The 141,555-nt window shown below is 49.3% G+C and overlaps 5 protein-coding genes and 3 pseudogenes across 26 annotated transcripts; 5 read left to right on the top strand and 3 right to left on the bottom strand.

The window, feature by feature from the left end:
* The first annotated feature begins 15,976 nt into the window (after positions 1 to 15,976).
* On the top strand, positions 15,977 to 23,143 carry LOC101946095 (zinc finger protein 239-like). Of its 16 annotated transcripts, none has more exons than XM_024113305.3 (5): positions 15,977 to 16,188; positions 17,044 to 17,131; positions 18,753 to 18,849; positions 19,526 to 19,639; positions 19,854 to 23,143. In XM_024113305.3, exons 1-5 carry the CDS (start codon positions 15,992 to 15,994, stop codon positions 20,939 to 20,941), a joined length of 1,584 nt encoding a protein of 527 aa, XP_023969073.2. In that variant the 5' UTR covers positions 15,977 to 15,991; the 3' UTR covers positions 20,942 to 23,143. The 16 variants fall into 16 exon arrangements, with proteins under 16 accessions (XP_023969073.2, XP_065418470.1, XP_065418474.1 ...); XM_065562398.1 differs by having other exon boundaries at positions 19,857 to 23,143; XM_024113307.3 differs by having other exon boundaries at positions 16,172 to 16,365; positions 19,432 to 19,639; positions 19,857 to 23,143.
* Positions 23,144 to 29,166: 6,023 nt separating this feature from the next.
* LOC103307003 (zinc finger protein 501-like) lies at positions 29,167 to 56,361 on the top strand (annotated as a pseudogene).
* LOC101944714 (uncharacterized) lies at positions 54,912 to 65,925 on the top strand. Its single transcript, XM_065562580.1, has 4 exons — positions 54,912 to 55,051; positions 59,666 to 59,780; positions 60,158 to 64,716; positions 65,318 to 65,925. Exons 3-4 carry the CDS (start codon positions 64,176 to 64,178, stop codon positions 65,818 to 65,820), a joined length of 1,044 nt encoding a protein of 347 aa, XP_065418652.1. The 5' UTR covers positions 54,912 to 55,051; positions 59,666 to 59,780; positions 60,158 to 64,175; the 3' UTR covers positions 65,821 to 65,925.
* Positions 60,430 to 60,927, top strand: LOC135974566 (zinc finger protein 572-like). The gene has a single exon (XM_065562980.1). It carries the CDS (start codon positions 60,430 to 60,432, stop codon positions 60,925 to 60,927), a length of 498 nt encoding a protein of 165 aa, XP_065419052.1.
* A 5,181-nt stretch (positions 65,926 to 71,106) lies between the features above and the next one.
* Positions 71,107 to 91,491, bottom strand: LOC103307001 (zinc finger protein 436-like). Of its 2 annotated transcripts, XR_002890051.3 has the most exons (6): positions 91,299 to 91,491; positions 90,482 to 90,574; positions 89,325 to 89,451; positions 81,854 to 81,967; positions 80,263 to 81,483; positions 71,107 to 73,926 (listed from the first exon to the last, which is right to left on the bottom strand). XR_002890051.3 is itself a non-coding variant. In XM_008176887.4 (5 exons), the coding sequence occupies exons 1-5, from the start codon at positions 91,458 to 91,460 to the stop codon at positions 80,366 to 80,368; spliced, it is 1,614 nt and encodes a 537-aa protein (XP_008175109.2). In that variant the 5' UTR covers positions 91,461 to 91,491; the 3' UTR covers positions 77,717 to 80,365. The 2 variants fall into 2 exon arrangements, 1 of the variants encoding a protein (XP_008175109.2); XM_008176887.4 differs by lacking the exon at positions 71,107 to 73,926 and having other exon boundaries at positions 77,717 to 81,483.
* Positions 91,492 to 95,482: 3,991 nt separating this feature from the next.
* On the bottom strand, positions 95,483 to 103,375 carry LOC101944446 (zinc finger and SCAN domain-containing protein 2-like). 6 transcript variants are annotated; one of them, XM_042846076.2, is made up of 3 exons: positions 103,112 to 103,375; positions 100,858 to 100,952; positions 95,483 to 99,479 (listed from the first exon to the last, which is right to left on the bottom strand). In XM_042846076.2, exons 2-3 carry the CDS (start codon positions 100,889 to 100,891, stop codon positions 98,158 to 98,160), a joined length of 1,356 nt encoding a protein of 451 aa, XP_042702010.1. In that variant the 5' UTR covers positions 100,892 to 100,952; positions 103,112 to 103,375; the 3' UTR covers positions 95,483 to 98,157. The 6 variants fall into 6 exon arrangements, with proteins under 6 accessions (XP_042702010.1, XP_042702007.1, XP_042702009.1 ...); XM_042846073.2 differs by having other exon boundaries at positions 95,483 to 99,482; XM_042846075.2 differs by having other exon boundaries at positions 100,858 to 100,955.
* A 15,616-nt stretch (positions 103,376 to 118,991) lies between these two features.
* LOC135972101 (zinc finger protein 664-like) overlaps positions 118,992 to 141,555 on the bottom strand; it is a 29,315-nt pseudogene continuing 6,751 nt past the window's right edge.
* LOC101944179 (putative monooxygenase p33MONOX) lies at positions 133,469 to 135,409 on the top strand (annotated as a pseudogene).

Genomic DNA, 141,555 nt, shown 5'->3' on the forward strand with positions numbered 1-141,555 from the left:
AGGACCGGGCTGGCAGTGGCAGCTGGAGCCCTGGCCCTTTAAATAGCTGCCAGAGCCCCCGCTACCCCAAGGCTCTGGGGGCTATTTAAAGGGCCCGGGGCTCCCCTGCTTCTACCGCCTCGGCCCTTTAAATAGCTGCCGGAGCCCTGAGGAAGCAGCGGGGCTCCCGTGGCTATTTAAAGGGCCGGGGCGGTAGAAGCAAGGGGAGCCCCAGACTTTTTAAATAGCCCTCAGAGCCCCGCAGCCCTACCCCAGGGCTCCAGAAATGGGGCTCAGCTCTGGTGGCAATTTAAAGGGCCTGGGGCTCCAGCCCCTTTAAATTGCCCCCTCGGGAAGCCTTACTACCCGCCCCGGTACTGCGTACAGGCGGCAGCAAGGGCGTGGGGCCCTTTTAGGTGCGGGGCCCAATTCAGGGGAATCGCTGGAATCAGCCTGTCTGGGATGCTGGGCGCAGTTCTGGTCACCCATGGCCAAAAATGATGAATTCAAAGTGGCCTAGGTGCAGAGAAGTGTTGGTAGGATGATCGGGGGCATGGAGGGCCAATCTTCTGAGAGGAGGCCAGAAGACTTGGCTTGTTTAGTCTAGGAAAATGAAGGCTAAGAGGGGACGTGATTTCTCACTATAAATACATCGTGGGGTGCGGGGAGCACCAGGGAGGGAGAAGAACTCTTTAGGCTAAAGGACAACATTAGGCAAGAACACGTAGGGATAAACTGGCCGTGAACAAATTCAGGTCGGAAATTAAAAGATGGTTTCTAGCCTGGGGACAAACTACTTAATGCTTTCTGAGAGAGAGCTGGACAAATTAATGAGGGAGATAGTGCTATGGGATTGTATATGATGGAAAGGGGGTCAGCTGACCTGTGGGTCCTTTCCAGTTCTGTCTTATGTTCCTAAAGCACATGCTTCAGTGCAGGGGTCAGGAAGGGATGTCCCCCAATGCATTCAAGGGATGTGGGGTGTTTTTAATCTGTTTCCTTTGAAGTATCCCCATGGCTGGAGATGGGTACTAGATGGTGTGGGCAGGGCTCAGAGGTGGCACTGAGCATTCTCTCTCTCAGGTGCTAGGCTGGCTGGTTCCTGCTCCCATGCTCAGAATTTGTCTGGTCGCCATATGTGGGGCTAGGACGGAATTTTTCCCAGTGCAGATTGGCAGTTTTCACACCTTTCTCTGCAGTGCAGGTCACATGCCAGGATTATCCACGTATATCTCACTTTGACATTCAGCTGCCATTGGCGGGGCCTCGGGCACTGGTGCACCTCAGTCCCTCTTGCCTCTGCCTGTGGCACACAAAAGTCTAGTCTCCTGTGGGCTATGATATTTTGGTCTAATTCTGGTTGTTGGGCTTGGTGTGTAGGTGCTGGGTAGGGTTGGTGGCCTGTGATATGTGGAAAAGCAGTCTGGATGATCTGGTGGTCCCGTCTGGCCTTAAACTCTGTGACACCAGAGTGGGGCATAGCTGGGGTTGGGTGTAGCATACATGCAGTGCGCAGGGCTGGGAGAATGGCAGGGGGCAGCATCGCCAGGAGACAGAGACCACTCTCAGCTGTCGATCCATTTCAGTCCACAAAAGCCCAGTAAAATTTAAATATGAATATGTTTGTCTAAATATACATATATTTGCAAACACCCCCAGTAGAATTTAAATTGGTGATCAGTCCAATCTGATGTCTGGCTGTGGACCCTCCCCTCGTTCCTCTGAGGAGTTGATTGTGGGAAATATATCTTGTCAGTTTTCCATCTCCCCAGCAGATATTGAGGTTAGTTCCCCTTTCTGGGGTTCCCATTCCCACAGCCACAGGGACTGACTCCTGTCTGGGTTCTCTCTCTGTCCCAGCAGGTGATGGGATGGTGAGTGAGAATGAGGAGGAGAAATCTCAGCAGGAAGATGCTGAGCCAGTGGAACTGCATGGGATAGTATTGGGAAGAGTTGAAGGGGATGTTTCCCAGAGCCCTGAGCAGGAAGAAGCCTGTGAGAGTCAGCTCAGGCCAGAGAGGGCACATGGAAACCAGCCAGAGGAGAGACTGGATAAATCTACTCGTGGGAAAAGAGGGGACAAGAACGTCCATGACGCTGTCCAACAAAGAAACTCAGCTGAGCAGAGATCACTCGCCTGTGGTAAATGTGGGCAAAGCTTCCCCTGCAGCTCCGCCCTCAGCCTGCACCAGAGGAGTCACAACAGTGCCAGAGAGAAACCCTACAAATGTGAGGAGTGCGGGAAAAGGTTCAGCCGGAGCTTGAACCTCATCATTCACCAGAGAGTGCACACGGGAGAGAGACCCTACAAATGCCCCGACTGCACGAAATGTTTCAAGAACAGCTCTGGGTTCCTGAGGCACCAACTAGCCCACACGGGCGATAAGCCCTTCATCTGCCCAGACTGCGGGAAATGCTTCAATCGGAGCTCCACCCTCGTCACACACCAGAGGACCCACACGGGGCAACAGCCCTACAAGTGCACTCACTGCGGGAAAGCCTTCAGCCAGAGCTCCAACCTGATCAGACACCAGAGAACCCATGGGGGAGAGCGCCCCTACCCATGTCCCGACTGTGGGAAGAGCTTCACCCAGAGCTCCAACCTCATGACCCACCAGAGAATCCACACGGGGGAGAGACCCTACAAATGCACCGAGTGCGGGAAAGGCTTCGTTCAGATCGCAAGCCTTCTTTCCCACGAACGAACCCACATGGAGGGGAAACCCCACGAGTGTCCTGACTGCGGGAAAAGGTTCCGCTACGGCTCCAGCCTGACTTCCCATCAGAGAACTCACACAGAGGAGAATCCCTATAAATGTCCCGACTGCGGGAAAAGCTTCCCTCAGAGCTCGAACCTCAGCAGGCACCAGCGAATCCACACAGGAGAGAAACCTTATGAGTGCCCCGTGTGCGGGAGAAGCTTCATTCAGAAATCAAATCTGTTCGCTCACCAGAGAACCCACTTGGTAGACAAACCTTCCAAGTCCCCTCCCAAATGAGGACTAGGCCTCTGTCAGAGTCCAGGTGTTACTGCAGAGGGTATAGTGCAGAAGGGAGTTGGGGCTCATTCACAGCCTTTTAACTTACAGGATGATGTTAGCTTGGTTTAATAGGCTGTGTGAACACGCTATAATCCAGGCTCATTTTGGTTTAGCCTAAATTGATTAGGTGAGGTCTCTACAGACAAAAAATTACCCCAGTCTAAGGGCCTCTCCGAGCAGGGAAGTTATTCCAGAATAAGGGAGAGTGTGAATTTGAAGTGCTACAGATATCCCCTAATGACACCGCATATGGACACTCTCGTATTGAGATTTAGGGTCCATGTGGGGAGTTGTTCTAAAATAGCAGTAGCCAGTCAGTTTCCCCATGTAGACAAGCCCTAATTAAAGGTAGGATTATAAACTGATTTAGTTTAACAGGCACAGCTGTATTTGTGATGCTCATATCATTTCCAACCTTGCTTGGCTTGGTTTAGCTTGAGGTGTTTACACCATGTTAATTAGACCTTTGTGAGTTTGTGTATGGATAAGGACTTTGCTGGAGCACTGACCTCCACTCCTATCAAAGGTGTGAACTTTGGGGACTAAAAATTAAAAAGGAAATGGGCAGAAAAAGTCATTCACATTAGGTAGAAGATAAACAATTACATGATTGAACCAAGCAGAATCTACAAACTAATTGTAGGCAATGGAATAGGAAGATGTGAAAGAAACAAACAAGAGCTGCCAAATCTACTTTGTCATTTAATCCTTCCTTGCTATGTTGTGATGTAGCTGGCCCAGTGACCACAGCACAGAATCACAGAATATCAGGGTTAGAAGAGACCTCAGGAGGTCATCTAGTCCAACCCCTAGGTCCTTTTCTGCAGAACTGCTACCTAGCCATTCAGTCCCTAGTCTGTAGCGGTGCATGGGATTCTTCCTTCCTAAGTGCAGGACTCTGCACTTGTCCTTGTTGAACCTCATCAGATTTCTTTTGGCCCAGTCCTCTAATTTGTCTAGGTCCCTCTGTATCCTATCCCTACCATCCAACATATCTACCACTCCTCCCAGTTTAGTGTCATCTGCAAACTTGCTGAGGGCGCAATCCACGCCATCCTCCAGATCATTAATGAAGATATTGAACAAAACCGGCTCCAGGACCGACCCCTGGGGCACTCTGCTTGATACCAGCTGCCAACTAGACATGGAGTCATTGATCACTACCATCACTAGCATCATTTATTCATGTTAACCTCCTCCTTTCCAGCCCCTTCACCCAGTTACTGGTTGTAAAACCCACCTGCTGCATTTTCCCTCATTGTACAAATGTGATTAAAGATGTTGAAATGTGTATCAAGAGTGGTGAAAAGAGTGAAATGTGATTTTTAGCAGCATTGGCTGGAATTGCTGAAAATTGGCCTTTAGGTTGAGTTTGAGCTATTTTTTACCATAGTAGAAATACAGTACACTAAGGTGCATGTTCCTTGAGAGGAGAGCTGGTCACAAACAGAATTCCTGTCCCACAAAAAATTCCAAGATTCTGAAATTTCATTTCATCCCTAATTGGGAGAAAAAGTAGAATTCCCAGAATTTTTCACAAAATGAAATATCCAGAACAATTTCATTTTGACATTATGGAAATGTTTTGGTAAGATCTAAACATTTCATTTTAATGTTATAATTTGACTGTATTTCATTATATCATATTATTATAGACTCATAGAAATTTGGGCTGGAAGTGAACTCAAGAAGACATGTACTCCAGCCCTCTGAGCTGAGGCAGGACCAAGTAAACTTAGACCATCTCAGATAGGTGTTTGTCCAGCCTGTTCTTAAAAGCCTCCATTGATGGGGATTATAATATCATATATCACATCACATAATTAATATAGTTGAAATGATAACATCAAATTTAAATGTTTCAATAATTTCCCATAGAAAATTTTAATTAAATCAATATGTTCCTAAGGAATGTTTTGATTTAATCAAATCAACATCTTCTGATGGAAAAACATTCTACTGGAATACTGTTGAGCAATTCCTTTCTAGTGAAGAAACATGGCCATTTCTGACTTTTTCACATTAAAACAAAAAAGGTATGCTTATTGTTTTGTACAATGTAATATTTCAAAGGAAGTGGAATAAGCAGTGTTACCCCTCTCACAATTTTATCACCAGTCTTGCAATATGTGGTATTTTATTAATACCCTAGCTCCCAGAGTCATGTGTTTATGGGTGAATCTCAGTTTCCACTGGTGAAAAAAGTAAGTTTCTAGACCTTGAGGCTGCAGAGAAAAGCTTGAAAATGTGACCCCTGAAGACTCAAACACCAAAAGGCAAATGAAAAGAACCAAGGCATATTACTTTAAAAAATCATGAGATTTAAAAAATAATCTCATGATTTTAGGGGATTATGATTTTTAAACATTGGATTTGGCAATACTGAGAGGGGGGTTAGCTTTGAAAAGACAGGTATGGGACAGAGACCAGACTTTGTGAGAGAGAAAAAGAAGGTATCAGAGGGGAAATGGAAAGTGAGGTTCAAAGCAACAGGTGTACATTCAATAAGAATAGCCAAAGGAATATTGACGGAGAAAGCCTAGGCTAGAGGTTAAAAGTTCTTCTCAAGCCTGATCCAGCAGAAACTGAGGACTGACAACTCATTACTCTAGTAGGAGGCAGAATTACTCAGTAGATCGGAGAAAAGTGTCCCTCTTCCTTAAGAAGTTTTATTTAGGACACCTCAGGATGTCAACCCGTTCCTGCTGAGTCCACAGACAGAATCCAGAGGAGAGGCTTAGAACCTGAGATCAGGCTGTGGGAAAAGACCCGAGCTGAGACAGATACACGAATGGGAGAATCCTGCTCTAGGCCTTGCCCTGTTCCTGAGCCCCAACCTGGGCAGACAGCAGTGCCTCGTGCTCCCTCAGTTAGAACACCTCTGAGATCCACCATGCTGCCCAACTAAGGATCCTGTGCAGACCCCTTCCAGGGGTTATGGCAGAGGCTCTTGCTAGAGCCCTGGGTTCCTTGTGAATGGGCGAGTTTAATTCTCAAACTCAGGCTCTGGCAAACTGGGACATGCTAGGTTACAGTGCCCCTTAGATTCCCCCCTTAGAGAAGGTTAGAAGGAAAAACAAAACCCAAATATTGGAAGACCAGGAACTGCAGAGTAGAGGTGATGCCTCCCACCCAACACAGCCCCACAACCGTAATTCTGCCTCAGGGAGGGAGAACCCAGCAGTGTACCACTCCCTCTGCCTCAGTCAATGGGCAGCAAATGCTTCCCAGTTCAATGGAACTGCGTGGAGCCCACAGCAAAGGGAGAATTCTCTGGCCTGGGCTTGCATAAGATCAGTCCAGATGACCTCATGGTCTCTTCTGGCCTTAAACTGTATGAAATTTGGTGACTCACATGGGTGGGGCTTATTAGATGTGTGGAGCTTGGAAGAAGGAGTCACTTTTCTATGCCATTCTCACTAATGGGTGGGGGAGGTCTCTTGAACAGACCTCATGGCCCCTCGGCTACCTGCTGCATCCCTCTACCAGCCCCAGTGGGGTGAGAGGGACAGAGAGGAGGGAAGCTGGTAGCCAGGGAGCTGAGAACTGTAGCTACCAGCTGGAAGCAGCGCAGGGTGGAGGCCTGGAGCCCATATGTCACACTGGGGCCTGTTCAGGGAGAAGGGGCTCTGCAAACCCTTAGCCCCAGGAGTGGGGGGGAAGGGGAGGCACAGGTGGCCTAGACCCCAAGGCTGGCCAAACATTTTCCACAAAAACGCTGTTCCAACTGATTCATAGACTCATAGGATTAGAAGGGACTGCTAGGATCATCTAGTCTGAACTCCAGATTGGGGACTGAAAATTGGGTTATCACCAAAACACATTTTTCACAAACAGCGTCTGGTTTCCATGGGACATGTTTTTGTTGTCAGAAACCAAGCACCTGAAAACAAATATTTATACTTGGAAATGGTGCTGCAATGCATCATAGGAATTCACTCTCAGTCACTTGTCCTCTATGACCCCAAGATCCTTTTCACAGTCACTGCTTTCCAGGACACAGGCCCCCACTCTGTAGGTACTGCCTGCATTCCTTATTCCTAGATGTATGATCTTGCATTTGGCTGTATTAAAACACGTTTGAGGGGACTCAGCTTACCAAGCGATCTACATTGCTCTATGTGGCTGTCCTGTCATCATTGTTTACCACTCTGCAAATTTTGTCAGCAATGATTTGATATTTACTTCCAGATTGTGGATGAAACTGTTGAATAGAGTCAGGCCTGGTACCGATCCCTGAAGAGCCCCGCTAGAAACACCCCCATTCACGGATGATTCTCCATGGATGACAACTTTTTGAGATCTGTCAGTTACTGAGTACTTAATCCATTGATACTGCATAGTGCTAATTTTTTAATCAGAATTGTCACAGTTCAGGACAACTGCACCTGTGTTCCCCCTCCATGGTCCCTTGAGGACACCCACTCTAGGATTTCAGCGCCTCATCTGCCCCTTCGCTTGGGTAGACACCCTTATCTTTGTCCCTCCTGCCAGGGGTTTTACCAGACTGCACAGTTCCCTGCTTACACTGTGCTATCTGCAGCCAGCCAGACTGCCTAACCTGGCCAGCCTCTGGGCTTTGCTTTCTCTTCGAAGGCTATGAACAGTTGTAGTTGCCAGCAGCCACAAGTTACCATGTAGTGCTTTATAAGCTAGCACATTTATTCTTACTGTGGCAGCATTACAGAGAAAACATATTAACACAATAAAAGTTCCTATCTGTATGCTAAAAGTTCACCAGATGTCACCCAGCAGTCTTACGAGGCCTCTGGAGGCCAAAGTCCTTCTTGTCAAAGAAATCGGATTTCATACTTTGATGAGATTGCCCGTCTGACTGATAATGATGATTATGTTGCTGTAATATACTTGCACTTTGTAAGGCATTTGAGTTGCTTTCTCAGGTCTGCTAATGTCGGTGCTGTGTGTCTGTTCCATGCACCTCGTTTACCCATACTCAGCTCACCTGGTCTCAGCCCTGGGTGTGGGCACCATGCACTGAATTTCCCTGTTCTCAGCTCTTTGGTCTTGCCTCTATGTGTCTGTGGCATCATGATCTCAGTTTTCCACCTTCTCAGTTCCCCAGGTTGTAACTCTGTGTCTGGGCCATATACTGAGTTTCCCTGTTAATAGCTTCTGAGGTATTAGTGCTGTGTTTCTGTAACATGTACCCGGTTTCCCTATTAGCTCTCTCGGTCTCAGTGCCATGCATATGTGTCCGACACCAAGATTCTCTTTTCTCCCTTCTTGTCAGAGCACTGTGTGTCTGTCACATGTACTGATTTTATGTTCCCAGTGTCTCAGTTCTGTGCTATGCTCCGAGTTTTCCTGTTCTCACATCCCATGGTCTCTGTGCTATTTGTCTGTCCCTGCACTCAGATTTGCCATTCTGAGCTGCACTGGAACTCTGCGCTGCGTGCCTGTGACATGCTGACATTTCCCTCACTCTCAGCCTCTCTGGTCTCAGTGCTGTGTGTGCGCATGCGTGTGTGTGTCATGTAAAAACTTTTCCCATTCTCACCTCCCCTGATCTGTACACTGTGTGTCTGTGTCATCCACAAATTTCTCCTGTTCTGAGCTCCCATTGTCTCAAGGTTTGCTTCTGTTCCATACACCGAGTCACCCCATTCTCAATTCCATGCACCATTTTCCGCATTCTCAGCTGCCCTGCTTTCAGCTCTAGATGTGTGTGCTATGCACTGAATTTCCCCATTCTTAGTTCACTTGGTCTCAATGTGACTGACATGTTCCGAGTTACCCAATTCCCTGCTCATCTCATTTGAGTCCTATGTTTGGGTGCCAGGCACTGAGTTTACCTGTTCTCAACATCCCTTTTCTTTGTATTGTATGTCTGGGGTATGCACTGAGTTTTCCTGTTCTCAGCTCCCCTGGTCTCCTTGCTTAGTGTCTGTGATTGAAATATTGTCAGTTTGCCCATTGCCTGCTGATCTGATCTGAGCCCTGCGTGTCTCATGCTATCGACCAGATTTCCCCATTTTCAGCTCCACAGCTCTCAACACTGTGTGTCTGGGCTCTACACTGAGTTTCACTGTTCTTAGCTCCTCTGGTATGAGTGCTGTGTCTCTCTGTCATGCACTGACTTTCCCTATTCTCAGCTCCCTTCATCTCAGTACTTTGTCTGTGACATGCATCACTTTGTCTGTGACATGCATTATTCTCATCCCTTCTGATCTCAGTGCTCTGTGTCTGTGCAATGCACAGCCTTATCCCACTCTTTGCTCCCTGGTGTCAATGCTGTGTGTCTTTGCCATGTACACCCTTCCCCCACAGGCAATTCTCCTGGTCTCAGTGCTGTGTGTCTGTGCCAGGCACAGCCTTCACCCACTCTCAGCTATGCTGGTGTCAGTGTTGTGTATCTGTGCCATAACCAGCCTTCCCCCATTCTCAGGTTTCCTGGTGTCAGGACTGTGTGTATTTGCCAGGCACAGCCTTCTCCCAGTCTCAGCTCTCCTGATTTTAGTATTGTGTTTGTGCCGTTCACAGATTACCCCCACTCTCAGCTCTCCTGGTGTCTGTGCTGGGTGTCTATGCCATGCACAGCCTTCCCCCACTCCCAGCTCCCCTGGTCTCAGCTATATGTGTCTGTGCCAGGCACAGCTTTCCTCCACGCTTGGCTCCTTGGTCACAGTGCAGCATGTTTGTGCCATGTACAGCCTTTCCTCACTCGTAACCTGGTATCAGTCCTTTGTGCCTGTTCCATGCACAGCCTTCCCCCACTCACAGCTCTCCTGCTGTCAGTGCTGTGTGTCTGTGCCATGCACAGCCTTCCCCCACTCACAACTCTCCTGCTGTCAGTGCTGTGTGCCTGTGCCATGCACAGCCTTCCCCACTCACAACTCTCCTTGTAACAAAGCCCGATGCCAACTCTGTCCACATATCTATTCAAGTGACATCATCATAGGACCTAATCACATCAGCCATACCATCAGGGGCTCATTCACCTGCACATCTACCAATGTGATACATGCCATCATGTGCCAGCAATGCCCCTCTGCCATGTACATTGGCCAAACCGGACAGTCTCTACGCAAAAGAATTAATGGACACAAATCTGACATCAGGAATCATAATACTCAAAAACCAGTGAGAGAACACTTTAACCTGTCTGGTCATTCAATGACAGACCTGCGGGTGGCTATATTACAACAGAAAAACTTCAAAAACAGACTCCAAGGAGAGACTGCTGAGCTGGAATTGATATGCAAACTAGATACAATCAACTCAGGATTGAATAAGGACTGGGAATGGCTGAGCCATTACAAACATTGAATCTATCTCCCCTTGTAAGTATTCTCACACTTCTTATCAAACTGTCTGTATTGGACTATCTTGATTATCACTTCCAAAGTTTTTTTTTCTCTTACTTAATTGGCCTCTCAGAGTTGGTAAGACAACTCCCACCTGTTCATGCTCTCTGTATGTGTGTATATATATCTCCTCAATATTTATTCCATTCTATATGCATCCGAAGAAGTGGGCTGTAGTCCACGAAAGCTTATGCTCTAATAAATTTGTTAGTCTCTAGGGTGCCACAAGTACTCCAACTCTCCTGCTGTCAGTGCTGTGTGCTTGTGCCATGCACAGCCTTCTCCCATTGTCAGCTCTCTGGTCTCTGTGCTCCGTGTCTGTGCCATTCACAGCCTTCCCTCACCCTCAGCTTCCTGGTGTCAGTGCTGTGTGTCCGTGCCATGCACAGCCTTCCCCCACTCTCAGCTCTCCTGGTCACAGTGCTGTGTGTCTGTGTAAGCCACTGAGTTTCTCTTGTCCTATGATCATCTCTCCTGGTACGAGCCCTGTGTGTCTGTGCCATATACCACATTTCCTCTTCTTAGCTCCCTGGTGTCACAGACTTACAGTTCGTGCCCTCTCTTGGCTCGTACGGTCCCTGGGGGGAACCCCCTTAAGTGTGACAGCCCTTCTCAGGAGTCCATGCTCTCCCTCTCTCTCTCTCTCCGTGGTTAAGCCCCTCCGCCTCCTCGAACCGTGCCTGTCTGAGTCTTAGCACGCCTGTCTCTCGCCCTCGGCCCCCTCAGGGAGTCCACTCTCTCTGGGCTTCCAGGGCCTACACTCCCAGAGGGAATAGAATCATAGAATCATAGAATATCAGAGTTGGGAAGGTACCTCAGGAGAACATCTAGTCCAACCCCCTGCTCGAAGCAGGACGAATCCCCAACTAAATCATCCCAGCCAGGACTTTGTCAAGCCTGACCTTAGAAACCTCTAAGGAAGAAGATTCCACCACCTCCCTAGGTAACCCATTCCAGTGCTTCACCACCCTCCTAGTGAAAAAGTTTTTCCTAATATCCAACCTAAACCTCCCCCACTGCAACTTGAGACCATTACTCCTTGTTCTGCCGTCTTCTACCACTGAGAAATGTTATGTAAAGCCTCCGCTCAAATGCAATTGTAAGATCTGTAACTTGTATCATTAAGTTCTGCAACCTTTTTGCAGACTTTATAACTTCAGTTATTGTTAGCATAGCCTTTTAAATTTTGCAACCTTTGCAAGCTCTGTAACCTTTTCAAGTTACCACTAGTATGAACTTCCAAGCTTTGTAATATCCCATCCCTCAGAGAGAGTGTGAACGAGGGAGTGTGAACAAGGGAGTGTATGTGGGACTGGGCGGAGAGGAGCTGCAAGGAGAAAGGAACCCAGAGACAGGAGACAGGTGTGTCTGATATAATCTGCCCTGAGAAGGCAATCACGAAGTGCTGTAAAGAGAAGAAGAACCTGGTATGCGTGAAAGGAACTGGTCTGGGAATGCTTCTCGGTAATGGACACAGAAGGAAAACTCAGTGTATGTGACAGGAGCTGCCCAGTTCCAGAAAAAGGAAGCAGCCATGCACACAAGCAGCTGCTGCTCCTTGACCTGCTCAGCAGCCTGGATTCGTGACCACAGGCGGACACACCAGAGCTACCACGCTTCAGCTTCTCCGTCTCCATGCTGTCTCCGGTAACTCTCCGCCTGTGTAAGCGTGTGGGTGCATGAGTGAATGTGTGCGTGTGTGCATATATGAATAAGCTCCATCAATGCAGTGAATGTGTGCGTGTATGAATAAGCTCCATCTCTTTTCTATCTGACCCAACAGCGGCATCGTAATAAAACTAATACAAGTGTGACCCTGGGTTGGTTTTTAGGGGAACAGAGGTAACAAGAACAGTCTAGATCCATCCTCTTTGGAACCTCCCTTCAGGTAGTTAACAGCAATTATCAAATCTCCCCTCATTCTTCTCTTCTGAAGACTAAACAATCTCAATTCCCTCAGCCTCTCCTCATAAGTCATGTGCTCCAGCCCCCTAATCATTTTTGTTGCTCTCCGCAGGACTCTTTCCATTTTTTCCACATCCTTCTTGTAGTTTGGGGCCCAAAACTGGACACAGTACTCCATATGAGGCCTCACCAATGCCAAATAGAGGGGAATTATCACATCCCTTGATCTGCTGGCAATGCCCCTACTTATACAGCCCAAAATGCCGCTAGCCTTCTTGGCAACAAGGGCACACTGTTGACTCGTATCCAGCTTCTCATCCACTGTAACCCCTAGGTCCTTTTCCACAGAACTGCTGCCTAGCCACTTGGTCCCTAGTCTGTAGCAGTGCATGGGATTCTTCCTTCCTAAGTGCAGGACTCTGCACTTGTCCTTGTTGAACCTCATCAGATTTCTTTTGGCCCAGACCTCTAATTTGTCTAGGTCCCTCTGTATCCTATCCCTTCCCTCTAGCATATCTACCACTCCTCCCAGTTTAATGTCATCTGCAAACTTGCTGAGGGTGCAGTCCACGCCATCCTCCAGATCATTAATGAAGATATTGAACGAAACAGGTTGCAGGACCGACCCTTGCGGCACTCCACTTGATACCTGCTGCCAACTAGACATGGAGCCATTGATCACTACCTGTTGAGCCTGATGATCTAGCCAGCTTTCTATCCACCTTATAGTCCATTAATCCAGCCCATACTTCTTTAACTTACTGTCAAGAATACTGTGGGAGACCGTATCAAAAGCTTTGCTAAAGTCAAGGAATAACACATCTACTGCTTTCCCCTCATGCAAAGAGCCAGTTATCTCCTTATAGAAGGCAATTAGGTTAGTCAGGCATGACTTGCCCTTGGTGAATCCATGCTGACTGTTCCTGATCACTTTCCCCTTCTCGAAGTGCTTCAAAATTGAGGACCTGCTCCATGATTTTTCCAGGACTGAGGTGAGGCTGACTGGCTTGTAGTTCCCTGGATCCTCCTTCTTCCCTTTTTTAAAGATGGGCACTACATTAGCCTTTTTCCACTCATCTGGGACCTCTCCCGATCGCCATGAGTTTTCAAAGATAGTGACCCTATCTGTGGCTCTGCAATCACATCCGCCAACTCCTTTAGCGCCCTCGGATGCAGTGCATCCGGCCCCATTGGACTTGTGCCCGTCCAGCTTTTCTAAATAATCCTGAACCACTTCTTTCTCCACAGGGGGCTGGTCATCTCGTCCCCACACTGTGCTGCCCAGTGCAGTAGTCTAGGAGCTGAGTTTGTTTGTGAAGACAGAGGCAAAAAAAGCATTGAGTACATTAGCTTCTTCCACATCCTCTGTCACTAGGTTGCCTAGTGGAACCCTGTTCTCTAGACCGGAGTGACTCTCAGCCAGTGTAAAACAGAAGGGTTTATTGAGTGTCTGAACACAGCATAGGAAACTCTCAGGGTCCTCTGGCCCGGCCTCCCTCAGCACAGTACATCTAAGTCTCTCCTTCATCCAGGTGGGCTCTGCCTGCTCTCTCTCTCCAGTCCTGAGCCCCCTGTGCTTTCCAGCTGGGCATGTGATATCACCTCCCCCAAGCCCCACCTCTGTCCATTGTCTTCTATCCAGGTAAACAGGGTCACCTGGCTGGAACTGGCTGATCAGGTCACTGGGGTCCTCTCTTTGCAGCCCATTGTCCTCCCACTGGCCAGAACTAGTTGTGATTCCCGAGCTGGGCCTCCCGGTCACCATGACACCAGTCACTGGGGTATCCATTCTCCAGGCCATTGGCTGGGGTCCTAAATTCTGTTGCTGGTCCTCTGTAACAACAAACTCCCTCTCCCATCACCTTGTTAAACCAGTAACACCCAGGGAAACTGAGTCCCACCCCCTCTGCATGCAAACCATTGAAAAGAACAATAAAAAACCAAGAGAACCCCCCACTTCATCTCACCTGGTGTCAGTGCTGAAAGTCTGTGCCATGGACCAAGTTTCCTCATTCTCAGCACCCCATTTCTTATCGCTGGTTGTCTGTGCTCTGCACCATGTGTCCCCATTCTCAGCTGCCCATGTCTTAACTCTGTTTTTGGGCCATGTACTTAACTTCCCCATTCTCAGCTCCCTTGGTCTCAGCACTAAGTGTGGGTGTTCTGCACTGAATTGCCCCCTTCTCAGCTCCCTTGTTCTCAGTGCATGTCTGTGTCATGTGCTGAGTTTTCCCATTGTCAGCTTCTCTGGTCTAAGCGTTGAGTGAATGTGTGTGATGCACTGAATTTCCCCATTCTCAGCTCCCTTGGTTTTAGTGTGGTATGTGTATGGCATGTAACGACCTTTCCCATTCTCAGTTCCCCTGGTCTCCTTGCTTGGTGACTGTGTCATTATATGAGTTCCCTCATTGCTTACTGATCTCTTGTGAGTCCTATGTGTTTGTACCATGGACTGAGTTTTACCATTCTCATCTGCCCTGGTCTCGGTGCTGTGTGTCAGTTTCATGCACTCATTCCCTATGCTCATCAGCCCTGATCTGAGTGGTGTGTGTATGTGCCAAACTCCGCATTTCCGCTTCTCTGGTGCCGTGGTTTTAGCATTGTGTGTTTGTACCATGCACAGATTGTCCCTTTTCTCAGCTATCTTGTTGGTCGCACCTCTGTTTGTCTGTGGCATACTCTGAGTTTACCAGATCTCAGTCTCATAACTGAGTGCCTGTGCCACGCACTGAATTTCCCCATTCTCTGTTTCCCAGGTCTCAACACTTTTTTTCTGGTCTGTACATTGAGTTTTCCTGTCCTTAGCACCTCAGGTATTAGTGCTTTGTTTCTGTGACATGCACTGAGTTTCCCCATTCTCAGCTCTGCTGGTCAGTGTTTGCAAGGCCATGGCAGCGAGGGTGAAGTGGTATGCTCTTAAAAATGGAGTCCTCTGTGTGTGATACTGGACAAAACCACATCTGATTTTGTCTCAGTACTGGACAGCGGAAAAACCATACCCTACCCACTACCCCCGATTGTCTGTCTTAAAACCAGATGAATGGCCTGCCTGTGTAAGAACTCTGCAGTAATAGACACAAACAAATCTGGCCCTTCATAGGCTTGGTCTCTATAATAGACATTGAATTAAATCCTGAATCAGGAGGATTAATATCCCTGCCAAAACAATCTTTTATTGTAATGATTTTGAAAAATTTCAAACCTTGAAAATATTGTTTCAAAAGATATTATGGGTAGTTTTCCTTATTTGTTTAATTTTATATTTCAAATGTAGGAGCAAAGAAGGCTGGTCACACATAAAGGCTGGGGGACTGTTGTATCCTTGACAGCAATGCCTCTGGGTAGAATTTAGGATCAAGGTGGAATCCAGCTGAACACAGGCTCCTGGTGTGATGCTGTGTTGCTAAGAGAATCAGTACAATCCTTGGAGGTAGAAGCAGGGAAATACTGAGTACGAGTAGACAGGTGGTATTGTCTTGATATAGGACATTAGGGAGACCATTACTGGACACACTGTCTACTTCTTGTGTTCTCACTTCAACAAGGATGTTGAAAACCTTAAAACGACAAAGAAAAGAACCACCAGAATTATTCAAGGTCTGGAAAACCTGCCTCAGAGCGAAAGACTTACAGAGATCCATCGGTTCGTTTTATTCAAGTGAAGGTTAGAGGGTGACTTGATCCTGGTTTATAAGTACCTGCATGGGGAGATTCATGTGGGTTCTTTATCCCATCAGAAAAATGCCTCTTGCATTGAATTACTCCCCAGGAAGGGAAGGGAGGGGAAAGGGACCTCGTCTGGTACCACTAACTGTGACCACCAGAGGGCCCTGGCTATTGTCGGTTGCTGACTATGGACAGCTCTTCCAGGGGGTGTTTCCCTGTCTGAAGATACCGGGTTTGAGCTTCCTGGGTCAGAGGCTGCTGCTGCCTCCATTGTGAGTCCGGATTCCTTTCCAAGCTGAGCCGCTGCTGCTCCGCGGGGTGTGTGCGGGGAGAGCCCTTCCCTAGCGCCTCTCTGTGCCCAGCCGGGGGGACTTTCTCCGGGGGCTGGAACCAGCCCCGGGGGCAGCCCTGGGCTCTGCCGACATCAGCCCCGGAGCTGGAGCCTGCAGGTGAGGGGAGAGACCCTGGGGAACGGGCTGGGGCCGGATAGGAAAGTGACTCTGCACCACCGGCCCCTCCTCGTCCCAGCTCTGCTACGCGGGGGCGGGGGTCTGCGAGTCCCAGAACTACTGCCCTCCCTGACCCCCCCCCCAGGCTCTGCTCCCCGCCCGAGGGGAGGGGAGAGGGGGCAGGAAGGAGACAGGGATAGAGGCTGGCAGGGGCAGCAGGAGCAATCACTGGGATGGGATGTTCCCGGCTCCCAGCCCCAGCCCCATCCCCTGCAGCGCCCCGGGGCAGATTGACTTTCCTGGGGCAAGGTGAGGAGCAGGGAGAGGAAAAGCCAGTTCCTGCCTCTGTCTAGTCCCCGCGCTGCTGGGGGGATGTGCTGCCAGCCTTGGGGACAGTGTCAGGGGGCATCCTCCAGAGCAGCTCCTTCGATTCTGCTCTTTTCTAGTGTTTGGCTCAGGGACTCTGTTATGGGGGGAAGGGGGGTTAAAATGGCTCAGTGGGGTTAGTCCTGGTGGGAGAGGCTGGGTCGGTGCTGGAATAAGGTGACTGAAGCATGTTCTCAGCACTGAAGAGTCCCGAGTGTCTGTTTGCAGGGAAAGAGCCTGTGATGAACGGGGCTGTGAAATGCACCAAAGCCCCTTCTGAAATCTCCTCACTGGCCCTTCTTGCCCTGACAGGCTGCAGAACCACGTCCGTGCTTGGCTACGGATTGCCCTGTCTGCTGGGGAACGGGGAAGGGAAATGGCTGCAGCGGATCATGCTCAGGTAGGGGATCTATCCAGGGGAAGTGGGTTGTGGCAGGAGGAGTAACCACAGTACGGAAGGGGGAGGGTTAGTGCATTGGGTGAGGAATTTCCCCATTGGGCTGTGTTTACATGAAGGCAGTGTGGCCTAGTGGCTAGCATACCTGACAGACACGCAGGAGACCTGGCTTCTATTCTCAGGTACGCTGCTGGCTGCAGCTTGGCCTTGGGCAAGTCACTGCCCCACTCTGTGCCTCAGTTTCCCCATCTGTAACGTGGGGATAATGATGCTGAGCTCCTATGTAAAGGAGCTGTATGTGTTGTGGGGGGCGTAGCATAAATTTAGATGGAACAAAGGGGCCAAAGAGGTTTACGTAACCCAATCCATGTCTAATGTTAAACAAGGGTCAGGGCATGGTGTACAGAGACCGCAGCCTTTATAGCACCGTGGCACACTCACCACTAAACACCCTTTGAACCTTCCATTAAAGATACAGCATTTGACATGTAAAGCGCTAAGTGAGGCCTTCATTTTAATGACATCCCGTGTTCCCTTTTGCTTTAGCTGGAGAGGGTTTTAGAAGGAAAAAGCCTCTTGTCTCACAGTCTCTTACCTGGTATCAGAGACAGTAATAACTGTCCTTTAGGGGAAAGAGAAGAAGTTAATTGAGGTGGGCTGGAGCTGTTGTTAAAGTCTAATCCCATTTCACTGGGATTCTGGTGGAGCTGGTACGGGTGGTGATGTCATGTGGGTCCCTTTCTCTGGCCCGGGCAGGTCAGGACAGCTCTCAGGATCAGGACAAAGAGTGTTTGGGATCCTGGGAAAGGGTGGGGGTGGTGGGCAGGGTGGCAAAGCTCACCCCGCTAGCCTCCGTCTGTTCTTTCCGACTTGTCCTCACAAAGTCTCGTTCCTTAACGAGATGCAAAGGGAGTGGTGAGTGGACGTGGTATTTTGTCCACCAATTTTGATTCATTAGTTTCGAGCTCCACATCACCCGTTTTTAACAAGCATTAGTTTCAGCAGCCATTGGATTACATCAGTGTGGTGTTTTCAGTTTAGACCAAGCCAGTCTCAGTCTGGTTTCCTTGCACCGGTTCCCATCACTGTTTGTTATTACAGGTTATTGTGAAGTCTTATGAACTCACACTCACGTTTAGGCCCAGTTCTCCCCACAGAGGGTGAGGGAGGGGGCAGGGGATGGGACAGAGGCAGGGTGTAATGGCCACTCCTCCAGCTCGGCTGTTCAGAGAAGGCCATAGAAAGTGGCCTCTGAACAGCCAGTGAGGCGGTGGCAGGCGCATGGAGCCCACACATGCGTTGGCTGTCAGGCCAGCCAAGGCCCAGATGCAGCCCCCAAGCTAGGGAGGCTGGAGAGCTGGGCACACAGGGAGCGAGAGGGGGGCGGATTCTCTCCTGTGGAGCAAGGGGAGGTTCTGATTCGGTAACAGTGCTGGGGCAGGTCTGTGTGGATTGTGGGAGGGGGTGATTTGGGACCGTCCCGAGGGGCTGGTGGGCAGGGGATGTAACCCAAGGCCTGTGGGAGCTGCGGCAGATGGTGAGGGAGGCTGGGACAGGCTGTGGCTGAGCTCGTGCGCTTGCGACTGGGCAACAGGCACTGAGCAGGGGACACTTGCTGTTCCAGGGGTCGGTGACCTTCGAGGAGATGGCTGTGTATTTCCCTGAGGGGCAGTGGGCTCTGCTGGATCCACATCACAGAGTTCTTTACAGGGACCTCCTGGGTAAGGATTCATTACCCCTCAGGTATCAGGAGCTGGGCATCCCTGAAGTTCCCAGGGCGGGTTCTGATCTGGTCCCTTAGCGTTCAGGAGGAACAGCCCCATAGTACCCAGACACCAGGTGCACAGGACTGGAGATCCAGGGACTTAATGATGGTACTGTTCTCCCCGTAACCTGGGCTCCCAAGTGGGACAAACTCACTGTCTCCCCCACTTCCCAGGGCAGATTCCACCTCTGGGACCTCTGCCCCATCAGGGATGGACATGTGTCTGCTGACTCTGCTCTGCCTGAGGCCCCACTGGCCAGATTTTTGCTGGTAGGTAGCCGCCTAAAGATGCAGACAGGCACTGAGTGAGATTTTCAAAATCTCCTCAGTGTCTAACTCCCATTGTGCTTCTACAGAATCCCACTAGGCCCCTGTCTGTGACTGTAGGTGCCTAAACCTCTTTAGAAATCTGGCCCAAGTTCCCTGTCTGTGCAGATCCCTGAGCTCACTTCAGGGGACACAGCATGCCTCCCCCAGATGCTGGCCTTTCCCAGCGGGCTCTGGGAGCATTTTCCTGTCTTTTCTCTTCTCCCTGCAGCAAAGAAAAGGGCTGGGCTGGGCACCCTGCAGCAGCCTCCCCAACCTACAAACAGAGAATGTACGTGAGCCCACTTGCTTTTTCCCCTGAGCAGGGTTTCCTGTTCCCAAGCCCAGTGAGATCTCCCGGCTGAACCAAGGGGAAGAGCCATGGGGCCCAGATTTCCAGGGCTCTGAAGAAAGGGGGATCCTTAGAAGCAGCCACACAGGTGAGGGATCGCTTCAGTAAGCTCCTAGCCCAGTTTTATGTCCCCATGTCAGATGTCATGCATGGGATTCCAACAACCCTGTCTGCTGCCTGGCTTGCCCCTCTCTCCTCTGGGGAAGGATTTGGGGGGATTTGGATCCTGATATTGATTTGTTTCACCCCTTTTTGAGTCAGCCTCTCTGAGGACTGACTGCTGTCTGGATTCTCTGTCCCAGCAGGAGACGGGATGGGCAGTGAGAGCGAGGAGGAGAACTCTCAGCTGGAAGGTCCTGAGCTAGTGCAACAGCACAGGAGGATGTCAGGAAGAGCTGAAGGGAACGTTTCCCAGAGCCCTGAGCAGGGAGAAGCCTGGGAGAGTCAGCACAGACTGCAAAGGCAGCCAGGAACCCAGCCAGGGAAAGGATTGGATAAATCGTGTCACAGGCCCGTGGTCACCACCCACCAGAGAATCCCCAATGAAGAGAGACCGACCATCTGTGAGGAATGTGGCAGAAGCTTCAGTCGCAGCTCAAACCTGATTGTCCATCAGAGACTCCACGCCGGAGAGAAACCCTATAAATGTCTGGACTGTGGGAAAAGCTTCAGCCGGAGCTCCCACCTGATCACTCATCAGAGACTGCACACGGGGGAGAAGCCCTACAAGTGCCCCAACTGCGGGAAAAGCTTCAGTGACAGCTCCACCCTCATCACCCACCAGAGACTCCACACCGGAGAGAAACCCTACAAATGCCCTGACTGTGGGAAAGGCTTCAACCAGAGCTCCAACCTCACTTCCCACCAGAGAACCCACACAGGGGAGAGACCCTACAAGTGCCCCGAGTGCGGGAAAAGCTTCAGTGTCAGCTCCTACCTCATCAGGCACCAGAAAATTCACACGGGAGAGAGACCCTACAAATGCGAGGAGTGTGAGAAGAGCTTCAGTCAGAGCTCCAGTCTTATCAATCACCAGCGAGTGCACACCGGAGAGAAACCCTATAAGTGCATTGATTGTAACAAATGGTTCAGGAACAGCTCGGACCTGATTAGACACCAGAGAACCCACACGGGAGAAAGACCATATCGGTGCCCCGACTGCGGGAAAAGCTTCAATCGCAGCTCAAACCTCATGACGCACCAGAGGATCCACACGGGAGAGAAGCCCTACGAATGCCCCGAGTGCAGGAGGAGCTTCACTGTGAGCTCAGCCCTGATCAAACACCAGAGGACTCACCGGGAGGAGAAGCCTTACAACTGCCCTGATTGCGGGAAAAGCTTCATTCGCTGCTCCAATTTTCTTACGCATCGGAGAATCCACACGGGGTAGAAACCGGCATCCCCTGATATCCCTGCCACCCCATGCCAGATCAGAAGGAGCCGCTTGGAGCCAGGGTCAGCCTGGCTGGCAGACTCCAGGGAGCTGCTGCTCAGTGGGGTCTGGGAATCTGGTTTTGGGGCACAGAGGACTGGGGCAGATGGTTATTTCTAGGAAGGGAGGGATTATTTTGTTTTGGATTTCAAACACTTTTATAAACACAGTCCCACTCATGCAGCCTCAGCAGGTGACACCATGCCAGGCGGCTTTACCCTGCCTGTCCTTGTGGTGCTGAGGATGCCTAGAAAGCAGTGGTTATACTAATAAACATGTCTATGGGCTTTATCGATGTTACGTTCGTACAATGTGCCTGGGGAGGTTACACAAATCAAACTGGCCGTGGAAAAGCAGACTCATACTCAGAGATTCATTAAGTTTGAAAAACGGTGCTGAATTAATGGCATTTGAAGCATGCATTTGGATACAGACGCCCCTGGGAAAGTTTATCTATGCACCGGTTTCACCTGATAAGTAACAAAGAATTCAAACATATGTCTGCTCTGGCCCAGCGACAGCTTGATCATTCTAAGTGTCGGGAAGCGTGTCCCTGAGTTCATAGAAGCCTGTAAATGATGTAAATGTATATTGTGTTCTGTGTGGCAATAGCCAGCTGTCACAGAGTCACAGGATCTGGTCTGGCCCCAGCCTGTTATCAGCCCCGTGGGAGTGACCACTTTAATGTGCCCATCCCAAGGACCCACACAGCTCCACAGGGGGAGGCCTATGGCCTCCATGACTCCCAGACTGGGCCTTCGGTGCCAGCAATCCCTGTCTGTGGCTCCCTGCAGCGAATCCAGCCCAGCCAGAGTCCTGCAGGGCACAGTGCTCTCAGTGAATATCTGCAGTGACACCAAGCGGCCCTTTCAACAGAAGGTGACAATTCATTAGTTACCTGGCATATAGAATCTGAAAGTCCTTACGTTAGCACAGGGGGGCAAAGGTTAACACATGGTCCATGCTGGCCCCATCAGTGCAACCAGCCAGCATCTGTTTCGGTCTCGGTTTCTCCTCTCAATGGCATCCCAGGTGAGAGCTCCAGACTCTTTTTGTAAAAGCCAGGAGTTAACTCAGTATCCTGACACCAGTTCAACCCATTGTTCTTGAGCTGGGGCCTTTGCTTTGCTGAGAGGTGGAGGGAAAACTCCTTCCTTTTGGTCTGGTTCCCGGGTCTGAATGTCTGGCATTTAAAAAAGGGTCGGTTTCAGACCATCCTTTAATGTCCCAGTCACTGCACCTCAGTCAGCTACATGACACAGCATCTCATGTCTGCTGCTCTGCCGCAAGAGCCGCATTTTGAACCCTTTTGCACCCACTGGGTGGCTATGCAGAGTACGGAGGGAAACCGAGGCATGCCCAGGAACCATAAAAATATTACAGAAAATTCCCGCTTTGTCACACCAGCCTCACCCTGGCTGTCTAGGATTAAAATTTTGTTAGTAAATGTGACTTGGGGATTTGTTATACTAGCTCAGCATAGAGCTACTTTGTTAGGAAGAGGTATGTGCATATCCCAAAGAGGAGCTGGCAGCCTGTAGACGGACTGATGGGCACTCACCAGAGTTCAGTCACAGACGACGTTTGCTTGAATTTGGGTGGTTTTATAAATCATTGTTTTACCACTTGGTGAAAGTAACGTAGGAGTTTCCAGTACACCATGACTGGGATTGCAGAGCATTTATGGTAACAGCTTCTAGTGAACTGCGATAGATATAACTTTGATACCGGTTACCATGGGGCTATGTTAATGTGAGATATCTCTGTGTGAAAGGAAGAGGCTTGTCTCTGGATTGTCATAGTCTCAAGGCAAATTTAAACTGAATTGACATGTCAGTGACCAAGCAATTGTTTAAAGATTGCCTTTTAAGAATGACTCTTTGTTGAGCTGCCACTCACAGTCCCATAACTTTGGGTTACAAAGTTTGACTGGTAAATTGATCCAGCCCTGTACTAAGGATTCAGTGTTGTAGTAAAAGCCCCCACTCCATGCTAGAGTACGTTTCCTATTGATTGGTAAATCTTTGTGGTTTTATTTATTACTTGTTAGTAAGTGGGGGTGGGAGTTAACACCATATCTTAACATTTTTTGTTGTAACTTCATGCACTCTGCTCTGTTCATCTTCAAGTTCTGTTTTGAGTACTAAAGCTGATTAATAAGAAGCTTCTCATCTGTACGTCAGCTAAGCATCGTGAAATCCAACGAATTCCAAACAAACGAAAAACAGTAGGAAGATAAACCAAGCTCCCCTGCAAAAGGTGCATCTTTCCCCCTGTGAAGAGCTCTGTCAAATTAATAGGCCATCCACCCAGACTGATGAAGCACAATGAGCAGGAGAAAGTATTACCAATACTGGAATGCAATATGTTATCATTATGGTTCAGAGTGAACAGTCTATGGCGATAAATAGGCAGTTCTCACCTCTCAGTGACGTTCCAGTGGGTTCTCCAAAACAAGAAAGGTAAATTCTGCAAAATCCTCATGATGCGCAAAATTCTACTCCAGATTTCTAGTGTCTCCTGCTGCCTCCATCCCTGCAGCAATGTCCAGTATGTGACACAATATACTCAGCAAGAGATTCCCTCTGTCCCAGGGGATAATACTCTCAAGTGGGACTGGAGACATGGATGTTGCTGGAACATGCTCCTGCCTGCAGGAGCATCTTCCAGCAGCCACAGGGTTAACCCAGTAATGCTGAGAGCTCTGGTTATTGCTAAGGAGGGAAAGTTTCTTTCATCAGTCATTGGGGTCTTGTACATTTCGAAGCCAGCCCATTAACTACACTAGTTCCATTGTAGTTAGCTTGTTATTTCACTTTTTGGGTATAGGCAATAATCACAAAAATATATTTAAAAAAAATCACTTCAGAGTCAAGACACTGTAAATACTTTGAAGCTAATTCTCTGAAATCTAAAAATACCCGATTGACTGAAGATGCAACAAAAGTGATACTACCAAGAGATTCCATTTTAAAGTTAATCTGCTGCTTGTATGAACTTGTGGTAATGAGGGCGAAAAGAAGATCACAGTAATTACAGTCACTGAGGTATGAGGGAATCCAGTTTGCCTACCTTGAATTAGAATATGATAGAATCACTGAGGTTAGGCCTGGTCTACATAGGAAAGTTCACAGTGTATGTTTTTCTGCTTTATCTGTACCAGTTTAACTATGGTGAAAGGATGCGTCTATATTGTTTTGTTTACTCTGGCTTAAGCTAGTTCCTTTATGAATCATTGTGGATAGAGGAAGAGGATGAGATCAAGCGGTTACTTCTACATTCAGGTTTCCCAGAGTGGCTTTAGTTGCTGGAGAACCTCTTCTGTTCATGGCCCCCTAGCACTGATGGGTGGGACAGGACAGTGCTGCAGAGCTGGGATGAACTGCAGTGGCCGCAGAATTTCAGACTGCAGAAGGCTACTTCCCTAGACATCTGTGTGGAGCTTGCCACCAAGCTGCAGTGGTGAAGCACCAACCTGAGAGTCCCCCTCAGCGTGGAGAAGTATGTGGCCATCAGCATCTGGAAGCTCCCAACTCCTGACAACTGTTGTTCAGTAGATAGCCGGTTTGGTGCTGGGAGATCAATTGTCGGGACTTTTTGTCATGTGGGTGTGACTGCTATCAAGAGGGAGCTGCGGGGCTAGAACATAACGCTTGCTAATGCACAGGAGGCTACTGATGGCCTTGCATAGCTGGGGTTCCCAAATTGTACAGAAGCCCTTGATCAAACCCATCTGTCGATCCCACCCCCCTCTCACCAGATCAGAGTTCATTGACAAGAAGGGTATTTTTCCATGGTGCTGCAAGGCCTCATTGATTGCCATGGGATGGGGTGGACAGGTCCATGATGCCACGGTCTTCAGAAACGCAGCTCTGTTTTCTGCAAAGAAAAAGAGAACTTCTGCTCCCATGGCCATTATGGACATTGGTGGTATTGTTCATACATTCCAAGGCCAGAAGGGACCACTGTGATTATTTAGTCTGTTCTCCTGTATAACACAAGCCAGAGTCCTGGCCCCAAATACTTCCTACAGCAGAGCTATTAGAAAAAAACATCCAATCTCAATTTAAAAATTGTCAGGGATGGAGAATACACCATGACCCTTGGTAAATTGTTCCTTTGGTTAATTACTCTCAGTGTTAAAAAATCTATAGTGTTGTAATTCCTTCTGTCATTCTGGGAGACCCAACTTACCCTCTGCTTCCCTGGCTTATGACAAGGGCAGAAGAAGGGAGCTGTTTGACTGTACCCTGAATATCTGAAGAATGATTGTGGAGAGGGTGGTTGGAAGACTCAAGGAAAGGAGGAGACGCCTCCTGACATGGCTGAAGGCTGCTGAATAGTATCTGCCTCATGTGATAGGCACTTGGCTCGGTTTGCACAACGTCTGGGAGAGCCAAGGGGAGATCCTCATCGATGGCTGTGAAATAAAGATGATGGCACTTTCTGTACCTTATTAACAGCCAGCCCCAAGTGATCAGGGGACACGGGTCAGAGATGGGTTGTGGTAGAAAATGAATGTCCTGTAGTCAAGGAAATGAATGCATGGTGTTTGTGTAAAGATCTGATTAAGAATTGGTGTTACTGGGGGCAGATGCATCTCAATGAAAGTTGTCAGTCGAGTTGTACATAACATTTATGGATTTAATGTAACTGTGCAAAGTGATAACCAATGGATGTGTGGCAGAACATGCCCAAAGTGCTGAGCGCATACACATGGCTGTGCTGATGGGCTCACAACAAATGTGTAAGTGGGACCTGTTCTCCTTGTTTGGTGGGTGGAATGGTGCGGGCAGGGCCTGCCATTTGGGGAAACAAAAAGAGGCTCCCGGTATCCTGTGTTCTCCACAAGTTGCAGGACATGGCTGGGTGGGGGTGCTGGCTGTGACCATAGCATCACAATGTTCTCCAGCAGAGCTGTTTGCCTCTGTCTGCAGGGTATAGTCCAGCATCCTTTCCTGCCTGTCCTCTCCTTTGTCCAGGATCTCCCTTGGGAGCCTCTCTGCCTGCTGCAGAGACCTCCGTCTGCTCTTCTGTTTTTCTTGGTGGGATGCAGTCACAAGGTCCATGAACGTGTCCTCCCTTGCTCTTTTTTCCCCTTCAGAAGTTTGCTTGGGTTCTGAGGGGAATCACCATCAGTGCCCTCACTTCCTGTTCCTGTGCCTCAGAGCTCAGTGTTCTGAAGAGAGATTGGCTGTCTGGTGCAATCACCTCCTGGTTTGTGTCCTAGGGTACTTGGGTGCCTTCCATGCTCAGCTCCAAACTGTTCTGAACCCCATGATAGAGTTTGGTGGTGGCATCCATTGCAAAAATCTGGTCCTGCTCTTCATAGAGGGCAGGCCCTGGGAGCATGGCTGCAGGTCCCATTCTCATCCCTTGTGTTCCCACAGCTCTGCCGGAGCTCCTTTGCCTTGGCACAGTGCTGGGCCATATCTCGGGACTGACCTGTCTCCTGCAATGCCAGCTGAGATGAATAAATAAGGGATTTTTTCAGTTTGAAAATTTGACAGAAAGTTTGGGTTTTGGATCAAATAGAATGTTTTTTGAAATTTTCAGCAAATTGAAAACGTCAAAGAAATTTTTGAGGCCGAGTCAAAATGAAACATTTTGTTTAGACGTGACCTGAAAGTTTTCAATTTGGTTTTGACAAAACCCAAGGGAATACCTGATTAACAAAATGGCTGAGGGGACATCAGTGGTTTCAGCAAGTGGTTAGGGACCTCCCTGGATATATGGTTTCAGTTCCCCCCTCTGCCTGATATGGAGCAGAGATCTGAATTTGGGGGGGGTCTCATACTGTAGGAGCGTGCTCTACCCACTGGCTAATGGATAGTCTGACATGAGGCTTTCTCAGTCTCTCCTGCTGAAACTATTCCTCTTTTATCAATAAGTAAATAGCCAATTGGAGCAGGGGACTTAAATTGTGGCATTGGGCGGCACCCCTTAGGTGAGTGTCATAACCACCACCCTATAGATTCATTCTGGGCACTTCCCTCTGCCCAGAATCTAAACAAAAAAATTTGTCAGGCCAGGGTATGAAACAAAAAGTTTCAATATTTCTAAAATTTTGATGTTTTGGTTCAGCCAAGATTATTGAGAATGAGGTTGGGGTCGACCAAAACTGCATTATTGGGGTGAGGTAAATTGTTTTCACCTCCCTCCCCCCCCAAAAAAATTGCCCAACTGTATCTGCCAGGTACTCATAGATCCTGGCATTCCAGTGACACTCGTCTTCAAATGGAAACTGGACATGTTTTCTCCTCAGAGGGCAAGGTAGTGCAGGGCCTGAGACAGGACCATGTGGAAGCATGGGGCATGGCTTGCTATCATGGTTACCTAAGGACGGGTGGTGGAATCTCCTTCCTTGGAGGTTTTTAAGGCCGGCTTGACAAAGCCCTGGCTGGGATGATTTAGTTGGGAATTGGTCCTGCTTTGAGCAGGGGGTTGGACTAGATGACCTCCTGACGGTCCCCTTCCAACCCTGATATTCTATGATTCTACCCCCCCCCCCCCATGCCAAGTCTCTAACCCTGCATCCAGCAGCAATGGAGATGCAGATTAATGTTGATGAGCTGTTAACAATGTAAATGTCATCATTAGGGATTATTGGCATGAATGGGGACAGTCCCCAATGCTCAATGCTATTGTGTCAGCTGTCTGCAAAGTTAGGCAGACACACCTGCATCGGTTACACTCACTTTACATTTTTAAGATGTTCTTTTGCAGCTGTAAGAGCTTGACACAGCATTTATTTTAAAGGACAGTTTAGATTCTGGAGCAGAATTACTTTAACGGGGGGTGGATTCTGCTGCTTAATCTGCAGCCAAGATATTGCAGAAAACACGTGGCCGTGGCAGTAATGAAGAATCCTCTTTTGGCTGAGTGGCATGGACAGGATGGAGACAAATGGGGAATCCCATCTATATGTCCTGGTCTATATGTCAAAAATATTACATAAAACATGCGTCTGACCATTGGTAACCCATTCCAGTGCTTCACCACCCTCCTAGTGAAAAAGTTTTCCCTATGATCCAATCTAAACCTCCCCCACTGCAACTTGAGGCATTACTCCTTGTTCTGTCATCTGGTACCACTGAGAACAGTCTAGATCCATCCTCTTTGGAACCCCCTTTCAGGTAGTTGACAGCAGCTACCAAATCCCCCCTCATTCTTCTCTTCTGCAGACTAAACAATCCCAGTTCCCTCAGCCTCTCCTCATAAGTCATATGCTCTAGCCCCCTAATCATTTTTGTTGCCCTCCGCTGGACTCTTTCCAATTTTTCCACATCCTTCTTGTAGTGTGGGGCCCAAAACTGGACACAGTACTCCAGATGAGGCTTCACCAATTAGGGGGGAATGATCACATCCCTCGATCTGTAGGCAATGCCCCTACTTATACAACCCAAAATGCCATTAGCCTCTTGGCAACAAGGGCACACTGTCGACTCATATCCAGCTTCTCGTCCACTGTAACCCTTAGGTCCTTTTCTGCAGAACTGCTGCCTAGCCATTCGGTCCCTAGTCTGTAGCGGTGCATGGGATTCTTCCATCCTAAGTGCAGGACTCTGCACTTGTCCTTGTTGAACCTCATCAGATTTCTTTTGGCCTAGTCCTCTAATTTGTCTAGGTCCCTCTGTATCCTATCCCTACCCTCCAGCATATCTACCACTCCTCCCAGTTTAGTGTCATCTGCAAACTTGCTGAGAGTGCGAGTCCACGCCATTCTCCAGATCATTAATGAAGATATTGAACAAAACTGGCCCCAGGCCCGACCCCTGGGGCACTCTGCTTGATACCGTCTGCCAACTAGACATGGATCCATTGATCACTACCCGTTGAGCCCGACCATCTAGCCAGCTTTCTATCCACCTTCTAGTCCATTCATCCAGCCTATACTTCTTTAACTTGCCGGCAAGAATACTGTGGGAGACTGTATCAAAAGCTTTGCTAAAGTCATCCACTGCTTTCCCCTCATCCACAGAGCCAGTTATCTCCTCATAGAAGGCAATTAGGTTAGTCAGGCATGACTTGCCCTTGGTGAATCCATGCTGACTGTTCCTGATCACTTTCCTCTTCTCTAAGTGCTTCAGAATTGATTCCTTGAGGACCCTGCTCTATGATTTTTCCAGGGACTGAGGTGAGGCTGACTGGCCTGTAGTTCCCCGGATCCTCCTCCTTTTCCTTTTTTTAAAGATGGGCCCTACATTAGCCTTTTTCCAGTCATCTGGGACCTCCCCCGATCGCCAGGATTTTTCAAAGATAATGGCCAATGGCTCTGCAATCACATCCGCCAACTCCTTTAGCACCCTTGGAGAACAGGGAGCCAATGGGTTTCTGCCCAGATTGTTGGAGTAGTGTGGTGGGGCAGCTGCCCCTTACTGGTATGTAAGGGGTTAAAGCAACCCTGGGGAGGCTGTGAGGGAGGTAGCCAATAAGGAAAAGGCTTGTAGTGCCAGCCAATTAGGAGAAGGTTTATTGGAGGAACCAATCAGAGCCAGGCTGGCCCATATAAGAAGGGGCTGCTGAGCAGAACAGAGGCAATCACTTCCTGGAGTTTGAGGGAGGAAGACTGGTTGTTTAGAGGGTTGGAGCACCATGGACAGAAAAGTGCTTGCTTGGCAGGGTCATAGAGTAGGAGGAAGCTCCAGGCTGATGGTTGCTAGGCTGAGGCCCTGATACAAGGGCAGAGGAGAGGTGCTGGGGCTATGGGGAAGTGGCCCAGGGAAGGACATGGTGGAGTTGGAGGAGGGGTAGTATGTGGCTGTCGACTATAGGATCCCTGGGATAGGACCTAGAGTAGCAGTCTTGCCCCTCCCCTCCCCCCCCCCCCCCCCCCCCCCCCCCCCCCGTTACTGGCCACTGAGGGAAGTGGCCAGTGCATGGACTGCAGTCTGTCATTGAGATGAGTGGTTAGAATGGGGACTGCAGATTGTCATTTGAGGTATGTGGTAGGACTGTGGACTATCAGTCCCCTGGAAGCAGGGAAAGAACTGAGATGGGCACAGCTGGAGGGCTGTGTCCAGAAGAGGATGAAGCGGTCTGGGGAGCAATGCATGTCCTGAATGCAGAGACAGGAGTGATGATGGGTGAGACACCACCTGAGGAGGGCGCACTGGCAACCCTGAGCTAATTCCTAGGAAAGCCAGCAGGAGGTGCCGTGGTGGTGAGTCAAACCCCATTACAGGTAGAGAACCACATCCTTACACCCGCAGAAAGTCCTGCTCTCTCTGAACCTGTCCACAAGGGTTTGAATGTCCTGCACTTAGGAAGGAAGAATCCCATGCACTGCTACAGGCTGGGGACTGAGTGGCTAAGCGGCAGTTCTGCAGAAAAGGACGTGAGGATTACAGTGGATGAGAAGCTGAATATGAGTCCGCAGTGTGCCCTTGTTGCCAAGAAGGCTAATGGTATATTGGGCTGCATTAGTAGGAGCATTGCCAGCAGATCGAGGGAAGTGATTATTCCACAGAGGCTTTGAAGGCCCGGCTTGACAAAGCCCTGGCTGGGATGATTTAGTTGGGGTTGGTCCTGCTTTGAGCATGGGTTCAGACTAGATGACCTCCTGAGGTCTCTTCCAACCCTAATCTTCCATGATGCTATGAGCCCCCTGCCAGTCATTGAATGTCTCACCAGCACTCTTTTTGCTTTGTAACTAAATTCACTGGTGTGAACAGGCCATTGCTCTGGTGGAATCGGCACAGCTGGGCGGATTTACACCAGATGGATATCTGGCCAGTTGATTTGTACGTCACGGCTGGGGTGATTAAAACAAAGCCATTGTCTCCATTACACCCCAGCTCTGGGACCAGTTCCCTCCCGCAGCTCCCAGGGCTGTCTCCGCCTCCTTACCAGCCCTCACAGCCCTGTCCCTGTCACTTCTCTGCCACTCACCATGATAGCCTTGGTGGGTCCATCCCCAGCTATAAGAGCACTCCCCGCCCCCTGCCAGTTCCCCACCTGGCACCCCTATTCTCCTTAGGGGCAGCCTGGACACCCAGCAGTCTTTCCTCCCCTCCCCCCCATGACACAGCAGGTGGGGATGAGGAGACTCCAGGAGACACTGGGGTAACTTTAGGCGTGTGGATTGTTCCCTCTGGGACCACAATATAAATAGCTGCAGGGCTGGTGGGCCCCGGCCCCGGCTGGCAGCAGGGCCAGGTTCCTCTGGGGGCTCGGTGAGCCTCTGTCTGATTCATTCGCGCTGGAGGTTTCTGTCTGTTCGGGCAGGAGAGAAGGAATCTGGCCAGGACCCTCCTACGTCCCGTTTCTGGCCCCCTGGGAACTCCACGGCGGGGACTACGTTCCCAGTGATCACTAGAGGGCACTGGCTAGTGTGGGGCGGCGACGGCTGCTGCTCCTGCTCTTCTCTGCCTTTTAACTCTTTGTTCGCTTAGGAGATCTGAAATTTTAACTTCCTGGGTCGTGATCTTAAACGCTGCTGCTGCGCCTACATTGTGAGCCGGGGTTGAGCCGTTGCTACTCCTCAGCTGGGTGAGTCCCTTCCCTAGCGCCCCTCTGTGCCCAGCTGGGGGGACTTTCGCCGGGGGCTGAAACCAGCCCCTGAGGCAGCCCCGGGCTCTGCCGACACCAGCCCCTGAGCCGGAGCCTGCAGGTGAGGGGACAGACCCGGGGGAAAGGGCTGGGGCCGGTGTATCAGCACAAAATGCAACCCCTCCCCTTTTGCAACGGTGTATCAGCACAAAATGCAACCCTCCCTTTTGCAACTGGGTGCGGTTTCTGCCATGCAACGTAGCAGTTTTGTAAACTGTTTGTTAACTTGCTACCGCCTGTCCATGGGGTTGCGAATCAGGAGAGGATGGGGTATGTGGTCAAAAACTATCCCGATCTGCTTCCTGACCGGAGTGGCCGCTTTCATTGCATTCGTGAAAGGGGAGGTAGGGTTTGTGGGTTATAGAGCGTGCCCTGAGCCCAAGTTGAGACCACAGTGGCCCCTTTCATTTTTTCCACTGGAGGGATGGGGTATGTGGTCAAAAACAATCCCGATCTGCTTCCTGACCAGAGTGGCCCCTTTCATTGAATTCGTGAAAGGGGAGGTAGGGTTTTTCATTTTTTCCACTGGGTTCTCCTTGCTTAGTTCCAATGACTTGTCTGCTCATGCACCTGTCACTGGTCCAGGGATGGTTGCAAAACGGGAGGGATGGGGTTTGTGGTCGAAAACACTCCCGGTCTGCTTCCTCTGGGGGGGGATGGTTGCAAAACGGGAGGGATGGGGTTGCGGTGGAAAACAATCACGGTCTGCTTCCTGTGGGGGATGGTTGCAAAACGGGAGGGATGGGGTTTGTGGTCGAAAACACTCACGGTCTGCTTCCTCGGGGGGGGGGTTGCAAAACGGGAGGTATGGGGTTGTGGTGGAAAACACTCACGGTCTGCTTCCTCTGGGGGATGTTGCAAAACGGGAGGGATGGGGTTTTGTTCAAGCGGGGTGTGTGTGTGTGTGTGTGTGTGTCTGGCAGACTGGATACTCTGCCCTGATTCCCCAAGAAGACCGTTATTATCTGTGACTGCAGAGATCTTAACACAGCATTGAGCATAAAATGAGCTTTAACAATATGTTGTGACTACTTACATTAAAGAAATCCAGTCCACCTTGGTTTAGGAGAGAGACCACTGATTGACCAATAAGAATCAGTTGTTGCAGATCCCCATAGTGCAATTTTTTTTCTTTTCCATTGTCAGTGCAGCTCTTATTTTGCAAAAAGAACAGGAGTACTTGTGGCACCTTAGAGACTAACAGATTTATTAGAGCATAAGCTTTCGTGGACTACAGCCCACTTGCATATAGCATCCGAAGAAGTGGGCTGTAGTCCACGAAAGCTTATGCTCTAATAAATCTGTTAGTCTCTAAGGTGCCACAAGTACTCCTGTTCTTTTTGCGGATACAGACTAACACGGCTGCTACTCTGAAACCTGCTCTTATTTTGGTGAGTTTTGCACACAGATGCAGAAATGTGGACTTGCGCATCCAAAAGTTCTGCAGCCACTGGTTATGAGCCCAAGCCTTCATTGTTTCAGAAGATTTTTTGTCCTTGGGAAGGATGTAAGATGACACCATATAATACACTACAGTGAATATTTGTGAATCAGCTTCTACACAAAGTCCAGCACACAGGCCTTGCTGTCTTTTCACTGCAGTCCTTGATCTTGGTGACAAATCTGTAGAGAATTATTGGAACCATAAACTCCCTGAACATTAAATCTCACCAAATGAGGGTCAATCCATCCTCATCATTATATCTACTCATTATACTCCACACCCGTACATAGCCACTATATGAACTTCATGCCCTCATATCTCAATGCCTGTACTTTGACCCATCAACCTTTTACCCCGAATCGGGGATATTGCAGATATGTATTCCTTATGCCACCTGATTTTAAACCAAACTTTGCACCATCGATAATTCTGTACAGTATTCCCTGATAACCATAAACTTCTATGCTCAAACTCTGTTCACTTTTTTTTTAAATCATCTTAATAAAAATTTTAAATCTGTTGAAACTGGTCTAGGTCTAGGCGAGAGAATGTCTCAGGGCCGCCCGGGGGGGGGGGGGAGGGGGGAGAGGAAGTGGTGCAATTTGCCCCAGGCCCCGGGGGCCCCACAGGGTTGTAAGTTCAAGCCTCAAGGGGCCAATTTAGGGATCTGAGGCAAAAATCTGTCAGGGACAGAACCTGGTCCCCCTGTGAAAATAGGGGACTGGGATTGATGACCTTTCAACATCCCTTCCAGCTCTATGAGATCGGTATATCTCCATATATAAAAAAAAAGAATGCTAGGACCTAGACTCCCAGCCCAAGGGAGATGGAGAGAGACTGGAAGGGCCAGCAGAAGCAATAAGTCGGGAGGAAGCATTCCTGGCTCTTAACCCTGCCCAGACCCATTTCCTGCAGCACCTAGGCAGATTGACTTTCCTGGGGCAGGGAGAGGAAAAGCCAGTCCAGTGCTGCTGGGGGAATGTGCTGCCTTGGCAACAGTGTCAGGGGGATCCTCCAGAGTGGTTCCTTGGATTCTGCTCTTTGGCTGCACAACTTCAGCTTGAAGTTCCTTTGCTTATAACATGCTCAGAATTACTAGATGGAACTTGAGTCTGATCCAGTCTGGCACATTTTATGTTCATCTTTAGGATTGACAGTTTCTGTCAATGGGTGAATTTGTTTTAGAAACTTTTCAGTAAACACCACGTAGCCTGTTTTTGAGAAGGGGCTGGACGGGGGAGAAATTTTGTTTTCATAACTTTAAAAAGCTTTATCAGATTTTTCAATAGCTCTAACGTTAAATATTTTGGCTGTTAACTTTACATATGATAGGGAATTACTAGGTCAGACACTCTCCTCTCTATAGACTGGAAAAAAAATTGTGTTGAGGTATATGTATATGGGGTAGGGTTTGAATAAATCTCCTTTGTGCATACACATGGATTTCCCCCCCATTTAACAAGAGTTGTTTACTCACTAAGGGTACGTCTTCACTACCCACCGTATCGGCGGGTAGCAATCGATTTATCCGGGATCGATATATCGTGTCTCATTAAGACGCGATATATCGATCCCCGAAAGTGCTTACCGTCGACTCTGGAACTCCACCAGAGCGAGCGGCGGTAGCGCAGTCGACAGGGGAGCCGCGGCCATCGATCTCGTGCCGTCTGGACCCCAGGTAATTCGATCCAAGATACTTCGACTTCAGCTACACTATTCACGTAGCTGAAGTTGCATATCTTGGATCGATTTCTTCCCCCCCATCCCCGTCCCCAGTGTAGACCAGCCCTTAGGGTTAGTCTGCACTTAACTACACTTAACACACTGCACAGTTGAACCACTCCAGTGAAGACATTACTTAGGCCAATGGGCGTAGGTACTCCACCTCCCTGAGAAGTGGTAGCTATGTCAACAGAAGAATTCTCCTCTCAACCTAGTGCTGTCCTCATGGGGGGGTTAGGTCAGTATGATTGTATTGCTCAGGGGCGTGGCTATTCACATCCCTGAGTGATGTAGTTATACGGAGCTAATTTCAAAGTGTAGACCAGGCTTTAGGGTATGTCTGCAATTAAAGCACTAGAGCGCACCACTGTAGCGCTTCAGTAAAAACAGCGAGGAGTCCTTATGGCACCTTAGAGACTAACAAATTTATTTGGGCATAAGCTTTCGTGAGCTAAAACCCACTTCATCTGGCCCAAATTTGAAGTGGGCCACCTTGTTTACATTGGCCTCATTAGCACTACAAAAGTGATTTCCACTCCTTCTTGTCAACTGTTGAGATTAGCCCACTTCCGCCTTAATTGAATTGGCTCGTTAGCACTGACCCCCCACTTGGTAAGGCAACTCCCATCTTTTCATATCCCTACTGTATGTTCCATTCTATGCAGCTGATGAAGTGGGTTTTAGCCCACGAAAGCTTATGCCCAAATACCTTTGTTAGTCTCTAAGGTGCCACAAGGACTCCTTGTTGTTTTTGCTGATACAGACTAACACGGCTATCACTCTGAAACCTGTAGTACTTCAGTGTAGACATGACGTATGCTGATGGGAGTGGTTCTTTTGTTGGTGTAGGTGCTACCCCTCCACGAGATGCAATAGGTAGGTCAACAAGAATTCTTCCTTCGACCTAGTGCTGCCTGCACTGGGGGTTAGGTCCGTTTAAGTACATCATTTGTTGGGGTGTGGATTTTTCAAACCCTAGAGGGCCATAGCTGTGCCGATGTAAGTTCCTGGAGTAGATCAGCCTTTTTATCTGAGCCCGCAAAGGCCTGGTCTACATAGGATTTTACATCTGTATAGCTATGTCTCTTGTGTGTGAAAAATCTCCACCCCTGTGAAATGTAGCTGTCCCAGCCTAACCCTTGGTGTAGACAGCACTAAGTCGACTGACTCTCGCTCCCATTGGCATGGATAGTATCTACACTGAAGTGCTATAGGGGCGCAGCTGCAGCATTTGAAGTGTAGATGTAACACCGACAGACCCCAGTCGTCAGTGGGCAGGATTGAACCTGGGACCTCTGAAGCTAAATGCATGAGCCTCTACTGCAGGGGTGGTTAAACTTTTTGGCCTGAGGGCCACATCAGGTTTCCAAAATTGTATGGAGGGCTGGTTAGGGGAGGCTGTGCTCTGCCCCCTATCCGACCCCCCCTGCTTCTTGCCCCCTGATGGCCCTCCCGGGACTCCTGCCCCATCCAACCCTCCCTGTCCCCTGACTGCCCCTGCCCCCATTCAACCCCCCTGTTCCCCGCCCTCTGACCTTCCTGCCCCCTATCCACACCCCTGCCCCCTGACCACCACCCCAAACTCCCCTGCCCTCTATCCAACCCTCCCTGCCCCTGTACCACGCTGCCTGGAGCACTGGTGGTTTGGCAGTGCTACAGCCACGCCGCCCAGAGCACCAGGATAGGCAGCCGTGCCGCCCGGCTGGAGTCAGCCACGCCACCGCGCCGGGTCAGGCTGCAGCTCTGCAGCTGCGCTGCCGCCCAGAGTGTTGCGCTGCCAGTGCAGTGAGCTGTGGCTGCGGGGGAGGCGGAACAGCAGGGGAGGGGCCAGGGGCTAGCCTCCCAGGCCAGGAGCTCCGGGGCTCTGCAGGAGGATCCCGCGGGCTGGATGTGGCCCGTGGGCCGTAGTTTGCCTACCTCTGCTCTACTACATGAGCTAAAAGCCATATAACTGTTAGCGAGGGCTGTAGAGCAGACTCATTAATCTCTCTAAGTGGTCTCGGTGCCAAAAGATGGGACAGAACCCCACACCCAGGAGGTGTGTGGGTTACATAGACAAGCCCCTTAGCCTCTACACTAGCATTTTTGTTGGTAGAACTTTTGTTGATCAGATGTGTGGGATGCCCCCCCAGGACTGACACAAGTTTCACCGACAAAAGCACCGGTGTGGATAGTGCTATGTCAGCGGAAGAAGCTCTCCCACCATCATAGCTACCGCAGCTCATTAGAGGTGGTTTAATTATGCTGGTGGGAGACCTTAAAGCGGCATCGCTATAGCGGTACAGCTGTGCCACTGTAAGGTCTGCAGTGTAGCCTTATGTGTGCTTTTCTTTGCCGTCTGCGTGGTCCCATTGACTTGATTGAATCTGTTGTTTCAGTGGATTAAGCCTTGTGTGAGGGGCTGGGTCTGTGCTGTAATTTAGTGACTATAACCAGGATTTTTAAATATAGGAGCCTAATGTTAATTTTCTAAATCCCCCATCAGGCTGCTGAATAAATGGCCTGATGATCAGCAGTGCTGAACACTCACAACCGAACCCCAGTGCTGCAGACTCAGCATTTTTGGAACTCCAGCCGCTTATTGAGAGACCTGAATGTGGGTTTGGGACCTAACTTTAGGTTGCTCCTTACGAAAATCTTGATTGAATCATTTCCCCAGCACGGCAGAGTCTAGAGCATCTGTGTGCAGGGAAGGAACCCGGGGGGGAATCAGAGTGTGAAATGGACCAAAGCCCCAGTTCCCTTCTCACCTTGACAGGCTGCAGAATAACGGTCCAGATCCTTTTTCCATCCCTGTGGGGTATGGGATGAAGTGCTTGCAGCAGAGCTCCTGATGCTTGAGGAAGAGGCTGTGTAAGAGGAACGGTGGGCTCTGCTGGACCTGTGTCAGAGAGCCCTCTACAGGGATGACATGCAGGAGAATTATGAGACTGTGACCTCACTGGGTAAGGGATTCCTGTCTCCTAGGGTATTAGAAGCTGTGGAGTCTCTGAAGCTTCTGTGCAGGGTTCGTCACGGGTTTCCTGGATTTCAGGGGGAATCAGCCTCTCTAATCCCCAGAACCCAAGTATTGGTACAGCTGCAACGCTGTACGTATAGACATGGCCTAAGGGCTGGTCCATGTTAGAAAATTAGATCAACCCAGCTACACTTCTCGGGGATGTGAAAAATCCACACTTCTGAGGCCTTGGCTACACTTGCGAGTTACAGCGCTGTAAAGCCTTCCCCCAGCGCTGTAACTCACTGACCGGCTACACTGGCAGGACACTTACAGCGCTGTATCTCCCTGGGTACACCGCTGCAGGTACTCCACCTCCCCGAGAGGAATAACAGCTGCAGTGGAGTGGTTACGACTCACGGGTGTGAGTGTAAACGCTTGCAGCGCTGTACTGATCGCCTTGTCAAGTGGCCAATCCTCTCCATTGTTGTGACCGGCTGCAGGAATGCGGAAGTGCCGGTTTCAAAGCTTGTACCACAGAGAAAAGCAAACAGTTTGCAGCTTGCTTTGAGTGAGTAAATGAATGAGCAGGGGGCCGGGAGTTCAGAACTTGCAAAATAGAGAGCTGACATGCTCCAAAAAGCACTCTCTCTCCCCCCCACACTCCCTGTCACAATCCACCCCGCCTCCCCGTTTTGAAAAGCACGTTGCAGCCACATGAATGCTGGGATAGCTGCCCATAATGCACTGCTCCCAACACAGCTGCAAATGTTGCAAGTGTGGCCACGCCACTGCGCTGTCAGCTGTCAGTGTGGACAGACTGCAGCGCTTTTCCCTACTCAGCTGTACGAAGACAGGTTTACCTCACAGCGCTGTACAGCTGCAAGTGTAGCCAAGGCCTGAGTGTCATAGTTAAGCCAGCCTAAGTCCCCATGTAGACTGTGCTACTGTAGTGCTTCAGTGTAGACACTTAATACAATGATGGGAGGGGTTCTCCCTTCGCTATAGTAAATCCACCTCCTTGAGAGGTGACAGCTAGGTCAGTGGAAGAATTCTACTGTCAACCTAGTGCTGTCTGCTTGGGGACTAAGGCCTTGGCTACACTCAGGACTTCCCAGCACTGCCGTGGCAGCGCTGTGAAGCGTGAGTGTAGTCACGCCGCCAGCGCTGCGAGAGCTCTCTTGCAGCGCTGTAAGTACTCCACCTCTCCGAGGGGAATAGCTTGCAGCGCTGTGAGCGAGCGTGCAGCGCTGCAGGCTCTGATTACACTGGCGCTTTACAGCGCTGTACTCACTGCGCTCGGGGGGGGGCATTTTCACACCCTGAGCTCAGCAAGTTGCAGCGCTGTACAGCGCCAGTGTAGCCAAGGCCTTAAGTGAGCCTAACTGCATTGCTTGGGGGTGTGGATTTTTCACACCTGTGGGTGAAGTAGCTGGGTCAACCTAACTTTATAGTCCAGACCTGGCCTTAGCCTAAGGGCATGGCTACACTTGCAGATGTAGGCCTTGGCTACACTTGCAGATGTACAGCGCTGTGAGTTAAACCTGACTTCGTGCAGCTGAGTAGGGAAAGCGCTGCAGTCTGTCCACACTGACAGCTGCCCAGCCTACTGTCGTGGCCACATTTGCGGCAATTGCAGCGCTATTGGGAGCGGTGCATTATGGGCAGCTATCCCACAGAGCACCTCTTCCCATTCTGGCACCGTGGGTTGTGGGAAGGGGGCGTATGTGCAGGGCATTCTGGGTCCTGTCCCAACGCTTCGTGATGCATCGCTTCGCATCCCAGAAATCCCTTTGTTTCCGTCCACCTTTGGCGCAATCTTTCAACGGTTTCTGTGCAGCACAATCTGTCTGTGGGAAATGGAGCCCGAACTGCTGAGGCGTATGCTGACGAGTCTTGCCAGCACGTCATGTTTGGCTGTCGAACTATTCCTTAAGATCCAAAGTGACAGTGAGAGTGAGGGTGAGGAGTCCGACAAGGCTATCGAGCCGCATAACGCATATGACATGAAATTGCTTTTGGCATTCATGGACATGCTCAGCACCATGGAACGCCACTTTTGGGCTCGGGAAACAAGCACCGAGTGGTGGGATCACATCGTCATGGAAGTCTGGGATGACGAGCAGTGGCTGCAGAACTTTCGGTTGAGAAAAGCCACTTTCATGGGACTGTGTGAGGAGCTTGCCCCGACCCTGTGGCGCAAGGACACGAGATTGAGAGCTGCCCTGCCAGTGGAGAAGCGGGTGGCTATTGCAATCTGGAAGCTGGCAACTCCAGACAGCTACCAGTCGGTCGCAAACCAGTTTGGAGTGGGAAAGTCGACCATTGGAATCGTGTTGATGCACGTTTGCAAGGCCATTAATCGCATCCTACTCAGAAGAACCGAGACTCTGGGTAACGTGCAGGAAATAGTGGATGGCTTTGCACAAATGGGGTTCCCTAACTGTGGAGGGGCGATAGATGGGACGCACATTCCTATTCTGGCACCACCCCACCTAGGATCCGAGTACGTTAATCGGAAGGAGTATTTCTCTATGGTTCTCCAGGCGCTTGTGGATCATCGTGGGCGTTTCATTGACATTAACACAGGCTGGCCCGGAAAGGTGCATGACGCACGCATCTTTCGGAACACTTGGCTATTCAGGAAGATGCAGGCCGGGACTTTTTTCCTAGAGCAGAAGATCTCAGTAGGGGAAGTTGAAATGCCCATTGTGATCCTTGGAGATCCCGCTTATCCGTTAATGCCGTGACTCATGAAACCCTACACAGGGAGCCTTGACAGCAGCAAGGAATGGTTCAACTACAGGCTGAGCCGGTGCCGAATGACTGTGGAGTGTGCCTTTGGCCATTTAAAGGCCCGCTGGCGATCTCTGTATGGGAAGCTGGACTTGGCCGAAAACAGCATCCCCGCGGTTATATCCGCGTGCTGTGCGCTCCATAATATTTGTGAAGGGAAGGGTGAAAGCTTCACTCAGACATGGACCTCTGAGGTTCAAAACCTGGAGGCTGAATTTGCACAGCCAGAGAGCAGGGCTATTACAGGGGCCCAGCATGGGGCTGCAAGGATTAGGGATGCCTTGAGGGAGCAATTCGAGGCTGAAAACCAGCAGTGATATCTAGTGCCCTGCACGGGAGTGAAGTGCAGTAATTCCAATCTTTAGGAATCAGTGTTTGCTAAGCAGACTTTCAGTGCCTGTTTATTTCCTGTGCTAAGGAGTCTTTTACTTTATGCAATAATAAAGAATGTTTTCAAAGCCAAAAAATCCATTTATTGGAAAGAAACAAGGGGGTGGAGTGGGGAACGGTACAATCACAGATTTGCGTATGTCCTGTCTGGTGTGCTGTGCAGTGAGTGCTGCACTTCAGGATAGCTCTACTGCATGGTGATGGGGATTGAGTGCAGAGGGTAAGGGTCGTGGTTTTCAGGGTTGGGTGGTGAAGATACTGGTGTTGGAGGCAGCGGGTGGCATGAAGAACACAGAAGTTGGGGAAAGTGGGTTGGAGGTGACAGTGGGGCACAATGGAAAGAGTTTTGGGACAAGGGCTGTAGGGGGGGTGGCGTTTGCGGTACTGCTCCTCTTTCTGCATGGCTACGAGCTCCTGGATAGCGTCTGCTTGGCGCTCCAGGATGCTTATGAGCCGATCCGTCCTTTGCTGCCGGTGTTCCGTGTTTTGCCGCAGGTGCGCTGCGTTTTCCTGGCGCATCCTGCTTTCTCTCTCCCTCCAGTTCTGTGCTTTCTCGTTCTCTTTAATAGATTGCCGCATCACTTCTTGCAGCATGTCTTCTTTGCTTTTTCGCGGTCTCTTCCTGAGTCTTTGCAGTCTCTGAGCAGGCGATAAGAGGGATGGCTGAGGTCTCAAGGTTGATGCAGCTGTATAGGCAAAATGCAACATTTAACAGAGGCAGCATTGTTTATACCAGACAGAGTAATGATTCCCCCCGCACTTAAGGAGTAGAAAACACACAGGGTCTACACAATAGCATAATTTTCCCGTCTGAAACAGAGCACACATATCCCACGGGAGCCTCAAAATGGTGAGTAAGGGGGACTGATTGTTTCAGGGCTGCACTGTCCTCTGGGTTTCTGTGCCTTGGGGAGAGCCAACAGCTTCAGGGGGCACCTACACTGAACACTGTCCCAACATTTTCCACAGGAGTTCGTCCTGGATGATATCTTGCTGCTGAGGGTGACCTGGGAAGCAAAGGAGGGTCTTCTACTGCAATGCGGCTTTCGCCCTGGCCCATATGCAGCTTGCCTGTGTGCAGCAATGGTCCCCCCGCCCCTCATGGCATGGACACGTTAGCCTGGCTGGGACAAGGCCCACAGTGGCTCTCCCGCTAAACCTGCGCAAGCGCATTGCACACGTTCTGCATGAGACATTCGAGGAGATTACCGAGGCCGATTACTGCAACGTGATAAACCACATCAATGCACTATTCTGCATCTAGGCATGCATGCCTAACCCTCCTTTCCCAAAGAGCCCGCACCGAAAAAATTCCTTCCTGAAAAAAGAAACCGCTTACCGGAAACCTGCTCTTCTGTTTGTCCTCCACCAAGTACTGGCCGCTGCGACTGGCTACCTTCCTCCTGGCTCAAGAAGAGCTCCTGGCTGCATGGCTCCAGGGATTCCGGGGTGTTTCCATCCGGCCCACCACCATCACTCCTGTTTTCCTCCTCCTCCTCCTCCTCCTTCTCTTCCTCCTCCCCCCCCCCCGGCTCTGAAGTGTCGAGTGGAGGTGGGGTTAACCCCAAGTATCGCATCCAGCTTTTTGTAGAATCAGCAGGTCGCGGGGGGAGCACCCGAGCGGCCGTTTGCGTCGCAGACTTTGCAATAGGCACTCTGCAGCTCCTTCACTTTAATCCTGCACTGCAGGGTGTCTCGGTCATGGCCCCTTTCCATCATGTCCTTTGATACCTTCCCGAAGGTATTGAAATTTCTATGGCTGGAGCGCAGCTGGGACTGTACAGCTTCCTCCCCCCAAACACTGATGAGGTCCAGCAACTCGCCATTGCTCCATGCTGGGGTTCGCTTGGCGCGTGGAGGCATGGTCACCTGGAAAGATTCACTGATAGCACTCCGCGCCACGCTGGGCTGAGCAAACAGGAAGGGGATTTTTAAAATTCCTGGGGAATGTAAAGGGTGGGTCACATGCTTGGTTACCTGAGGCCAGGGCAGTAGAGTTTGAACTGATGACCAGAGTGGCTAGAACAGGCATTGTGGGATACTGCCAAATAATTCTGGAGGCCATTCACAACACATTTGGCGGCCACACTGGCGCCGCAGCGCTGCAGCGGCAGCGCAATACTCACTATTCCTCTCGGGGAGGTGGAGTACATGCAGCGCTGCGACCACGGAGATACAGCGCTGCAAGTCCCTTGCCTGTGTGGACGGGGAGTGAGTTACAGTGTTGGGGGCGGCTTTACAGCGCTGCAACTCGCAAGTGTAGCCAAGGCCGTAGAGTGCTGTGAATTAAACCAGCCCTCAGAGAGCGCAGTAGGGAAAGTGCTGCAGTGTGTTCACACTGTCAGATTCAAGCCCACTGGCATGGTCACATATTAGCAGCTCTTGCAATGCCACAGAGAGCAGTGCATTGTGGTGGCTAGCCCAGCATGCAAGTGGCTGCAACGTGCTTTTCAAATGGGGGCAGGAGGTGGAGTGTGACAGGGAGTGTGTTGTGTTTATGTGGGGGGAGAGAGAGTGGGTTTTTGGGGAGTTGAGAGCATGTCAGCATGCTGTCTTGTAAGTTCCGATAGCAGCAGACCCCCTTTCCCCCCCACACACACACACACATAGGGTGACCAGATGTCCCGATTTTATAGGGACAGTCCCGATTTTTGGGTCTTTTTCTTATATAGGATCCTATTACCGCCCACCCACTGTCCCAATTTTTCACACTTGCTGTCTGGTCACCCTACTCACACACTCACAACAGCAGCATTCCACACTAATGGCTTGCTTTGTCCCGGAGCAGATAAGCAGCCGGCTGTCAGAACCGGAGCTTTGAAAGGGCATATTTGCATTCCTACAGCCAATTCCAAAATAATGACAAGAGTGGCCACTTGTCTTAAGGGGATTATGGGACGTTTCCAGAGGTCCATCAAAGCGCAGTAATGCAACACCTCGTTCACACTGATGCTCGGGCGTTTCAGACGAGGCACAGCAAGCGTTATGCTTCTCGTGGAGGTGGATTACCAGGAGAGCTCCAGCTGCACAGTCCAGGTGCTCTAAGTGCCTTGCCAGTGAGTTAGGGTGCCTGGGGCTGCTTTAATGTGCTCTAACTTGCAACTGTAGCCAAGCCCTCAGTAACATCTTCCTGTTCTAGCCTGTGTTGTGGAGGCCTGTGGGTGGGGGCACATGTATGGCGGGGTGTCACGGAGTGTGGGGGAGTCAGGGCCCTGCACCCCTCTTCCTGAGATTCACAGTGACTCTCAGCCACCAGTAAAACAGAAGGTTTATTAGATGACAGGAACACAGTCCCAAGCAGAGCATGTAGGTACAACCAGAACCCCTCAATCAAGTCCTTCTGGGGGGTTTAGGGAGCTTAGACCCTAGCTTGGGGTTCCCTGCGTTGCACCACGCAGCCCAAACTGAAAACAAAAAAACTCCTCCAGCAGCTCTCTTCCCCCCTCCCCTCTGCTCCTCCTCTCCTTTGTTCAGTCTCCTGGGCAGAAGGTGTCACTTCTCCCAACCCCCCTCCTGGCTCAGGTTACAGCTCAGGTAGCTTCCTTCCCATCCCCAATGTAACTCCCCTGCAACATTCCCAGGTCAAATCTTCCCTGCTCCCTGCTCCGTCACATCTCTCCCCCCTTCGAGACTGAACTGAGCGGGGCACTCTGCCCGGTGACCCGGGGAAGTTCAGGGCCCCCTCTCTGGAACAACACATCCACTATCAGGTTGGCACTTCCCTTCACATGGACCACGTCCATGTCATAATCCTGCAGGAGCAGGCTCCACCTCAGGAGCTTGGCGTTGGCTCCTTTCATCTGGTGCAGCCAGGTCAGGGGAGAGTGGTTGATATGCACGGTGAAGTATCGCCCAAAGAGATATGGCTCTAGTTTCTTAAGAGTCCACACCATGGCCAGGCATTCCTTCTCGATGGCCGTGTAGTTCTGCTCCCGGGGTAGCAACTTTTTGCTCAGGTACACGATCGGGTGTCATTCCCCCTTTTTCATCCTCCTGCATTAACACCACCCTCCGTCCCATGTCTGAGGTACACCATAAAAGGCTTGTCAAAGTCTGGGTTTGCCAGAACTGGGCCACTGACCAGAGCCTCCTTCAGCGCCCGGAGAGCCTCCTGGCACTCCTCGGTCCAGACCACCTTGTCTGGCTTCCCCTTCTTGCACAGCTCAATGATGGAGGCGGCTATAGAACTAAAGTGGGGCCACGTACCCCGCCATCCCAATAAAGGCTTGGACCTGCTTTTTGGTTTGCGGAGCAGGCCAGTCTCTGATCACCTCCACTTTGGCTGGTTTTGGCTTTAGGCAGCCGCTCCCCACCCGGTGACCTAGGTAGGATACTTCAGCCATCCCCACCTTGCACTTCTCAGCTTTTACGGTCAGCCCAGCATCCTGCAGTCTGTTCAGCACTTGTCTAACCTGGGACATGTGACACTCCCAGCTCTGGCTAAAACCAAAGATATCGTCAATATACGCAACGGCAAAACTCTCCATCCCCTTCAGTAGCTGATCCACCAGGTGCTGGAAGGTGGCTAGCACTCCCTTGAGGCCGAAAGGCAGGGTCAGGAACTCATAAAGCCCCAGAGGGGTGTTAAAGGCCGATTTCAGCTTGGCATCTGCATCCAACGGCACTTGCCAGTAGCCCCTTTGTAAGATCCATGATGGTAAGGTACCGAGCGCCTCCCAGCTTGTCTAGGAGCTCGTCAGACCTGGGCATCAGATACAGTGATGGCATTGAGCTTCCGATAGTCCACACAGAACCGGATTGACCTGTCCTTTTTGGGGACCAGCACCACCGGCGAGGCCCAAGGGCTGGAAGATGGCTGGATCACCCCCAAAGCCAGCATGTCCTGACCTCTCTTTCCAGGTCCTGAGCAGGTTTCCCTGTGACTCGGAAGGAGGAGCATTTTATAGGTGTGTGCGATCCTGTCTGCACCCGGTGGACAGTCAGATTAGTGCATCCAGGCTGGCTGGAAAACAGCTGTAGGTACAGATGCAGCACCCCTCTGATCTCAGCTTGCTGGGCCGGGGTCAGCTGATCCGAGAGGGGAATTGCTTTCAGGGGGAAACCAGCTCTTGTCCCAGGGAATAGATCTACTAAAGGGTCATCTCCCTGCTCCTCCCAATGTCCACACACGGCCAACACCACATTCCCCCTGTCATAATATGGCTTCATCATACTCACATGGTACACCCGGCGGCGATGTGCCTGGTTAGACAGCTCCACCACATAGTTTACCTCATTTAGTTGCTTGACAACCTTGAAGGGCCCTTCCCAGGCGGCCTGGAGTTTGTTTTTCCTCACGGGGAGGAGGACCATCACCTGATCCCTGGTGGCAAAGGTGCGGGCCCGCGCCGTGCGGTCATACCAGACCTTCTGCTTCCTCTGGGCTCTGTCCAGATTCTCCCTGGCCAGGCCCATGAGCTTGGCAAGTCTTTCCCGGAAGGTCAGGACATACTCCACCACCAACTCTCCATCGGGAATGGCCTTCCCCTCCCATTCGTCTCTCATCAGGTTTAGGGGCCCCCTTATCCGCCTTCCATATAACAGTTTGAAAGGCGAAAACCTGGTAGACTCCTGGGGTACCTCCCTGTACATGAACACTAGGTGAGGTAAGTACTTGTCCCAGTCCTGCGGGTGCTGGTTCATAAATGTTTTTAGCATCATCTTTAGCGTTCCATTGAACCTCTCCACCAGCCCGTTGGATTGGGGGTGATAAGCTGAAGCCCAGTTGTGCTGGACCCCACATTTCTCCCACAAGCACCGGAGTAGGGCCGACATGAAGTTGGACCCTTGGTCTGTTAAGACTTCCTTGGGAAACCCCACTCGGCTGAAAATGGTCAGCAGCGCATCTGCCACAGTGTCTGCTTTGATGGACAATAAGGGCACTGCCTCGGGGTAGCAGGTGGCGAAATCTACCACCACCAGAATGTATTTCTTCCCTGACCAGGTCGTCTTGCTGAGAGGTCCCACTATGTCCATGGCCACCTTCTGGAAAGGCTCCTCTATGATGGGCAAAGGTCTCAAAGCCGCTTTCCCCTTGTCTCGGGCCTTCCCCACCTTCTGGCAGGGGTCACAGGATTGGCAGTACTGTCGGACATTGGTGAAGACCCCAGGCCAGTAAAAGTTCTGAAGCAGCCTCTGCCTGGTGCGCCGGATCCCTTGGTGCCCTGCGAGAGGGATGTCATGGGCCAGGTACAGTAGCTTGGGGTACCACCAGCTGCCTCCTGATCCCCCAGGACTCCATCTCCCCAGGGGGAGCCCATTCTTGGCATGGGAACCTCTTCTCCTTGCAAGCTCTCCTCATGGTCTGTACCGCACTGAGGTCAGCCAGGTCCCTTGGCTTCCGCAAGGAGTGGTCTTTCTGCAACTCAGCGGCTGAGGAAGGGATGGGGACCTGCTCCCTCTCGTCGGCTGGGTCGGAAGCCATAGCCCCCCTGAGCCTTGGCCTTGGGTGTTCCCTCCCCATCAGGGTAGGGTTCTGTGCCTCCACTGTGACCTCCTGCCCGAAGTCAGGGCGTAGTGCCTCTCGCCGGCTCTGGCTACGGGTCATGACTAAGGCGTTCTGGGGGTTACTTGGCCAGTCCTCTAGATCCCCCCCGCCCCATCAACACCTCAGTGAGCAAATGGTGGTGCACTCCCACGTCCTTGGGGCCTTCCTTGGACCCCCATTTTAGGTGTACCCTCGCCACAGGCACCTTGAATGATGTCCTGCCCACCCACGTCAGGGTCAGGAAGGTGTTGGGCATCACCTGATCTGGAGCTACCACCTCGGGCCGGGCCAGTGTCACCTCAGCGCCCGTGTCCCAGTATCCATAGACTTTCCTCCCATCCACCTCGAGGGGAACAAGGCACTCGCTCCGCAGGGACAGCCCCGTGCCCACCCTGTCAACGGAGAACTTGGTGTCCGGAGCATCCAGCCCCCCAGAGAAGCTGGCCTGGGGCCCTTCTCTCTCTTGAGCAGTTGATAAGCTCACAGCCCCCCTTGCCTGGGAAGCCTGCCCCTCGTCCGTCTGGGCCTCTACCAAGTTAACCTGGTGTGGGTTCAGTCTGCTCAGTCTGTCCTTGAGCTTAGGGCACTGGGCCCGAATGTGGCCTCTTTGGCCACAGTAATAGCAGCTCATGTCCCGTTGGTCCCCTTGAACCGGTCGGTTGTCCCTGATGCCGGGCGTTCCCCTTGGGAGGGGATTCCCCATATTCCCCCTTTGGGAGGTCCCAGGGTGACTCTCTCTCTGCATCGCGGCGGGCCTGTTCCTTTGGGACTTCTCCCTGCCACCCCCTGACTGGTTCTTCACAAACTCATCGGCCAGCCGCCCTGCATGTCGCAGGTTCTCTGGCTTTTTGTCCCTCAACCACAGCCTCAGGTCAGATGGGCACTGCTCATACAGTTGCTCCAGTACCAGCAGTTTAACCAAGTCCTCCTTTGTCTGGGCCTCATCTGCCCACTTGCTGGCGTATCCCTCCATGCGGACGGCTAGTTGCAGATATGAGACCTCAGGGGTTTTATACTGACTCAGGAGTCAGTACATCTCAGGAGTCAGCCCAAACTCACGTAGCAGGGCCTTTTTGAATAGTTTGTAGTCCCCTTTCTCTGCCCCTTCCAGTTGTCGGTACAGTGCCACGGCGTTGGGGTCCAGTAAGGGGGTGAGAACCCAGAGTCTGTCCGCAGGATCAACCTGGTGCAGCTTGCAGGCCGTCTCAAAGGCATCCAGGAAGTCATCCATGTCCTCCCCCCTCCTTACGCTGGGCCAGGATGCACTTATCAAAGCTCTGTGCAGTCCTGGGTCCCCCCTCACTCACTGCAGCTGGGGGCTCGCTGCCCCTCAGACTCGCCAGCTCCAGTTCATGCTGCCTCTGTTTCTCTTCATGCTGCCTCTGTCTCTCTTTCTCCTCCCGTTCATGCTGTCCCGTTCATGTTTTTCACGATCTGCCAGCTCTCTGTTTTAGCTCCTTCTCCCATTCCAGCCGCTTCTGCTCCATGGATGCGGAGCATCGCCGGGAGGACCCCCTGCTGGCCGGGGGGGTCACGGTGCCCTCGGTATTCGCTGGGCTCCTCCCCACCCTTCCCCTAGGCCTAGGAAGGAGGGGTCTTGGGAAGCCCTCAGCAGCCAACTGACCACTCCCAGCTGGGACAGACACTGGTGCCTGCGCTGCATCTGCCAGGCTGCTTCCCTCAGAGATAGGGATCAGTTCATTCAAGTGATCTCCTTCCTCCAGCTGGGCAATGAGCTGTTCTTTGGTGAGCCTCCCACTGCACAGCCCCCTCTGCTTGCAGAGCTCCACCAGGTTGCTCTTAAGCCGCTTGGCATACATCTTCCTGCTAGCCACTCACAGGCCTGGGTGCTCACCGCTCCCCACAGTTTCCTGGGAGAACCCCTATTGTGCCAGCCCTTCTCGAGGTCACCACCTCTCTGCCAGGGTCAAGCTGCAGACTCCTCCACCCCGGGACCGTTCACTGTGATCCCCCGGGGGACCCTGTTACTGCAAAAGTCCTTCTCACTGGTCACACACTCCCAGGGGTTAATCGCCCCCTGAAACCGTCCCTCGTTGACTCTTCAGCACGCCTGGTCCCCGTCAATCACCCTTCGTTTTACTGCTCCCCAGTCACTTACTGCAGGAAGCGCCGTCCATGGGGGTGCAGTAGATCCCACTGCTAACACCAGTTGTCACAGGGTGTGGGGGAGTCAGGGAGTCTGCATCCCTCTTCCTGAGATTCACAGTGACTCTCAGCCAGCCAGTAAAACAGAAGATTTATTAGATGACAGGAACACAGTCCCAAGCAGAGCGTATAGATACAACCAGAACCCCTCAATCAAGTGCTTCTGGGGGGTTTAGGGAACTTAGACCCCGCTTGGGGTTCCCTGCGTTGCACCACCCAGCCCAAACTGAAAAAAAAAAAAAAAAAACTCCTCCAGCAGCTCTCTCCCCCTTCCCTTCTGCTCCTCCTCTCCTTTGTTCAGACTCCAGGGCAGAAGGTGTCACTTCTCCCAACCCCCCTCCTGGCTCAGGTTACAGCTCAGGTAGCTTCCTTCCCATCCGCAATGTAACTCCCCTGCAACATTCCCAGGTCAAATCCACCCCGCTCCCTGCTCCGTCACACGGGGGTGCAGAGGTTGTAATCTGTGATGGAAACTTAGTGGTAAACCAGATACCTAGAGATGTAGCAACCTGTTCAGTTCCCCGGGGGAATAAATTAGGATCGTTCCCTAGGCAGTGGTTGAATCCTTCCTCCAGACCAGTGTGTCATGGGATCTTGTATGATTTATAGCCCAGTCCCTGTAGGGTGGGGCTGGGGAGAGGAAGGAGCCTCTCCCGGGGACTACTCATATCGGGGACTACTCATATCCAGAGCCTCTCTCTGGAAGTACTAACAGCACTGACCTTAATGAACGAGATCAACCCTTGTTCCTGTTCCTCCCCCCGCCCCCTGCAGCAGGATTTCCAATTTCCAAACCGGATGTGATCTCCCAGCTGGAACTAGGGGAGGAGCCTTGGGTCCCCGATCTCCAGGGCTACAAGAAAAGGGAGATCCTGAGAGATACCGACACAGGTGAGGATTCTGCTAAAATGACTTCGTTTTTGAATCCTCATGGCAGACATCACTCTGGGGGTTTCACCGATTGTGTGTGACCCTGTAGCTCCTACCCTCATCTCTAGCTGGATGGGATGAGGAGATAGAATTGGTCCCTGGCTTGCTCTCTTCTGGGAAAGGGTGTGGGGTAGAAAGAGGTAATTTTAATTGATGGATGCTAACACTTTATTTTAAAAATTACCAAAAATATGTAGTGTTGATAAACAAGCAATGGCAGGCCAGCTCTTACTAATTGTTTGTCTTCTGCCAACTCAGAGGTGTGGCTCCCACTACTTTCAATCACAGGGGTTCTTTGACATACTATTAAGAATTGGGTGAAACCTTGTTATGGGTTGTGTTAAAACTCCATTGAGATTGGTAGGGATGAACTTACCTTTCAGTCAACTTAACTGTAAGCATAAGCCCTACCTAAGACAAAGGGTGTGTGTGAACCCAAGCAGGAGAATCTGGCTAAGTATTGTTTTGGGGAGGGGTGTGTGTGTGTGTGTGTGTGTGTGTGTGTGTGTGTGTGTGTGTGTGTGTGTGTGTGTGTGTGTGTGTGTGTGTGTGTGTGTGTGTGTGTGTGAAGAAAAATCACACAAGAAGAGGCTGAAGTCGGGTCAACACCTAAAACTTAGGTCACCCTATCTATATCGCTCAGGGGTGAGAGAAATTCCATGCACTGTGTGATGTAATTATGTTGACGACGAATTCTTCCATCAACCCTAACCCCAACTCATGCACACCTCCAAGAGGTGCATATCTACATTGATTGAAAAAACCCCTTCTGACAATGTAGGAAATGTCTACACTACAGTGGCATAGCTGCTGCACTGTAGTTGTTCTGCTGTAATGTAGACATACCCTGAGAGGAAGAGGCAGCCTGAAGGAGCAGATGAAAGCATGGTGGCTGACCCTGGAAGAGACCTGGGAAGAGGTTTTTGGGTCAAGGGTGCAGGTTCAAAGCGTGTTCTTGGTGTTGTGAGCAAAAGAATCTGCTTCCTGCTATTTGATTCCCTCTGCATCCAGAGATACAGTGTACATTCTTTGTAAATAAACAAAACTGCATGAAAGGAATACTTATCGCCAATTTCTACGGTTGGCTTCTTCTTGAGTCTTCTGTTTTTCTTACTTGTCTGTGGCAACTTGCTTGGAGATGGGCACAGGATGAGTTGTGAAGTGCTTGCTGTCTTAGCAGGGTAGCAGAGGGTTGTGCTCACTTCACAGTTTATTTATACTCTTCTCTTTCCTATTTCCATGAAATTATAGAAAAACTTCTTTCAGGCTTGTTTAGCGTCAAAGCTGGTGCTGTCACTCTTTCATGGGCTCCATGCCTTCGGGGTTGGCTTAGGTGACACCTTCAACTCCTGAATATGCAATCAGCCTAATGAGCGTGCAACATTTCTTAAATTGCCTTTGCCCTTTTTGTGGCAGGAAAGCATTTGATAACTTTAAAAGTTACTTTTAAAACTTCCTTTTTATTCAGTCCATTTTCTGAGATATTCTTTCAATTTTATTAGAGTTTGACAGGAAATGAAATTCTATTTTCAAAAAGTTCAAACACTCCCATTCCTCATATAAAGTCTTCTAGTTCTCAAAATTGTCTCTTTCAATTCAATAACTCTTACAAAGCCTCTAGCTTAAATAATTAAAAAGTTGTTGACTCTTGCAACAGCTTTGTCTTCCAGAGTTGGGTGAGGGTTTGCCTGTGCACTGCCAATAATTAATTCTCCATTAATGTAAATATCTTATACTTAAATCTTATTCTTACATTAATAAAATTAATTTAGCATCAAATCACTTTGCTACATTTGTGCATGAGACATCTTACCATTCATAGAACAATATCAGGCAGTTTTCATATGAACATTTTCATTTAGATTCAAAATATTTGCAAATATTCATCTCCTTAAGCATTCGAGAAACAATAAAGATTTTCACTTTTTAAGTGGAAACATGATTTGGAAGTAACCAATGTCTTCCGTAAAATATTTCCCACCATAAATTGTCTCCATATTTAAAGAATGAAGACATTAGTGTGTTTACAAAACAAATCAATTTCAATAAGGATATTTCTAGAATTCTTTGGGTGGGTTTAACTGAAGTTTTTCTTTGTAAATATGATGGCTATAAAAGACTCAGTTTTATTACTTGGTTTAGAGCTGTGATAGCACATCTTAAGCATTACTTCTTTTTGAGGTTTTCTGAACAAAAACATCCTCACATTCTTTTTCACATCCAGGACTCTTTCTCAACCATACATATCTGACAAAATCTCTTTTCTGGTGATAAAGATCATATCTATACCACATTGGCATCTTGTACAAGAGGGATGTGTCCTGTTTCTTCATGTAACACTCTGATAGGTTTGGTTGCTTTTTGACCAAATGGTTTCTAGATTTACAACCTACCAGGATATTGTAATTACAGACTCTTAACAAATATTCTATACAAAGCAGGAATCACAATAACTAACACACATACATCTTTCAAAGCATGGTATAAAAGAAAGCAGTGTATAGAATGTTACAGTTCAATAGAAGCTATACAGCTGCATTCTAGAGTCTGCATAAACACACTTGGAGGTAATAGATTCTCCTTAGCCATAAAGCGATGTTTATCTTTACTGACATGTGTTTGTCTTTGGGAGATAAGGTAGAAGAGACTCCTTTGGTTAGCTTGATTTTTTTCCCCATAATTAAATAAACAGAAATACATGTATGTGAGGTACTTTTCTGCAATCATCATATGTATGAGAGCAATGGTAAATATATTTAAGCTTCAGTATAAGAACAGGAAGGTTTGATGGCATAATATTTAAATTTATTAATATTTTGCATTAATATTTAGGTCTCTCACCTACCAGGGTTTGAGGGATTTAGCTCCTAATATTTGTCTCCCCATCAACTCTCAATATACTGACTGACTCCTGTCTGGTTTCTCTCTGTCCCAGCAGATGACTGGACAGTGAGTGAGAAGGAGGAGGAGAACTCTCAGCAGGGATGTCCTGAGCCAGTGGAACCACACGGGGTGGTCTCAGGAAGCGGTGAAGGGAACTTTTCTCAGAGTCCTGAGCAGCGAGAAGCCCATGAGAGTCAGTGCAGGCCAGAGAAGCAGCAGGGAAACCAGCCAGAGAAGATACAGTGTAAATCCTCTCAGAGGAGCAGAGGGAACAAGAAAATCAAAGAAGCTGTTCGACAGAGAATTCCCACTAGAGAGGGACCCTATATGTGCGGCAACTGTGGGAGAAGCTTCCTTTGGAAATCCGTTCTTCTTATTCATCAGAGAATCCACACAGGAGAAAAACCCTACAAGTGCCCTGACTGCGAGAAACGCTTCAGCCTGCGTGGAAACCTCATTGCACATTACAGAATCCACACAGGAGAGAAATTCTACACATGCACTGACTGCGGGGAAAGCTTCAGTCTCAGCTCAGACCTCACAAAACATCAGAGAAACCACATGGGAGAAAAACCCTACACCTGCAGTGAGTGCGGGAAAAGCGTCAGACTCCGCTCCCACCTCATTGCACATCAGGGAATCCACAGGGAGAGAGACCCTATAAGTGTCCCGAGTGTGGGAAAAGCTTCAAACGCAGCTCATCGGTTATCAGACATGAGAGAATCCACACAGCAGAGAAGCCCTATAAATGCCCCGACTGCGGGAAAAGCTTTAGCCGGAGCTGGTACCTTATTACCCATCAGAGAAGCCACACAAGAGTGAAGCCCCACACATGCTCCCTGTGCGGGAAAAGCTTCCGCCAGAGCTCACACCTTATTTCACACCAGCGAACCCACATGGGGGAGAGCGCCTATAAATGCCCCCAGTGTGAGAAAAGCTTCAATCAGAAGTGGAACCTTATTAAACATCAGAGAACCCACACGGGCGAAAAGCCCCACAAATGTCCTGAGTGCGGGAAAAGCTTTGGTCAGCGCTCACACCTGGATTCACACCAGAGGACCCACACAGGCGAAAAACCCTGTGAATGTCCCAAGTGCGGGAAAAGCTTTGGTTGGTGCTCCAACCTTATTGCACATCAGAGAGTCCACACAGGAGAGAGACCATATAAATGCCTGACCTGTGGAAAAAGCTTCCGATACAGCTCAGACCTCAGTAAACATCAGAAAAAACACATGGGAGAGAAACCCTAAAAATGCAATGAGGGCACGTCTCAGAGCAGACTTGAATACATATCAGAGAATCCACACAGGACACAAACCCTAGAGGGGTCCTGGATGGGGATGGGCCATGTGGATAACACCTTTGCCGATTCCCATGAATCTGAGTGTCAGGCCAGGCTGGAGTGGCCGTGTAACAAGGACATGTAACAGTTATTAAAGCAGAGAATAAAATCACCTTCCTGGAAGGGAGTCCTGTAGAGCAAGAGACTGAGATGTTGTGATGGGATTTGATTCTCACTTCTCAAGGAAGCTCTGAGTGTCCCCTCTTCAGCTCCTACATTTAAGTTTGGTACTAGGAACCTATAACAATCTTTATCTTGTAACTTCTGGTTTATTCTGTCCGGTGTTTTATTTAATGGAATTGATACGTACAGGAGCAATGTTGGACTCAGGTTCAAAACATCCTATCCTGGGCTCTGGGCACTGAGTCAAGGCAACGGTTTAATTGTGATTTTTCTTGATTTGAACAAGGAGGAATGAGGTAGATCCCAGTTTCTCAAATGCTCAGAGTCCTTTATCTGGAGAAGACAAGAGTCTGAAAATTGATCTTTGTGGGGTGAAATGGGGCCTCCAGGAAAGTCTCTTTAAGGGTTTATTTTATACTGTACAATCTAGCAGCTAGAAGAACAGGAGTACTTGTGGCACCTTAGAGACTAACAAATTTATCAGAGCATAAGCTTTTGTGGGCTAATAAATTTGTTAGTCTCTAAGGTGCCACAAGTACTCCTGTTCTTTTTGCGGATACAGACTAACACGGCTGCTACTCTGAAATCTAGCAGCTGAAATGACACTTGGATTCTGCTTTTTATTCCCATGTAGTTACTATGAATTCACAGATCTAGAAGGTTTAGCTAGATGACTGAGTTACTGATATCTGCCAGTAGAGTTACATACATACACTGTCATGGGTCTCCAGTTTTCCTTTTCAATACATGTATACACTACAGAGACCCCGTAATGAGTAGGTGAACTCCATGACCTGTTTACTTGTTCCTATTCCATGAGAATGGCCATACTAGGTCAGACCAAAGGGGCTGACCACAAGGCTGAGTAATTATCCCTTGTACATTTAGAATCTAGGTCCATTAAATGCACTGTTGTTCCATTGTAATTATCTTGCTGTTTCTTTCTTTCTTTTTTTTTTTATACAGGCACTTAAACACACAAAAAAATCAAAGTTCACGTAGAAGCTAATTCTCTGTACTCCAAAAATACTTCATTGACTGAGTTGGGGGCGGGGGGAAAGTGTTAACTTTACAATGGACTATTTAATATTAATCAGCTGTTTGTATGAAGTAGTGGTAAGGATGGGTGAAATGAAGAACACAGTGAAATTGAAGCCACAGGTTTACATTTTAATTTGAATTTGAGGCTGATAGATTCATTGAAGTTAGGCCATGTCTACATGGGAAAGATTTTTCTGGTGTACGTTTTTCTGCTCTAACTGTATCAGTATAACTATCGTGAAAGAATGCATCCACTCCTCTTTGTTTGTGCCACTTTTAGCTGCTTCCCTTCTGAATTGTTGCTCTGCACTTTGGTCAAAATAACCATGGAGCATCCTGAGCAGATACCCCGGGACACAATGTTCCACCACTGGGCTCTCTGCATTGTGGGATGCTTACCACAACCAACTGGTAAACTAACTGGTTTGTTAGTTTGGGGTCAAACTAACAAACTCCTAGGATTCCTCGTCTGGCATCCCATAATTCATCTTTTTTTTTTTTTTTGTCCCTTGCCAGTGACATTTTCAAACTGCAGTAAGGCAGCATGAGGAAGTTACTGTTGAGGCCATGGTCCTGACCGTCCCTAATATGAACAGGCTGTTCTGTGTGTACTGGCAGTCATGCAGCTGGACAGCTTCGGATGGGTGGGAGACAGCCATGGCAATATGGCTAGCAGAGAAGGATGAAATAGAGCAGTTACTTTTTCATGACAGTTTCCTGAGGGGAGCACTGCTTCAGGTCTCTGCCAACTAGCACTGGCCAGCGGGATGGGATAGCACTGCAGAACAGGGAGTAACAGACATGATGGCAGAACCTCAGGATGAAATTCAGCATAGACAAATGTAAAGTGCTACAATGGGGGATGAAAAAACAAATGCACAAATACTGAATGGGGAATAACTGGCTTGGCAGCAGCACTGCTGAGAAGGATCTGGGAATTGTGGATCTCATCCCCAACATGAGTCAACAGTGCAACGCTGTTGCAAAAAAAGGAAAAGCAATTTTAGGTTGCATTAGCAAAGGCATAGCATGCAAGTCACAGGACCCGATAGTACCGCTCTACTTGGTGCTGGTTAGTGGAGTACGCTGTCCAATTTTGGTTACCAATGAATAGAAAGGATGTATAGAAATTAAAAAGGATCCAGAGGCATGCAACAATGATCAAATGCAAGTCATATGAGAAAAGGCTGAAGGAACTGGGTAAGTTTAGTTTGGAAAAGAGGAGATGAAGGGGGGACATGACAGCGGTCTTCAGATACTTGAAAGGCTGCCATAAAAAAAATGGAGAAAAGTTGTTCTTTCTTGCCAGAGAGGGCAGGTCAAGAGCAACGGGTTCAAACTACAGCATAGCATATTTAGATTAAATTTCAGGAAAAACTTCCTAGCTGTAGGAACAGTAAGACAATAGAACAGACTGGCTAGGGAGGTCATGGAAGCTCCTTCACTGGAGGTTTTCAAAAGGAGGCTGGATAGCCATCTGTTCTGGATGCTGTAGACACAACAAATCCTGCATCTTGGCAGAGGATTAGACTAGATGACCCTTGCAGTCCCTTCTAACCCTATAAATTCTAACACAAGCACTCCAGGTGAGTACATGCAGTGCTGACACAAGCAGCCAAGTATACATATGCCCAAGCAATGTATAGACCAGGGATCGGCAACCTTTGGCACGCGGGTCGCCAGGGTAAGCACCCTGGCGGGCCGGGCCGGTTTGTTTACCTGCCGCGTCCGAAGGTTCGGCTGATCGTGGCTCCCACTGGCCGCGGTTTGCCGCTCCGGGCCAATGGGGGCTGCGGGAAGTGGCGTGGGCCGAGGGATGTGCTGGCTTCTGTTTCCCGCTGCCTCCATTGGCTTGGAGCGGCGAACTGCAGCTAGTGGGAACTGCCGGGGCTGAGCCGCTGCTGCTCCCCAGCGGGGTGTGTGCGGGGAGAGCCCTTCCCTAGCGCCCCTCTGTGCCCAGCAGGGGGGACTTTCTCCGGGGGGCTGGAACCAGCCCCTGGGGCAGCCCTGGGCTCTGCCCACACCAGCCCCTGAGCCGGAGCCTGCAGGTGAGGGGAGAGACCCAGGGGAAAGGGCTGGGGCCGGGCCCCTCCTCGCCCCAGCTCTGCTCCCGGGCTGGGGTCTGCGAGTCCCAGAGCTGCTGCTGTCCCCCAGCTCTGCTCCCCTGAGCGCCTGCAGGAGCCGAGCCAGCTCCGGGAGAGCGAATGCCCTGGGACCGGGCTAGGGACCAAATCTCCCAGCCCGAGGGAAGGGGAGAGGGGGCAGGAGGGAGACGGAGAGAGATTGGCAGGGGCAGCAGGAGCAGTAGGTAGGGAGGGAGGTTCCCCCAGCCCTGCCCAGCCCCATTCCCTGCAGCATCCTGGGACAGATTGACTTTCCTGGGACACTGTGAGGGGCAAGGAGAGGAAAAGCCAGTTCTTGCCTCTGCCTAGTCCCTGAGCTGCTGGGGGAATGTGCTGCCCTGTGGACAGTGTCAGGGGATCCCCCAAAGTGGTTCCTTTGGTCCTGCTCTTTTCCAGCGCTTGGTTCACACACTCTGTTGCTGGGGAGTTAAAATGTATCAGTGGGTTTAGCCGTGGTGGGAAGGGCTGGGTCTGCCCTGCATTTCTCTGTAGAATTTTTAGATGCATCTAAATGATTGAGGAACTGAAGTCCCACTTTTCAAAACAGACTTTCAATGAGAGCCAAACTTGTAATGTGCCTCTGGCCGTGTCTACCCACAGTAGCTGCACGGCTTTGTCTTTCCCCCTAGAGTGACATAATCCCCCTGGCATTGATACAGTGACATCCTCTAGCCCCCTCCTATCCAATTCAGCATGCTGCTGCAAGCTCATTCTCCTGGCCCCTCGCTTCAACCTCTCTTTCCATCCCCCTGCTGGCCACCCCTTCTAGAATCATAGAATATCAGGTTTGGAAGAGACCTCAGGAGGTCATCTAGTCCAATCCCCTGCTCAAAGCAGGACCAACACCACTATATCATCCCAGCAAGGCTTTGTTAAACCTTAAAAACCCCTAAGGATGGAGATTCCACCACCTTCCTAGGTAACCCATTCCAGTGCTTCACCACCCTCCTCTCTGTCACATCTAGTCGCTTGTCTTCCCTGTGGAGGTCGTTCATGGGCTATCCCCACTCTTCCTGTCGTCTTTCATTTGCTACTGGGATGCTGACCTATATTGTCTCCTTGTGCTCCCCCATCTCTGTGTTCCCATCTGTTGTGTCTTGTATAATTATATTTTAAGCTCTCTGGGGCAGGGACTTTTTTTGTTCTGTTTGTACGGCACCAAGCACAAGGTCCTGGCCATGACTAGCAATTCTAAGTGCTATGGCAATACAAATACTGTATTTATTACTATTATTATAATTTATTTATTGACCACATAAAAGTGTTTAAAGACAGCTTATTCACCCCCTACAAGCATGAATAGCTCAACTGGTACAGAACCTCTGTGTAGATCAGGCCACTTTTGAAAACAGGATTTTGGTTTCTAAAACACTTCACTGTTTTTGAAATTTTTATCCCTCCAGACCGATTCTTTTTCCTGGCATTGCATTGTCTGGAACTTCCATCTGAAGGGAAAGAACCTGCGGGAAATTCAGGCGTGAAATGTGCCACATACCAGTGTCAGAGAGCAGATCCAGATGACACTGCCATAAATGTGCTGGTGTTTCCCTGGATCCTGTTTACACTGGTGCTTCTAGGGTTGCCAGCACTGGGGTACTGTTAGCATCAGGGATTTCCAAGAAATATCTAGTGCAGAGGAAGGTAAATGGGGCTGAGTTTAAAACCCTGGGTTTAAAATTCTTTATAACAAATACTTAGTGTGGATGTAACACACCTGAACTCAGCTGTTCTCTTTCTTCCAAGCAGGATTTCCCTATTTGGAAAGCTGATATGATGTTCATGATGGAAGGAGAGGAAAAGCTGTGGGTTCCTGACCTCCAGGTCTCTGTGGGAAGGGAGATCCTGAGAGGGGCCTGCACAGGTGAGGAACTGGCTAAACTGATTTGAAAATCATCAGTGGATTAAGGAAGAAGCTGGGATTCCCACAAAGGCCCTGTGAGCTCCTCCCATTCAGATAGGTGTCATATCCTCACAGTAGGCATCACTTATCGCTTCCCACCCTCCATGACTGACCCCTGGCAGTAGCTCCCCCCCTCTGCGTGTTCAGGTGGGATGTGGAGAACAAATTGGTCCCCTCCCCTCTTTCCTCTGGGGAAGGGCTTAGGGGATTCAGCTCCTGATGTTTCAATCTCTCCAGCATTTATTTGTGCTTGTTCCTCCATTTCCCATTCCCCAGCTGAGGTTCCCTTCCCCCCGCCACAAGGAGTGACTCCTGTCTGGATTCTGTCTCTGTCCCAGCAGGTGACGGGATGCTGAGGGAGAGTGAGGAGGAGAATCCCCAGCAGGAAGGTGCTGAGCCAGTGGAACTGCCAGGGATGTTGTCAGGAAGAGTTGAAGGGGATGTTTCCAAGAGTCCTGAGCAGGCAGAAGCCTGTGAGAGTCAGTGCAGGGTATCTAGCCATGACAGAAACCAGCCAGGGAAGGAAGGGAGTAAAACCACTCAGAGGGGAAGAGGAGTCAGGAAACTCAAAGAAATCATTCAGCAGAGAAACCGGAGAGAGGAGAGATCCATGACATGTGGGGAATGTGGGAAGAGCTTCCACTGGAGATCAGCCCTCATTGTGCACCAGAGAATCCACACAGGCGAGAGACCCTATAAATGTGAGAAGTGTGAGAAAAGCTTCAGCCAGAGCTTGACCCTTTTTGAGCACCAGAGAATCCACATTGGAGGGAAGCCTTATAAATGCCCCAACTGTGGGAAAAACTTTAGCGCCAGGAGGTACCTTATTCAGCATCAGAGACTCCTCCTGGGAGAGAAACCCTACGGGTGCTCCGAGTGTGGGAAGAGCTTCAGCCAGAGCTCAACTCGTATCAGGCACCAGCGAATCCACAAGGGAGAGAGACCCTACAAATGCCCTGACTGTGGGAAAAGCTTCAGTCAGAGCTCCAACCTCATCACGCATCAGAGATCCCACACGGGAGAGAGGCCATACACATGCCTTCACTGCGGGAAAAGCTTCGGCCGGAGCTCAATCCTTATTCGACACCAGAGAACCCACATAGACTAGAAATTCACAATTTTCTTTTACTGGAGTCTGAAGCAGTGCAAATAAACTGGGAAATGCATTGTCTGGGGAGGGGTAAGGGAACTGACATGCTGAGAGGCAGAGGGGGAGGTGCTGATTACTGAGATTGTAGGGGACAGAAAGGGGTGTGAGGATCTGCGGCCCAGATCCTCAAAGGTACTTAAGCATTGCTCTGCTCAGTCTTGCAACACCTAATTCCTCAGCACCCTGCTGCCCAGTGGAATTCGCTTCCCTCCCTGTACAATGCATGGGGAGAGTTAGGTGTCCAGGGAAGAGATTCCTGAAGCCAGCAAACTGTGCGGGGAGCCATTGAAGCTAGCCAGGAGTGAAATGCCAAGCCGAGGGGTGGGGAGACGAGAGGGGCTTAGCTGCCTAAGCAGCTGACCTGGTGTGCAGGGCTGACAGGCCAGATAGGATGTGTTTATACTGCTGCTGAGAGTGTGCCTCAGCCCGGGTAGACAGATTTGTACTAGCGGGGCTTGAGCTGTCACACAATCAGTGTGAACATTGCAGTCGGGCTGAAGCCGAGGGTGTTGGTTGGGCTTAAGCGCCCGAGATGCAGCCCAAGCTGCAATGTCCACACTGCTATTTTTAATATGCTAGATCGAGGCTTGCTAATGTGAATCTATGTGAGGTTTGTTTTCAGCTGCACTGTAGACATACCCAATAGGGCCCTGTGCAGACCCCATCTGAGAGGCTGGGCCCAGTGTAGCTGCCCAGAGCCCTTACTTGCAGGGACCCAGCTGTCCCTGTCTCACTGTCCTATCTCTCTTGTGAGTCTTTCTATCATTTAAACAACAAGAACGTGACTCTGACCCCATACTCCTGGCCATTGGGGGGGTGTATGGCTGGGGCATGAGCGTAAATAGGCAGGTGGAGGGGAATGAAGAGCTGCAGTGACCTTGGGATGACCTGGGGGTATCCCTGAAATAAAAGGTTCCTGGTGCTGATGGGCACCTGGCCCCCAGGGCTGCCCAAAGCCCCAGCTGGCAGCAGGGAGCAGGTTTCTCTGGGCTGTGTCTCTGGTCCATTCGCTCTGGAGGTTTCTCTCTGCTCAGGAAGGAGAGAAGGACTTTGGCTGGATCCCCCCTGTGCTGCGTTTCTGTCCTGGGGGGAGCACAGATTCATTAGCTGCTGTCATTAGAGTGCTCTGATTATTGCCAAGGGTGGGGAATCACAACCCAGATCCACAGAGGGACTCAGGCATGGCAGAGCTCAGCATTTGGGTGCCAAGGAAATCACAGGAACAGCACCGTGATCCACAGAGCCTGAGGTTGGTGCCTGGGCCCCCTCTTCAATGAATGGGCTGAGATAGGTGCCCCTGAACGTGAGCCAAAAACCCAGTGCACTAGATAGTGCCAACGGGAGGTGGCCAGCTGAGAGGTATGTCTTAAACTCCACCCCTTTCACTGAAAGTTAGATGCCTAAGTACAGGCTGCAGGGAGGCGCCCAGCTCTGCTTGTGAGCCATGTCCAGGAGCCTCTGCCTAGAGTCAGGTGGTGCCAGTTATTGCAAGAATGCGTTAGGCACCTGTCTTGCTCCATGCAAATGGCTGGACAAGATGGTGGTGACACCACTTGTGTGGGAGATCCAGGTTCAGTTCCCCCCTCTGCCATGTTGGGGAAAAGAGAATTTGAATGGGAGTTTCTTAAGTCTTAGCTGAGTGCCCTGGCCTATGGGATATTCTGATGTGGGGCTTCTAACCACTGGGCTAAAAGTTATAAGAGAGGTAGTCCCACAGCCAGATTTTGGATGGGACCTGATCTGGTAGGTGTGGTCAGCACCCACCCACTGGATCATAGGCAGCTGAACACCTGCCTTTCTCCATGGATCACTCTGGGGCTGGGGCAGGGCACATAGGGGTCTGGATGCCCACAGTGAGGTAGCCGTATGCTTGCCCAGAGGCATGTAGATGCTGAGGGAACTGTCACTCTGCATACTTGGGGGTGGAGTGAGTTTCAGCTCCTACAGGGTTCTATGGGAGGTCTGTGGGTCACAGAGGAGCATAAAACTGGGAATTAGCACCTAGGTCTGGGGTTAGTGGCCTAATTACCCATGTGGCTCAGGGCGCTCCCTCCATTTGGGATCCTCAGCTGCAAATCTTCTGCTGGCATCAGGCACCAGAGCCAGGTCAGACGCTCAGATAGCCCAGGCTGGAGCAACCTAAACTGTCTCTCTCTCTGCAGTCTCCGGGTCACACCTGGTCCATCTCTCACGCTCGCCCTATGTTTCCCTGTGCCCCCAGCTGTCTTCTGTGCGGGAGCTGTACTGCCCCGACTCCCTCCACCTCTGGACCTCCTGCCACAGGGCCTGTCGGTCACCTAACAGATGTTAGGGGTGCTCAGAGCACCCCTACAGGATCAGGCGTGGCTGGGGAGCAAGGATTCCCCAGCCTCATTTGAGAATCTGACTTCTGGGGTGCTGGCTGGAGCGGAGGCACAGAGTGGCTCTGTAGCTGTGGGGCAGCATCAGCCTCTAGGTGGATTTGTGAATGTCAACCAGTGGAAACATAGGTGCTGCGGGGACATAGGAGCCTACTGGGTTAGGCGGCAGCTTTGACAATGTCAGTGATGCCCAGTGGCAGAATTAGGTGCCTGATGAGGCAGAGAGGCACCTGAACACCTTTGTGGAGCTGGGCCCATGTTCCTCTTGTTATCTGTAACCCCTCCATGACGGACCCCACCGAGTGCCCCCGACCTAGTGCGCTGCTTCCTGAACAGCGGTCGGCGGGGGCTGGAGGAAGGAGACATGGGGGGTTTGTGCAAGGACATGTCCGGTGCTAGATCAGAGTGCATTTGTGGGGATGTTCTCCACACCCAGAGAAGAGACAGCACAGGGAAACCCAGGCCTGGTCTACACTACGGGTTTAGGTCGACTTTAGCAGCGTTAAACCGAATAAAGCCTGGACACGTCCACACAACGAAGCCCTTTCTTTCGACTTAAAGGGTCCTTTAAACCGGTTTCTTTACACCACCTCTGACGAGGGGATTAGCGATAAAACCGGTCTTTGCGGGTCGGAATTGGGGTAGTGTGGACGGAATTCGACGTTATTGGCCTCCGGGAGCTATCCCACAGTGCTTCATTGTGACCGCTCTGGACAGCACTCTCAACTCAGATGCACTGACCAGGTAGACAGGAAAAGACCCGCGAAGGTTTGAATTTCATTTCCTGTTTGCCCAGCGTGGAGAGCACAGGTGACCCCGCAGAGCTCATCAGCACAGGTAACCGTGATGGAGTCCTCCCAGGATCGCAAAAGAGCTCCAGCATGGACCGAACGGGAGGTACGAGATCTGCTCGCCATATGGGGAGATGAAGCAGTGATAGCTGAACTCCGTAGCAGTAAAAGAAATGGAAAAGTATTAGAAAAGATCTCCAAGGCCATGAAGGACCGAGGCCATAACAGGGACACACAGCAGTGCCGCGTGAAAATTAAGGAGCTACGGCAAGCTTACCACAAAGCCAGAGAAGCAAACGGAAGGTCCGGGGCAGAGCCGCAAACTTGCCGCTACTACGCGGAGCTGCATGCGATCCTAGGGGGTGCAGCCACCACTACCCCAACCGTGTGCTATGACTCTCTCACTGGAGAAACACACAGGGAAGACGGTTCGGGGAATGAGGAAGGTGAGGATGGAGGTACTGTAGGTAGCTCACAGCAGCAAGGAAGCGGAGAAACCGGTTTCCCCAACAGCCAGGATATGTTTGTGACCCTGGACCTGGAACCAGTAACCCCCGAACTCACCCAAGACCCTCAGGGCACACAGGAGACCTCTGGTGAGTGTAACTTTGTAACTATTTGTAAACATTACAAAAAAAAAGCAAGTGTGTTTAATGATTAATTTGCCCTGGCAATCGCGGCCAGTACATCTACTGGAAAGTCTGTTAACGTGTATGGGGATGGAGCGGAAATCCTCCAGGGACATCTCCAGAAAGCTCTCCTGGTTGAAATGGGGTGATTTTATTAAGGGGACATTCAGAGGCGCCCGTTCCTGCTCTTCTGACCAGAAATGTTCCCCGCTGTTAACCACGCGGTGGGGGGAGGGGTGAAGTGATCATCCCAGAGAATCGTGTGTGTGTGTGGGGGGGGGGTGGGGTGGTTTACTTTTGTTTGTGCCGCATGTTAACCGGGAAACCGCAGCCCCCTCCTTTTACATTGAAACCCCATTTTAAATGGACAACCCAATTCATCCTTGATATGGGAAATGCGCTGCTGTTTGCAACCTTTCCCGCATGTTAAGAAGGTTAAAAAAGCCAAAACACTGTGGCCTACGATGGCTGCCTGCAAGCCGAAATATGCGACCTTGTAATGAAAGAGTGTACCCATTGTTCTCTAAAATGTGTCTTTTTTAACCACCTCTCCCTTCTCCTCCGCCAGCTGCAAATGTTTCTCCTTCGCAGAGGCTCGTGAACATTAGAAAGAGAAAACGTAGGACGAGGGACGAGATGTTCACGGAGCTGCAGATGTCCGCCCACGCTGATAAAGCACAGCAGAATGCGTGGAGGCAGTCAATGTCGGAGATGAGAAAAGCCCAATATGAACGAGAGGAGAGGTGGCAGGCTGAATCGTGGGATGAACAGAGCAAGTGGCGGGCTGAAGACGATAGGTGGCGTCAGCTTGCAGACAGACGGCAAGAGGCAATGCTCCGTCTGCTGGAGCATCAAACTGATATGCTCGAGCGTATGGTTGAGTTGCAGGAAAGGCAGCAGGAGCCGAGACCGCCGCTACAGCCCCTGTGTAACCAACAGCCCTCCTCCCCAAGTTCCAGAGCCTCCTCACCAAGACGCCCAAGAACACGGTGGGGGGGCCTCCGTCCACCCAGTCACTCCACCCCAGATGATCGCCCAAGCATCAGAAGGCTGGCCTTCAATAAGAGTTAAAGTTTTAAAATGCAGTGTGTCCTTTTCCATCCCTCCTCCCCCACCCATCCCAGGCTACCTTGGCAATTATCCCCCTACCTCTGTAAGGAACTAATAAAGAATGCATGAATGTTAAAAAAAATGACTTTATTGCCTCTGCAAGCGGGAGGGGAGGGTGGGGTGGGGTGGTTGGTTTACAGGGAAGTAGAGTGAACCGGGTCGGGGGGGGGGGCATTGGAGGGTTCATCAAGGAGAAACAAACAGAAGTTTCACACAGTAGCCTGGCCAGTCACAAAACTCGTTTTCAAAGCTTCTCTGATGCGCACCGCGCCCTGCTGTGCTCCTCTAACCGCCCTGGTGTCTGGCTGCGCGTAATCAGCGGCCAGGCGAGTTGCCTCAACCTCCCACCCCGCCATAAAGGTCTCCCCCTTACTCTCACAGATATTGTGGAGCGCACAGCAAGCAGCAATAACAATGGGGATATTCTTTTCGCTGAGGTCTGAGCGAGTCAGTAAGCTGCACCAGCGCGCTTTTAAACGTCCAAATGCACATTCCACCACCATTCGGCACTTGCTCAGCCTGTAGTTGAACAGGTCCTGACTCCTGTCCAGGCTGCCTGTGTACGGCTTCATGAGCCATGGCATTAAGGGGTAGGCTGGGTCCCCAAGGATCACGATAGGCATTTCAACATCCCCAATGGTCACTTTCTGGTCCGGGAAGAAAGTCCCTTCCTCCAGCTTTCGAAACAGAGCAGAGTTCCTGAAGACGCGAGCATCATGTACCTTTCCCGGCCATCCCACGTTGATGTTGGTGAAACGTCCCTTGTGATCCACCAGGGCTTGCAGCAGCATTGAAAAGTACCCCTTGCGGTTTACGTAGTCGGTGGCTTGGTGCTCCGGTGACAAGATAGGGATATGGGTTCCGTCTATGGCCCCGCCACAGTTTGGGAATCCCATTTCAGCAAAACCATCCACTATTGACTGCACGTTGCCCAGAGTCACTACCAGGTCTTTCATTGCCCTGGCAAATTGGATCACAGCAGCCCCCACCGTAGATTTGCCCACTCCAAATTGATTCCCGACTGACCGGTAGCTGTCTGGCGTTGCAAGCTTCCACAGGGCTATCGCCACTCGCTTCTCAACTGTGAGGGCTGCTCTCATCTTGGTATCCTGGCGTTTCAGGGCAGGGGAAAGCAAGTCACAAAGTTCCATGAAAGTGCCCTTACGCATGCGAAAGTTTCGCAGCCACTGGGAATCGTCCCATACCTGCAGCACGATGCGGTCCCACCAGTCTGTGCTTGTTTCCCGGGCCCAGAATCGGCATTCCACGGCATCAACCTGCCCCAGTGACACCATGATTTCCACATTCCTGGGGCCTGTGCCTTGTGAGAGGTCTATGTCCATGTCAATTTCCTCATCACTCTCGTCGCCGCGCTGCAATCGCCTCCTCGCCTGGTCCGGGTTTCGCCTTGGCATGTCCTGGCTCTGCATATACTCCAGGACAATGCGCGTGGTGTTCATAGTGCTCATAATTGCCGCGGTGATCTGAGCGGGCTCCATGATCCCAGTGCTAGCTATGGCGCCTGGTCAGAAAAAAGGCGCAAAAGTAGTATCTGATGGACCAGGAGAAGGAGGGAGGGCGGGAGGGAGGGAGGGCCGAGTGACAACATGGCGTACAGGTACAGGAACAGGGAGAAACACAAACAACTGTCACACAGAATGGTCCCCCCAAAGATTAAACTGAAAACCCTGGGCTTAGCAGGCCATTGATTTCACGGAGGAAGGGGAAGCAAATGAATACAGAACAAATCTATTTTTTACATCTTAAGCTGGCAGCCGACGGTGCAGCATGAGTGATAGCCTCTCCAGTACGATGATGACGGATACCAATCATAAAATACCATCATCTGCCAAAAGGCAAGGGGCTGCTGCTGTGTAGCAATGCAGCCCCACGTCTGCCAGCCCCACGTCTGCCAGCACCCAGCATCGCCCTTGGCCTCTTCTGGGTGCTTAGCAGACAATACTGGGCAATTGGCAGAAAATAGTATATTACGACTGGTAGCCATCATCATCGAAACAGTAGCATGTCTGCCCAGGTGGCCATGATTGACAGCCACACCAATACGACGATGACGGGTACCAGTCATAATATAGCATCGCCTGGCAAGGGGCTGGTGCAATGCAGCCCTACGGCTGCCAGCCCCATGGCTATCACTCATGCTACACCGTCTACCGCCAAAAGGCAGTTAGCAGCTGCTGCTGTGTAGCAATGCAGTCCCACGTCTGCCGGCACCCAGAGGACATATGGTGACGGTGAGCTCAGCTGAGCTGAGCGGGCTCCATGCTTGCCGTGGTATGTTGTCTGCACAGGTAACCCAGGTAAAAAGGCGCGAATCTATTGTCTGCGTTGCTGTGACAAGGGGGGGAGGGGCCTGACGACATGTACCCAGAACCGCCCGTGACACTGTTTTGCATCATCCGGGCATTGGGATCTCAACCCAGAATTCAAAGAAAAGGCGCGAACCGCTTCTCGGCTCTCTGAGCTGTGGCGCAAACGTAGTATCTGACGGACTAGGGGAAGGAGGGAGGGCGGGCCGAGTGACGACATGGCGTACAGGCACAGGGAATTAAAATCAAGAACGGTGGCTGTGCATCAGGGAGAAACACAAACAACTGTCACACAGAATGGTCCCCACCAAAGATTAAACTGAAAACCCTGGGCTTAGCAGGCTGTTGATTTGACGGAGGGAGGGGGAAGCAAATGAATACAGAGCAAATCTATTTTTTACATCTTAAGACGACGGTGCAGCGTGACTGATAGCCCTCGGCATCTTTCTGGGTGCTTGGCAGCAAATAGGGGGCGGCGTATGACGATGGTCTTCAGGCCTATTGCACAATCGGCTGCTCGGGGAAGACTCTGCTAACGTGCGATGACCCGACTTGTAATAGGATGGCTAATAGTCGTAATACACCATTTACTGCCAAAAGGCAAGCCCCACGGCTGCCAGCACCCAGATCGCCGATGAAGGCTACCAGTCTACTGTACCGTCTACCGCCAAAAGGCAGTTAGCAGCTGCTGCTGTGTAGCAATGCAGTCCCACGTCTGCCGGCACCCAGAGGACATATGGTGACGGTGAGCTCAGCTGAGCGGGCTCCATGTTGTCTGCACAGGTAACCCAGGTAACCCAGGTAAAGAGGCGCGAATCTATTGTCTGCCGTTGCTGTGACGGGGAGGGAGGGGCCTGACGACATGTACCCAGAACCGCCCGCGACACTGTTTTGCATCATCCGGGCATTGGGATCTCAACCCAGAATTCAAAGGGACGGCGGAGACTGCGGGAACTGTGGGATAGCTGTGGGATAGCTACCCATAGTGCAATGCTCCGGAAGTCGACGCTAGCCTTGTACTGTGGACGCGGTCCGCCGACTAGAGCACCTAGAGCATTTTATTGTGTGGACACACACAATCGGCTGTATACAATTGATTTCAATAAAACCCGCTTCTATAAATTCGAACTAATTTCGTAGTGTAGACATACCCCCAGTTAATCTGAGAGGAGCAATGCTGGCAGCTGAAGGGAGTCAAGGAACAGCTGGGCTGGACAGTGAAAACACTGGAGCTTGATTTGATTGACTGATTTATTAAGTGTAGGCTCCATCTTATACAGCTTTTATACAGATTTAATTAAATTGGTTTCTGACCAGCAACAAACTAAATTTATGCTATTTTAAAGCACTCTTAAACTGGTTTAAATGTGTCCACACAAAGGGGTTGTGCTGCCTTTACTAAATCACTTTAGAAACCAGTTTAGTTAGGGCTTGTCTACATGGGGAAATTTACCAGCATAGTTAAACGGATAGAATTATACTGCTGTAAGGACATAAGAATGGCCACAGTGGGTCAGACCAATGGTCCCACTTGGCCAGTATCCTGTCTTCTGACAGTGGCTGGTGCCAGATGCTTCAAAGGGAATGAACAGAACACGAAAATTATCTAGTGATCTGTTCTCTCTCATCCAGTCCCACCATCTGACATTTGGCAGTTTAGGGACACTCGCAGCATAGGTTGCATCCCTGACCATCTTGGCTAATAGCCATTGATGGACCTAGTCTCCAGGAACTTATCCATTTTTTTTTTAACACAGTTATACTTTTGGCTTTCACAAAATTCCTGGGCAAAAAGTTCCACAGGTTGACTATGCATTGTATGAAGAAATACTTCCTTTTGTTTGTTTTAAACATGCTGCCTATTAATTTCATTTGGTGACCTCTAGTTTGTGTGTTATGATGAGTAAATAACACCCTCCTTATTCACTTTCTCCATACCATTCATGCTTTTATAGCTCTCTATCATAGCCCCACTTAGTCATCTCTTTCCTAAGATAAATAGTCCCAGTCTTTTTAATCTCTCATCATATAGAAGTTATTACATACCTCTAATCATTTTTGTTGCCCTTTTCTGTACTTTTTCCAATTCAAATATATATTTAAGATGAGGCAACCAGAACTGCACACAGTATTCAAGGTGTGGGTGTTCCCTAGATTTCTATAGTAGCATTATGACATTTTCTGTCTTACTATCTATCCCTTTCCTAATGGTTCCTAACTTTCAATTAGCTTTGTTGACTGCCGCTGCACACTGAGTGGATGTTTTCAGAGAACTATCCAGAATGACTCCAAGATCTCTTTCATGAGTGATAACAACTAATATAGACCCCCATCATTTTATATGTACAGTTGGGATTATATTTTCAAATGTGCATTGCTTTGTACTTATCAACACTGAATTTCATCTGCCATTTTGTTGCCCAGTCACCCAGTTTTGAGAGATCCCTTTGTAGCTCTTCATAGTCTGCTTTGGACTTAACAATCTTGAGTAATTTTGTATCATCTGCAAACTTTGCCACCTCACTGTTTACCCCCTTTTCCAGATCATTTTTGAATATGTTGAACAGCACTGGTCCCAATACAGATCCTTGGGGGACCCCACTATTTACCTCTTTCCTATCTTTTAATCAATTACTGAGCCATGAGCGGACCTTCCCTCTTATCCCATGACTGCCTACTTTGCTCAAGAGCTCTTAGTGTGGGACCTTATCAAAGGCTTTCTGGAAGTCCAAGTACTCTATATCAATTGGATAACCCTTGTTCATATACTTGTTGAAACTCTCAAAGAATTCTAACAGATTGGTGAGGCATGATTTCCCTTTACAAAAGCTATGTTGACTATTCTTCAGCATATTATGTTTATCTATGTTTCTGATATTTCTGTTCTTTACTATTGTTTCAATGAATTTGCCTGGTACTGAAGTTAGGTTCACTGGCCTGTAATTGTCAGGCTCTCCTCTGGAGACTTTTTTTTTTTTAAATTGCATTGTTAGTTATCCTCCAGTCATCTAGTACAGAGGCTGATTTTAGCAATAGATTACTGTATATACCGCAGTTAGTAGTTCTGCCATTTCATATTTGATACAGTGTTGTTGTAGCCGTGTCAATCCCAGGATATTAGAGAGACAAGGTGCGTGAGGTATTATCTTTTATGGGAGTAACTTCACCATGAATGATCCCTTGAAATATGTGTTAACTAGTAAAGCTAAACAGTCTGTTCCACTTTGTGTTTAGCTGGGACACTCTGAGTATGTTTCCCAGCCCTGAAGAAGAGCTCTGTGTAAGCTGGAAAGCTCGTCTCTCTCACCAACAGAAGTTGGCCCAATAAAAGATATTATCTCACCCATCTTGTCTCTCTAATTTCATATTTTGAATTCCTTCAGAACTCTTGGGTGATATCGTCTGGTCCTGGTGACTTATTACTGTGTAATTTATCAATTTGTTTCAAAACCTCCTCTATTGACACCTCAATCTATGACAGTGCCTCAGATTTGTCACCTAAAAGGAATGGCTCAGGTGTGGAAATCTCCCTCACATCCCTGCAGTGAAGACCAATGCAAATAATTCATTTAGCTTCTCTGCAGCAGTCTTGTCTTCCTTGAGTGTTCCCTTAGCACTTTGATCATCCAGGGCTTGTACACACTAACGCTTACTTCAGTATAACTCAAGTCACTCAAGGGTGTGGAAAAGCCCCCCTCCCCCTCCATGAGCAATGTAAGTTACACCGACCTACTCGCTGGTGTGGACAGCACTGTGTCGGTGGGAGAAGCTTTCCCGTCAACATAGCTAACGCTGCTCAGGGAAGTGGAGTAATTACGCCGATGGGAGAGCTCTCTCCCGTCAGCATAGAGCGTCTGCACTAGCAGCGCTACAGCAGCTCCACTCTAGCGATTCTAGTGTAGACTAGTCCCCAGTGGCCCCATTGATTGTTTGGCAGGCTTCATGCTTCTGATGTACGTCTTTCTTTTTCTTTTCTTTTCTTTTTTCTTTTGCTGTTAGCATTTGTGTCTTTTGCTAGTTGGTTTATACTCTTTATACTTTTACACTTGCCAGAATTTCTGCTCCTTTCTATTGTCCTCAATAGGATTTGACTTTCAGTTTAAGTTGGCTGCCTTACTGTTTTTGTTTTGATTTTTTATTTGTAGTGTACATTTAGTTTGAGCCTCAATTATGGTCTTTTAAAATAGTTTCCATGCAGTTTGTAGACACTTCACTCTTGTGACTGTTCCTTTTAATTTCTGCTTAACTAACTTCCTCATTTTTGTGTAGTCCCCCTATTTGAAGTTAAATTCTACTCTGGTGGCTTACTTTGGTACCCCTCCCCCCCCCACCCCGGATGTTAAATTTAACTACATTCTGGTCACTATTACCATGCGCTCCAGCTATATTCACCTCTTGGACAGATCCTGTGCTCCACTTGACCAAATCAAGAATTGCCTCTCCCTTTGTGGGTTCCAGGACTAGCTGTTGCAAGAAGCGGTCAATTAAGGTGTCAAGAAACTTTATTTCTGCATCCTGTCCTGGGGTGACATGTACCCAGTCGATATAGGAATAGTTTAAATCACACATTATTATTGTTTTTTGTAGCCTTTCTGATCTCCCTGAGCATTTCACCATCACCATTATCATCCTGGTCAAGTGGTCAGTAGAATGTTCCTACGACTATACTTATTATTCAAACATGGAATTATGATCCATAGAGATTCTATGACACTGTTTGTTTCATTTAAGATTTTTACTATATTTGACTCTATGCTTTCTTCTACATATATTGTCACTCTCCCACCAGCATGAACTACTCTGTCACTCCCATATATTTTGTACCCTGGTATTACCATGTCACTTTGATGATCATCATTACACCAAATTTCTGTGATGTCTATTATATCAAGGTCCTCATTTAACACCAGGCACTCAAATTCACCCATCTTGGAATTTAGACTCTAGTATTTGCATACAAGCACTTATAATATTTGTCAATAATTAGTTGTCTGCCTTCATGTGATCTAATTGAATGGGACTCTTTTTCGATTGACTTTTTCTCTTCAGCTCCTACCCATACTTCAGCAATTTTTATCCTCTCCTCTTTACTAGGATTTAGAGGAGCCCCTTTGATAAATCCTCCCCTAAGGCTCTCTCTGTCCAACCCATGTGCTCTTTAACATCTGTCGCCTTTCCCCCAGTCCTTAGTTTAAGGGCGTTATACCAGCAGAGCTATATCAGTATATTTATGCAGCTACGCTTGTAAAAATTTCCCCATGTAGACAACCTTTAAACTAGTACAACTGTTGTGTGAAAAATGTTATACTCCCACGAGGAGGTGGGGGCCTCGCAGGGAGGTGGGTGGAGGAGGGGAGTGACTCAGCGGATGGTGGGGCCTTACGGGAAGGGGCAGGGATGGGAAGATGCAGACTGAGGGCTGGTCTTGGGAGGGGGGAAAGGTGGAGTGGGGGTAGGAAGAGGAGCATAATGGGGGAGGCAGCACGGGGGGAAGAGCGGGAGTGGGGCTTTGGGATGGAGCACAGGCATGGCCACGGCCCAGGCATCCACTCAAATGCCTCCAAATGAAAGTGCACAGCATCCTGTTTGGGAAGGCTTAGCCTCCCCTGGCCTATTATACCTGCAGCCCATGGTCCGTCTGCTGGGCTTCCTTCCCCTCACTTGCTCAGTCTTGGTGCTGGACTCCCAGCCGCTCTGGGGCCTCAGGTGCTTGTCCCTCGTGCTCAGGCACAGTCATGCCCTGCGGGGCAGAAGAGGTTGGAGTGTTTTGGGGAGGTCGACGCGGGAAGGCATTCAGCATAAGGTTGGCACCCATTGACTCTGTTATTTGGGGATGAATGGGGCTATTGCCATCAATCTTGGGGCCATTGTAGCCATGCCAGTCACCAGTGATGCTCCAATAGAATCTCCACAGCTAGGAGGGTAAATTCTGTAGGAAACCTCAAAGAGAGACACCCCCCCTCAAAAAAACAAAACAAAACAAAACCGATGACACCCCAAACCTTCAGGAGGGGCAAGAATTTTGTCCCTCCCCGACTGCCATTCCCCTGGCTCTGCCCATCCCCCTCCACAGCAGTGTCCAGTGAGGGGTACTAGAGGCTCAGAGATTCATCGCCCTACTCATTCCTGTACACCCCAAGATCTTCCCTGGAGGACCGGAGGTGCGGATGCTGCAGGAACCTGGGCGAGCAGCTTCCAGCAGATGAGGGTCTTAATGTTGTGGTACCCAGTAACACCAGAGGGCTCAGGTTATTGCTAAGGGAAGGACGGTGGCTCTCTTCCTCTGCCTGCACAGCATAGATTCCAGATGTGCTAGCCAGCCCCTGAGCAGCGTCTCAGCTGGGGACAGGAGAATTTTAGGGATACTGACACTCACTTGCCACTTCTTAGGCTGGCTGGGCCAGGACCCTGCTGTGATAAGCACCCCCGCCCCCCTCATGGACTCTCCATGCAGTTGTGCTCAGAGGGGAACGTCTCAGGGACTATCTGCTATCTGTTCTTTCCAACATCTTTCCCTTTCCATCCAGTATTCAGTGGGAAACAACTAGAATCATTGCATAGATTCCAAGGCCAGTCATGACCATTAAACCATCTAGCCTGACCTTCTGTGTGACACAGGCCAATTCCTGTTTGAGCTAGAGCTTATCTGAAAAAAATCAATCTTGGTAAATCGTTCTGATGCCTATCTTCACTATTGACTTCCAAATATGTGGTTCCATATCCTCTGGAATTTCATTTTGGAATAAAACCAGAAACAAAATTTCCAAACATCCTATTCTGACATTTTCACAGTGAAACATTTTGAAACGTGCTGATTGAACTGAAACAATTCGGTGTGTGTGTGTGTGTAATTTTTCATTCCAATTTTGTACCAAGCCAAATTTCAAAATCAGGAAGAGAGCTTCCCTCCCCCACACAGGTCACCTACACAGCAGGTTACCTTGTTCTTTGCCTGGCTGAGGGGCTTCTTTAGAAGTATTTTATTGACTCCTATGTATAGGACATTCTGTCAGCCTCATGTATTTAGCTGGTCCACATCATGATCTTCAGTACATTTCTCCTCACAACACACTTGGGAGGAGGGGAGTGCTAGCATCCAGATTGGGATCTGAGGTGCAGAAAGGCTAAGGGATTTGCCCAAAAGCAGGCTGTAGCAGCACAAGGGATTGAACCAAGGTCTCCCAAGTGCTAAGCTAAATCCTGGACCGTTGGACCACCCTTCCTCTTCTCTTATAGCACTCCAGTCTGGTGGTCACAAGGACACAGACAACCAGGGCAAGTCCATATCGCTTCCTGTCCAGCTGCTGATCGAAGAAGAAAAAAAAATCACAGTGATTGTTGCTATGTGGGTGTAACACAAGCTAATCCAGCCCTGCTGTTTGACCCCCCTTAGTGGCTACACTGCATCTAGAGAGCCTGCTGCTTCTTTTGGGTTGTTATGAGTGGGGTAAAACCTCAGTGAAGCTGGTGAGTGTAGCCACCCTTCAACTGGGATAAATGTCAGAAACAATGAAGCTCCTTTATGGAATGAAATAGCTGAAACAATAGCAGCCTCCACCCAAAACAAAAGTACATGTCCCCATCCAGAAACTGAGCTTTGTGGAGAAATTTTGCTGGCTATTGTTTTGTGAAGGTTTGTGTGTCTGGAAGAGAAGCAGCAGAAAGACCACAGAAGTTGAGGGCTTGGCTACACTTGCAAGTTAGAGCGCATTAAAGCAGCCCCAGGCACCCTAACTCCTTATGTGTCCACACTGGTAAGGCACGTAGCGCTCCTGGACTCTGCAGCTGGAGCGTTCCTGGTAATCCACCTCCACGAGAAGCATAAAGCCCGGGCATCAGTGTGAACGATGTGATTGGCATCTGGAAACATCCCATAATCCCCTGAAGTCAAGTGGCCACTCTTCTCATTGTTTTGAAATCGGCTACAGGAATGCGGATATGCCCTTTCAAAGCTCCATTTCTGACAGCCGGCTGCTTATCTGCTCTGGGACAAATGCTGCTGTTCTGAGTGTGTGTGTATATGTGTGTGTGGGGGGGTCTGCTGCTGTCTGAACTTACAAGACAGCATGCTGACATGCTCTCAGACCCCCAAAACACACTGTCTCTCCCCCCATATACACACAACACGCTCCCTGTCACACTCCACCCTCCCCATTTGAAAAGCACATTGCAGCCACTTGCACACTGGGATAGTTACCATAATGCACTGCTCTTTGTGGCATTGCAAGACCTGCTAATGGGGCCACGCCAGTGCGTTTGCAGCTGACAGTGTAAACACATAGCAGCGTTTTCCCTGCTGTGGTCTCCGAAGGCTGGTTTAACTCCCAGCGCTCCACATCTGCAAGTGTAGCCATGCGCTGAGAGAGAGGGCAGCAAGAAAGCCAGGGAGGCAGCTAAAAAGAGCACTTGCAAGCATGGCCCTGAGAAAAGCCAAGGGAGAGCTTTTGGGCAGAGTGCTAGCTGAAAGAGCCTTTGAGCTGTGATCAAAGAAACTGTCTCCTGTTGTTTGATTCCTTCTGTGTTCAGGAAAACAGGTCTTTGTACATTCTTTGCAAATAAGCAGGACTGCACCAAAGAAACACCTGACTCTATCATTAATTTCTCCTCCTAGTAGAAGCAACTCACAGGACCCCAAAAACTGGCTACCAACTTGGGCCAAAAAGGGGTAACTGAGTTAATGATGCTTTAGTTCAGGCTCTATAGGCTCCTGGGGTGAGGTCCCACGTTGGAAACCTACAGCTGACCCCTGCCAGTAGCATCATTATATGGGTATCTAGGATCAGCGAGGAGAGTCCATGAGGCTGCTTACCATAGCTAGAGCTACCTAATGCAGGATAATGGGGTTTATCAAGACATTTATCTCCTCTGGCCTGCATTACCTGGGTTCACCTAAAGCTAGCTACATGTGTTCGTCCACAGCTCCCACAGAAGTAAATGAGGCCAGGGCCCCAGCTGGTGTGAATCAGCCCTATCTCTACTACAGTCAATCCCCAGCTGGGTGTAAATTGGTGTTGCTCCATTGGACTCAGTGCACCAGCTGAGTATTTGTGCCATAAAATTTACTTATTTAATAGACACTGACTGAAATTCCCCTCATGCAGAGGATCAGCATGAGAGCCAGGCTCTGCTTATTAAATCCGGGTGAATAACTGACTTTTCGGGTCACTGGCAATTCCGAAAGAAATCAGGAAAAAAAAATCAGGTCAACCTGAAAACAATTTTTTTTAAAGTTTAAGTGAATTGAAAAGTCAGAAAAAATTGTTTTGGATTGAACAAGGTTTCTGATTTCAATACTTTTCACATTTAAAAAAATTAAAGGAAATTACGAAACAAAATGTTGTTCCAAACCAAAAATCAAAATCATTTCCAAAAATGTCAAAAAAATGTTTTGGTTTCTTTTCTATTTTTTTTTTGTTTCTCCAAAAATTTTCATCCAGCTCTACCATTTACGTCCTGCTCACAGCCTACATTTGCTCGCACATGCACATATACACACACACTTCTCTGTGTGTTCCAAGCATGATTCATAATTAAACAGAAGTAATTAAGATTTATTAATTGTACTACAGTAGCAATGAACAGGCCCAGTTCTGATTGGGGCCCCAATGCATCAAGCGCTACATAAACACATAGAAAGACCTGGTCTCTGTGCCAAAGACTTTACAATCTAAACAAGACAAAACAGAGAAAGAGACAGACTACAGATAAGGAGATGACTGGAAGTTTTCCCCACCTATATATTACCAAATACATATATGAAGTACAGCTAGACTGACAGAGGGATATGCATGGTGATTACGACTGGCCAAAACACATGCTGTCTAAACTTTTTATTGATGGAAATTTGAATTTTGACTAACGCATTTTTCATGAAAAGGAAAATATCTGATTTCTGAGGAAAATATCAATTTTTCATCTAAAAGACAAAACAAAACAAAAAGCAAAACCCTGAGCTCCCTCAAAATGAAATGTTTTGATTTGGAAAATCTGCCAAGGTTGCTTCATGTGAATTGTAGTTCAGTTGCTTCATATCCTCATTCTCCTCTATGGGCCGGGTTCCCCAGCTAGGTTTCATCTCCCATGATGCATTGTGGCCATGGGACTTCCATGATTCACCATCTTCCCTCAGCAAGGCATCATGGGAGATGTAGGCCAATTAAGGAGCCTGGCCCATAAAGGAGAATGGGGGCAAGAAACACACAAACTACATCTCCCATGAGGCACCATGGTGTCATTTCAGAATTGAAATATTTCCATTTTGCATTTAAAAGTTGAAATTTCCTGTGAAAATTTTCAACAAAAGCATTTCCCCCCCCTCATTTTCATTATAATTTTCCATGGGAAATCCCAGTTTCTGACCAACTTTAATGTGATTAGATAGATAGATAGATAAGAGCAGGAGTAGTCAATAGGTGGACCATGGGCCAAATAATAAGTAAATAACATTTTGGGATCTGTTCAAAAGTTCCACCACCAGACACGTTTGAACAGATCCCAAAATGTTATTTACTTATTATCATTATTGTTAGGATTTTTAAAATTAATTTCCCCTGAGTCTGGACCTTGACTATACCTTGACCAAGAAATTTGGACTTTGAGAAAAAATAACTGACTACCCTGGGTTAGAGGGTATTAAATCCCCTTAATCCCTCAAAATAGAGCACAAATGGGACTGAAGTGGGGCTTTGCCCTTGGTCTGGACTCTGCATATGGGTGAAAGAGCAGGAAACATCCCTTGAAACACATTTGTGAATGCTATTTCCTGTTTTGTGACCAGCTGCATGGAGCGGGAGCTACAGGATTTTTGTCCATCACTATGGAGAGCTCCAAAATACAGGAATTGCCCAGAATGTATGTGTGTGTGTCTGGGGGGGGGGAATACACCAGATGGCCCAGCTAGCTTGTTATACCCAACTCCTGCCACCCCAGAGAACCAGAGGCCGTCATCACTTTGGGTAGTTTGGGGCTTTAAGAAAAATAAAATTTCCCTTTGGCTCCCAATTCCTCGCAATCCCAGACAAACAATCCATTCATGTAGTGCCCAGCTGCTTCATCACAACCCCTGCTTCCTAAGGCAGCCACTCCCTCCCCAACTCAAATACACACCAATCCCCTTATACTCCTAAGCAATGTGGGCTGAGATTTTCAAAGGAACCTAAGGGACTTAGGACCCCAAATCCCAGGGAAATTCAATGGCAGTTCGCTAACCCCAGGCTACCTATCTATAATGCTGAGAGAGCTCCCATCGCTGTAGCATCTGGGCACCTCACAACCTTCAGTGCATTTGTCCTTGCATACCTCTGTCAGGCAGGGCAGAGCTATAACCCCATTTTACAGATGGGGGACTGAAACCCACACACATGAAGGGCCAGGTTTACAAAGGTACCTAGGTGCCTAAAGCTGCAGATAGGCACCTGGAGGGATTTTTCGAAAGCACCAGAGGAGGTTAAGCACTAGAGCTAGCCAAAAACATTCTGAAGGAATTGTTCTCTGTTGGAAGGGGCATTCTGTCAAAATAGGAGAAATGGATTAGTTCTGATGAAATTTCATTGAGGAAAAATAAAATGAGATCGAAACATGCCTAGAAGGCTGAAAGGTTCCATTTCTACCTTTTGGGGAGGGACCATTTTGATTTCCTTTGTTTTTTGTTTAGTGTATATATATATAGTGTGTGTGTGTGCGTGTACATATATATATATACACACATATACACACACCTCTACCCCGATATAATGCGACCCAATATAACACGAATTCGGATATAACGCGGTAAAGCAACGCTCTGGAGGGCCGGGGCTGCGCACTCCAGCAGATCAAAGCAAGTTTGATATAACGCGGTTTCACCTATAATGCAGTAAGATTTTTTGGTTCCCGAGGACAGCGTTATATCAGGGTAGAGGTGTATAAACATATAAAGTCACAACCAGAACATAATGGAATTTTGTTGCATGGGAAATTTCTACTTTTTTTTATTCCCATTTGGAACTGAATTTTTAGGCATCTTTAAGCACCCAAATACCTTTAAAATCTGGCCCTAAAGCCCATTTAAATCAATAGGAGTCAGGAGCCTAAATACCTTTGACGATCTGGGCGTGATTGTGGCAGAGCAAGAAACTGACCCCGGGCTAGTCCTCCGGGCTGCGCTCTACCTATGCCTCTGGGTGGGGTCAGGTCCCCCATCACAGGTGTGTCTTCTGGTGCCTCTGGAGCAGCGGGTCACTGACACAGCACTTGCCCAGGTAGGGCCCGTCCCTGGCACAGGCTCCCGGGGGCTGGCGGCAGGGTTTCCCACCCCTATGGGTGCGCTGGTGCGTCAGGAGGGTGGAGTTCTGGCTGAAGCCCCTCCCGCAGGCAGCGCAGCGGTAGGGTGCCTCCCCGGTGTGGGTGCGCAGGTGGACAAAGAGGGTGGAGCTCTGGGAGAAGCGTTTCCCACAGCGGGCGCAGGGGTAGGGTCTCTCGCCTGTGTGGACGCGCTGGTGTCGGGTCAGGTTGGAGCTGGCGCTGAAGCTCTTCCCGCAGTCGGCGCAGGCATAGGGCCTCTCTCCTGTGTGCACGCGCCGGTGCAGGGTCAGGTAGGCGTTGCGGCCAAAGCCCTTCCCGCACTCGGGGCAGATGAAGGACTTCCCCTCCTCCTCTGGGGCAGGAAGTAGCTCCCCGGCGTGGGTGCGCTGGTGCCGGGCGAAGTTGGACCGCTCGTGGAAACCCTTCCCGCAGTGGGGGCAGGTGTGGGGCTTCTCCTGGCGGTGGGTGCGGCGGTGCCGGGCCAGCGTGGAGCCCTCCCGGAAGCTCTTCCCACACTCAGGGCACCGGTGGGGCTTCTCCCCTGTGTGGGAGCGCAGGTGCTGCATGAGGTGGGAGCTCTGTCCGAAGCGCTTCCCACAGGCGTCGCAGGCGTAGGGGCGCTCCCCCGTGTGGATGCGCCGGTGGGTGGCCAGGGCCGAGCGGACAGGGAAGCCTTTCCCGCACTCGGGACACTGGTGGGGACGCTCGCCGTGGGACCGGCGGTGCTTAGTGAGGTCTGAGCCGCGCCGGAAGCCTTTCCCGCACTCGCTGCATATGTTAGGCCGCTCCCTGGCCTGGCCCGGACTCTCCACGGCTCCACCACAGGGAGGGGATGGGTCCCGGGCGGGGTGCGGCCCAGTGCCTCGCTCACACTCCGACTCCGAGGGCGAGTTTCTCTGCTGCCTTCCTGAACCGCCCTCAGTCACACAGGCTGCTCCCTGATCAGGACTTTGCAGCTGCTCAGGGGTGTCCTGCTGCGGCCTCTCCTCCTCCTCCCTCACCATCCCCTTGGCAGCTGCAATCGAGAGAATCCAGACACGAGTCAGTGCCTCTGCGGGCAGCAAGGGAGCGTCAGGAATGGGGATGCTAAAGGGAGTGTCACAAAGGAATTGAGAGGGTCAAAAATCAGAAGCTGATTTCCCAAACCCTCCGTCCTCCCAGAGGATAGAGAGGAGGGACAGGCCTATCCCCGCAACCTATCTGAGCACACAGGGGAAGGGAGCTCCAGCATGTCTCAGGCAGGGTGGGCGGGAAGCGCTGAGTTGCGTCCGCCATGAGGATATGACACCTGCTGGGGACAATCCTGACCTGGCTGAGACGAGGCAGAACTGGGGGAGATCCCGAAGGCTTGGATGGTTTCCAAGTTAGTTTAACTAAATCCTCACCTCTGTGGCTGCATCTTGGGACCTCCCTGTCCTCAGAGCCCTGTGGATCTGGGACCCATGGCTCCTCCCCTCCTTCCAGCTGGGAGATCACGAGGGATTTGGGAACGGGAAACCCTGCTCGGGATAGAAAATGGGAGAGGTTGAGGCTGGTATTCATGTGCTTCTCATGCAGACAGTTCTCTGCTTTCATATCAGCCCCTTTCTTTGCTGGGCAAGGGGGCACTTGAGACAAAGCAACTGGAAAATATTCATGGAGACCCACTCTGTAGGGTCACACATCCAGTGGCAGACAAACGGGGTCCTCTGCAGTCCATTTAAGGCTCCCCCATGCATGCAAGCGTGCGCACACACACACACACACACACACACACGTGTCCCTGGGGCGTAAAAATCCACCTGCCCATTTCACAGTGTAATAGGACAGTAGACAGACGTTTTAAGGTGTACAATGGAAACCTGGTCAGCCCAGCCCAGTTCCAGGCTGCTTGGTCAAAAGACCAAGTCACTGAACTGGAAGAGCAGCCAGGAATGAATAAGGAAGCAACTGCTGACCTTAGCTTTTCCACCTGAGGCTGGAATGGTACAAGTAGCTCCAGAGAAGCTGGCACTCTGCTTGCCAGTGATGGGCCAAGATGGCTTCCGGGAGTTCCAGGCAGTCGCCCTCAGATGTCTTTGCCCAAGAGCATGCTGGGAAATGTAGCTCACTCTGGTAGCTATGTCAACAGTGTGCCCTTGTTGCCAAGAAGGCTAATGGCATATTGGGCTGCATTAGTAGGACCATTGCCAGCAGATTGAGGGAAGTGATTATTCCCCTCTATTCAGCACTGGTGAGGCCACATCTGGAGTACTGCGTCTAGTTTTGGGCCCCCCACTACAGAAAGGATGTGGACAAATTGGAGAGAGTCCAGCAGAGGGCAACGAAAATGATTAGGGGCCTGGGGCACATGACTTACAAGAAGAGGCTGATGGAACTGGGTTTATTTAGTCTGCAGAAGAGAAGAGTGAGCGGGGATTTGATAGCAGACTTCAACTATCTGAAGGGGGGTTCCAAAGAGGATGGAGCTAGGCTGTTCTAAGTGGTGGCAGATGATAGAACAAGAAACAATGGTCTCAAATTGCAGCGGGGGAGGTCTAGCTTGGATATTAGGAGAAACTATTTCACTAGGAGGGTGGTGACGCATTGGAATGGGTTACCTAGGGAGGCGGTGGAATCTCCATTCTTAGAGGTTTTTAAGGCCTCGCTTCACAAAGAGCTGGCTGGGTTGCTTTAGTTGGGGTTGGTCCTGCTTTGAGCAGGGGTTGGACTAGATGACCTCCTGAGTTCTCTTCCAACCCTAATCTTCTATGATTCTATGTCAATGTCCTAGACTGGGCCAAAGCATGCTGGGAAATCAGGGGAAGGACATGAATCCTGCCCTTACCGCAAAGACCTGGAACAGAGCTGGTGAGGAAATTTTTGACACAATAATTTTTTTTTTATCAGAAAATGCCAATTTATGGAAACCAATTTCTCAGGTCCAAGATAGAGCCTAGGGTCAGAGAGACCCATCCATTCCAATGGGTAGGGAACGTGACTGGGATCTAGATTTGAGTCCCTGGCCAGAATCTAGCAGAGCAGCAAGTTTAGTCTATACCTCCTGCACCCCAGGGAGAGCCCGGATTTCTCTCACTCTTTGTGAACTTCCCCCATTGGAGCTGTTCCACTTTGAATAAACAATTAAATATTCTTTGGGCCTACGTAAGAAAAATTGTTTCCACAGCCTGGGGGTTAGGGCACCCCAGAGGGACTGGGCTGAGCCAGGTCTCTGCTCCAAATCAGAGCCTTGCAAACAGGGAAGTCATGGGAGGGAGCTCTTCAGGTGCAGGAGGAGTGACTAGGTGAGCTCTTCAGGTGCAGGAGGAGTGACTAGGTGATCCTGGGGGTGACTTTGTTGTGTTAGCTTGTTGTGTGCCTGCTTGATTTATGTTTATAGTGTGGTCTGTTTTGGGGGCTGTGTGCTGAGCCTAGTGGCCTGCTAGGCTAGGCTGAGACCTTACTAACGAGGCTCTAGCTGGCCATCCTTTGATCCCTTGACAAGGAGCAAGGCTAACTCAGGGAAAAGAGGGGTTTAAAAAACCTGCTCCTAAGTGACCAGAGGAGCTAGTGAACAGGGGAGTTTTGCAAGGCAACTTAGAGGGGGAGCCTGAGAGCAAGCTACGCTTAACAGACATACTCTAAACTTAGGCCAATAACCCCCCACACACACATCCCAAAAAAACCCCAAAGCAAAAACAAAACCCCCAAAGAACGAACAAGCAAACAAACAAACAAACCCAGTAAAAGCAAAAAAGAATGCAGGCAGAAGCCCAGCAGCAGTGTGGGGGCTATCCAGTTTATTACCCTGAATGAAGCATGTATGATTATCTGCCTTGTGGGTGGGTTACGGTGGCATACTTTTGCACTCGGTGAAAAGAGCTCATGGTATGGGCTGTGGAGACCAGAGTGGCTGAACTGGAGGAGCTAAGGGAGACAGAGAGGTACGTAGATGAGACTTTCCAGGACACAGCAGAACGGTCCCACCCCCAGTCTGACAGTCTCTGTGCTGCTGAGGAGGATGGAAGTCTCGGGGAAGGAGAACATCCAACTGGAGCAGAGGGAAAAGATTCCAGATGATGTCACGGTATTCCAGTTATTAGGAAGAGCCAGGTAATAGTTACAGGGAGTCGATCATTAGAAATATAGGTAGCTGGGCTTGTGATGACCGGGAGAACTGCACGGTGAACTGCCTGCCTGGTGCGAGGGTTGCAGATCTCTCAAGAAATCTAGATAGACATGTGTGCAATGCTGGGGAGGAGCTGGTGGTCCATGTAGGTACCAATGACATAGGGAAGGATAGGAGAGAGGTCCTGGAGGCCAAATTTAGGCTTCTGGGTAAGAGATTGAAGTCCAGGTCCTCTCTCTGAAGCTGAAACACTTCCTGTTCCACATGCAGGACCAGCTAGATAGGCAGAACTGCAGGGTCTCACTGTGCAGATAAAATGAGGTGTAGGGAGGAATGATTTAGGTTTATTAGGAAGTGGGGAACCTTTTAGGGAAGGGGGAGCTGTCATAAATATAAAGGGAAGGGTAACAACCTTCCTGTATACAGTACTATAAAATCCCTCCTGGCCAGAGGCACAAAATCCTTTTACCTGTGAAGGGTTAAGAAGCTCAGGTAACCTAGCTGGCACCTGACCAAAAGGACCAATAGGGGGACAAGATATTTTCAAATGGGGGGGGGAGGAAGGAGAAAGAGAGAAAGGCTTTGTTTTGTCTGTTCTTTGTCCTTGCCGGAGACAGATCAAGGAAGCAAGCAATCCAACTCCATTAGGATTAGTAAGTACTAGCGAGGAAATGTGTTAGCTTACTTTTATTTTGACTTGTGATTTTCTCTGTGCTGAGAGGGAGGTGTATTCCTGGTTTTCTTTTTTGTAACTTTAAAGTTTTGCCCAGAGGGAAATCCTCTGTGTTTTGAATCTGACTGCCCTGTGAGATTATCTTTCATTCTAATTTTACAGAGGTGCTTCTTTTAACCTTTTTCTTTCTAATAAATTTCTGTGTGGTTTTTTTTTTTAATCTGATTAGTTTTTTTAGACCACTAAAAAAACCAAAGGTTGGTTTGTGCTCATCTTGTTTATTCTCAAGCCTCCCCAGAAAAGGGGGTGAGGGCTTGGGGAAATATTAGGGGAAAGTAGGAACTCCAAGTGGTCCTTTCCCTGAGTTTTGTCTAATCACTTGATGGGGGCAGAGAAGGGAGAATTTGTGCCTTGGGGAGTTTTTAACTTAAGCTGGTAGAAATAAGCTTAGGGGGTCTTTCATGAGGGTCCCCACAGCTGTACCCTAGAGTTCAGAGTGGGGAGGGAACCCTGACAGGAGCCTACACAGGAAGGATGGGCTCCACCTAACCCAAAACAGAACCAGATTGCTGGCATGTATAATTAAAAAGATTGTGGAGGCGTTTTTAAACTAAGGGCTGGGGGAAAGCTGATGGGTGAGGAGGAACACACAGTCCAGACAGACACAGCCCTTAGGAGAGGATTTATTAAAGAGGATACTCCTCATTCTAGTAAAGAGGAGAGGATATAAAGTACTGTACATGTAGGAAGTGGAGAAAAAAAAAAAAGAAGAGTTCAACGAAAAAAAGTCCATCACAGTTACGTCGCAGCAAGGCAGTCAACTAAATATTGCTTGTGTACAAATGCCAGAAGACGACATACTAAGAGGGGTGAACTTGAGTGCTTGGTATTAAATGAGGATATTGATATAATAGCCACCACAGAAATTTGATTGAATGATGTTAATCAGTGGGACACGGGAACACCAGGGTACAAAATATATAGGAATGACAGAGTAGGTCTCAGTGGTGGGGGAGTGACACTACATGTGAAAGAAAGCATAGAGTCAAATACAGCAAAAATCTTAAAAGAATCAAACTATACCATATAATTTCCATGGATAGAAATTCCATAGTTGAATACTAAGAGTGTAGCAGTAGGGATATACTACCGACCATCTGACCAGGGTGGTAATGGTGACTGTGAAATGATCAGGGAGATTAGAGAGGCCACAAAAACAGATCACCCAATCATAATCAGGGATTTCAACTACCCTGTTTTGACTGGGTATGTCCCCTCAGGATGGGAGGGAGAGAGAAATTTCTAGACACCATGAATGGCTGCTTCTTGAAGGAACTAGTCCTGGAACCCACAAGGGGAGAGGCAATTCTTGATTTAGTTCTAAATGGTGCACATGATCTGGTCCAAGAGGTGAATATAGCTGAACTGCTTGGTAATAGTGACCATAATGTAGTTAAATTTAACACCCTTGCACAGGGGTGGATTAGGGTTTTGTGGGGCCCAGGGCCAGAACAAGTGTCCTCCCCATCCCTTCCGAGCTCCTGCCGGGGAGTAGGGTTGGGGCATGGGGGCTTGGAGACTGGAGGATAGTTAATGTAACATCGATTTTTTAAAAAGGCTCCAAAGGCAGCCCTGGCAAATACAGGCTTGTAAGCCTAACTTCAGTACTAGGTAAATTGGTAGAAACTATAGTAAAGAACAGATCAGACACATACAATACAATAAACTGGGGAAGAGACAACGTGGCTTTTGTAAAGGCAAATTGTGCCTCACCAATTTATTAGAATTCCTTGAAAGCATCAACAAACATGTGGTGGACAAGGGTGATCCAGTTGATACAGTGTACGTGGACTTTCAGAAAGTCTTTGACAAGGTCCCTCACCAAAGGCTCTTAAGCAAACTAAGCTGTCATGGGATAAGAGGGAAGGTCCTCTCATGGATCAGTAATTGGTTAAAATACAGGAAACAAGGGTAGGAATAAATTATCAGTTTTCAGAATGGAAACAGGTAAATAGCGGGCTCCCCAGGGATCTGTACTGGGACCTGTGGTGTTCAATACATTCATAAATGATCTGGAAAAGTGAATAAACAGGGAGGTGGCAAAGTTTGCAGACAATTCTAAATGACTCAAGATGCTTAAGAGCAAAGTTGACTGTGAAGAGCTACAAAGGGCTCTCACAAAATTGGGTGACTGGGCAACAAAATGGCAGATGAAACTCAATGCAAAGTAATTCATATTGGAAAACATAATCCCAACTACAGATACAAAATAAGAGAGTTTAAATTAGCTGTTACCACTCAAGAAAGATCTTGCAGTCAATGTAGATAGATCTCTGAAATCATCTGCTCAAAGTGCAGCAGCAGGCAAAAAAAGCTAACAGAATGTTAGCAATCATTAGGAAAGGGATACATAATAAAACAGAAAATATCATAATGCCACTATATAAATCCATGGTACACCCATACCTTGAATACTGCATTCAGGTCTGGTCGCCCCATCTCAAAAAAGTTATATTAGAATTGGAAAAAGTACAGAAAAGGGCAACAAAAATGATTAGGGGCGTGGAACAGCTTCCATACAATGAAAGATTGAAAACACTGGAACTGTTCATCTTAGAAAAGAGGTGAGTTCCCTCATGCCTGGGCTTCTAGCTATTCTGGGTGGATCTCTCTGCATCAGAATTTCAAAAGGTCTCATTTTTTGTCCTGATGCGGATGGGACAAAAAACAAACCAAAAAAAAACCTCCCAAACCCTTTGAAATCTCAAAATTATCACAAGACGGGAAAACGATTTCTCATCTAGCTCTACCTGAAAGGTCTACAAGCACCTACATGGGCAGGAGATTTCACATAGTAGTCGGGTCTTTAATTTAGTAGGCAAAAGTAGTGACAAAGTCCAACGCTGGAAGCTGAAGATAGATAAATTCAAGATGGAAATAAGATGCACAGGTTTAACGGTGAGGGGGATTAACCACTGGAACAATTTACCCAGGGACAGGGTGTGTTCTCCATCATTTGGAGATTTCAAGTCAGGACCAGATGTCTTTCTAAAAAATACCCTCCAGTTCAACCACAAGATATTGGGAATCTCTGGGTAAAATTCGCTGGCCTGTGTGATGCAGGTTGGACTAGATGGTTATAATGATGTCTTCTTTCTGAAGCAGGCTGTGCCGATGGCCTCCCCTGAACACTGACAGCTAATAAACCCACTCTCTTTTGTGTTGTTTTAAGGCAGGCATCTCCGACCAATGTGTCGGACACAATAAAAAAATAATAAGAGGCTAGGGAGAAATATTATTGCCTTGAATTGAAACAAAGTCTGTGAGGGGGAACTCTATTTTCTTTACAGATCCCACAGATGTGCCTTGTCTCTGTGTGTGTCAGCACCTGTCACACTAGATTTTCAGGTTTCAAAGTAGCAGCCGTGTTAGTCTGTATCCACAAAAAGAACAGGAGTACTTCTGGCACCTTAGAGACTAACAAATTTATTAGAGCATTAAGCTTTCGTGGACTACAGCCCACTTCTTCGGATGCATCCGAAGAAGTGGGCTGTAGTCCACGAAAGCTTATGCTCTAATAAATTTGTTAGTCTCTAAGGTGCCAGAAGTACTCCTGTTCTTTTTACTAGATTTTCAGGCTGTAAACTCCTCAGGTCACAGACTGTCATTTGCTATATGTTTGTACAGTGCTTAGCAGAATGGGGCCCTGGCCTCTTGGACCTCTGCGCACTACCGCAAGCTAAATACTCACACTAATAATAATGATTAAGAAGAGGACAGGGAACCATTGGGGGTTTAAACCACTATCAGGAATTTGGGGGAATAAAGTGAGTGTGTTCCTGTTCAAATCACTAGAGATATTAAGAGAAGCATCCCTGGTGGGTCTCAGAATCTTCTGGCCCATGAGAAGAGATGTGGAGGATGTGTCTCTCATATGGGATCTGGGGACTATGAAATGTATTCCTAAGATGTGTGGTCTCTTAAGCACCTGCACTGGCTTCTGCTCAGGGTTCCTTCCCTGCTTCCTTATAAGAACATAAGACTGGAAGAGGCCTCCGTGGTCACAAGCTGTACCCGAGGCGACAGGAATCCTTACCCAGTGAGGCCACAGCCTCATAATTCTCCTGCATGACGTCCCTGTAGAGGGCTCTCTGACCTGGGACCAGCAGAGCCCACTGCTCCTTGGTGAAATACACAGCCACCTCCTCGAAGGTCACCGGCTCCTGGAATAGCAAGAATCCCACATTCAGAGCTTCCTGCTCCAGCCACAGTCCCACCAGCTCATCACGGGAGACCTGGTTGAGCCCTCTGCTGAATTCTGCCCTGCAGGGATCGGTGTAGTTCCCATGAACCCTAGCTTAGAGTTAGAATCACCTTCCAAAAGGCCCTCACCCCACTTTCCTTGTACCCCACACACTCTTGATGGCTCCATCCCTGCTTTCGTTACTCACAGAAGCATCAATGGAGCGGGGCAGAAAACAGGATTTTTTTTTTTTGGTAAAAATTCAAATACTGAAAAAATTGGACAAAATCTGAACTAGTTCAATTCCGAAATGCAGGTCAAAAAACCGTCCCCCCACCAACCTACTCCTATGGAAAATGGTATCCAAAACCAGAAATATTTTGATTTGGAAATGCTGCCCTGGTGCCTCATGGGAGTTGTAGTCTGGGGGCCTCAAGCTCAGGGCCGGCTCCAGGGTTTTTGGCGCCCCAAGCAGCAAAAAAAAAAAAAAGAAAAAGAAAAAGAAAAAAAAAAAAGCTGCGATCGCGATCTGCGGCACTTCGGCGGCAGGTCCTTCACTCCGACGGGGAGCGAGGGACCTGCTGCCGAATTGTCGCCGAAGAGCCGGACGTACCGACCCTCTCCGTTGGCCGCCTAAAGCACCTGCTTGCTGGGCTGGTGCCTGGAGCCGGGCCCACTCAAGCTGCCATCCTCAGTAGGGTTCCCTGATTGCATTATGTGGCTCAGACAGTCCCAGACATAACTGTGCTGGTCTCTACTACCAAAGAGCAGTGGGGCCAAAACAGGGCCTGTAGCAGAAATGAGAAGTTCCTTCAGAAACTCCCAGCCCCTACCCATAAGGGAGTTTAAATATGGCTTCAGGACCTTCAGGGGCTTGGTTCACCTTCCACACCACAGGAGGATTCCCAATCCTCCAGGACAGGTTTGTATCCAAAGCATAAGGGCCTGTTTGACCCCAGCCTTTTGCTGCCTTCTTCTCGTTTCCATGAACTCCAATATGAATGCCCTACCTGAGCCAACTCTGCTCCAGCCATGTCCCTGTCCCTGCCCCATGCCCCGGGAGGGTAGTGCAGTCTGGAATGGACCAGATGTGGTTCTTCAGCCTGTCAGGGTAAGAAGATGGGGCAGGTTTCAGAAGGGGCTTTAGGCCATTTCACACCCTGATTCCCACCAGGCCTTTTCCCTGCAGACAGATGCTCATGAATCGGTGGTGGTGGGAAAAGGCTTGGTCGCTTCATGCCAGTGCAGACCCAGATCCTCCCACCAGGACTGCCACATTTCAACCCCCCACTCGCCCCAATACCAGAGTCTCTGAACCAAATACTAGAAAAGAGATGAAAGGAGCCGCTTTGGGGGATCCCCCTGACACTGTCCCCAAGGCAGCACATTCCCCCAGCCGATCGGGGACCAGGCAGAGGCAGGAACTGGCTTTTCCTCTCCCTGCTCCTCCCCAGGAAAGTCAATCTGCGCCGGGGTGCTGCAGGGAATGGGGCTGGGCAGTGCTGGGAGCCGGGAACCTCTTTCTCCACCGATTGCTCCTGCTGCCCCAGCCAGTCTCTCCCTCCTGCCTCCTCCCTTCCCCTCGGGCTAGGAGACTCGGTCCCTGACCCGGCCCGGGGCGTTCGCTCTCCCGGAGCTGGCTCGGCTCCTGCAGGCGCTCAGGGGGGCAGAGCAGAGGGGGGGGGGAGGGGAATGGGATCGGGGAGGGCAGCAGCTCTGGGACTCGCAGACCCCGCCCGGGAGCAGAGCTGGGGCGAGGAGGGACCGCTGATGCAGAGTCACTTTCCTGCCCGGCCCCAGCCCTTTCCCCCGGATCTCTCCCCTCACCTGGCGTCTGTGGCTCAGGGGCTGGTATCGGCAGAACCTGGGGCTGGTTCCAGCCACAGGAGAAAGTCTCCCCGGCTGGGCACAGAGGGGCGTTGTCTCTCTCCCGGCTGAGAAGCGGTGGCTGCTCAGCCCGGCTCCCCTGCATGACAATGGAGGGGTCATTAATATCTCACCCCGGAAGCTCAACTGCTGATATCCTGATCTGAGTGCAGAAAGAGCAGCCCTCTCCCACAGCTTTATCCAGAGCCCTCCTGTGGCAACAGCTAATTTCTACACTAGAGATAGATTTGCGCAGACCTCCTCCTGGGGATGCAGCTTATACAAGCAAAGATGTGATTTTGCCAGCAGAGCTTAAACCAGCTGCTGCCCAAGCAAAATAAGCTGCAGGGACACAGCTGAAGCACTGTGATGCTGATATAATTGTGTCTGCACTATAGAAATGTCGCTAAGAAAATCACCCCTCTAAGTGTAGTTTAGACCTGGCCTTTAAAACCTCAGGGCTAGTCTCCAGTGCTTAATTTGTGCCAGGGCTTGCCAGCGCTGAGCCGTGGCACCTGTGGGATTGGCAGTTCATAGCTCCAGCACTCTGGTCTTGCTGCATCAGTTATTAATGTAAAAAAATTGCTTGTGCCCTGGCACCTCTTGCATTACAAATTAAGCACTGCTAGTCTCCTGCAGTGTCACTGGGTATTGTAGCATTCAATACATGTCTCTGCTAGCAGCAGCTCTCACAGGCAGGGGGCATGTTCCAGCAGCCTCTGTGTCTCCCATCCCAGCGAAGGTTTTGATCTGGTGGAACTGTCCCACATGCATGTGTGCTAGGGTGGAAGGGTGAGTGGGGACAGGGAGTATGGGTATCTGTACCCCACTATGGACACTGCTGCAGAGAGGGATGGGCAGGGCTGGAGGACTGGAACTTGGGAGAGCAGAATTCCTGCTCAATCCAAAGGTTTTGAGTCCCCTGGGATTCTTTGGGGCTTCTGAGATTTCTTGCAGACTTTACTCTCTTGGCTGCAGAGATCCTGTCAGAGCCACACTGTGGCACTGGTGTCTCAGATCGACATGCTGCTACAAGAGCTCCAAGAGAATTTGGAATGGTAATATTAATAGCCACTGCATGTTCACTCTGAAACCGAATGACACCAATTCTCCTGCCAATCTTATTAAGCAATTCCTTGCTAGTCTTAGGACTCTTCGCCTCTTATTGGCTCACCATTATTTCAAGACAGTGGGAGTTAAAGCCTTTATTTCATAGATGTTTAAGGTCAGAGGGGATCATTATGATCATCCAGTCTGATCTCTTGCATAGCTCTTGCCAGAGAAGAAAGACAAGGACATATGACCCAGCTTTTATAACATAGGGTCATACTTTCTTGGTTATTCAAAGATAAATATATCAGGTGGGATTCACGAAGGTATTTAGGCATCTAATTCCCATTACACCATCCTTCTAGGCTAGAGAGTTGCACACTTCATTGTTTATGTAGTCTGAGCTTAACTGTCAGCAGGGCCTCTCACCTCTTACTCTGGTCAAAACCTGATTGATTATGGATTTCCATAAAAATTGGGCATTTCTAGTTTTCCAATTTCCACTCTAATCAAAAGGGTTCTGACCAGAATGAGGGGAACAAAAGAGATGGCTGAAGTAGGGACAAGACCAAATTTTGGGGATGCCTGCAGTTGGGGTGGGGGGCAGGGCTTAAATTCAACCAGAGCCATCTGGAGCAGAACTCCGGTCCATATTTTTAAACCCATGGGAGCCCCAATGTACCCTGCAGGGCAGAAGCCCCAAGTGCCGGTGTGCCCCGTGGGGCCAAAATGTAACGAGAGGTCTGGACTTGACATGACCCACAGCCTTCTTGTGTATGGACTTAGCATAACCCGCAGACATCTTGTATGCTCAGTCACCATAAATTAGAAACAAAAACTATAGAGGCAGGAGAATTTGGCCTTGATGCAGGTGGACAGATAGAAAAGTATCAGCTGCAGCATTACTAACAGGGATAGCTAGATATTCACAAAGTCGGGGGGATGGAGAACTAACCTTGAGTTTCTGCAGTTTCTTCCTGATAATAAAAAAGTATGAGGTTTTGCTGTTGCAAGTGTATCCCACTAAGGAAGCATAAAGAGAAGTGACCTTAAGAACTTTTTACTGACTTTGAAAAATGCAAAAGCTAACAAGTAGGTGGTCTTAGGCACGTGAACCCCTGTATAGTGAGAACGATTGGTTAGTGGGTTTTGCATAGCTATGTTTTAAGTAAAATAATTGGTTAAGGCATAAATAAGAGAGAACCTCATTTTAATTATATAATGAGGGTCAGAAAAGAAGCTCGTTGAAGCTTAACTCCAGAATACTGCTCAAGACCAAAGCTACTAGGATTTTTAAACCCTGCATGACCAGACTGTGGAGAAGCCGGAACCCAGATGACCTGACCCTGACTGGCCATCGGGAGACGTCTATCTTATTGGGAGTGGTGAGCATAAGATACTTGGTGTGTGTATTCTGTTGATTTGTTGCTAATTGTTAATAAATGCGTGTACCTATTTAAGGATATTCACTGTGTGAAGGCACTGGGAAAAGGCCTTGCAGATCAATAGAGCTCTGAGTCCATCAGGAATGAATGTTAGCCCTGAGCCCAGGGAGGAGTAGAGCCCTGAGCCCATAGAGGGGTAAAGTTGGGTCCCTTATGCCCTGAGTACCCATGAGGATGGGTAGGGGTGGAATTTAAAATTGTGTGGGTAAGAGTCAGGCCGAGCCCCGGCATGCCCCACGGGGCAGAAGCTCCAAGCCCCGGCGTGCACAGTGGGGCTGAAGTCCCAAGCCCTGGGGCTCCTGCAAATACTCCAGGAGAATTTAAGCCCTGTTGAGGGGCGAGGAGCCCAACTAAAAGAGTGCTAGCCAGAGTGGGGGGAGGGGCCACTAACCCCAATCTAACTCTCACATCACAGCGGCACACCTGTATCCTGAGGGACCCAACGTGATTTTACAGTTTTCTGATTTTCCCCAAAGTCAGTAGGGTTCTGTCCATTAATGCCTAGGACATTCCCTGAAATTTTGGAATTGATCAGATATAGCTGTCAAAAGTTGTCATGTTACTTACACATAGACAAGACAGAAATGCCATTGAGTTGAGTACAGAAGGTCCTTGTTACTTAACCAATGAAACCAGTGCATAGACAAACCCACCAGCATAATCTGACAGGTCACAACGCCTGGTTGTTCAGGGTAGATAGAATCTTCAGTCCAGCTCACGGACGTTCTAGGTCACATCTACACGTTGGCAATTTAAAATGGCATAGCTGCAGCACTGTGGTTACACTGGTATAACCCCATAGTAAAGACGTAGCGCACAGCAAGGGAAGGGGTTTTTCCGTTGCTGTAGGAACACTCCCTCTCCAAGTGACAGTAGCTGGGTTAATGGAAGCATTCTTCCATGGACCTAGCTGCATCTGTGCCAGGGTTAGATTAGCATAGCTACAGTGGGCAAGGATGTGGATTTTTCACACCCAAGTGCCATAATTATATTAACCTACATATTAAGTGCAGACCAGGCCTTCCCTGCCTCAGCTGTAGTCTTGTTTGGTCCCGATAATGCTGCTTTCTTCTCTGGGTTGCACTCATATTGGGACAGGACACCAGCCCTGCTCAGAAGCTACCATTCTGGGCTCCAGCATGTCAGTTCCAATTTCCTTTGTCAAAAGTAAAGCCTAGATTAATGAAGGGATAGGCATTTTGACACTGAACGTCACAGTGCCGAACATTTAGGCACATAAAAGCCACAGGAACACGCCTGCTATCCATAAAGCCTGAGGTAGGTGCCCAGGCTCAATGAATGGGGAGAGCCATGTGCCTTAGATTCCAGGGAGCCGCATAAGCTCGCTAGTGGGAGATTCCGATGAAAGGAGTGTTGTGCAACCTCCACCCCCATGGAGATAGGGCCTAAATAAAGGCTGCAGGGAACCCTCTCTTGGAGTTAGGCACCTGAGGCTAGGAGCATGGGATTAGAATTAAGATGCCTAAAACTGGGTATTAGGTATTTAAGTACCTTTGTGAGTATAGGCCAGTCTCTCTGTGTTGTGTGTGCAAATACCACCTTGAAAATGTGAGCAGAGTCCTGCTTCACACACAACTTTGCACTGACTTAACGGGTTAAAGAAATGATTTAGTAAAATCAGTGTAACCCTCACATTTGAAGAGTGGTTTATTTCAGTTAACTTCACCCTATTCATTATCGACTGAAGCTACACTGCAATTGGCCACTCTTAAACCAAAATAAGAATGTCCACAAGTGAGTTTGAATTGATTTAACTAAATCATTTTAAATTCACACCTTATATTAACATGTTAGCACAACTTACTTCAGTACCCAAGTACAGAGTGTCAAAGATCTGCCAGTTAATCTGTAGGCTTTGATAATTTCCACTCACCATATTTGCCAATATGCAATTCATCAATAAATAGTCCATTCTGTTGACAAAATGTGAACATCACTAACAACTGTACCACAAACCATAAACTTATGACTGTGTTCTCCTTTCCCCGGTACAGAACCCCACCCACCCCAGAGATAAGCTGCAAATGGGTATAAACTGGTCATGCATGTGTTTAGACTGGAATCAAGAAGAAGATTTCTAACCATTAGAGGAGTGAGGTTCTGGAACAGCTTCCCATCATGAGGAGTGGTGGCCAAACAACTTCACTAGTTTTAAGATCGAGCTTGGTACATTTATGAATCAGAGTATATGTTGAGGTTGCCTGGAATAGTATGGAACTGGACTCCGAGACATGGAGTCTCTTCCAGTCCTATGTTCTATTTTATCTATTATTTTATATAGGTACTGTGCTCCCCACCATAGTATTTGAGTGCTAATGGTCCCTATGTGCTAACTACTTATGTTAAACAATGTTCCAACTTACATTTAGCTGTGATGTTCAGAGTGCCTTTCCCAGCCCTGAAAAAAAGCTCCCTGTGGCTTGAAACTTGTCTCTTTCACCAACAGAAGTTGGTCCAGTAAAAGATATCACCTCCCACACCTTATCTCTCTAATAACCTGGGACTGACACAGCTACAACTATGCTGCTTTCCAGTAGTGTGTTAAGCATGTTCCTATGCAAAAACACAGGGATCCCATCAGTGTATCAAACTCCTGTAGTCTATGGCACACCAGTGCTGCTGGAGTTGTCCAGTGGGAGTGCTGAACTGTGGGATAATGTCTTGCAGTTGGGGGGATGTAAGTGGCACTTCCATGAGAGGTGGTTGCAAGGGGGCCCATAGTAGTCTGTATTGTATGACTGTGTTTAAATGTAACCTCTACCTACTTTTAATAATTGCTGTCCATTTCCTTTTTTTAATGTTTGGATCCTGAAGTGTGTCCTGCTTTCACACCTTTGATAGAAGGGGAGGTCAATCTAGTTCTGTCCTTTGCTGGCTGTTTCATGGTTAATAAGCCTCCTCTTTGGGAAGAGATTTTTGAACTAGTGGAATCATAGAAGTGTAGGACTGGAAGGGACCTCGAAAGGTCATCTAGTCCAGTCCCCTGCACTCAGGGCAGGACTAAGTATTATCTAGACCATCCCTGACAGGTGTTTGTCTAACCTGTTCTTAAAAATCTCCAATGATGGAGATTCCACAACCTCCCTAGGAAATTTATTCCAGTGCTTAACCACCCTGAAAGGATGTTTTTCCTAAGGTCCAGCCTAAACTGCCCTTGCTGCAATTTAAGCCCATTGCTTCTTGTCCTAGCCTCAAAGGTTAAGGAGAACAATTTTTCTCCCTCCTCCTTGTAATAACCTTTTATAGATTTGAATGTCTCCTCTCAGTCTTCTCTTTTCCAGATTAAACAAGCCCAGTTTTTTCAATCTTTGCTCATAGGTCATGTTTTCTAGACCTTTAATCATTGTTGTTGCTCCTTTCTGGACTCTCCAATTTGTCCACATCTTTTCTGAAATGTGGCACCCACAACTGGACACAATACTCCAGCTGAGGCCTAATCAGCATGGAGTAGAGCAGAAGAATTACTTCTTGTGTCTTGCTTACAACACTCTTTCTAATACATCCCAGAATGATATTTGCTTTTTTTCGCAACGGTGTTACACTGTTGACTCATATTCGACTCATCTCTAGCTTGGCCAAAACCAGAAATATTTTGAATGGGAAATATCATCACAGTGCCTCATGCGAGTTATAGCGTGGATATCTCATGCCTGAATTGTTCTCTATAGGCCAGGTTCACCTATATGTTCCATGATGCACCACACTTTTCCCTCTTGGGGTATATCTACCCAACAGCTGGGAGGGAGCATCCCAGAGTGGGTAGACAGACACATGCTAGCTCTGCTCAAGCTAGTGCACTAAAATAGCAGCACAGCCGGGGTAGTCTGGACGGGTTCGTATTCAGGTGGCTGGCTCAAGCTGCCGCCCTAGCTCACTCTGCAATTTTCACCATACTAACTTGAGCAGAGCTAGCACGTGCTGTCTGCCCAAGTTGGGAAGCATGCTACCAGCTGCAGTGCAGACATACTCTTAGAGAAGAGAGGTGGTGCATCATGGGAGATGTAATCCAGCTGAGAGCCTGGCTCATAGGGGAGAATAGGGACATGAGGAGGCAACTGAACTATAACTCCCATGAGGCAATGTAGCAACATTTCCAAAGCAAAATATTTCAGGATCGGGACATTCAGTTTTTTTGCCCCCCCTCCCAAAAACCCACAAATTCCCCCGCCCCCAGAAAGCAGACACTTGACATTTTTCACAAAAACGGATCAAATCAACCCCCCCAATTTTCCATCAAAAATAGTTTTCATGGGAAAGTTTCAACCCATTCTACAGATGTATAGTGTGCCTCTCCTGCGTGGGATCTAGGCACTGCTACTTTGCATGGGCACCACTGTAATATGCAATAAAGTCTGGGCTGTCACCACAATAGGGACAGTCACAGGGCAGCCCTCCTTCCTGTGTTTCCGTTGATGTGACACAAGTCCTGAGCTGTGACGGAAGCTTTTCCCGCACTCGGGGCATCCATAGGGCTTCTCTCCAGTGTGGAGTCTCTGGTGGGAAGTCAGTTGTGAGCTTACGGTGAAGCTTTTCCCGCAGTCGGGGCATTTATAGGGTTTCTCTCCTGTGTGGATCCTCTGGTGCCTGATCAGCTGTGAGCTGCAGCTGAAGGTTTTAGCACAGTCCAGGCACTTGTAGGGCTTTTGCTCCATGTGGGATCTCTGATGGACAATGAGGTTTGAGCTCCGATTGAAGCTTTTCTCACAGTCAGGACATTTATAGGATTTCTCCCCTGTGTGGGTTCTCTGGTGTCTAACGAGCCTGGAGCTGTTCTTGAAACATTTATTGCACTCGAGGCATTTATAAGATCTCTCCCCTGTGTGGGTTTTCTGATGCCTGGTGAGGTGCGAGCTCTCATTGAAACTTTTCCCACACTTGCTGCATTTATAAGGTCTTTCTCCCGTGTGGGTTCTCTGGTGTCTAATAAGGTCAGAGCTGTTCCTGAAACATTTCCAACACTCAAGGCATTTATAGGGCTTCTCTGCCGTGTGCACTCTCTTGTGGATAACAAGGGTTGAGCTCTGGCCGAAACTCTTTTCACACTCATCACACTTATAGGGTCTCTCCCCCGTGTGGATTTTCTGATGTCTCAGGAGGTAGGAGCTCACGCTGTAGCTTTTCCCACAATCGGGACACTTGTAAGGCAGGTCTCCCGTGTGGGTTCTCTGATGTGCAGAAAGATTGGAGCTGTGATTAAAGCCTTTCCCGCAGTCGGGGCATTTGTAGGGTCTCTCTCCCGTGTGCAGTCTCTGATGGGTAGCGAGGTTCGAACTCCTGCTGAAGCTTCTCCCACATTCGTCACACTGATAGGGCCTTTCTCCTGTGTGGATTCTCTGGTGATCAATAAGAGCTGATCTCCACCGGAAGTTCTTCCCACACTCACCACATGTGTTTGGTTTCTCTCCAGTGGGGATTTCTTGGTGGATGGTTTCTTTGAGCTCTCTCTCCACAGGCTGTTTTCCTTTCTGCCTAAGGGACCGGCGCAGATTCCACCTGTCAGTCCCCTGCTCTGGGCTCTGGGAAACGTTCCCTTCACGATGTTGCAATAACATCCTGGGCGGTTCCACTTGCTCAGCACCTTCCTGCTGCAGATTCTCTTCCTCATTCTTGCTCACTGCCCCATCACCTGCTGGGACAGAGAGAGAATCCAGACAGAAGTCAGTCCCTTTGCTGGGGGTAATGGGAACCTCTGAAAGAGGAACAAGAAAGGGGGGAACAAGCCAAAGAGGAGCTGATTCAGGAGCTGAATACCTGAGAGGAGAAAGGAGGGGACCAATTCTCTTCCACATCACATCTGAACACTAAGAGAGAGGGAGAGACTGACAGCTATTAGTCAGGGTGGATGGGAAGCTATGGTGAGTGACGTCTGCCATGAGAATACAACCCCTGCTGGGGATAATCCTGAACTGGGTGAGAAGAGGCAGAACTGGTGGAGCTCATGGACCTTTTGTGGGAATCTCAGAATTTTGCTTCCCTCACTGATTGTTTCTGAGTTGGTTGAACTACCCCAGGGAGCTCCCTTTCCTCAGAGCCCTGGACAGCCAGGACCCACAGCTCTTCCCCTTACTCTGGCCAGGAGGGGATGCTGGGTTTGGGAATGGGAAATCCTGCTCAGGGGACAGAAAGCAAGTGGAATCAAACCTACCCTCTGTTTGCTGATTGGTTGTTAGGGAGGCTATGCCAGGATTTTAACCCCTTTCTTTGCTCTAGGAACATTTAATACGAACAACAAGGGAAATAGTCCCAGAGCCCCCTGGGAAAGGCAGCACGTGTGGCCCAGATGCTGAGTCAATGAAGTGAGTCTAGGGATTTGCACCGACAGGGAACTTGAAGCCAGATTTTTAAAGGTCTTTAGGTGCTTAAAGATGCAGACAGGCTCCTTTTGGGATTTTCAATAGCCCCAAGGCACCTATCTCCATTGTGCTTTGGAAAATCCCATGAGGCAGCTATCTGCATAGTTAGATATCTAAATACCCCTGAAAACCTGGCCCTTGGGGGACTTAGGCAGAGCTGATTCATGAGACACAAGTCCATCCCTGAGTTGGCAGAGAGGTCACAGTCCCCACAGGATGGAACCTGCCCTGGGAAGAAGGGGCTGGGAACAGGGAGTTTCTCCCACTTGGGAGCCTTACTTATGGGAAGAGCAGCACCATCGTTATGTCCCTGAATCTCTGGTCCCGTGGGAGAGGTGCAGAGGGGATGGTCTCTCACACATGGGATATGGGATAAAATAAATAAATAAATTAAAGGACCTTGAAAGGGCATCGAGTCCAGCCCCCTGCCTTCGCTAGCAGGACCAAGTACTGATTTTGCCCCAGATCCCTAAGTTGCCCCCTCAAGGATCGAGCTCATAACCCTGGGTTTAGCAGGCCAATGCTCAAACCACTGAGCTATCCCTCTGAAATCTGGCTCCCTCTGAAATCTAAGAGGCCAGGAAACATCCTTGAACACAACCCAACCCAGATGCTTCAGCTTGCAGTACCCAAGGAGACAGGAATCCTTACCCAGCAAGGTCACAGTCTCAGAATTCTCTTGCATGACGTCCAGCAGAGCCCACTGCCTCAGGAAAATACACAGGCACCGCCTTGAAAGTCACTGGCTGCTGAAACAGCAAGGGTCCCTCACTCAGTACATGCTGCCCCAGCACAATCTCACAAGTTCAGTCACTTGCTCCCCTTCCTCAGCCTCCCTTGCCATCTGCCCTATTGGCTGGGTTAGAGCTCCCATGAGCCCTGGCATACGTCCCCTGCTGACTGGCCCCTCATGTCAGCCCCAAGTTACCCCGTCCCACACAGACCTGCTGCCCCCTGCGCTGTTTCCAGCATCACGCTGCCAACAGTTAAATAGATGTTTAAATCTCACCCTCTTTGTGGCTCTTGGCAGAGTATGCAGAAAGCTCAGATTAATTTTCACTGGCTATTTAGTTGACCTCAGTTTCAGTTTTCCCACCATGCCAGGCCTGCTAGATGGCACATCAGGGAGCTGGGTGTGGTTCATTTTTACACTCCTTATATTCAGGGTCTATGCAAAGTCCTACTTGGCTCTTGGTGTAAGTTAGAGCAGCCTTAATGCGGCTCTAACTTACACTTTGCTTTCCACAGCCCCCTATGGGCCCCAAGAGACAGAAGAGCTGTCGTGCAATACGTTCTGACCATGCTCCCAACACACACACACCCCAAAACAGCTATCCCCTAATTCTGGGAGCTGTGCTTACACCCCCTTTCTGTAGCTCTACACTGCAACTAGACACCCATGGGTGGACTGTGTCAGCCAAATCAGGCTCATGGGGCTCAGGCTGCAGGGTTGTTTCACTGCTGTGTTGATGTCTGGGCTTAGGATGTAGCCCAGGCTCTAGGACACTGTGATGGAGGAGGGTTTAAAAACATGGCCTTTAGGGAATATTTGGCAGGGACACCCAGAGGATTCAGGGGGCCTGGAGCAAAGCAATTTCGGAGGCCCCTTCCATAAAAAAAAGTTGCAATACTATAGAATACTATATTCTCAACGGGGCCCCTGCAGGGCCCAGGGCAAATTGCCCCACTTGCCCCACCCACCCCAATCTGGGCAGCCCTGATATTTGGCAAGCAAATTCTACAGACAAGTGTAGAAAAGCACTAGAGTGTTGGATTGAAAGACAAAATAACAGTTGACAAAGGCAGTTTCCATTGACGGATCAAAGAAATGAAAGAAGTTTTGACACCAACCCAGGAAATCAGAAAGCCTTGAAGACATATGATCCCAAAGAATAAACTTATGTATTAAAAAAATAGAAAATCTCCCCCCAGGAAATTTTAAAATTAAAATGTTGCAAGGCAAATGGGAACTGTTATACTAGAAACACTGAGATCGGATTGCTAAAGCCACTAGCGAATTAATATTTTCAGTGATTATTGCACAGTGATGCACAATGACATCCGCCTGCAGAATGTTAATGCAGGTACGTTATGAAGTGCTCAGAGTGAGCAAAAGAACAGTTTAAAAAGAAAACAACTTAAAGAATGCAACTACGTTCCATGGATCACAAGAAAAAGGCAGAGCAATTCAGGCAATGAGAACAGCAGCTAGGGCACTTTGTGAACTGCCAAGAGGTTTTATGCAGACACAGAAACTGATAAGGGACTCTTTCAAACCCTAAAAACATGTCTGACAATTACCTTTTTTGGTGGGGGGGGGGGGAAGGGGGAGGAGCTATATGTCAAATATGTCCCTGAACCAAGTCTCCTTTGGCAGCTCAATACACCATGTTATTTAGGGAAGATCTGCCTGGCCTATACATTGGGCTGCCCCCTGTCTTCAAGAACTCAGCCCTAGAAAGTGGGTGCTGAGCTGCAGAAGGGAGGGGAGAGGGCAGCCCCTCTGCCCCCACACTATTTTTGCAAAGATTGCAGATGGCTCCCCCATCTGGGGTCACTTCTATCCCCTTTGCCACTCCCTATTGCGGGGTTTCCCCTCTCCCCCTGGCTGGCAGTGCCTGTATCCTGTTCTTAACCCCGCTGCCTACCCCCTGCCCTGATTTTGCTCCTTGGCCCCTCTCCTGGCTCTGCCTCCAGCCGTGTGACACCCACGCCGCCCGTGCAGTCAGTTTGCCCCCTGCACAGACACTGCTCCTCCCTCCGATTTGCCCCCTCGAGCGCGTTGTGCAGAGTGGGAGCCGGGGCACCAGCAGCAGGGACTGAGCAGCCTCGGTTTGCAGGAGCAGCAAAGCAGCAGATGGTCCATTGCCCCGCCCCGCCCTTTCCCCCGGGTCTCTCCCCTCACCTGCAGGCTCCGGCTCAGGGGCTGCTGGCGGCAGAGCTCGGGACTGCCCCAGGGGCTGGTTCCAGCCCCTGGAGAAAGACCCCCTGGCTGGGCACAGAGGGGCACTAGGGAAGGGCTCTCCCCGAACACATCCCGCTGGGGAGCAGCAGCGGCTCAGCCCGGGCTCCCGGCTCACAATAGAGGTTGCAGCAGCGTCTGACCCGGGAAGTTCAGCCCCGGATCTGCTCAGAAACAGAGAGAGCAGCCGCCTCCCTCCCGGATGAACAGAGTAGCATTGCGCGGCGGCGGCGGGGGGCGTTAACTCCTCAGCTGCCGGAAGCTGCACGCCCAGGCAGGGGCGGGGGCTCGCAGTGACAGGGACTTCGAGCCCAGCGGAGGCAGGCTGTGATCGCCTCGGGCACAGTGCTTCTATATCCTGGGAAATTTCCCAAAATCTGGGAATTTTTGAGTAAAATGTTTTGAATGAAAATTCCCAATTTCACAAGTTGAAACATTTTACTCACAAATTTCCCAGGTTTTGGGAAATTTCCCAGGATATAGAAGCACTGTAAAAAACGTTATCTGGGAATTTTCCACCAGATTTGGGAAATTTTTAGCGCTAGGTTGGGAAAAGTTGGCATCACGATATAGAAGCACTGCTCAGGCACATCCCTGGGGGGAGTGGGGCAAAGGGAGGTTCTGGGGAAGGATCCTTTGACCCTCCACGCTGGGCACTGCTGTGAAAGTTACTAGTGACCCCCCTTAATCCGAGCAGTCCTTATGTCAGCCAGCGGCCATTAGGGGGAAGCAGACACCTTAAGGACACAGTAGGCTGAACTTTTCAACTGTTTTCCCTTCAAGGCCTTAAGGTAGTTGGAGCTGGTCCCAAGCTAGTTTTCACTGACCAGATAGCAAAAGCACGGGTCTGACAACCACCAATCAAGTGTTAACACTGCAAGGACCTTGGTCTGAATGTGTATAAAGGATCTGTAAAATGTGTGTAAGACAGAGTTTTTGTACTAAGCTGCAAAGCTCTCCTTTCTTCTGCAGAATAAAACAACTCTTCCTTATCCCTGTCTGGCTGTTATTGGCTCTCAGCTAGGCGGACCCGATATTTCGGTAACACTGCTCCAGTGGGTGGTGGGCAGAGCTGGAAGCGCTCAGTCTCCCCGGGGGCTGAGAGCTTCCTGGGTCAGACGCTGCTGCTCCCCAGCTAGGTGTGTGTGGGGAGAGCCCTTCCCTAGTGCCCCCTCTGTGCCCAGTCAGGGGGACTTTCTCTGGGGGCTGGAACCAGCCCCTGGAGCAGCCCCGGGCTCTGCCGACACCAGCTCCTGAGCCGCAGACTCCAGGTGAGGGGAGAAACCTGGGGGAAAGGGCTGGGGCAGGGCAGGAAAGTGACTCTGCACCAATGGCCCCTCCTCACCCCAGCCCTGCTCCCAGGCGGGGGTCTGCGAGTCCCAGAACTGCTGCCCTCCCTGACCCCCCCACCCCCAGGCTCTGCTCCCCTGAGCGCCTGCAGGAGCCAAGCCAGCTCTGGGAGTGCCAAGTATGTCTACACTATGAAATTAGATCAAATTTATAGAAGTCGATTTTTTAGAAATCAATTTTATACAGTCGATTGTGTGTGTCCTCAGTTAAGACCATTAGGACCATTAACTTGGTGGAGTGTGTCCACAGTACTGAGGCTAGCGTCGACTTCCAGAGCATTGCACTGTGGTAGCTATCCTACAGTTCCCGCAGTCTCCGCCGCCCATTGGAATTCTGGGTTGAGATCCCCATGCCTGATGGGTCAAAACCATTGTCGCGGGTGGTTCTGGTTACATGTCATCAGCTCCCCCTCCATGAAAGTAATGGCAGACAATCGTTTCAAGCCTTTTTTCCGGGGTTACCTGTGCAGACGCCATACCACGGCAAGCATGGAGCCTGCTCAGCTCACCATCTCCGTACATCTCCTGGGTGCTGGCAGACGTGGCACTGCATTGCTACACAGCAGCAGCTCATTGCCTTTTGGCAGCAGATGGTGCATTATGATTGGTAGCCATCGTTGTTGTCTCCTGGGTGCTCTTTTAGCTGACCTCGGTGAGGTTGGTCAGGGGTGTCTGGGCAGACATGGTTGCTCCTGGCAGACCTCGGTGAAGTCTGTCAGGGGCGCCTGGACATAAATGAGAGTGACTCCAGGTCATTCTCTTTTTAAGTTTCGTCTCCTGGAGATTCAGTCCTGCCTGCAGTCGTACTGCACTGTCTTCTGGCGAGCACCCAGGAGACAAAGATGTCTAGCAGTTGTACTGCACAGTCTGCTGCTAGCCTAAGATGTATAAGAGAGATGGAGTGGATCAAAACAAGAAAGAGACCAGATTTGTTTTGTATTCATTTTTATTCATTTGCTCCCCCGTCCCTCCCTCCCTCCCTCCCTCCCTGAAGAGTGGGGGGAGGGATAGCTCAGTGGTTTGAACATTGGCCTGCTAAACCCAGGGTTGTGAGTTCAATCCTTGAGAGGGCCATTGAGGGACCTGTGGCAAAAATCTGTCTGGGGATTGGTCCTGCTTTGAGCAGCGGGTTGGACTAGATGACCTCCTGAGGTCCCTTCCAACCCTGATATTCTATGATATCATCAGTTGCCCCTCCCTCCATCAGAGCAACGGCAGACAATCGTTTTGTGCCTTTTTTCAGCGCAGACGCCATAGCACGGCAAGCATGGAGCCCATTCAGATCACCACCACAATTATAAGCACTGTAAACACCACGCGCATTATCCTGCAGTATATGCAGAACCAGAACCTGCAAAAGCAAAACCAGGCGAGGAGGCGACAGTGGCGCGGTGACGAGAGTGATGAGGACATGGACACAGACTTCTCTCAAAGTACGGGCCCCGGCAATGTGGACATCATGGTGTTAATGGGGCAGGTTCATGCCGTGGAACACCGATTCTGGGCCCAGGAAACAAGCACAGACTGGTGGGACCGCATAGTGTTGCAGGGGTGGGACAATTCCCAGTGGCTGCGAAACTTTCGCATGCGTCAGGGCACTTTCATGGAACTTTGTGACTTTCTTTCCCCTGCCCTAAAGCGCAAGAATACCAAGATGAGAGCAGCCCTCCAGTTGAGAAGCGAGTGGCGATAGCCCTGTGGAAGCTTGCAATGCCAGACAACTACCGGTCAGTCGGGCATCAATTTGGAGTGGGCAAATCTACTGTGGGGGCTGCTGTGATCCAAGTAGCCAACGCAATCAAAGAGCTGCTGATATCAAGGGTAGTGACTCTGGGAAACGTGCAGGTCATAGTGGATGGCTTTGCTGAAATGGGATTCCCTAACTGTGATGGGGTGATAGACGGAACCCGTATCCCTATCTTGGCACAGGAGCACCAAGGCAGCGAGTACATAAACCGAAAGGAGTACTTTTCAATGGTGCTGCAAGCACTGATGGATCACAAGGGACGTTTCACCTACATCAACGTGGGATGGCCGGGAAAGGTACATGATGCTCGCATCTTCAGGTACTCTGGTCTGTTTTAAAAGCTGCAGGAAGGGACTTTCTTCCCAGACCAGAAAATAACCGTTGGGGATGTTGAAATGCCTATAGTTACCCTTGGGGACCCAGCTTACCCCTTAATGCCATGGCTCATGAAGTCGTACACAGGCAGCCTGGACAGTAGTCAGGAGCTGTTCAACTATAGGCTGAGCAAGTGCAGAATGGTGGTAGAATGTGCATTTGGACATTTTAAAGCACGCTGGCGCAGTTTACTGACTCAGATAGACCTCAGTGAAACCAATATTCCCATTGTTACTACTGCTTGCTGTGTGCTCCACAATATCTGTGAGAGTAAGGGGGAGACGTTTATGTCAGGGTAGGAGGATGAGGCAAATCGCCTGGCCGCTGGTTACGCGCAGCCAGACACCAGGGCGGTTAGAAGACCACAGCAGGGCGCGGTGCGCATCAGAGAAGCTTTGAAAACGAGTTTTGTGACTGGCCAGGCTACTGTGTGAAACTTCTGTTTGTTTCTCCTTGATGAACCCCCCGCCCCCTCCCCACCCGGTTCACTCTACTTCCCTGTAAACCAAAAACCCCACTCTCCCCTCCCTCTTCGAGCACCGCTTGCAGAGGCAATAAAGTCATTGTTACTTCACATTCATGCATTCTTTATTAATTCATCACACAACTAGGGGGATAATTGCCAAGGTAGCCCGGGATGGGTGGGGGAGGAGGGAAGGAAAAGGACACACTGCAATTTAAAACTTTAACTCTTATTGAAGGCCAGTCTTCTGATGCTCGGGCAATCATCTGGGGTGGAGTGACTGGGTGGCCGGAGGCCCCCTCACCGTGTTCTTGGGCGTCTGGGTGAGGAGGCTATGGAACTTGGGGAGGAGGGCTGTTGGTTACACAGGGGCTGTAGCGGCGGTCTCGGCTCCTGATGCCTTTCCTGCAGCTCAACCATACGCTGGAGCATATCAGTTTGATGCTCCAGCAGCTGGAGCATTGACTCTTGCCTTCTGTCTGCAAGCTGACGCCACCTATCATCTTCAGCCCACCACTTCCTCTGTTCATCCCGCGATTCAGCCCGCCACCTCTCCTCTCGTTCATACTGTGCTTTTCTGTAGTCTGACATTGACTGCCTCCATGCATTCTGCTGTGCTCTTTCAGTGTGGGAGGACATCTGGAGCTCCGTGAACATGTAAGCCCGAGTCCGCCATTTTCTCCTAATCTTCACTAGCCTCTGTGAAGGAGAAACATTTGCAGCTGGTGGAGGAGAAGGGAGAGGTGGTTAAAAAAGACACATTTTAGAGAACAATGGGTAGTCTTTCACGTTAAATTTTGCTGTTCACATTACACAGCACATGTGCTTTCGTTACAAGGTCGCATTTTTCCTCTTATATTGAGGGCCTGCCGGTTTGGTGTGAGAGATCACTCACGCAGTGCCAGGCAACAGATTTCGGCTTGCAGGCAGCCATGGTAAGCCACAGTCTTTTGGCTTTTTTCACCTTATTAACATGTGGGAATGGTTTCAAACAGTAGTGCCCTCATTTCCCATACCAAGTACCCGTTGGGTTGGCCATTTAAAATGGGTTTGCAATGTAAAAAGGAGGGGCTGTGGTTCCCGGGTTAACATGCAGCACAAACCCAACTGACCCCCCTCCCACCCACACGCACCCAATTCTCTGGGATGATCACTTCACCCCTCCCCCCACTGCGTGGCTAACAGCGGGGAACATTTCTGGTCAGCCGAGCAGGAACGGGCACCTCTGAATGTCCCCTTAATAAAATCACCCCATTTCAACCAGGTGACCGTGAATGATATCACTCTCCTGAGGATAACAAAGAGCAATAAGCAATGGATGTTGTCTGCATGCCAGCAAACACCGGGACCATACGCTGCCATGCTTTTTTATGCAATGATTCCAGACTACGTGCTACTGGCCTGGCGTGGTAAAGTGTCCTACCATGGTGGACAGGATAAGGCAGCCATCCCTAGAAACCTTTTGCAAAGGCTTTGGGAGTACATGAAAGAGAGCTTTCTGGAGATGTCCCTGGAGGATTTCCGCTCCATCCCCATACACGTTAACAGACTTTTCCAGTAGCTGTACTGGCCACGATTTCCAGGGCTAATTAATCATTAATCATTAAACACGCTTGCTTTTAAACCATGTGTAATATTTACAAAGGTACACTCACCAGAGGTCCCTTGTGTGCCCTCAGGGTCTGGGAGCACGCTTTGGCTGAGTTTGAGGGTTACTGGCTCCAGGTCCAGGGTGATAAACATATCCTGGCTGTTGGGGAAACCCGTTTCTCCACTTCCTTGCTGCTTTGAGCTATCCACATTATCTTCATCCTCCTCTTCCTCATACCCCGAACCCTCTTCCCTGTGTGTTTCTCCAGTGAAGGAGTCATAGCACACGGTTGGGGTAGTGGTGGCTGCACCCCCTAGCATGGCATGCAGCTCCGCGTAGAAGCGGCATGTTTGTGGCTGTGCCCCGGACCTTCCGTTTGCCTCTCTGGCTTTGTGGTAGGCTTGCCTTAGCTCCTTAATTTCCACGCGGCACTGCTGTGCATCCCTGTTATGGCCTCTGTCCTTCATGGCCTTGGAGACCTTTTCTAATATTTTGCCATTTCTTTTACTGCTACGGAGTTCAGCTAGCACTGATTCATCTCCCCATGTGGCGAGCAGATCCCGTACCTACCGTTCGGTCCATGCTGGAGTGTAATAAGGTTCTTATCCCAGAATCAGCCATAACAGAATTAAAACTAACAAGTTCAATATCTTGTAGGGAATCCTGGAGTGTATGACAAGGACACTAACACAGAGAGCAAAGTAAAACCTTAACTACCTTTATCAATACAATTTGTAAAGACAGAAAAGCTCCAAACCACATAAACAAATAGAAGTAATATAGTATGCTATTTTTAATATCTTTAATGTCATCCTTTGCATAGCATATGCTCATGTACTTATACACTCATACCCTTTCTTGGAGAGACTGGTGGAAAGAGACAAAGGAAGGTGGAAAGAGACGAGCCCTGTCCTTGGTATGCCAAATGAATCCGATGGAGCCAGGAAGGAGAGCCTAAAGACCTCCCACTAATACCGACAGATGACCCTCAGATCGTTACTGATTTCTGCCGAGACCAGAGGGAAGATCCCACCCTGAGCAGGGCCTATAAACAGTTGGCCGCGGTAGACGATGCGCTGATTGATCCCGCCCGGGCCAAAGGATGGCCCCGGTTCAAACTACGACGGGACCGCCTCTATCAGGTTGATCGAGATTCCCGCACCAGGGAGATCCAGAGGCAACTGATGGTGCCCCGGTGCCACCGTCGGGCGGTGATGAAGCTCGCCCACGACGTCCCCGCCACCGGGCACCTGGGTCGAGAAAACCCTTGCACGGATTATCTCCCGGTTCTTCTGGCCAGGGGTGCACCAAGAGGTGCGAAACTACTGTAGCTCCTGTCCAGAGTGCCAGCTGGCTGCTCCCCCACGGACAGCCCCAGCCCCACTAGTCCCTATGCCCATTATGGAGACCCCATTTGAGCGGGTGGCCATGGACTTGCTGGGACCCCTCCCGAGGAGCCGGGCCGGGTTTTTGTATATCCTGGTCATAGTGGACTATGCGACCCGTTTTCCGGAGGCCGTCCCGCTCCGGAGTATCACTGCAAGGGCCATTGCCGACGAACTCATCAAGGTCTTTGCCCGCGTGGGCTTGCCCCGGGAGATCCTCACCGACCAGGGCACCAATTTTACCTCCCGGTTACTACGACAGGTCTGCCGGCTCCTTGGGATTAAACAGCTGTGCACCTCTGTATACCACCCGCAATCCGACGGCCTAGTCGAGTGGTTCAACCGCACCCTGGAGGACATGCTGCGCAAGTTCTCCCCTGAGGACCTGCGCCGATGGGACCAGTTGATCCCGCCATTACTCCTGGCCATCCGTGAGGTACCCCAAGCATCCACCAAATTCTCTCCCTTCGAGCTGTTATACGGCCGAGGGGACTGCTGGATCTCATGAGAGAGACCTGGGAACAAGCCCCGTCACCTACTCAGGGCCTTCTCCAATATGTTCTCCAGCTGCAGGGACGCCTAGCACAAGCTGGAACTCTCGCTCGAGAGAATCTGAAGGCCGCGCAGGAAGCCCAGGCCCAAACCTATAACCGAGCGGCCCAAGTCCGCGAATTCCAGCCGGGCAACCAGGTTCTCCTTCTCTTACCCTCCAGTGAGTCCAAACTACTGGCGCGGTGGCAGAGGTCATAGGCGGTGATCTGGAAGATTGGGCCAGTCACCTATGAGATCAACCAGCCCGACCGCCGAAAAAAAGTCCAGCGGTATCACGTCAACCTCTTGAAACCCTGGAGGGAACGGGAAGGCCTCCTGATCAATCCCTGTCCACCCGAACCCGAGTTAGGGCCTCGGGTTACACCGGCCGAGGACGTCGGCACACCACAGCTCAGAGAGTCCTTGACTGTGGAGCAGTGGAAACAGACTGAGTGCCTCCTGCGGGCGTTCCGCGGGACGTTCACCGACCAGCCGGGCTACATGACCCTCGTGTACCATAACATTCAGACGGAGCCGGGGGTAGTAATCCGCAAGTCAACGAGACCCCTTCCCTATTGTATGCGGCAGGTCGTTGAGGAGAAAGTACGAGCGATGCTAGAGCTGGGCGTCATTGAACCGTCCCAGAGCGAATGGCACAGACCAGTAGTCCTGGTTCCCAAGCTGGACAGCACACAGCGCTTTTGCATCGATTTTCGCCGGGTTAATTCCATCTCGAAGTTCGATGCCTACCCCATGCCCCGCGTAGATGAGCTGCTGGACCGGTTAGGCAAGGCCCGCTACCTCACGACCCTGGATCTATGCAAAGGGTATTGGCAGATTCCCCTTGACCCCACGTCACAGGAGAAAACTGCTTTCGCCACCGCCACCAGCCTCTACCAATTCACCCGGATGCCCTTCGGTCTCCATGGTGCCCCTGCAACGTTCCAGTGACTCATGGACCGCCTCTTGCTTCCGCACCGGGAATACGCGGCCGCATACCTGGATGATGTCGTCATTTATAGTGACCAGTGGGAGAGCCACCTGGAGCGGGTAGCAGCTGTCCTGAGGTCCCTACGAGCTGCCGGGTTAACCGCCAACCCAAAGAAATGCTGTATCGGGTGGCAGGAGACCACCTACCTAGGCTACACAATCGGAGGGGGACAAGTGAAGCCACTTGTCGGAAAGGTTCAAGCCCTGGCAGCATGCCCACCACCCACTACGAAGCGCCATGTACGCCAATTTCTGGGACTGGCGGGCTATTACTGGAGGTTTATCCCCGACTTTGCCTCCATTGCGGCCCCCTTAACGGAGCTCCTCACCAAAACCAGTCCCAGACGGGTGGAATGGACCCCGGAGTGTGACAGCGCCTTCCGGGCCCTCAAAGACTGTCTCTGCCGCGAACCTGTCCTGTACAGCCCCGACTTTGACCGAGGGTTCGTCCTCCAGACCAACGCCTCGGAGGTAGGACTAGGGGCGGTCCTGTCTCAGGAGGTGGATGGGGAGGAGCACCCCGTTATATATCTGTCGAAAATTATTCCCGCGGGAAAGACACTACGCGGTAATAGAGAAGGAGGCCCTGGCGGTGAAATGGGCCTGTGACGCCCTACGTTATTACATCCTGGGGGCCCCCTTCATACTAGTCACGGACCATGCCGTGCTTCGGTGGTTGGCCCGAATGAAGAACAATAATATGTGGTTAATGCGGTGGTACCTGGCGTTACAGCCCTATGCTTATACCATCCGCCATAGGGCCGGTAAAGACCACGCCAACGTGGACTTCCTGTCCCGCATGGGAGAGTTAGATGGGTCCGGCTCCGAGGGACAGGAGTCAGCCTTGGGTGTGTGTGTGTGTGTGTAGTGAGCCGGTGTGGCACCCCTCCGTCTCCGATAGGGCCGAGCTTCCTCCAACCCCAGCATGGGCGGAGCCACCGGGTCCGGGGCCCGCCCCTCCGAGGTCACGGCCCTGACCCGGAAGTATAAAAGCCCGCTGGCAGAGCTCAGTGGAGCCCAGGCCAGCAGAGAGAACAGACGTCCCGGGCCGAGCTCCCGCTTGGGAGACAGCCACAGGCCGCGAGCCACCTGCTACCCCGCCACGCCGGTCGAGCCTACCTCTCGCCAGGTACCCCGAGGAGGACTGGACACACCTGCCCCGGGCCCGCTACCCCAAGGAGGACTGGACAAACCTGCCCCGGGCCCGCTACCCTGAGGAGGACTGGACCAGCCTGCCCCGGGCCTGCTACCCCGAGGAGGACCGGACAAGCCTGCCCCGTGCCAGCGACTCTGGTGGAGAGCTGCCGGACCTGGCCCCAAGCCCCGCACCGGAGGAACCGATGCTGCTGGACTGGTCCGAGCCCGGCGTCGCCAACGAGGTAGGCCCCGAGGGGGAACATGGAAGTAGCCCGGGGGTAGCCGATCCCGGTCAGGCTGCAGAGACTTGTGAGCCGATGTCAGTGTGTTTCGGTCAGGATACCCCACTGACCATCAGCGGCAGTGACCGCTGCTAGGGCCCCAGGCTGGAACGCAGTGGAGTGGGTGGGCCTGCGTTCCCCCCTGCCACCCCGCTCACGGGTGGCAGGCTTCCCCCTCACCCAACGCTCAGGTGTAGGAGCCTGGGCTTATCTTAACTGCTTATTGCTCAAGCCCTGCCCCAAAGGGCTTGAGCTGTGACTGTTTGTGCCCCGCCCTGATCCAGGGCCCGGGCCTGCTTAAACTGTTGATTAGCGCTCAGCCCCTGACTAAGGGCCTGAGCTCCCTGAACTGCGGGCCGCTCAGCCCCTGCGTAAAGGGACCTGAGCTTTGACTGTCTGCGCTATAGTGAGCGGGTGTGGCACCCCTCCGTCTCAGAGGGTAGAGCCCCGGCCCGACCCTACTACAGCAGGCCTCTAGGTTCCATGTGTCACTGTCAGGTACAAAGGCCAAGCTGACTTAGGCTATGTCTACACTACCACTTATATTGGTATAATTTATGTTGCTCAGGGTGCCCCACTGAGCAACGTAAGTTACACCAACCTAAGCACCAGTGTGGACAGTGCTATGTCAGTGGGAGAGTTTCTCCCACCAAAATAGGTACCGCCGCTCATTGGGGGTGGATTAATTAAGTCGACGGGAGAGCTCTCTCCTGTTGGCTTAGAGTGGCTATACTATAGAGCTGACGGTGGCACAGCTGCATCGGTACAGCTGCACTGCCATAAGCTCTCTAGTGTAGCATTAGCCTAAGCTGGCCGTAAGGGCTTTATGGGTTTTCAGAAGTTTCAATATGAAATATATTAACTCTTCACATCCTGGTTTTCAGAAGTTTGAGCTTTGCTGGACTCGACATCCTGAAAAGGAATGAGATACCACGGGCATAGGTGCTGGAAGGGTGCTCCGCACCCCCTGGTTTGAAGTGGTTTCCATTATATGCAGGGTTTACAGTTTGGTTCAATGGCTTTCAGCACTCCCACTATACACATTGTTCCAGTACCCCTGACCACAGGGCAACTGTAACTTTGCATGAACAATGTTCTTTAAATCAGTGAATTGCTGTGTGTGTATGTGTGTGTGTGTGAAATGCCATTGGTAGTTAGTGGTCATTTAGTAATTACTTTGTCACTGTGCAATTCAGATATTCCTGTGGACTGGTAATGATAACATCTAGTTCAGGTATCAGAGGGGTAGCCGTGTTAGTCTGAATCTGTAAAAAGCAACAGAGGGTCCTGTGGCACCTTTGAGACTAACAGAAGTACTGGGAGCATAAGCTTTCGTGGGTAAGAACCTCACTTCTTCAGATGCTGAAGAAGTGAGGTTCTTACCCACGAAAGCTTATGCTCCCAGTACTTCTGTTAGTCTCAAAGGTGCCACAGGACCCTCTGTATCTAGTTCAGGGGTTCTCAAACTGGGGGTCATGAGGTTATTATGTGGGGGTTGCAAGCTGTCAGCCTCCACCCCCAAATCCAAGTTTTGCCTCCAGCACTAACCTAGCTCTTACATTGCACTTTTCATCTGTGGCTCTCAGGGAGAGATACATCATTATCCCATGTTCAGATGGGGAAACTGAGGCATGGACTGGTGAAGAGACTTGGCTAAAATCAACCAGCATGCCTATGGTGGATCAGGAAATAGAGCATGAAGCTAAATGTCTATCAGGAAATCATTTTTACATGGTTGTGAGACATGGACAACATATCACGGTCCCATTAAGAAACTTGATCAGTTCCATATGTGCTGTCTTTGGTCTTTTGTCCCCCATTTGACGGTTCAGAGTCCCAGTAATGAAATCCTTAATCATTGTTGGATGCCTGGTGTTCAGATGGTGCCAAATTATTATGGGCTGCTGTGATTGATATGAATAAATATGGCAAGCATCAGTTTGGTATGGCTTGGTATGTCTGAGTCTGCTAGAGGATTCTGTGACCAGGATTCTCTTAACATTAGGTAAATGATGTAGAAAATTACTGGAGGTGCTGAAACTGCACTGGAATGGTTAATAACGGCTCAATCTGCATGTATGTTTTGTTAGGGTTCTTTCCCTTCACCCTCTTCCCTGGTCCTTGTCACGCAGACAGAAAGAAGAAGACCGGAAGTCTGAAGTGCAGGCAATGCAATGTTTATTGGGGTTAGTTCCAAGCAAGCACATCCATAGCTCTACACGCTGTCAGAGTCTGGTTCCCAGTATTCCCTGTCCCAGAGTCTGACACCACAGAGCCTGGCCTGTGTCCCCATTCCCAATTCCCCCTTCCTCCTTCTTAGCAGGCCAAAATATACCTGCAATGCATGCCCCAAGTCACACCCCTTACAACTTATGGTCATGTTCCGTTTGGGAGGGTCATGAGTTGGGATCTTCATCCCACCTCTTTTGTATCCCATGGGAGGGGTAAAGAGTGAGGTTGTGTTTTGGCCAAAGCCAGGCTTTTCTTTGGCTTTTAGTGTTCTTTTAGTGTTTCTTACGCCTCCCCATCCCTCCTTGCCCCTCCTAACTGGTTGCTTGGCCTTGCCTTGAGATAGGGGTTGAGGCAATCTTAAAGCATACTCTCAAGTAACATTTTAACTGCTCTTATCTGTTCCTATTGTACTAACAAATCCAGCTGACTAGGTAGAAGCAACCTACACAGTCTGTCTTTGTTTTTAGTAAGAATCCCTTTGTTCACACATTAGTATAAGATATAAGAGTATCAAAAAGTCAAACCCAAAAATCTATCTCAGGATGACAAACAAGTCTATATGTTAGCATGTTTCAACATCAAACTTTGGAATATCAGCCAGGGGAACCAGCTCACAAAGTAAAGACCACATAAAATCATGTGATCAGTGGGCTTGGTAAAAGCTGACCCGGGTCAAAATGACCACTCTGGATGGCATCACGCTAAGTGAATGATTGTTGAGAGGGTAAAAGTTGATTTAGCTTTGGTCTGTGTCTGCTTTGCAGTCCCTTCTAAAATATTAAAGAAAAACAGTAATAAGACACCCACAGGGGGTATTTCTGTGACATGTGACTCTTTTGAAAACTCATTGAGGTGAGGAATTGAAACACATCTTTTTTGATACTAAGGGCTTGTTTACACTTACATTTTATAGCGCTCTAAATTGCTGGCTCAGGGGGGTGAAAAATCACACACGCCCCCCGAGTGCAGCAAGTTTGAGCGCTTTAAAGTGCTAGTGTGGAGAGGCTCCAAGCGCTGGGAGCTATTCCCCTCATGGAGGTGGATTACCAGGAGCACTGGGAGCTCTCTCCCAATGCTCGCGCGTGACCACACTCGCATTTCAAAGCGCTGCTGAGGGAGCACGCCCCTGGCAGCAATTTGAAGTTTCTAGTGTAGACGTACCCTCAGGTAGCTGCTCTAGGCCCATTGACATAATAAAACCATTTAAACAGGCTGGGGTAGCTATGTCTCCCACTGACATAGTATTGTGCACATAAGCTGGCAAAATTTATGTTGCTCAGGGATGTGGTGTTTTTATTATTATTTTTTTTTATATTTTAAACACCTCTGAGCAACATAAGTTTTGCTGGCATCAGTGGTAGTGTAGTCAACCTTAGGAATTTATGTTCCCAGGGTCAATTTTTGAAGGTGTTGTGCAGGTTTCTTTTGATGGTGAGGTCAGATATTGAAGGATCATTTTGTGAAAAGTGTTCACCAATGGGTAATGGGGTGTTTTTGTCTTTTACCATTTTTCTGTGAGTTCATTTGAGAGCGTAATGATTGTTTGGTTTCACCCACATAGTTGTTACTGGGCTATTTAGAGTCCTGGATGAGGTACACTACATGTTGTAATAGGCATGTGTAGGACCCATTGATCTTGAAAGGTGTATGGCAGGGGGCATTGATCACTATAGCAGTAGAGTGACTGCAGGTTTTCCATCTGCTGTTCTGGCAGGGTCTGGTATCACTTTGAGTTGATGGGTCTTGGTCTGTGAGGAACTTGTTTCTGATGATAAGTTTGGTGAGGTTGAGAGATTCTTTGAAGGCTAGAAGAGGGGGTCAGAAAAGATTTATTTCATGATGTGGTCCCCATCACGTATGAGTTTTAATTATTGAATGATACACCATATGAATTTGTGTTTTAGTTTAATACAGGCTTATTCAAAATATTAAATAGAAATCTAAAATGTGTGTTGGGAGGGAAGACCTAAGTTTTTTTAGGGTCTGGAAGGTATGAAGACATTGAGACGCTTTTGTTTATTCCTTCTCTTACAACCTGTAACAGAGTGTGCATATCCCACACTAGGCAAGAAAGGGTTAATATCATGCTAGGGACAGAGGGAGTCCCACCCCCTCAGACCGTGCTGAGCATGCTCCAACTGCTGTGCTAGTATAAAGGAGAGCAGCCCAGCTCAGTCTGTGATGACCGCCAAGGTGGAAGGACGCTTAGTGGAGGCTCCATCCCAGGAGCTGTTACAGCCCTTGCCTGTGGGAGTTGGAGATCCCAAGATCCAGACTGGAGACCTGTTGCCTACAGCTGATCATCTGGAGTCTGAGTCCCAGGGAGTTACCTGTGCCGAGGAGCTGGGAGACTCCAAATGTCCTATTAACTACACCTGCAGGAAGCACAGTAGGAAGAGGCCCAGGGAGGTGGAGTGAGTGGTATCTCCTGCCTGTGTAAGGTCCGCATATTGCTGTAGGATTGTCAAGGCTGCTTCCCCATTCTGAACTTTAGGGTACAAATATGGGGGCCTGCATGAAAACTTCTATGCTTAACTACCAGCTTAGATCTGGTCCACTGCCACCACTCCCAAATGTGCTAATTCCCTTCCCTGGGTAGCCTTGGGAGACTCTTCACCAATTCCCTGGTGAATACAGATCCAAACCCCTTGGATCTTAAAACAGGGAGAAATTAACCATCCCCCCTCCTACCTCCCACCAACTCCTGGTGGATCAAGATCCAACCCCCTTGGATCTAAAAACAAGGGGAAAAAAAATCAGGTTCTTAAAAAGAAGGCTTTTAAATTAAAGAAAAAGGTAAAAATCATCTCTGTAAAATCAGGATGGAAACTAACTTTACAGGGTAATCAAACTTAAAGAGCTCAAAGGAATCCCCTCTAGCCTTAGGTTCAAAGTTACAGCAAACAGAGATAGACAGTCTAGCAAAAAGGTACATTTACAAATTGAGAAAACAAAGATAAAAACAAACATGCCTTGCCTGGCTGTTTACTTACAAGTTTGAAATATGAGAGACTTGTTCAGAAAGATTTGGAGAACCTGGATTGATGTCTGGTCCCTCTCAGTCCCAAGAGCGAACAACCACCAAAACAAAGAGCACAAACAAAAGCCTTCCCCCCCCCACCAAGATTTGAAAGTATCTTGTCCACTTATTGGTCCTTTGGGTCAGGTGTTAGCCAGGTTACCTGAGCTTCTTAATCCTTTACAGGTAAAAGGATTTTGGAGTCTCTGGCCAGGAAGGATTTTATAATACTGTACACAGGAGGGCTATTACCCTTCCCTTTATAGTTATGACAGTTCAACTATTGGCTGAGCAAGTACTAAACGGTGGTGGAATGTGCATTTGGACGTTTAAAAGCATGCTGGTGCAGTTTACTGACTCAGATAGACCTCAGCAAAGCCAATATTCCAATTGTTATTGCTGCTTGCTGTGTGCTCCACAATATCTGTGAGAGTAAGTGGGAGACATTTATGACGGGGTGGGAGGTTGAGGCAAATCGCCTGGCCGCTGATTACGCACAGCCAGACACCAGGGCGGTTAGAGTACAGCAGGGCGTGGGGCGCATCAGAGACGCTTTGAAAACCAGTTTTGTGACTGGTCAGGCTACAGTGTGAAACTTGTTTGTTTCTCCTTGATGAACCCTCCGCCCCCGCCCCTCCCTGGTTCACTCTACTTCCCTGTAAACTAACCACCCTCCCCTCTACGAGCAGAGCTTGCAGAGGCAATAAAGTCATTGTTACTTCACATTCATGCATTCTTTATTAATTCATCACACAACTAGGGGGATAACTGCCAAGGTAGCCCGGGAGGGGTGGCGGAGGAGGGAAGGAAAAGGACACACTGCAGTTTAAAACTTTAACTCTTATTGAAGGCCAGCCTTCTGATGCTCGGGCAATCATCTGGGGTGGAGTGACTGGGTGGCCGGAGGCCCCCCCCACCGCATTTTTGGGCGTCTGGGTGAGGAGGCTATGGAACTTGGGAGGAGGGCTGTTGGTTACACAGGGGCTGTAGCGGTGGTCTGTGCTCCTGCTGCCTTTCCTGCAGCTCAACTGTACGCTGGAGCATATCAGTTTGATGCTCCAGCAGCCGGAGCATTGACTCTTGCCTTCTGTCAGCAAGCTGACACCACCTATCCTCTTCAGCCCGCCACTTGCTCTCTTCAGCTCGCGATTCAGCCCGCCACCTCTCCTCGCGTTCATATTGTGCTTTTTTGCACTCTGACATTGACTGCCTCCACGCATTCTGCTGTGCTCTGTCAGCGTGGGAGGACATCTGGAGCTCTGAGAACATTGTGACGTTGTGCAGTCTATATGGTTTTATAAAAACTTGATAATAAGTCAATATAATGTAACTGAGATAGTTTTAGAGAAAATACGGTAATAAGTGAATGTAAGTAACTGGGATATGCCTCATGCAAAAGGTCTCTTGTAAGGTATCATTACAAAGCTTATAATCTACTGAGTGTGATCATCTGATTTGTATAAATGTACCACTCTTGTATCTAAAACTAGAAATATAAAATGTAACTCTGAGGGCCTATTGTAATTGTGTAAAGTGTGGACCATTAATGATGGTTTGGAATCTTGATGACTCCCATTGTCTGCAGATGGCTGTATTTACCTGGGAGTCTTCCTGTATATGTGTGTGCTGGCAAGTGAGTAATGAAGTCTTGCAGTGACATGTGATCATGTCACCTGAACTGGAATCCCTCTTTAACCTGGTGCTTTTCCAGTGAGGGGGGGTGGAAACCCAGAGAGACAAAGAGTTCCCGCCTTATGCAAAAGATATATAAAGGGGGGAAAGAGAACAGAGGTAGGGAGAAGCCATCATGAAGAATCCCCTAGCTACCACCTGAGCTGCAACAAGAGCTGTACCAGGGGAAAGAATTGTGCCCAGGCCTGAAAGGTGTCCAGTCTGAGAAAAACTTACTGAAACATCTCTGAGGGTGAGATTATCTGTATTTAGTTTGATTAGGCATAGATTTGCGCATTTTATTTTATTTTGCTTGGTGACTTACTTTGTTCTGTCTGTTACTACTTTGAACCACTTAAATCCTACTGTCTGTATTTAATAAAATCACTTTTTATTTAGTAATTTACCCAGAGTATGTATTAATACCTGGGGGAGCAAACAACTGTGCATATCTCTCTATCAGTGTTATAGAGGGCGAACAATTTGAGTTTGCCCTGCATAAGCTTTATGCAGGGTAAAACGGATTTATCTGGGTTTAGACCCCATTGGGAGTTGGGCATCTGAGTGCTAAAGACAAGCGCACTTCTGTAAGCTGTTTTTAGGTAACCTGCAGCTTTGGGACAGGAGATTCAGACCCTGGATCTGTGTCTGGAGCCAGACGGGAGTGTCTGGCTCAGCAAGACAGGGTGCTGGAGTCCTGAGCTGGCAGGGAAAACAGGAGCAGGGGTAGTCTTTGCACATCGGGTGGCAGCTCCCAAGGGGGTTTCTGTGATCCAACCCGTCACAAACATATCATCCCGAGTCCGCCGTTTTCTCCTTCTAATCTTCACTAGCCTCTGTGAAGGAGAAACATTTGCAGGTGGTGGAGAAGAAGGGAGAAGTGGTTCAAAAAAGACATTTTAGAGAACAATGGGTACAGTCTTTCACGTTAAATTTTGCTGTTCACATTACACAGCACATGTGCTTTCGTTACAAGGTCGCATTTTTCCTCTTATATTGAGGGCCTGCCAGTTTGGTGTGAGAGATCACTCACGCAGTGCCAGGCAACAGATTTTGGCTTGCAGGCAGCCATGGTAAGCCACAGTCTTTTGGCTTTTTTAATCTTCTTAACATGTGGGAATGTTTTCAAACAGTAGTGCCCTCATTTCCCATACCAAGCACCCGGTGGATGGCCATTTAAAATGGCTTTGTAATGTAAAAGGAGGGGCTGAGGTTTCCAGGTTAACATGCAGCACAAACCCAACTACCCCCCCAGACCCAATTCTCTGGGATGATCACGTCACCCCTCCCCCCACCGCGTGGCACATTTCTGTTCAGCCGAGCAGGAACGGGCACCTCTGAATATCCCCTTAATAAAATCAACCCATTTCAACCAGATGACCATGAATGATATCACTCTCCTGAGGATAACAGAGATAAGGAATGGATGTTGTCTGCATGCCAGCAAACACCGGGACTATACGCTGCTATGCTTTGTTATGCAATGATTCCAGACTACGTGCTACTGGCCTGGCGTGGTAAAGTGTCCTACCATGGCGGACGGGATAAGGCAGCCTCCCCAGAAACCTTTTGCAAAGGCTTTGGGAGTACATGAAGGAGAGCTTTCTGGAGATGTCCCTAGAGGATTTCCGCTCCATCCCCATACACATTAACAGACTTTTCCAGTAGCTGTACTGGCCGCGATTGCTAGGGCATATTAATCATTAAACACGCTTGCTTTTAAACCATGTGTAATATTTACAAAAGGTACACTCACCAGAGGTCCCTTGTGCACCCTCAGGGTCTCGGAGCATGCCTTGGGTGAGTTTGGGGGTTACTGGTTCCAGGTCCAGGGTGATAAACATATCCTGGCTGTTGGGGAAACCGGTTTCTCCGCTTCCTTGCTGTGAGCTATCTTCATTGTCTTCATCATCATCTTCCTCGTACCCCGAACCCGCTTCCTTGTTGCGCGATTCTCCATTGATGGAGTCAAAACACATGGTTGGGGTAGTGGTGGCTGCACCCCCTAGAATGGCATGCAGCTCCGTGTAGAAGCGGCATGTTTGCGGCTCTGCCCCGGACCTTCTGTTTGCCTCTCTGGCTTTGTAGTAGGCTTGCCTTAGGTCCTTAATTTTCACGTGGCACTGCTGTGCATCCCTGTTATGGCCTCTGTCCTTCATGGCCTTTGAGACTTTTTCTAATATTTTGCCATTTCGTTTACGGCTACGGAGTTCAGCTAGCACTGATTCATCTCCCCATATGGCGAGCAGATCCTGTATCTCCCGTTCTGTCCATGCTGGAGCTCTTTTGCGATCCTGGGACTCCATCATGGTTACCTGTGCTGATGAGCTCTGCATGGTCACCTGTGCTCTCCACGCTGAGCAAACAGGAAATGAAATTCAAAAGTTGGCAGGGCTTTTCCTGTCTACCTGGTCAGTGCATCTGAGTTGAGAGTGTTGTCCAGAGTGGTCACAATTATCGCTCCCGGAGGCCAATAACGTCGAATTCCGTCCACACTACCCCAAATCCGACCAGCAAAGGCCGATTTTAGCGTTAATCCCCTTGTCGGAGGTGGAGTAAAGAAACCGGTTTAAAGGGCCCTTTAAGTAAAAAAAAAAAAAGGGCTTCGTTGTGTGGACGTGTCCAGGCTTAATTCGATTTAACGCTGCTAAATTCAACCTAAACTTGTAGTGTAGACCAGGCCTCAGTCCTATAAACTTGTGTTGCCTTTGTTTTGCCTCTGTCTATATTTTTCGCAGTCAGCTGGGTTTTTTTGGTGCTTTTTTGGGCATGCAGAGCAAGGCAGACTGTTTTGATTCTTGACCTTGAATGCAGAGCAGCTTTCTCTTTATCTCTAGATCAAGCTGAATTTTCAAATTAACCCGTTCCTTTCCCTCCTCCCTTCAGCCTTAACTAATTGGGGATATAAAGGAGCTCAGGGGGTTGATGAAATGGTTTGGGTAGGCAGGCATCCGGATGCTTTGCATTTTGTTTTCAAATCCTGTACTTGAGTTTTTAAACTTTTCCTGGGAGTCCTTCAGACTCCTCACTCGAGACTCATGGAGTCTCTTTGTAGCTTCCTCCCACCAATAGACAAATTGCTCCCACTGTTTATCACAGGCTTTTGGTGATGTAAGTGTTCCTCTGAGGTATATAATTTTATCTAGATCGAAGGTACCTTCTAGGGGGAACTGTTTGGATGGATTACACTGGTCTACAATTTTTGAGAAGTCGTCTGCTTCAGAGATAAAATGTGCTATTTATTATGTATTTTGATGTGCTGAATTCAAATATGACAATTAAAACAACTGATTGGCTACTGTTTCTAAGCTATTTAAGTTTTTACATTTTATGTCTATGTATATTGTGTAGATAGTAGAGTTTTAATCATAAATTGTAAACCTAGGTCTTTTCATGTTTTTATGGTTGCTTTACATGATAATATTTCACCTGTCCTGTTTAAAAATCAGCAAAAGGGTTATATAAATAAAATTTATTATGAAACAAAAAGGCAAAAAAATATTATGTACATAGTTTAGTCCTATTCAGTGTCTACCCAGCGCTTCTTGGCTTGTCTCTTGTATTCATTAAATGGAGCATCACTTGTCACTGTCCAGCAATAGTCTGCAAGCATTGATGGGCTCCATTTGCCCTGATAGCGTTTCTCCATTGTTGCAATGTCCTGGTGAAATCGCTCGCCGTGCTCGTCGCTCACTGCTCCGCAGTTTGGTGGAAAAAAAAAATCTAGATGAGAGTGCAAAAAATATATCTTTAGTGACATGTTGCAACCAAGGCTTTTGTATGCCTTGAGGAGGTTTTCCAGCAACAACCTGTAGTTGTCTGCCTTGTTGTTTCCGAGAAATTTATTGCCACTAACTGGAAGGCTTTCCATGCAGTCTTTTCCTTGCCACGCAGTGCATGGTCAAATGCATCATCTCGAAGAAGTTCACAAATCTGAGGACCAACAAAGACACCTTCCTTTATCTTAGCATCACTTAACCTTGGAAATTTTCCACAGAGGTACTTGAAAGCTGCTTGTGTTTTGTCAATGGCCTTGGCAAAAATCTTCATCAGACCCAGCTTGATGTGTAAGGATGGTAACAAAATCTTCCTTGATTCAACAAGTGGTGGATGGTGAACACTTTTCCTCCCAGACTCCAATGACTGTCGGAGTGGCTAATCTTTCTTGATGTAGTGGGAATCTCTTGCCCGACTATCCCATTCGCAGAGAAAACAGCAGTACTTTGTGTATCCAGTCTGCAGACCAAGCAAGAGAGCAACAACCTTCAAATCGCCACAAAGCTGCCACTGATGTTGGTCATAGTTTATGCACCTCAAAAGTTGTTTCATGTTGTCATAGGTTTCCTTCATATGGACTGCATAACTGCCTAGAATTGATGGCAAAACATTACCATTATGCAGTAAAACAGCTTTAAGACTCGTCTTCGATGAATCAATGAACAGTCTCCACTCATCTGGATCGTGAACGATGTTGAGGGCTGCCATCACACCATCGATGTTGTTGCAGGCTACAAGATCACCTTCCATGAAGAAGAATGGGACAAGATCCTTTTGACGGTCACGGAACATGGAAACCCTAACATCACCTGCCAGGAGATTCCACTGCTGTAGTCTGGAGCCAAACAGCTCTGCCTTACTCTTGGGTAGTTTCAACTCCCTGACAAGGTCATTCAGTTCACCTTGTGTTATGAGGTGTGGTTCAGAGGAGGAGGATGGGAGAAAATGTGGGTCCTGTGACATTGATGGTTCAGGACCAGAAGTTTCATCCTCTTCCTCTTCCTCGTCTGACTCAAGTGAGAATGATTCTGGTGCATCAGGAACTGGCAGTCCTTCTCCATGGGGTACTGGGCGTATAGCTGATGGAATGTTTGGATAATGCACAGTCCACTTTTTCTTCTTTGACACACCTTTCCCAACTGGAGGCACCATGCAGAAGTAACAATTGCTGGTATGATTTGTTGGCTCTCTCCAAATCATTGGCACTGCAAAAGGCATAGATTTCCTTTTCCTGTTCAACCACTGGCAAAGGTTTGTTGCACAAGTGTTGCAGCATATGTGTGGGGCCCACCTCTTGTCCTGATCTCCAATTTTGCAGCCAAAAGAAAGGTGATAGGCTTTCTTAAAAATAGTGGTTATACTGCGCTTTTGTGATGCAAAAGTCACTTCACCACAAACATAGCAGAAGTTATCTGCACTGTTAACACAAGTACGAGGCATCTCTGCTCACTTTGGCTAAACAGAAATGTGTCCCTTTGCAAAATCAAACACTGACAAATAAGAGAGCACGACACTGTATGATTTCTAGAGCTGATATAGGGCAATTTGTTCAGCAGAGTGATGTAAGCTTTGTTATGATTGCATCTTCCATGACTTCTAGGAATAACCTGATGCAATTCATATCATGTATGACACAATACCAGCTTCAGATTGCATCATTCATTGTTTTGCCTAAAAAGCAAGTACTGTCCAAACCCAGTCATAGATTTATTCATAGATCCAGTCAAAGATGTATTTTAGTCATTTCTGGTTTAAATGGAGATCCCTTCCCTTTATAACTCACTTATCCTCCGCCATTCCCAAGTCAAGGATCATATATACTGACCCAATAGCATATCTTGAAAACTAGAGCCAATCAACAATTTTCAGCATCATTTTCGTTCTCAGTGACCTAGAATTAGTAAAGTTTGACTACATTTATTTCAGAAGCATTTTGGCTGTAGAGCAGTGTTATCATGCATGTAAAAATTCCAATTCTCTAAATACCTGCAGGTCCTTGGGCCATAGTGCACAAACATGTAATATGCAGGGGTGCCCTTTGATGGCATGGAGGAATTCTTAGACTGCCCCCCCCCCCATTTTCCGGACACACAGGGGAGTGCCCTGTCCACTAGCGGCTCATGAACTAGGGAAGAGTTACACACACACACACACAGGACACCCTGTCCGCTAGGTCAGCAGCTCATAAACTAGAGAAAATTCTCACTCTCTCGTATCCCCAGGAAAGGGTCCACTGGGCCATGGGTTCCACTGACTAGCGGGTTACGTCCTGACCTGGTCAGTGGCTCATGAACAAGGAAAAGTTCATATCCGCTGGGTCACAAGGTTCGGCTGACCCCCCTTGCTTTCAAAACTTCCACATGGGATAGCCCTGGGGCGGCTGGAGTCAGCTTAGTCTTAGACCTGGTCAGTGGCTCAGAACCCCCCCCCCCTTCATTCATTCATTCATTCATTCATTCACACACACACATTCCCCCTATCTCGATACATCTTATTTAACAATAACCTTAATTCATTATGTCCAGACTCAATACAACCTTTCCCTTATTTGAGGCAGTAAAAACCCCTCAGCACCGGTGCATTAACCTTATTGAGGACCTCTGAACCACAATAACTAACCTACTTGAGGGTGGCAAAAACTATTCCTCAGAACTGCAATGACTAACTTTACTTGAGGGCGGCAACAAATTCCTCAGAACCGCTCTGCATCTGGTCCTGTTGCAAAACAATAAGTTCGGATGGCGTGAGCCCCAAAGGGACAGACGGCTCCACGGGCAGTCCTCCTGCAACACCCCATAAGAGATTGCAAAAGGTCTCTTACCTCTATTATGGCACCATGGGGTTCGCAGGGGAACAGTCCGGAGTAGTTTGTTGCTGTCTCAGCCGGGCGTTGACATCCGACTCATGGCACCAAATTGTGGAGGAAAACAAAGTCCTCACTCTGAGTTTGAAGCAACAAGCGAGAGGCAGCTTTATTTTGAGCAATTGCAATATGCACGGGAGAGTACACATGGACAGGTCTCCATTAGGTAAACAATTAGGCAAGCTTTTATACCTTTCATTACATACAATAATGAGCAACAGCTGCATTTTGTATATACATTTTTCTTCCTGATATCTCATTTTTCTCATTAATTTCTGCCACAGTCTACATTCCATTCTTATCTAACACAAGGTCAAAACAGTATCTCTTACAGTCTGCTCCCATTCGCTTTCTCGCTTTCCACCCGCCTAGGCCCTGCCTTCAAGTCTCGCATTATTAGAGTCAGTGTCAGCCTGACTTTGTTAGCCTGACTCTTGCTCTATTCCTAGAGACTAAGATCTCTATGTTCAAATTCCCTTTATCCACTTCCAGAGTCTTTTTGGACAGCTGTGCATGCCTCTTGTGCATGCCAGGGTTTCAGAAGGTTGACCTGATATATTTGCTCTTGTTTCCGACTTCCTGGTTGTCACACCTTGTAATTTATCTCCCCAACGGGTTCAACTATTTCATAGGGTCCTTGCCACTGGGCCAAAAGTTTACTCTGTTGTGGGTACCAATACCATTACTTGGTATCCGGGCTGGAACTGCTGAACTTTAGCTTGACAATTGTACTGAGATTGTTGGGCCTCTTGCACCTTCTCTAGGTGTTCCCACACAATGGGAGTGACCTCCCTATGAGCACCGCGTAAGGGAGTTTAGGCACTACAGCTGCTGCTACCTCTTTAGCGTTCCCTTGGATTTCAATTTTTACCGGGATGGTGGGGTAGTAACTAACCATCCCATGGATGCATGTCACCCCTGTACATTTTGCCTGTAGTAACTGACTACGTTTCATGAGCTTTCCTGAGATGAGCGTGATCGTGCTCCCCGCATCTATCAGTGCTGTGGTCTCTACTCCATTTAACCTCAATGGCCTGGTATATTTGTGTAGGGTTAGTGCAACCCCCACAATATGAATTAGGGAGCATGGATTTTCCCGGTTGCCTAGGTTACGTTGTATAGACTCCTCAGCATTGGGGCACTGTACAGCTATGTGTCCCCACTCCCCGCAGGTGTAACATCCGTATGGGGCCCTCGGCATTCCCTGGTCTCTCGGTTTGGGTAGTCTAATGTCACAATCCTCTTCACCCTCAGTGCTTTGACTTTTGGTGGCCTCTGGTGGGCCTTCAGTCCCTCTCTTTTTCCATCTGGGCTTTCCTGGGGGCTCAGTTGCCCGAGATATGGGGGTCGGTGCCACTAGTTTAACCCGGGGTACCTCTTCCTTCACTGTTCGGATCAGTTCCCTCACCATCCTTTACCTCTCTACCAGTGCAACAACCTCGTTGTAGGTGGAAAGGTCGTTCTGGCTTACCCAGGTGCGAAGGTCTGGCGGTAGTTAGAACCTCTAGCATCTCTTCTGGACTCTGAGACTCGGTTCGTAACCACTTTCATGCGAGATGGGTGAGGTCATAAAATTGGGACCGCAGGGTTCTGTTTTCCTGGTACCTGCCGCCTGTTGGGCGGCTGCCTGGACACTGGTAACCTCCTGCTGGGCAGCCGTGGCTTGTATCAGGGCCTGCACTACATCATCCATCGTGCTGAACAAAAAACAAAAAACCCTCTCCCTCTTTTTTTTTTTTTTTTTAAAACACCCTCCTTCTTCTGCCACCTGGTGCGCCCAGATCCCACCCCTGACACCAGTGTGACAAAGTTCCTCCTCTGCCTTGGTGGGTCCTGCGCTTTTTGGCAGAATTGCTCACCTCAGAGGTTCACAGCAGCCCTCAGTTTGGCCGCTTCTGATAGAGGCTCCAACCTGCCATTCACTCAACTAACCTCATCACTGGCCAGCATGGGGGAAAGGGAGAACAATCCCAGCAGTCTGTGTCCCACCTAGTGGGTCGGGGACAGGCCAGATCCCTTTCCAAATTAGACCTTTCCTTCTGGTGTTTCTCACAGACCAGGTCAACTCCTCTGGTGTCCGATCAGGAGTTGTGGGATAGGGGGGAACCCGGGCCCACCCTTTACACCAGGTTCCAGCCCAGGGTCCTGTGGACAGCAGCTGTCTACAATGTCCCCATATCAGCTGTGTGACAGCTGCTACTCTCTGGGCTACTTCCCCATGGCCTTCCCCCAGCACCTTCTTTATCCTCACTGCAGGATCTTCCTCCCGAAACCTGATCCTGCTTGTACTCTTCAGTCCTCCAGCAGCTTCTCACTCCCTGCTCCTTGCGCGCCCCCTCACTAGCTGATGGGAGGTCCTTTTTAAACCAGGTGTCCTGATTAGCCTGCCTGCCATAATTGATTCTAGTGTGTTCTTAATTGGTTCCAGGTGTCTTAATTAGCTTGCCTGTCTTAATTGGTTTTAGCAGGTCCCTGATTGCTCTAGGGCAGCCCCTGCTCTGGTCACTCAGGGAACAGCAAAATATTCATCCAGTGGCCAGTATATTTGCCTTCTACCAGACTCCTGTACCCCACTGGTCTGGGTCTGTCGCAATATGTATATCATTAATGAATATTTAGTTATGAGAGTTGTGTTGTATGGTTGTCACTAAAATATGCTGTGGGCTTGGAAAGCACCCAGATACTAACTCTCCAGAGACAATGACAAGGGAGGTAACCAATGCCCAGGTGGGTGCTGAACAGACACCACCAACCATTGTTCAGCAGTGAAGTTATAATTCAATGACTCACTTGCACAAAGCCACACCAGGGGAAGTGCTCAACCTTTACTGGGGACTCAGCAATGCCCACTAGGCATGCCTGGACTTGTTTTCTCCAAGCACATGGGACTAAGTGTATAAAACAGAACACAAGGGCCCCATGCTTGGCCTTTCTCCTTCCCCCACCTACGCTGCAAGCAACAAGGACACTGAAGACTCCAGCAGAAGGGACTGGCCCAGTTTTCAAGGGTGAAACCGGTGTACTATGTAATGCAATATCCAGTAGGGTGAGAAAAACTGCTTAATCTATATGTTGCCCAGTCTAATAGGGTTGAGAGTTTAGACTGGGTGCTTAAATTTTATTTTATTTTGGTAACCATTCTGACTTTTTGCCTATCACTTAAAATCTATCTTTTGTAGTCAATAAATGTGTTTAACTGTTTATCTTTACCAGTGAGTTTGCCTGAAGTGTTGGGTAAGGGTGTTCGCTCAGATTTACAAAGGCTGGTGTATATCCACTTTCCATTGATGAAGTGGTGAACTAATTAATAAATTTGCACCGCTCATCTTGAGCAGTGCAAGATGGTATATTCCTGAGGTACAAGGCTGGGAGGGTGGATTTCGCTGGTGCCTTTCTCTGTGTGATTCATGAGTGGCTCTAGGAGCATTCATGCAATCTAGCTCAGTGTAGGGCTCCACATGCACTGAGAGATAACAGCTCCTGGAGGGATTTGCTGCTGGTCACTAGCAAAGCATGCGAGAGACAACGCCCCCAGCGTGGCCTAAGGAAGCACAGCGGTCCCACGGTCCCAGGCTGCACCTTGGGGATTCCATCACAACCGTATACAAGATAAAGTGTGTTCTAGGTTTCTAGCACCAACGTGAATGTAGGAGCAGAACAGAGGCCTTTCAGAGCATCTCAAAAAGTAATAATCCAATCCCATCACAACATGGAAATCTTATCTCAGCCTCTGGGTCTGCACAACTCAGTTCCAGGAAGATGGTTTCATTCTTTACTGTAGTAACTGTTGCATGGTTGCATGTCTTCATTGCATGGCCACTCCAGCCTGGCCTGATCCTCTGAGATTCAGGGGAATCGGCAAAGGTGTTATTCCTTTGGCCCATCTCTAGCCAGGACATTTCTACTGTTTGTATCCGGTGTGGATTCTCTGATGCGAAATAAGGTTTGAGCTCTGACTAAAGCTGTTCCCACACTGATTGCATCGGTAGGGTTTCTCTCCTGTGTGGATTCTCTGGTGATTAGTGAGGGCTGATCTCTGACTGAAGCTTTTCTCACAGTTGGGGCACCTATAGGGCTTCTCTCCCTTGTGGATTCTCTGATGTGCAGCAAGGTTTGAACTTGCACTGAAGCTTTTCCCACATTCTGGGCATTTAAAGGGTTTTTCCCCTGTGTGGATTCTCTGGTGAATAATGAGGTATGAGCTCTGACTGAAGGTTTTCTCACAGTTGCAACACTTATAGGGCTTCTCTCCTCTGTGGATTCTCTGGTGTGCGGCAAGGTGTGAGCTCACACTGAAGCTTTTCCCACATTCCAGGCATTTAAAAGGCTTCTCCCCCGTGTGGATTCTCTGGTGAATAATGAGGTGTGAGCTCTGACTGAAGCTTTTCCTGCAGTTGGGGCAGTTATAGGGTTTCTCACCAGTGTGGATTCTTTGATGCTTAATAAGGTGTGAGCTCTGATTGAATCTTTTCCCACAGTCAGGGCAGTTATAGGGTTTCTCTCCCGTGTGGATTATCTGATGATAGGTAAGGTGAGATCTGTCTGAAGCTTTTTTTGCAGTCAGGGCACTTGTAGGGTTTTTCTCCTGTGTGGATTCTCTGGTGAGTAATAAGGGCTGATCTCCACCGGAAGCTTTTCCCACAGTCACTGCACATGTAGGGTCTCTCTCCTGTGGGGACTCTCTGCTGAACAATATCTTTGATTTGGTTGGCCCCCCTTCTCTTGTGAGTGGATTTACCTTGCCTCTCTGGCCTGTGCTGACTATCCCAGGCATGTACATGATCAGGATCCTGGGAAACATCCCCTTTGGTTTCCCCTGATACCGCCCTATGTGAATCCACCTGCTCAGGAACTTTCTGTTGAGGATTCTCCTCATTCTTATTCAGTGTCGCATTACCTGCTGAGACAGAGAGAGAATGCAGACAGGAGTCATTGCCTGTGCTGGGGTAGAGTGGGAGGGGAAAGAAACCTCAGAAAGAGGAAGAGAAAATGGGGGAACACACACACACACACACACACAACTGCTGGGGAGATTGAAATATCAGGAGCTGAATCCACCCCATCCTCCCAAACCTTTTCCCCAGAGGAGAGAGAGGAGGGGACCCATACTGCCTCTACATCCTCTGAATATAGATGAAGGCAGGGGCTGAAAGGTCAGACAAGCTTGATGAAAACCTATGAGTGATGTCTGCCATGAAGATACAAGAATTGGTTTCTCAGTCAGTTTAGCTGTTTCCTTACCTACGTGGGCTTCTCTCAGGATCTCCCTTTTCTCATAGCCCTGGAGATTGGGGACCCACAGCTCCTCCCCTCGTTCCAGTCGGGAGATCACATCAGGTTTGGGAATTGGAAATCCTGCGTCGGGGGGTGGGAGGGGGGCAAGGAAACAAGTGTTGATCTTGTTCATTAAGGTCAGGGCTGTTAGTAGTTTCAGACCCGGGATCTGAATAGCCCGCCCAGAGAGGCTCCTTCCTCTCCCCACCCCCATCCTAGAGGGATAGGGCTATAAATCATACAATAGCCCATGACAACACATTAATCTGGAGCAACGGGTCATCCACTCTACCTAAGGAATAGCCTTAATTTATTCCCATGGTGAGTTGAGCAGAATTGCTACACTTTAACTATCTGGGGTATAACCAGTTTCAGCCAATCCACCCTGCCCCCATGATGCTTCTCAGGGCATCCAGGGCTGTGAGTCACCTTGTTATCACCAGCCTCCAGAATGAGGGAGGCTTGTCTGAGTAGCAGAGGCCTGTCCTGACATGAGTAATTGACACATGGAGGGAGGCCCCATTACTTGGAGGATAGAATTAGGGAAGTAAACCGATTGTTGCTAAATAAGATAAGACAATAGGTCAGTAGGCTAAAAAGATAGACTGAGCCAGCTAAGATAAGAAGGAAAACAGCCCAGGGAGGGAGAACCATTTACTAACAATGGACAAGATAAGTTAGGAAACTAGAGATGAGGTAAAGACCAGGTCGAGTGTCCTCTGGGATACACCAGTCCTGTCTTTGCCTTGCAGGTTGACAACAGATGCGCTCCAGCCCCTGAAGCCCCAGTCACATCAGCGATATCTCTGTGGGCCAGCCCCTGATCACTGATACCCAAAGAATTCACAGATCCTTTGTTCCCAAAGGAACAGCTTACCACAGTTTGCCAGTTTTTATCTTAAACCACCGCTCCTATATTCCACACAGCATGTGAATTCAAGTATAAAACAAATGAGATTTATTTAAGGAAGAATATAGATTTAAATGAAAATCGGTGTGAGAGATGGGAACAAATGGTTACATGTAAAACAACATCATGAAATTCTAACTTTAACTAACAGGTTATCTTCCTGTCCAAAGAACAATCACCTCACACAAAGTTCTTCCCAGTGCTTTCAGCCAAGCCTGACTGAGATCCCCATTTCATGAAGCAAACTCAAGTGAGTTTACTTCATAGGTGAAGGTTGCCAGGGTGTCTCTTTGCAACCTCAATATACCAGAACAGAGCTTGGAGTACACCTCAAGGTAGGGTTCCCTCCACCTCAGGCTGTTTACCTCTTCCGGTTAGCTTCTTTCTGAAGTTTCTAACAACTCTTCATTAGCATTTGACAATGAATGCTAATAGAGTCCTATTATATGACACAGAATGTACAGTGCCTCCTCCCATGGAGATAAGTATCTCCAACTCCTATGTGAAGGAGTTTGTCTCAAGAAGTGTTACCTTTGAGTGACCTATTTTTAACTACAGATCTAGAGAACATATTTTTTAGTGTATGTGTGTGTGTGTGTATATATATATATATATATATATAGGCATACTGGGATCCCCCTGCGTTCAACAAAAGAATGTCATGTAAGGTCTCTAATAAAAGCCTGTATCTAATAAAAGCCCCATCGCAGTCTCTCAGCGGGGGCTGAGGGGGAGACTCGGCCGGGCCCGTGCCATGGAGCCTGCGAGCCGCCCTGCCCCACGCCCCGCCGTGGGCGGCCTTCGCCTCCTGCCGCTGTCCGGCCTGCGGCCCCGGCCGGCCTGGTAGCGCCAGGCGAGAGAGCCCAGGTAACGGGAATCAGTTCTGGATTTCCATATAGAGAAACAGTCATGGCTTCAAGACAACCAGATATTCCTGCTATTGAGCATGGCTCTGGAGGGCTTCTAGGAAAGATGTCCCTGCCTATTGGAATGCATCATCGGGCATTCAGTTATGATGATGCCCTGGAGGATACAGCACCGATGACTCCTCCTCCTTCAGATATGTGCTCCAATGTCCTGTGGAAACAACCGGTCATCCCAGAGCGCAAGTACCAGGAGCTTTCAAAGGTTGAGGAAGGGGAGACTAGCATGTATCCATCTGTCATAATCCCCTCATCGTCCACTGAAAGTGTGAACAAGGTCCCAGTTGTGAAGGCCAAGGCCACTCATATCATCATGAATTCTCTCATTACAAAGCAGACTCAGGAGAGCATTCAGCGCTTTGAACAGCAGGCAAGGCTGAGAGATGCTGGATACACTCCCCACAAGGGCCTCACTGCTGAGGAGACAAAGTACCACCGTGTGGCTGAGGCACTCCATGGGCCTTTACCGTCCAGTCCTATAAGGGTGCCCAGAAGCCATCCCCAATGGAGCTGATCCGTGCTCAGGCCACCAGGATGGCAGAGGACCCAGCTACCTTCAAACCATCCAAGATGGACATTCCTGTTATGGAGGGGAAGAAACAGTCGGCACGGTCCCATAACCTCAAACCCCGGGATATGAATGTGCTCACTCCCACGGGATTCTAGGAATATCGTTGCCTCCAAGGAAGGATGCTCTTGGTGTCTTCATAATGGATTAAAGGGTGGTTTCGGGTATGCTTCCCCATCCCACTCTCCTGCACAGTTACCTAGGAAAGTCTGTCTTTCTTCCATGTCAGAGCACCGAGGAGACAGAAACAAGATCTGGAAAACAACCGTCACTACTTCTGTAGTGCAGCCTGAATCTCCTGCTTTTTTAGAAAGTTTCTGTAATAGCACCAAGTCCATATAAACCGACCTGTATCAGCTGCAGTCCTATTTCTCTGTACAGCAAGAGAGTCCACTGGGAGATGTGTGCTGCTCTAAAACCTGAAAATCACACCTTGTTGGGAGACCTCTTCCTGAGCATCTTGCTGTGCTGAGTGGGCTGTCCTGCCCAGCTATGTTCTAGGCTTCTACTTCTCCTCAGCTCAGGGCCCTGGACAAGTTGCCAGAAGGACAACATGCTTCTCTCTAGGATATAGACAACACCAGCAGCTGGTGGTCTTGTGCTAGAGACCAAAAACCTCCAGCCAAGCCTGTCAAGAACTGGAGCATTCACTGAAGTTCTCTATCAAGATTCCCTTACATAACCATGTGGCTCCCCTGCTCTGCAATGTCCGTTTATAGTAGTTCCACATCTAGTGTTTTTCTTTTTGGGTTTCTTTGTTAAAAGGGTAATTGGCCCATGAACAGTGACCATTCTAAAGATCAGCCCTTATGTTAAATTCTGCTGTGTGGTTCTGTACTGGTGCTTGGTGGCAGGGGGGAAACCTTTACTTCTGCTGTCAAAGGGCTTCATTTTCCAGAGGGCCCAGAGGAGGAAATGACCAGAGCTAGTGTGGCTTGAACTAAACCCTTCATTCTCTTCTCAGATCTTTGCATGGTAACACCATTCTGCTGCTTTCAGTGGGGAGCACAAATGGAACGACAGTTGATGTGGCACTGTGTCTCAGAGCTCTAGTTGTATATGTGGAGGGGATGTAGCAGTTAGAGAAAGGGACGTGGACAATCCCTTTTCGGTAGGATCTTTATTTCTCAACATCAGATTTATGCTTGCAGGCATTGAGGGGGACTAAGGGAGAATTTAATCTTAAACATTCCTCCTGTGCTCTGGTAAGACTTAATATTTTTCTTAGCCTAGATTTATACACATTCATGGGAAACAGTCAACACATACCTTCACGTCTCTTCCTCCACAGAAGTGGGGAAGAAGCTTTTAAGTAGCCTCTAATTCACCAAGCAGTGGAAGGAGACTTAGTGTGAAATCTCCATACCTGCCCTGTGGCAAACTGGTCACTCCAGATTTCTTTAGATTCCTTGACAGGTACTGGCCTGAACTTTACCCTTTCCATAGTCATCACTGTAGCAGTCAGATGGCATGTAAGGCCCAATCTTGTTGCAGCCAGTGTTAAAAGCCTGTTATACTGAAATGTCTTTCCTTGGAGCTCCAAGGAAAGACACGTCCTGACCGCACTGCAGTGCTTAGCTCATGTCCCCCTTGAGGAAGCATGGCTTGTAGCACAGCTTCATTTCAAACTTCATCACTAATGGCAACACCAGTCACATAGGTGTTGCATTGATAGCACCAAGGACTCCTACCCTAGTAATCATGTATCACACTGGTCATTATAACCATTGTGAGATGCATGTACAGAAAATATGTGAGGAGGGGTGTGTGTGTGTGTGTATATATATATATATATATATACACACACATACACACACACACACACACACACACACACACACACATACATATACACACACACGCCCCTCCTCACATATTTTCTGTACATGCATCTCACAATGGTTATAATGACCAGTGTGATACAGGCTTTTATTAGAGACCTTACATGACATTCTTTTGTTGAACGCAGGGGGATCCCAGTACGCCTATATACAGCAATGCCCTATGGCAGTTGGCACCAACAGATTCTTTGGTCACTCCACACATACACACAAACTCACTCATATCCTTCACCAACACAAGCCAGAGCAGAAAACCATTGCTTCCTGTTATTGTGAGCTCCTTGGGGTGGGGACTGTCTCTCACTAAATGGCTGTGCAGGGCCCAGCTCATAGGTTCTGTGATCATTTATTGCGGCCTGTAACAATGCGGTTCTGGCAGGACCTAACTGTGAGTGCCAATTCAGGACAAATTGCTTAAACAGGGCGGTTACAGCCAAGGCTGGTGTTTTTCCACCTCTAAGGCAAACCAAACCAGCCAGACAAAGAGGACTTTGGTCTCACCCCACTGGCTAACCACAAGTCACACAAACAATTCTCTTAGACACTCCAGTTTCCCAGTATCACCACCAGTGCCACTCGTTATGGGGACAAATGGTTATGAAAACCAATACCCCAGTAAAAGAAAAAAAAGGTTCTCCTGATCCCATAGAACCCAGGTCAATATACAAATCAAATCTTACCCACAAATCACGCTGTTGCCAATCCTTTAGAATCTAAAATCTAAAGGTTTATTCATAAAAGGAAAAAGATATAGATGAGAGCTAGAATTGGTTAAATGGAATCAATTACATACAAAGTTCTTGGTTCAGGCTTGTAGCAGTGATAGAATAAACTGCAGGTTCAAATCAAGTCTCTGGAGTACATCCCCATCTGGAATGGGTCATCAGTCCTTTGTTCAGAGCTTCAGTTTGTAGCAAAGTCCCTCTAGAGGTAAGAAGCAGGATTGAAGACAAGATGGAGATGAGGCATCAGATTTTTATAGTCCTTTCCAGGTGTAAGAACCCCTCTTTGTTCTTACTGTGGAAAATTACAGAAAAATGGAGTCTGGAGTCACATGGGCCAGTCCCTCCATACTTTTCTGAGTTGCAAGGCATATCTGCCTTCTCTCAATGGGTCAATTGTATAGCTGATGGTCCTTAATGGGCCATCAAGCAGGCTAGGCAGAGCTAACACCAACTTGTCTGGGATGTCTCCCAGAAGCATACCATAACTTTGAAATACAGATAGTACAGAGCCAATATTCATAACTTCAACTACAAAATTCATACACACATATAGACAGCATAGTCATAATCAGCAAACCATAACCTTGTCTTAGACACCTCATTTGACTCCCTTTATACAAGATTTGGTGCCACTACAGGACTTTGGTTGCAACCATGTTCTATACGGTCCCAGTTCAAGTCAATAACATGACAGGGCCTCTAGGTGGTGCTTCCCTAAGAGAAGATATGAAGAAATAAACCAAAGAAACGCCAGTCAACTCCAAGAAAGAAGATCACTGGATACATGCCCCCAGTGCCACACTGAGAGCAGAGTCTCCTCTCATGGGAAAAAGAAGAACAGGAGGACTTGTGGCACCTTAGAGACTAACAAATTTATTAGAGCATAAGCTTTCGTGGACTACAGCCCACTTCTTCGGATGCATATAGAATGGAACATATATTGAGGAGATATATATACACACATACAGAGAGCATAAACAGGTGGGAGTTGTCTTACCACCTCTGAGAGGCCAATTAATTAAGAGAAAAAAAACTTTTGAAGTGATAATCAAGCTAGCCCAGTACAGACAGACAGTTAGATAACAAGTGTGAGAATACTTACAAGGGGAGATAGATTCAATGTTTGTAATGGCTCAACCATTCCCAGTCCTTATTCAAACCGGAGTTGATTGTGTCTAGTTTGCATATCAATTCTAGCTCAGCAGTTTCTCGTTGGAGTCTGTTTTTGAAGTTTTTCTGTTGTAATATAGCCACCCGCAGGTCTGTCACTGAATGACCAGACAGGTTAAAGTGTTCTCCCACTGGTTTTTGAGTATTTTGATTCCTGATGTCAGATTTGTGTCCATTAACTCTTTTGCGTAGAGACTGTCCGGTTTGGCCAATGTACATGGCAGAGGGGCATTGCTGGCACATGATGGCATATATCACATTGGTAGATGTGCAGGTGAACGAGCCCCTGATGGTATGGCTGATGTGATTAGGTCCTATGATGACGTCACTGGAATAGATATGTGGACAGGGTTGACATCGGGGTTTGTTACAAGGATAGGTTCCTGGGTTAGTGGTTTTGTTCAGTGATGTGTGGTTGCTGGTGAGTATTTGCTTTAGGTTGGGGGGTTGTCTGTAAGCGAGGACAGGTCTGTCTCCCAAGATCTGTGAGAGTAAAGGATCATCTTTCAGGATAGGTTGTAGATCTCTGATGATGCGCTGGAGAGGTTTTAGTTGGGGGCTGAAGGTGACAGCTAGTGGTGTTCTGTTATTTTCTTTGTTGGGCCTGTCTTGTAGGAGGTGACTTCTGGGTCATACTAGGGCCTCATCCCCTAGCTGATCAATGGTCAATCTACCCTTCCCAATCACCCATGAGACCAGCTCTACTCCTGCAGGCAGCCATTTGGCTGGCAACACAGGCTGGCTCTGGCGCTCCTTAACACCCCTCTCCCACCAGCCTACTCCATACAGCACAGACTTGAGAGAGGACAACTATAGAGGAAAAGCAGCCATTCTCCTTTCACCTGGGCTGAAACTGTAGAATCATAGAAATGTAGCACTGGAAGGGATCTTGATAGGCCACCTAGCCCATCCCCCTCTGCTGAGTAAACTTAGACATCCCTGACAGGTGTTTGTCCAACCTGTTCTTAAAAACCTCCAGTGATGGGTATCCCACCACCTCTCTTGGGAACCTGTTCCGGTGGTGAACTAGCCTGACAGTTGAAAAGTGTTTCCTAATATCTAAACTAAACCTTCCTTGCTGCAGATTAAACCCCCTTCTTCTTGTCCTACCTTCAGTGGACATGGCGAACAATTGAACACGGTCCTTTATGACAGCCCTTAACAGATCTGAAGACTTATCAGGTCCCGCCCCACCCCCTTCATCTTCTTTTCTCAAAGCTGAATATGCCTATTTTTTTAATCTTTCCTCATAGGTCACTAAACTTTGTATCATTTTGGTTGCTCTCTTCTGGACTCTCTCCAATTTGTCCATATCTTTCTTAGGGCACATCTACACTTAAAATTGGTCCTGCTTTGACAGGGCCGGCTTTAGCAAGAGCGGGGCCCGATTCCTGGGGGCGGGGCTTGCTGCAAGCCCCGCCCCCAGGACCCGAGCTGCGCCACGGGGGGGGGGACCCGAGCCGCGCCGCGGGGGGGGATGGGGGGACCCGAGCCCCGCCGCGGGGGGGGATGGGGGGACCCGAGCCCCGCCGCGCCGCCGGGGGGATGGGGACGGGGGGGGGAGCCGAGCCGCGCCGGGGGGATGGGGACGGGGGGGAGCCGAGCCGCGCCGGGGGGGGGGACGGGGACGGGGGGGACCCGAGCCGCGCCGCGGGGGCTGCGCCGGGGGACGGGGGGACCCGAGCCACGCCGCAGGGACCGGGCTGGAGCCGGGCCCCGGGGGGCCGGGCTAGAGCCAAGCCGGGCCAGAGCCACTGGGGCCTGCGGGAACGGGCCGCACCTCCCCGGAGCCCTTCTCCCACCCCCACCACTCCCACCCCACCTCGTGCTGCTGGCCCGCCCCTGCTTCGTCTCAGACTTCCCGCGAATCTCTGATTCGCGGGTAGCAGGGGAGGGGGCGGGGCGTGCAGGGGAGGGGAGGAGGGGGGAAGTGAACTGGGGGCGGGGCGGACAGCTGCAGCGCGGGGCCCTCTTGGCGCGGGGCCCGATTCAGCCGAATCGGCCTAAAGCCGGCCCTGTGCTTTGAGCAGGGGGTTGGACTAGATGACCTCTTGAGGTCCCTTCCAACTCTGATATTCTATGATTCTATGATTCTATGAAAACGCCGAGCCACCGTAGCATTTTAACAAAGATGCTCTAAATCGATGAGAGAAAGCTCTCCGATCAGCGTAGTTAAATTCATCTCCCCAAGAGGCAGTAGCTATGTCAGCAGGAGAAGTTCTCCTGTTGACATAATCCCACCTACATGGGGGTTAGGTCGGTATAACTACATCACTCAGAGGGGTGGATTTTTCACACACCTGAGGGACATAGTTTTATCAATATAGGTCTAGAGTGTAGACCAGACCTCAAAGTGTAGTGCCCAAAACTGGACACAGAACTCCATGAGGCCTTTCCAATGCAGAGAAACTGGACAATTAACTCCTTTGTCTTACATACAACACTTGTAAATAAACTACAGAATGATATTAGCCTTTCTAGCAACTGCATCACACTGTTCACTCATATATAATTTGTGATCCACCACAACCACCAGATCCTTTTCTTCAGTTTTGTTGAGTAGCCAGTTATTCTCCTGTTTGTAGCTGTGCATTTGATTTTTTTCCCTTCAAACGTGGAGTACTCTGCAGTTGTGTGACAAGGTGCACTTGCCCTGCATTGAGCCTGCAAGGGCTAACTCAATCCTATGGGCCAAGGAAGCCATGCCCCCTCAGCCCTGCTAGGCATGCTCTGGCTGGAAACCAATATAAAAAGGGAGCAGCCCTGCTCAGTCTGGGCTGACCACCAAGAGGGAGAGTGTATGCAGCAGGCTCCTGCCTGGGAGTTACTGGAGCCTGGGACAGTGGAGACCTAGTCCACCAGGATCCAGACACCCAGGAAACAGCAGAACTGCTGGGCGCTTCACAGACACCACAGGAATACATGATAGGTAGTCCAGGGAAAATACAGTGGTCCAGTTGCTGAACTGAGCAATAAGTCAGCACGTTTCGGTCAGATCACCACTGACTCAGTAGCAAGCACACTCACCAGGGCCCTGGGCTGGGACCCAGTAAAGTAGGGAGGGCCTGGGTCCCCTTACCCCAGCTGCCACCCACCCCTAGGTGATGGCCCACTTCTCCCCATTGGCCATCAGGCCATGCAGCCCCCCTGCCAACAGAGGGGGCAGTTATATTGACTCTGGCCATGAGGCCACACAGCCCTGAAGGAAAGGGCAGTTATATTGACTCTGGCCATTAGGCTGAAACACCCTGAGGCAAATAGCGCTCAGGTGAACTCAGCAGCGGGGCTATAACAGCCACTACTTTGCCCCAACAGTGGGATGGGATGCGCTTGCCCTGCGACTTGTCGTTACTAAATTTCATCTTGATAATTCAGACCAGTTCTTCAATTTGTCAAGGTCATTTTGAATTCTAATCCTGTCCTCCAAAGAGCTTGTAATCCCTCCCACTCTGGTGTTACCTGCAGATTTGATAAACACACTCTCCACTTTATTATCCTAATTGCAGTGAAGACATACCCAATGGGTGTCTAGCCACAGACTCAGGGTATGTCTACACTACGAAAT

This window comes from Chrysemys picta, chromosome 12, assembly GCF_011386835.1.
Source record: "Chrysemys picta bellii isolate R12L10 chromosome 12, ASM1138683v2, whole genome shotgun sequence".
Lineage (NCBI taxonomy): Eukaryota > Metazoa > Chordata > Testudines > Emydidae > Chrysemys > Chrysemys picta.

Excerpts from the sequence above, each read along its gene's own strand:
- LOC101946095 (XM_024113305.3), top strand. The coding sequence starts at position 15,992 with ATGCCTCTTGCATTGAATTACTCCCCAGGAAGGGAAGGGAGGGGAAAG. Across the intron at positions 17,132-18,752 it reads CTGCAGCGGATCATGCTCAG|GGGTCGGTGACCTTCGAGGA; the intron begins GTAGGGGATCTA and ends TTGCTGTTCCAG. Across the intron at positions 19,640-19,853 it reads CCTTAGAAGCAGCCACACAG|CAGGAGACGGGATGGGCAGT; the intron begins GTGAGGGATCGC and ends TCTCTGTCCCAG.
- LOC101944714 (XM_065562580.1), top strand. The coding sequence starts at position 64,176 with ATGGAGTCCTCCCAGGATCGCAAAAGAGCTCCAGCATGGACCGAACGG. Across the intron at positions 64,717-65,317 it reads GGGCACACAGGAGACCTCTG|CTGCAAATGTTTCTCCTTCG; the intron begins GTGAGTGTAACT and ends CTCCTCCGCCAG.
- LOC101944446 (XM_042846073.2), bottom strand. The coding sequence starts at position 100,891 with ATGCAAGAGAATTCTGAGACTGTGACCTTGCTGG. Across the intron at positions 99,483-100,857 it reads TGAGACTGTGACCTTGCTGG|CAGGTGATGGGGCAGTGAGC; the intron begins GTAAGGATTCCT and ends TCTCTGTCCCAG.
- LOC103307001 (XM_008176887.4), bottom strand. The coding sequence starts at position 91,460 with ATGACCCCTCCATTGTCATGCAGGGGAGCCGGGCTGAGCAGCCACCGC. Across the intron at positions 90,575-91,298 it reads CCCTGAGCCACAGACGCCAG|GCTGAAGAACCACATCTGGT; the intron begins GTGAGGGGAGAG and ends TTACCCTGACAG. Across the intron at positions 81,968-89,324 it reads TGAGGCTGTGGCCTCACTGG|GGTTTCCCGTTCCCAAATCC; the intron begins GTAAGGATTCCT and ends TATCCCGAGCAG.
- LOC135974566 (XM_065562980.1), top strand. The coding sequence starts at position 60,430 with ATGACATGTGGGGAATGTGGGAAGAGCTTCCACTGGAGATCAGCCCTC.